The sequence below is a fragment of the Acinonyx jubatus genome, chromosome B3, assembly GCF_027475565.1.
Source record: "Acinonyx jubatus isolate Ajub_Pintada_27869175 chromosome B3, VMU_Ajub_asm_v1.0, whole genome shotgun sequence".
NCBI classification, from domain to species: domain Eukaryota; kingdom Metazoa; phylum Chordata; class Mammalia; order Carnivora; family Felidae; genus Acinonyx; species Acinonyx jubatus.
In genome coordinates, this window is record NC_069386.1 from 86243725 (window position 1) to 86367667 (window position 123943).

The 123943-nt window shown below is 38.4% G+C and overlaps 2 protein-coding genes across 6 annotated transcripts; one reads left to right on the forward strand and one right to left on the reverse strand.

The window, feature by feature from the left end:
* Positions 1 to 35691: 35691 nt before the first annotated feature.
* On the forward strand, positions 35692 to 36030 carry LOC106965519 (uncharacterized). Its single transcript, XM_015061596.1, has one exon. It carries the CDS (start codon positions 35692 to 35694, stop codon positions 36028 to 36030), a length of 339 nt encoding a protein of 112 aa, XP_014917082.1.
* Positions 36031 to 54325: 18295 nt separating this feature from the next.
* Positions 54326 to 121203, reverse strand: SEC23A (SEC23 homolog A, COPII coat complex component). 5 transcript variants are annotated; one of them, XM_027065621.2, is made up of 21 exons: positions 121067 to 121203; positions 118389 to 118505; positions 111097 to 111338; positions 109226 to 109283; positions 108935 to 109021; positions 107810 to 108046; positions 103869 to 103948; positions 102965 to 103109; positions 100598 to 100756; positions 99333 to 99448; positions 93746 to 93869; positions 90933 to 91013; positions 89724 to 89813; positions 88432 to 88538; positions 81567 to 81720; positions 75661 to 75738; positions 72806 to 72967; positions 70779 to 70865; positions 69096 to 69251; positions 66772 to 66837; positions 54326 to 55718 (listed from the first exon to the last, which is right to left on the reverse strand). In XM_027065621.2, exons 3-21 carry the CDS (start codon positions 111315 to 111317, stop codon positions 55629 to 55631), a joined length of 2298 nt encoding a protein of 765 aa, XP_026921422.1. In that variant the 5' UTR covers positions 111318 to 111338; positions 118389 to 118505; positions 121067 to 121203; the 3' UTR covers positions 54326 to 55628. The 5 variants fall into 5 exon arrangements, with proteins under 5 accessions (XP_026921422.1, XP_026921423.1, XP_026921421.1 ...); XM_027065622.2 differs by lacking the exons at positions 118389 to 118505; positions 121067 to 121203 and adding an exon at positions 116721 to 116866; XM_027065620.2 differs by lacking the exons at positions 118389 to 118505; positions 121067 to 121203 and adding an exon at positions 116684 to 116823.
* Between the last annotated feature and the right edge of the window lie 2740 nt (positions 121204 to 123943).

Consider the following 123943-nt stretch of genomic DNA (forward strand, 5'->3'; position numbering starts at 1 on the left):
GTCTCAAGGACAGAAATTCAAACCCACTTTTTACTTGTGGTTAAACAATACCCACTGACTCACACCACATGAACCATAGGAGGCGAGGCATAGAATTTTCTCGGAATCCTCTAGAACAAACTACCAAATGCAAACTTACCTGACATGGTGTATGTCAGCCACACCAATTTTTCAGGAAAGGCTCTTGTCTCTTGGGCAGGACTGGTTGTGATGGTTGAGTATAACCAGGAAGATGTTTAGACTTGGAGGTCATCAGTCATATAAGGGCAGGTAAGAATCAAAAATCAGGACACAAGGACTAGCCTCCAGGTCAGCAAAGTGAGCAGTATCCAATTCCTCGAACCCAGGAATGGAAGATGAAATTCCATCAGGCCAGACCCGGGAATCAAACAATTCACAGCAAGACAGAGTCAAGAAAGCAGTAATCCACATAGACAATCCATAGGTAGGGGAAGGAGTAACTAAAGGAGTTAGTCACTGAGGAAAAAAGTGAGTCAGCCCAAAGCATCAGTAGTCAAGGCATCATGTTGTAAATTTCATTCTGATACAAGACATATCTCCTCCAAGGGTCTCTTACATACTGGCTGCCAAGTCTCAGCACACAGCTGCAAAGAGATGAGTGACTTCACCTGTCTAGGAGACAGCCTCTGGTGGTTCTGAAAAAGGCAAAAATAAAAGCTCAAATGAGAGCTAGTTTGCAGTCTTTATGAACAAACACACGTGCCATTTAAATAAGGCTAAAAATGCACAAAACTATACCCTGAATCTATGTCATACCTATAGGAAGTGACTAATATGGGTAACAATAATGTTAGTAATAATAACACTGCTACATGCCAGATACCTTTTTAAAAGAATTTTTTAATGTTTATTTTATTTTTGAGACTGAAAGAGACAGAGAGACAGAGAGAGAGAGACAGTGAGGGGGAGAGGCAGAAAGAGAAGGAGACACAGGATCTGAAGCAGACTCCAGGATCCATATTGTCAGCACAGAGCTCAATGTGGGGCTCAAAGCTACAAACCGTGAGATCATAACCTGAGCCAAAGTCAAACACTTAACTAACTGAGCCACCCAGGCACCCCAAATGCCAGATGCTTTTTTGCGGAGAACAGCAAAATAATCATAACAATACTAATAGCTAATTTGATCAAGCAGTTGTTAAGCACCAAGATCTGTTTCTAGGTGCTTTACATGTGATGTCTTTTATTCCTCTAAATAATTCTCAATTAGGGACTGTTATTATCTCCATTTCACAGATGAGGCACAGAGGCATTAAATAATTTTCTCAAGGTCACACAGCCAGTGAATCTGGATTTGAACGCATGTTTCCCAACCTCAGCCACCATGCCTATGAGGAAGGTCTAACATGAAACTAGATCTTATGATGGATCAAAGGAGAGAGAAAAATGTTAACTCTACACTCCAAAATCTCCCTTCTCAATTCTGATTCCATCTAGCAAATAGCCTAAAATTCTCAACTTCCCTCCTGTCATCTCCTTCTTCTGATACCTGAAAATGCTAAGGATAGAAAATGGCAGGAAATTGCCATTCACTGAAGTGTATGTCATGACCTGTGGCAGGTTCTCTGCTCAATACCGTATATATGTACCCCCATTCAGCAGCTACCTTTAGAACATTCATTTCTCTGTTCACGCCCCTCCAAAGCAAGCCAGAAGATCTGAGTGTAACCTTACTAGCAGCCACTGTTGCACAAAGCCAGAGAGCAAATGCCAAATTATGCCAAAAGCATAGTTAGAAAGGTGGGTTTCAGAGATGGGGGTAGATCAGTAATGGAAGGTAGATGGGGCGCCTGGGTGGCTCAGTCAGTTAAGCGTCCAACTCTTGGTTTTGGATCAGGTCATGATCTCATGGTTTTGTGAGTTCAAGCCCTGCATCAGGCTCTGTGCTGACAGTGTGAAGCCTGCTTGGGAGTCTCCCTCTCCTGCTCTCCCTTCTCCTCCCCTGCTCACGCTGTCTCTCTCTCTCCCAAAATAAATAAATAAACTTAAAGAAGAAAGAGAGAGAGAGAGAGAGAGAGAGAGAAAGAAAGAGAAAGAAAGAAAGAAAGAAAGAAAGAAAGAAAGAAAGAAAGAAAGAAAGAAAGAAAGAAAGAAAGAAAGAAATGGAAGGTAGAAGCAAGAAGAGAACTTGTGAAGGTCTTGATGAACACTATAGAATATGAGCTCTATGAAAGGTGCCTAGATGCTTGTGTGTTTGCAATAGACCTTGGTGTAAGCAAGTCAAGATATCTGAAGAGCCTAGAATAAAAGAAACAAGTTCTTTGAACTTCTCAAGGTTGGGCCAAGCTCAGCATTCCACATTTCCTGTGTGATAAATATAAAGTTCACTCAAAACTATCTTTCCAACCAGTAATGAATATATGGGGACAGTAACTCCTTGTTTATAATCAGATACTGAAAAATTATAAGAAATGGAGAATATAAAATAAAATATAATAAATTTTACAATGAGGGCCTGAGTGGGTCAGTTGGTTGAGCATCCAACTGTTGATTTTGGCTCAGGTCATAATCCAAGGGTCATGGGATCAAGCCCTGTGTCGGCCTCCACACTGAACACAGAGCCCACCGGATTCTCTCTTTCTCTCTCTCCACCTCTCTTGCCTGCTTGCATGCTCTCTGTAAAGTAAAATAAAGTAAAATAAAATAAAATAATAAAATAAAATAAAATGAGGACATATTGAAAAGAAATGAGGAGTGAATATTATCATGAGTGTGAGAGCAGATAGTTAAGTGGCTGTTTCCATTCAATCCATCTAACCTTTCTCATGAGGGCGTGTCACACATTAAGAAGGGACAAGAAAGCAACCAATTAAACACTAACGGGAAAGTGGTGACAGATGTTTAATTTTAAACAACTTTGTATTTCCTTCTAAATAAGAGTTGATTACTCAGAGGAGAGCTGGCTGCTTTGTACATGACTTTGGCTTGGCCTAGACTAGCATTAATCAGTCAACACATCATGCTGAAGCCTGCTGGTTCAAGAAGATGGAAAAGGAACATTTTCACGATGGTTCAGCAAAGCTGACTGTATGAGCACTTCTTTCATTGACAGTAACAAGATTAATGAATACAGCCATCTGGGCGGTGCTGTGAACATTACTCTCAAGCTGGTTTTCAAATACTGTTAACCAAGGAGCCAAAAATCATGTAATGAAACATATCTAATATCTATATAGCAATACATCTATTAGAGATTGTGGGAAATGCTTCATGTTTTACCTGAATCTTAATTTTTCAGGTCTTAATTACGAGGAGGCTACCCCAATAGCCTTTGTGATGCAAATATAATATGACTATTAGCCCTGACCCTCCTTAAGAAGTCCAAGGATTTTCCCACTTCTGCTCCTTTTGCTCCATGATCAGGATTTATAATACAAGAGGTAGTAAGCCAAGTAGCCAGCTCCTTCATGGTTATCCAGTTATTCAAAAAACAAACTTAACTTTCTCACCTCCCACCACATCCTCTCATATGTCCCTGTCTCCAGCCCATGAAGCTGTTCATCTTTGTCTAAGCACACCATGTCAGACTCTATCCTCGTAAGAACTTTTTCCTGTGTGCACACAGAGATAAAGACAGCTCTGGTATCTCTTCCTCTTCTCACAAGGACACCAGTCCTGTCAGACTAGAGCCCCACTCTTATGATCTCATTTAACCTTAATTACCCTCTTCAAGACCCTATCTCCAAATGCAGTCACACTGGGGGTTAAGGCCTCAACATATGAATTTGGGGGGACACAGTTCAGTCAATTGCCTTTCCCAATCACAGATTTGAATTATTCAGAGTATATGAGAACTTGGGCTCAACTAAAAAAATAAAACTACAGGGGCACCTAGGTGGCTCAGTCAGTTAAGCATCTGACTCTTGATTTCAGCTCAGGTCATGATCTCATGGTTCATGGGATTGAGCTCCACATCTGGCTCTGTGCTGACAGCATGGAGCCTGCTTGGTATTCTCTCTCTCCCTCTCTCTCTCTGCCCCTCCCCTTGCTTCTCTCTCTCTCAATTTAAATAAACATTTTAAAATATAGATAAATAAATAAAACTATATATTCATTCATATTAGATATAATTTTCTTATATAAAATAGAGATCCTTCTATATAATTCATTTGAGTAAAATGAAGAAACAAATTAACCCTTTTTTTTAAAGTTTATTTATTTATTTTGAAAGAGAAAGCACACAAGCAGGAGAGGGTCAGAGAGAGAGGGAGACTCCCAAGCAGGATCCACACTATCAGCACAGAACCTGATGCGGGGCTCAATCCCATGAACCATGAGATCATGACCAGAGCTGAAATCAAGAGTCAGATGCTTAACCGACTGAACCACCCACATGCCCCAAGAAATAAATTAATCTTAACTGAGAGTCATTCTAACAACATTGAGATGTTCATGAGACTGTCATAGCTACAGTTAGTAGCAACAGTTAGTCTGAAAATAAGTTTACAAGTAATAAAATACAGAGCTGCAAGGCAGTCAAGTTTGGGTCACATCTTTCAGATCAAACCAATTATGCACAAGCTTCAGTATGATTGTGAGATCTGCAGCTGCCACTGATGATGCACGTGGCTCCTTGAAGCGGTTCAGCAATGTTGCTAAACACTAAATGATGAGACAGATCACCAATATCCAGGACCTGAAATGTAATCAATGCTCTGACAAAGAAACTAGGCTTCTTACATTTCAGCATGGCTGGTTTAAATGGATAGCAGCAGAATACAAAAACAGTTCTTCTCTGTACTTTTATGAGAAGGACACAGAAGAAACCCTTAATAAATGGGACAAAATACAGCTTCACATGCAAGAACAAATTTTGACTGAGCAGTCCCTCTTGGCTCAGGGACTGCAATAGACCTGACAGCTAAGAGTTGCTGCCAAATATCAGCACAGACAGCCAACCCACCGTAGTGAGGAATGTGAGAGATGTGAGTTCTGTTTGACTAACATTTCACGCTGATGGCTGCTCATCACTGCACACAATCTCCTTGATAAAAACGCACCTAAGAGAAAGCTATTTGAATGTCAAGGGTTTTAGTGTGGATTTAATCACCTAGCAATTCATTTTGATAAAAAACTATTAACCAACTCATAATTTTTTTTAATTTAATTCTACAAATTAGTTTCAATATACTGTGTGATTATACATTATCTTTCACAAACTGATTTTCTAAGACAGAGGAAGACTAAGAAGCTGATTGCAGAAAGCTGTTCACTTCAACTGTGAGGACTCAAGCAAGCCAGAAAATAATGTTCTGGGAGCAGACTATAGAAATGTTCTCACAGCCGGGGTGCCTGGGGGGACTTTGGCTCAGGTCATGATCTTGCAGTCTGTGAGTTCGAGCCCCGCGTCGGGCTCTGTGCTGACAGCTCAGAGCCTGGAGCCTGCTTCTGATTCTGTGTCTCCCTCTCTCTCTGCCCCTCCCCCGCTCATGCTCTGTTTTTCTCTCTCTCTCTGTCAAAAACAAATAAACATTAAAAAAATTTAAAAAAAAAGAAATGTTCTCACAGCCTCCATTATACTTGCAAAAGTAATCATTAGCCACACATCACCTTCCCTTACAAAGAGTAAAAAGATCCACATACATATATAACAATGACAAGTATAAAATGACAGGATTGGGGGTGCCTGGGTGTCTCAGTAGGTTGAGCATCTGATTCTTGATTTTGGCTCAGGTCATGATCATAGGGTCATGAGATGGAGTCCCTCATCGGGCTCCATGATGAATGTGGCACCTGCTTGAGATTCTCTCTCTCTTCCTCTGCCCCTCTCTCTCACTCGTACACTCTCTCTCTCTCTCCAAAAAAAAAAAAATAATAAAATAATAAAAATAAAATAACAAGATTGATTTTCTTATACAACTTGGTTTACTTATACAAGTCTCATTTCTTTGTAATTATAGCAGATATACCTTGAATTACAAATGTGAATACCAAAAAAACTTACAGTATCATGAGCTATAGATTACCAAGTACTGTCATGTACATTATCTCAAATGATTCTTAAATATCCTGAAATATTATTATCCCTAATTTCAGCTGTAGAAATGAAGGTTCAGAAAGGCCAAGTAGCTTGCCCAAATGCATGCAGCTGGTAAAGTCTGAGCCAGAACTTTGCCACAAAATCTAATTCCAGCCCTTTTTCCAGTGTACCACTGCTGCCTCCATGTATCTGTGTGGATCCAACCACAACCACATCTGCATGACTGGTAATATGAATCCACCCCTTCAATAAACATTTATTAATCATCTACTAAGTGCTTAGCACTATGTTAAATGCTGGGTATTCAAAGATAAACCACGTAACTCCACTGACTCCTCAGGAGCACACAATCTACTGGGAAGACAGTGACATCATCAGCATTATCAAAAGCATTAGTATTTACCATGTGCCAAGCACGGTTCTATGCAACCTACAAGTATTAACTCAATTTAATCTCATAAAAATTCTATGAATCGGGTAATATTACTATCCCCATTGTGCAGATAAGAAAACAAAGGCAAAACCAAACTGACATAAAGAGTAATAATTAGAAAAAGACAGTGTTAAAGAAGTTCCAATAGAGCAGATCCTATCTGAGCTAAGGTGTAAAACATGCACTGGGCTGTGCAAGGTGGAAAAGAAGACATTTCAGGCAAAAGGCATAGCATGAAAAATGTTGCCAAGGCTCAAGAGCTACACTACCTCCTCAAATGTGTTACCTGCTCTTTGGGCTCCCTGTCTTGACACATTATTCCGTTGGCTAGAATTTTCTTCCCCCTTATCCAACCTTCTATATCCATCAGGACTAATGGTTAATTGGACGTGGTTGGGAAAAAGAACAAAGTCGAGGACAACTGCAAAATATTAGACTGGAACAACAGGAAGGATGGAGTCGCTATTATCTGAAATGAAAACCTGTGGGAACAGTTTGAAGAGAAAGATAAGGGAAGCTGCAAAAAAGAGAAGCCAAAGCAGTGCACCCTACACAGGCAGCATCTGTCTAGAGAAAGATACGTCTTTTTCTAATTTGCTATAAGCAAATGTTATGCGAACTCTAAGAAAAATCAAAAGCCTGTTTTTGGGCATGTTAAGGGATTTATTAGATATCCAAGAAAATTGGTCAAGTAAGCAGGTGAATAAACAAATCTGGAGTTCCCTGAACAGATCCAGAAAGGAAATATAATTTTGGCGTTATGAGCTTAATTATATTGTTTAAAACCATGACACTGGGTAAGTTCACCAATAGAGAGGGAAAAAAAATGAAGGTGAAATGCAAGGACTGAGGTCCAGAGTATCCAATGTTAAGAGATTAGAGTGAAGAGCAGGAACCAGCAAAGGAGACCAAGAAAGAATAACCAGTGGAGTAGGAGGAAACTTGGAAGGTATCCTGGAAAATTAAAGAAAGTAATGTCAAATACTGCTGACAGATCTGAGAAGTAACCCTGGAGTTAGCAATCCAGCAATCAGTTGGTGACTTTGACAAGAGAAGTTCTGGTGAAATAGTAGGGAAGAAAGCTTGATTGTACTGAGGTTAAGAATGGGAAGTAAGGAATTGGAGACAAGAAGAGACAACTCTTTAATAGTTTTGCTGTAAAGAAAAGCAGAAAGGTGGAGCAGTTGCTGTCCATTGTGTTAACCACTATTTTATTTATTTTAGGTTGGGAGAAACAGAAATGGAAACTATCGTAGAGCAAGGGTAAATGATGATGTGGGGAAAAAGAGGACAGAATTCAATGTCCTTGCATAGATAATAAAGAATGGATCCAGGGCACAAGTGGGATGATTGCTACAGCTAACAGCAGAGACCATTCCTCCATAAGCATAGGAGAAAATGCATGTACAGGGGCAGTGATACAGATGGGGAGGTAGAAGTTGTGAATTGTGAGCTGTGGCGTGTCTATTCCAACTGTATTTTCTCAGAGAAACACGAGAAACAGTCATCAGCTGAGAATGAGGACTGCAAAATATTGTGAGCATTACTGGCAAGAAAATTAAAATTTGATACAAAAAAAGGAGTTGTCAAAGATTTTAAACAACAGAAACCTTCATATACTACTGGTGGGCATGAAAATTAGTAGGACTACTTGGAAAATACTGTGATATTATTCAGGAAAGGCAAAGACACGCATATTCTATGACTCAGCAATGCCATTCTTAAGTATTCATCCTATAAAAATGTGTGTGCCTGTAATTGTGGCCCTTGTATAAGAGTAATTATGGTATGATTGCTCTTATAGTAGGTGGTAAAATTATTTAAAAAAAAAAAAGAAAAAAGAAAAGAAACAAATAACCAATCATCAAGGTAGTGTTTACCATTAGGAGGAAGGAAGGGGTCTATGATCATGAATGAGCATGCTAAAAGATTCTCAATTACTAGCAGTATCTTCTTTCTTAAACTGGACAATTTGTTAAGCCACACAAAGAGGTTCTATGTATTTTTATATACTGTTCAATTTCAACATCAAAAAAATGAATTCTGTTATGTTTCTCCAAAGAGTTTTATTTTCGTTTGTCTGTTTATTTCACAAAAAGTTAACTAGGCTGAATTCAAGCTCAGAAATCTCAGCTCAGTTCTTTAAGCCTTGGCTGGGAAGCTTGGAATCTTCCCATATGTGTGTCATTCAGGGCTCATTCAGACATTTGGGTAATTGATAGGAAGAATTTGGGCTCCCTCTCCGCAGCTCTCTCTTTTCAAAAACTACCCCCTTGCATTTCAACTGCTGTGGTTGCCGCAAACTTTAAACTCAGGCTATAGGGTTTCTATCCATGTTTGGTTTTCTATTGTGACAACTGGGACTTAGCTTCAGACTGAAACCTGTAAGAAATTGGAAACCCACTCAGTACTGCTCCCTTCCTCCAAAAGTCCACATAAAATACATACGATATGTGCTTACTTTGGTCTTCCTGATGTCTTTAGATGGTTGTGTTTTTTATTTTATACAAAGTTTATAGTTATTTGTGGAAGGGTTATTCTGATAGAAGCTACTAAGCAATTACCAGAAGCAGAAACTAGCACTTGTTGTTTAAATAAATTAAATTAAATAATTAAAATCCAGGAATTTTGTATCTATTGTTTCTAGTGCTGTTGTTGTCATTGCTCAATCTAGATAGAAACTCAATGAGATCTTTTTCTTCTGTGTTTCTTGGTATTCTTCCTTCCCTTGGCACTATAGGATTCAACCTCACTGTCTAATCTTAATGCTGCAAGGGTTAAACAAAATAAGGGAAAAAGTGCATAAACATTTGAAAATATCCCTCTATAAATGCAAATATATCAGGTTAGAGGTAACACATTAGAATAATCATTTGAACAAATTAGGTTGCGGTTTAGGAGGTCCTGAAGGTGAAGGATACATGAGAGGAGAGAGTACAGAAGGAAAAAAAACAAAACAAAACACCTAGAGCCTGTAAGAGACACAGCTGAGTGAGTCCCCTTAGTTAGGTCTGAGATGTGGCGAAAAGGCTCACAACTAGTAGATGAGGGAGGTGCTCCAAAGACAGCTTAGAGACAAGGAAATAGACAATCCCTAAATTTTAGAATTATAGCCTCATGCCATTTTAAGCCTAAAAGATAATTATCAGATCATCTAAATCTTAAAGCCTTATTCTGGGGACAGGGAAACTGAGTCTCACACTTTGCCTGCCTCATAATTTAGTTAAGGTGCCCAATCCTCTCAGCCAAGTTTCGGTGCTGTCAGATTCTTTTTAACAACCTGGGACCTGTTCCCATTTATGTTTTGATTAATCAATGTTGTGTATGATGGCTTTAGGTCTGAGCCACTCAATTCATTCTTAAACATGCTGGAGAATTCCAATATAGAGCTTTTTGTTCCTTCTCTGTATATCTTGGAGTTTTAATCACAGAAGAGTGAATTGAGGCTTTTTTATGATTGCATAGAATACACCAGGCTCTAACTCTTTTCTAATTATGAGAAAGCCATGTGGCCTCTTATGAATTGCTTGGTATAGTGTCCAGGTATAGATGGCTCATGGGATTTTACAAAGATTAACTCAGATTAGCTCATAAATTTATTGAAGGAGGTATCTATTAGGTGTTCTTGTCAGTCTTTGTGACTGCTATTGACAATAATAAAATGATATGAGTTTCAAACTCCCCTGCCCCGTGCTGCCTTCAGATTTAATCATTAGTCAGAATCTGCATTCTTCCCTAAGGTATCTTTTTATTATCTCAAATAAGAATGACAAGTTGAGATCAGTGAATTTAAGAATTTTATTTTAAATACTACCTCTATTTCTACAGGTTTATTCTCTCCTCTCAATATCTAGGCTACAATAAAAATTAACATCTTCTGGGCAAATCAATATACATCAAAATGATTATAATTGTCTTTTTACACAAAAGATAGTATGCACTTCTAATGACAGCAGTAGCCAAATGAAGTAAGAGTAAACCATTGTGCACAACCCAAGATCAAAAGTCACTATGGTTTCTTTTAAAATGATGCACTATATCCCTCTGCCCTCTTCCAACCAATAAGAGCCTGAATAGTAATTTAATAAACAGTCCCAAAGTGTTTGATGTAATCAAAGAGTAATTCAAGGGGTGCCTGGGTGGCACAGTCAGTTGAGTGTCTGACTTCGGCTCAGGTCATGATCTTGTGGTTCTGAGTTCAAGCCCTGCGTCAGGCTCTCTGCTATCAGCCCGGAGCCTGCTTCTGATCCCCTGTCCCCCTCTCTCTCTGCCCCTCTCCTGCATGCACTCTCTCTATCTCTTTCTCAAAAATAAACATTAAAAAGCAAAAAACATCTTTAAAGAAAAAAAGAGTAATTCTCCCACAAGTAATGGGGCTTGTTTTTATTTCCTTCTCTTAAATAGAAAATAGAAATGTTAATATTCTTTTAAAATGTACAAATATTTACCATATTATTTTTGAGACTGTAACTGTATAGCCCAAAGGCTATTTAAAATTTAGCACGTGGGGACACCTGGTTGGCTCAATCAGTTTAGGCAACCAACTGTTGATTTCAGCTTGGGTCATGATCCCATGGTTCATGAGTTCAAGCCCTGCATCCAGCTCTGTGCTGGTGATGAAGATCCTACTTGGGATTCTCTCTCTCTGCCCCTCCCCTGCTTGCTCTCTTTCCCTCTCACACACACTCTCAAAATAAGTACACTTAAAAAAATTTTTTTGATAAATAAATAAAATTGAGCACTTGGAAATAAAAACAGCATCCATTTGTTTAAGCAACTGTTATGTATAGAGTCAAAGAGCAAAAATCATGTTATACCCAACCCATTGGGGACGTTAGGGTCTCTTTTCATGCCCTAGGGATCATTTTTTTTTTAATTTCTTGGTTTAATATTAAAATCCTAAGAATATTTTCCCAGATTACTGCTGTTAGTTGCAGTGACAAGCCTGGCAACCACCACAATATATAATCAGAATTCATAAGCAAATAAGACACTACATCCTGATCATTTTTAAATGTAAGATAAATTATTTATTATTTCTCAACAACTACCTATGTAAATATACTAGGGAATAAATTCTACCTGATTAAATAAATTTACACAATCAATAACAACAAGCTAGGCTCCGAGATAATACCTCAGATATTGCCATCGGGGTCCCATGCCAGGGCCCTTGCCAATAGCACTGGTTAGCACCAATGAAAAGCAGCAGAAAGGGGAAGTGAAAGAGACATCCTTTTAATACTTTGACACCATCTCTTTGCACTAGATTTTTTCCCACCGTGTCCCTGACAGTTACTGGACTGTATCTCCAATAACCCGGAGAAAATAAATATTAATGCCAGCTCCCTTTAGCCTCCAGACAACTTCACCTTATTTGAATACAAAGTAAAACCTTGGATTGCAAGTAACTTGTTCTTCAAGTGTTCTATAAGGCAAGCAAACCATTTCTAATAAATTTCAACTTGATAAACAAGCAATGTCTTGCAAGACAAGTAGAATGTGACACCGAACATCGCATGATCACAACTGAGCCAAATGGTTCTTTTCTCTCTTTATCTTTCTCTCTCTCTCTCTCTCTCTCTCTCTCACTCTCTCTCTCTCTCGCTGTAGGATTGTGGGTGATTGTCTCTCATGTTCGGACGTTCAGTCTTGGGTCTCGGTATTTGGCAGAAATCAGTGATTTTTCAGAATATTGGAAGGTGCCCACAATAGACACTAGTGTATTTTTTGTCACTTCAAAGCACCTATGGACAGTCCTTTGATTTTCCATACAAGAGTAAGCTTAGGAATGCTTTGTTTCAATTCTAGGTCAGGCTGCCTGCAGATATAGACCCTTTCCTGTGCTGCCTATTGCCAGCTCATTAAATACAGTATATGACTGTATTTAATGTTGTAGTGTAGTCAACATTCATGCAAACATATACAATGGTGCCCATGCAGTAAAAGATTCCATTGAACCAATAGATAACAGTGATTCCGTTAATGATAGTCAAAGTCATCCTACACAATAACCTTCCTCTCTCTTTTCTCCCTCACACCAACCAAGAAGATTTTCAAAGGTAAATGCAGGTTAATTTCTTTATTTTTCTTTATAGTTTGTATTTTCTTTATTATTTTGTATTATATTAAGGTATTGTAATCATTTTTATATGGATATTTTTGGGTTGGGGAAATAAATCATCTCAGGTTCCATTATTTCTTATGGGCAAATTCACTTTGATATGCAAGTGCTTTGGATTGCAAGCATGTTTCAGGAATGAATTATGCTCACAAATCAAGGTTTTACTGTAACTGGTATATAATATTAATGGACACATTTCTACCAACTTATTTTGTTATTGTCTACAATTAACTTAAAAAGCTCCTCTCTAATTACTGAATGTACTCATTCAATGGACAAATATTTGGGTGCCTGCCAGGTGTCAGGTAACATAGAAAATCAGGACCAAACTAAAGAAGGGATGGGCAGAGGAAGGTTTGTGCAGTTTTCCTCAGGCCAACCAAGTGCATCTTTGGCTGTTCAGTAGCCTCTAGCCACTGAGCAACACTGATCCATCTGGGGTCTTGGGTGGTCTTACCTCTGTTAATCCTTGCCCATTAAAGAGAGAGTCTTTGTCAAGAAAAATAGATTCCAATGTATAAAGACCTATTTCAGTGGGAGCTTGTAATTCACCCCAAATTATTGATAATCCTTGAAAATGAATCCATCAAGCTAATTTTCAAGAAAAACAATGTGAGAGTCACATGTTATGTTAGTAACTAGGTAAGTGACTACTAGTGTGGTAGTACAAGATTTTCATATGGGAAATGCACTTTTGTAATATAATGTTGTATGTCAATTATATCCCAATTTAAAAAAAAAAAAGAAAATGCTTTTTTACATACATGCTTCAGTGGAGTTAACAGTGTAAATGACAGGTAAGCAAAGTGTAAAAGACATGTGAGAACAGTGGTATCAACAATATGGTTTTTAAGATGAATTCTATTTTATAGCGTCTGGAAAGGTTTTTTCAGAAACTCTAATGCTAACTAAAAATGCCTGAATAGATAAATTGTCATCACTAAGATACATGTAATTTTTGGCCTGATCATACTTTAGCAACAAAACATAAACCCATTTCTTATGTATCATAATTCCTTGAGGTCTTTACGAAACAAATGCATCTTGAAACAAAACGAAAACTGTAAGCTGAGAGCCATACTTGGTTAGATTGAAAAAGAATACACTTGCTTGTAGTTTAGCAGTATAATTATATTTCTAATATACAGTATGTCCCTGAGGGTTTTACTGCAGATACAATCCCCTGTGAGTCCATCTCAAGACATTAATACATACATGTATACATAATGTATGACTAATACAAAAATGTAATGTCTTAAGCTTTAAACAAAGTATATTAGTTTATTCCTTTTTAAAAATGAGTATTTATATTATTCCAAAAAATGCATTATGAGTATAATATTTAATATTAAAACTGAAATACAAAAATTAAATGCAAGGCTACCTCAAACACATCCCCTTAAGGGTAAATAAAAAAGAAAACTATAATAACCAACTGAAAATAATATCAAGTAAGATTGTAAGCATCCTGGTGAAAAAAATAAAGAAAGCTACCTTATTTCAGATAGAGACAAAAATTTGGGCAGAGTTAAGCTCTTGTTACTACAGTTTTCTAAAAACAACTGAAAAGGAGAAGGGAGGTAGGGAACTTCCAGAAGACCAACTCTAGTCAGGCACTGTGGTGGGCTCTTGGGATTCACTAAGGAACAAAACAAATTCATCCACTGCCTTTATGAAATTTACATGAGAGCAACAAATGAGAATTGAGAAAATACAGTATTGCAAATAATGAAGAAACAACCAAGTGCTATGAAAAAGAACAATGAAAAGCTCTACTTGGAATTAGTTCCCAAAGATTAATACAGGACTTTTTGCTGCTGTTTTAATGTTTTTTTCTAGTTGCTATGGTGAGTGGAAAAAAATAAATGACAGCATCAAAATTTTTAAAAAAACTTTATCTAGGTCTATAATCACTGTCTTTGGACTGTAAATTTGTGACTCACGTTTTCTTGTGTTGTGATAAAGCCATAGTGTTTGTTTTATACTGAAAAAAAATCTTTATGAAGAATAATAACCCATTTCAAGAATGACTTATATATACGTTTAACCCCAGCGATAGTACCACACAGAATGTATGGCCCCTGGCCCAGCCAACTTGAAAAATACAAATGGACATACATAACATGGTTGCAGTATTCAATCTGGTCTTTAACCACCAGTTCCAGGCTCCATAAAATTGACTTAGTCAAAACAGACATTGATCATGAAGACAGCTAAAGCAAAGAGGTGAACTCTATCCATTTCTCCTCATTTTCCCAACAGCTTCTCAAGGTCAAGGAACATGTTTACCTCATTCTGTAAATCTTCATTAGGTCTAGGACAGGGCCATCTACAAAAAGAGCCCTTCCAGATACCCTTAAAGGAAGAGAAGATATTAAAGGAATTCAGTGAGTTATTTTCACGGAAAGTAAGGACAGCATCTTGAAACAAGTAAATAGATAAATCTGACTGAGAAAAACATGCATGTGAGAAAACAGAAGAAATGAGATTGGAATTGTGGGTAGGGGGACAGCCTGAGGAAGACCTGGAAAACCAGGTCAGAGAGCTGGAACTCTGTGGAAAAGGAAAAGTCATTAAAGAGAATTCCAGATCTATTTCTCTTCTAGAAAACTACAGGGACCTTGGGAGGGAAGAGAGGCAGAATTCAGAGAAACTACCAAGATGTGATTAAAGAAAGTGGAAAAGGATAAGAGCCAGGAGTCTGGTGGCAATGGAATCATAATAATTAATGGTATGGGGGCACCTGGGTGGCTCAGTCGGTTGAGTGTCCGACTTCGGCTCAGGTCATGATATCACAGTTCGTGGGTTCGAGCCCCGAATCAGGCTCTGTGCTGACCGCTTGCTCATAGCCTGGAGCCTGCTTCAGATTCTGTGTCTCCTTCTCTCTCTGCCCCTCCCTCGCTCATGCTTTGTCTCACTCTGTTTCTCAAAAATAAATAAATGTAAAAAAAAAATTTTTTTTTAAATAATTAATGGTATGAAGGTATATGGGGAAAGAGAGGGAACCAAAGGATACTAAAAGGCTCACACTCGTTTGGCTGAAAAAATAATAGTGTCACTAACTAAAGGATCTCAAAAAAATCAGGAAGGAAGTCAATTTGGAAAGAGGTTAAAAAGTTTAGTTTTAAGCATGCTGAGTTTGAGGTGATACTGAAAGATGTAAATGAAAATATTCAATCAATAGGTTATTTATTTGGATCTGCCAAATAATCTGCCACCTGTTTTAAAAAAGATTGAATTAACATTTTTAAATTCACAATAGCACATGATACAATTGCTTTTTTTAATGACAGCGATACAAAAACCCACTAAAATAATTAGGGAAATAGCTATTACCAGATATCAATGACTTGTAGGGAACAACTGGAAATTCAGAACTGTAGCTGAAATGTAAGGTAAGTCTAGAACTATATATACACAGGTAGAGGTCATCTGCACACAAATATTTTTAATGTCTGCTCTAAGAGGGCAGGTGGCCAGTTCAGAACAAGCAAAGGGAACAGGGCACAAAATTAGATAGAATAAGGACTTTACAGATGACACTGAAGCTCAGAGTGGTACCCATGCATACCCAGCTAGAAACAGAGCCAGTTTCAGAATGCAGGCGAGTTTGACTCAAAGCCTATATCCCTATCTAGTTCAGCAGACTCCCCAAACCTCATCCTAAGGGTCACCTAGGGTGTGTGTTAACATATAGATTCCTTGATCTATGCCAAAACCTCAAAATCTCATAGGATGAGAATCAGAGCCCCACATAAAAGACACAGTACATACAAATTGGATAACTGGAAGAGAACTTAATAAAGACCTGTTTTATTTGCCTGGGGCTGCTATAACAAAGTATCACAAACTGGGTGGCTTAAACAACAGAGATGTATTGTCTCACAATTCTGGAGGCTGGAAGGAGAGTTCCTTCTAAGGGCTGTGAGGGAGAATCTGTTCCAAGCCTCTCTCCAGCGACGGTGGCTTGTTGGCCATCTTTGATATTCCTTGGCTTATGTCGAATTTCTGCCTTTATCCTCACACGGCATTCTCCCTGTGTGTGTGTGTGTGTGTGTGTGTGTGTGTGTGTGTGTGTGTGTGTTTCTGAGTCCAAATTTCCCTTTTTTTATAAGGATACCAGTCACATTGAAATAAGGACCACCCTAACGACCTCATCTAACTTGATCATCTGCAAAGACCCTATTTCCAAAGACCTTCCAAATTTCCAAAGGTCTTACATTCACAGGTTAGGACTTCAATAACTTTAAGGAGATACAATTCAACCCATAACTTTTTTTTTTTTTTTTTTTTACAAAGATGTGGCAGGGAAAGCACAATGGATAGTTCAATATTTGAGACTAGCCTCAGCTATTACCTCCCACCACTCACAGTGGCCTGCAGGAAGAAAGCTAAGCAGGGAAGTACCCCAATTGCCCTCCCTCCAACCTCTTACTGACTGAACCCAACCAGAAGCCAGGAGGAAGAGGAGCTCTTTCAAGTGTTAATAGAGGTCACCCTCCTGGGACATGGAGCTGGATGGAGAAAAGCCAAAGAAGTGGGTCCAGAGGAGCAAACACAAGCTATCTAATCAGAATGCCCCGAACACCTTTAAAATCAGACCCCAGAGAATTCTCATGCTCCAGTGTAGTTTAGGAAATGTTATGCTACATTAAAATGGTTAGAAAGACAGGGTCTTGAGTATCAATCACTCCGGCTTGTGTAACCTAATACTTCTTTCATTTTTTTAAAAGGAAATATGGAAGACTTTGAACTACTTAACAAGAAAGACATCTATTAATTGCACTGGAGGTAAGAAAGGGTTTTTTTTATTTTTTACTTTAACAACCTGCAGCTTGAAATAACATCCCAAATCTCGAAACTGAAGGCCAGATGATTTGGGAGATGAAGACCAGAGTTATCACAATGGGACGAAAAGCGCCCTGATTGCTGCTCATCATCAGTGACTGTCTTGTTCCTCTGCGATCCTGGGCTCACAGATACTGTGAACTAATTGAGAAATCCTGGAGAATTGGGCCCAGAAGCTCTGATGCAAACACACACACACACACACACACACAGAACACCACGCTGAAAGAGCAGTCACCTTGGGAGGCTAAATATCTAGTTCACATGGCTGTGTGTTGATACCAGTGAACTCTCATTAAAATACTATATCCCCCCAAAATCCTGTATTAAATACTATATCAGAAACACTAGGGGTGCCTGGGTGGCTCAGTCAGTTGAGTTCAGGTCATTATCTTGCAGTTCATGAGTTGGAGCCCTGCACTGGGCTCTGTGCTGACAGTGTGGAGCCTGCTTGGGATTCCGTCTCCTCTTTCTGCCCTTCCCACACTCGTGCTAGCTCTCTCTCCCTCTCAAAAATAAATAAACAACAAAAATACTATATGGGAAGCGTTGCAGAGGCAGGGCTATATGCCACCTTAATGCCCACGGAGAGTTTACAGAGGCAGAAACCTCTCTTTTCTCCCACCAGCTGTTAAAGCCTCTTCTTACACTCTTTGTCAGTTACCCACCCTGATTTAGGCCCATTATCTTACCAGGACAGAATTAAATACCTTATTGATGGAAACTCCCCCACCCCCCACCCCTGCCAAAACAAAAAAAGGACAGAGACACAGGAGGGGATGGAGGGGAGGGTAGAAGAGAGGAGAGGAGAGGAGAGATCAGAGGTATAATATCTTTTGGCAAAGTATCTGAAAATTTCTCAATAAGGCATTAAGCTTGTAAAAATGTTAGAATGTGAGTCATTTATGATAACAAATACTTGCAATTGGTGAACTCTTCAACCACAGGGGATTGGTTAAATATTCATTATGGACTAGCCATACAATGAAATAGTCTGCTGTGACTTAAAGTTATGGGATAGATCTGTTTTCACTGACATGGAAACTTGTTAAGTAAGAAAAACAGGTTACAAAACTAGAAGTATAATGTGATCTCATTTTTAAAATGTTTGTTTGCATGTATCTTTGAATATGTGTGTATGTATACACAGAAAAAAAGGGAAAGGGAAGAAAGATTTGATTAAGCACCAAGATATAAATGGATATTTTTGAAAGACAAAACTTGTGGATGATTTCTTTCTCTTTGCTTATTTCCATTTTCTAATTTTTCTATAAGAACTATGACTTACATGGGTAAAAAGTAAAAAAAAAAAAAAAAAAATACTGCCAAAAATAAAACTGAGTAGCTATGGCTGAAATTGATCATTTAAGTAGTTATCCAGCATTTACTTATTTCTTTTTACTGTATCACTTTATGCCCTAAATACAGTGATAAGATTTGTACACAAATTTCCAGAGTCCACATCTAGTGCACTTTAAAAATCATCAGTTTTTACATATCCAACATGTATTAAGTGAAAAAGCAAAATGAAGAGGCAGAAAATTTAGAGTATGCAACCAACTGTTCACAAAAGAAGGGGAAATAAAGATACATTTGATTGGTTTATATGTGCATACGTGCATAAAAGTTATCCCAAGGGTAAGTAAGAAACTTGAAACAGTGTTCACCTGTGAGAAAACCAACTGAGCTGATGGGGGACTGGGATAAATCTCTTATTTTTTGATGTTTGAAACTTGTAACTGTATTACCTAGTCCAAAACAAAATTTTTAGTTAGTCTTGTACTTCTCAGTGACTTATCTTAGCATGTATTCCCAGAATTGTGCCTAACTGATGGGTTTAGTGGTTTAGTCTTGATATATATCAGTTATATTCAAATATCCATCTGCATGATTTTTTTTATATATATATCTACCTCATTTCTTTTCAAATGTTAAAAGGAAGATGACCTGGGTAGAAGGATACAGCCATACATTTCATATATTTTCACCTCATCTTTCTTAATGGTAGGTTTACCAAGGTCAAATACAAAATAAACCACAGTTGAGAGTTTGCTGCTAACAGGCATGTAGGAGGCACATGTTCTCATTCATCGTTCTATTTTGGATCCAATATTAACTTCTCTTGGATGACAATGCTGCCTCCATTATTTCCCCATTAACACAGTGCACCCAAGGGGAACATCTGCCCAACACTAATGAGCTATTCACAGGAGAAACAAGAACAGGGTACCCGGAGCCAAGGTAAAACAATTAGAGGGAAAGGAAGACTGTTGGCTCCTGACCTAAATTGAATTGCTTTTAAGAGACAGAAACAGATTTTTAATTATGTAATCCCTTTGTTTCTCATTTCCTTTCAAACTTAAAGGTCAAATTCCCCTTTCAAATGCTAAAGGCCAGATCTGATATTATTGGATCTGTGAGGACTGACTGCACTGAAACCAGAAGTGGTACCCTGTTTAACCCAGATGGAAGCAAAGCATTTTTTTTTTCTTTTTGTGGTTAACCAAACTACTCTTTGGAAGATTTCATTAATAACTGCTTTCTCTTTTTGCATTTTATTTTTCTCTCCAAATAGTATTCTAAGAGAAACTGAGTATGTCTTTATTAAGAAAAAGAACCACGGGGCGCCTAGGTGACTCAGTCAGTTAAGCATCCAACTCTTGATTTCGGCTCAGGTCATGATTTCACGTTTTGTGAGTTTGAGCCGAGACCAGGCTCTGCATTGACAGCACAGAGCCTGCTTGGGATTCTCTCTCTCCTCCTTCTCTCTCTGCCCCTCCCCTGCTTTCTCTCTCTCCCTCTCTCAAAATAAATAAATAAACTTAGAGGGAAAAAAAAGAACTATTTGAAGATATAAATAAATATCTGGGATGAGAGGAAGTCTAGTTCACTTCCGTTTCTGCAAGACTTGACTCTACTAGGAGATTGCTCTGACCTATTCCTCTCTTTCTCACATTTCATCGTTTGTCTTTCAATAATGGAAGACAATTCTCTTCTCACACCCTTTCCCTCAGCCCTTCTTTCTCTCCATTCACCAGGCCTATCCATCTCCATCCTCCTGAGTCCAGCTAAGTCCACCACATCTACATCTTCCCAGTCGCTTCGGCTGCCTCTGATCTTGCTCTTCTCTGACCTCCTGCATCTTTCTGTCTTTCCACTCACCCTGGCCTATATGGTCTTCTCTTTCACTGACAAGAACGAATTCTAATAAATGGCCCACATTGGCTCCCATAAGAGGAAGGAGAAGGAATTAAGGGCCAGCTCTGTCCACACATTCTATCAGTGTCATCAGGATCTCTGCCTCCTTCTCCATCCCTTCAGCTGTGCTTTTCCCTCTGTGGTTTCTTTCCCAGGCAAGCTCTCCCCACAAGGTACTTTGTATAATCCTAGCAGTTGGAGACCCAGGAAAAGAGATCCTCTTCCCCAAAGTTCTGGAAGAATTCCTGAGGCTATTGGTAAGAGGCCCGGCCCTGAGTCACAGGGTCACCTCTGCCACAGGGGTCAAAATCAGCTCCACCCAAAGTCCACACACTAAGAAGGGGGAAAAGAAGACATTTTGTGTGTAAAGTCAGGCCCTTTAGGAGTTCAAAATATCTTTGATATGCCTGAAATTTTTAAACACTCATAAAGACAATTATACAATAGTGAGACTATTGGTCTTTTTGCAAGAACAGAATTTCAAACTTAAAATCCTATCTTGTCAGGCAAACAGGATTTAAAGAATGGAAAATAACCTTAGCTGTTGTGCCTTTGGAAGACTCCAACAAGGTAAATGCAGGCACCATCCCTGCAGAAGATACAAATGCATGTCCCCCTGAAGGTAGCCCGGCCTGAAAATAACATGTAGTTTCATCCCTGCCCTGCTTTGTCAAGCTTTATCCTCTTTGCTCTTGCTGCACATATGTCTATGTCTCCTTCCCTCCTGAGCTAAGCTCCACCTAACAAACCAGAAGGCATCTGAGGAATGGGGGTGGCCTAGAAAGATTCTAAAACCAAGCACCTGTTCAGAAAGGACATCAAACATCCCAGGTGTGGAGTATGAACTATCACAGAGCTTAACGACTGTTGAAGTACACAGCCTTCCTCTTAGGGAAACTCTTACCCATCTCTCAAGAATCCACCTCACTCACCGTGCATCCATGACTTTGCCTCAAGCACTCCATCTCCATACAGAATTCTTCTCTCAGCACAGATCTGACAATTGTATAAGGACTTAATAGCCTTAATTCAGTATTATTTATAAGTACTTCTATATTAACCTCATTTCCAACTAGAATGTAACCTTTTGACATCGATTTTGCTTCCTCGTGTCATTGACCCTTTGTCAATATCTACCACAGCAACAGTCATTGTGACAATCTATTACATCAGTAACTCCCAGTGAACCACAACACCCAATATTCACACATTTGTGTACTTCCCTGTCCACTTAATTGGGGCATATACCATGTGATTGCTTCTAATCAGAGACTTGGAAGTGACACTGTCAATTCCTGGTCTAAGCCTTGAGAAGATCTGGAACTTCTACTTTTGAGCCCATGGGGGTTCTGAGCTACCATATAAGAAGTTGGGCTGCTCTGCTGAAGGGAAGGAGGCACTTGTCATCCCAGTGTTGCAATTGAGTCCAACCCTCAGCTGCTCCCCAAGTTGAGTGAGCCACAGGAGTGACCATCAATAAGATCAATCAAACTCTGCAACCGAGCCCATACTGCAGAACTATAAGAAAACTGAGCTTTTTTATTGTTTTAAACCACTAAATTTGGGGATTTATTATACAATAATGGATAACTGAAATAGGTACTTGAAAAATATTTGTTGAATAATGAATGAATGGAATTCATTATTTTTTTTATTATTTTTGCTACAAAACTACCATAGCAACAAATGAGACATTAAAAACTCAAAAAGAAATGAAACAAATGAACAAACAAAACAAAACTCACAGATCAGAGAACAGATTAGCTGTTGTCAGAGAGAAAGGGGGTTGAGGGTAAAATGAATAGGTTATGGGGATCAAGAGGTACAAATTTCCAGTTGTAAAATAAGTAAGTCATGGGGATTTCATGTACAACATAGTGACTATAGTTAATAATACTGTATTTCACATTTGAAAGTTGCTAAGAGAGTAAATCTTAAAAGTTCTCATCACAATAAAAACATTTAAATTTAAATTTAAATTTTATAACTTTTATGGAGATAGATGGTAACTAGAGTTATTGTGGTGATAATTGCAGTGTATACACTCAATCACTATGTTGTGCACCTGTTACGTTACATATCAATTATATCTCAATTTAAAAAAAAATTTTTTTTAGGGAAGGGTACCTGGATACTCAGTCAGTTGAGCATTCAACTCTTGATTTCAGCTCAGCTCATGATCCCAGGGTCATGAGATCGAGCCCTGCATCGGGCTCTGTACTGGGTATGGATCCTGATTAAGATTGTCTCCCTCGACCCCTCTCCCCTGTTCGTGCTCTCTCTTTGTCTCTAAAATTAAAAATTAAAATAAAAAAAATTTTTAATCCCATTCACTCCATCTGAAAAAATTCTTAAAAACTCATAAAGAGTGGATTGAAAAGAAGGAGAATGCATAGATAAGGAGAAAAAACATATTTCTTGAGAGCCTTCTATGTCCCAGGCCCTATACCAAGGCATGTTCACATTCACATTTTATTTTCTCAACAACAACCCAATGAGGTAGATATTATTTTCCTTCATTTTTTAATGAAAAGAACTGAAGCTCTGACAAGTAGATTAACTTGGTCAAAGTCAAACAGTTATAAAGTGTAAAAACTTGGATTCAAATATTAAACTTTGTGCTTACAATGCCCTTGTTGTTTCTATTCCTTCAGCCTTCCCTCATGGACACTTGTAGCCAGTGAGGTGTAATCGACAGTCCCAGTTTTAACAGTGGTTTTCCATGGGATTTTAGACTTCCTCCATGACCCCATACACTCAAGTTTCAGCTCCCTATGCATGATACTACTGGACTCACATTGCCTCCTCTTCCCTAAAATCCATCCCAACTCTGAAATTGTTACAAAATGTCAACAACTCCCTCTTTTTGTTTTTTTTTTGTTTTTTGTTTTTTTAAGGAGAGAGATGGAGCAAGCAGGGAGTGGAGGAGACAGAATCTTAAGCAGGCTCCACACTCAGCATGGAGCCTGATGAGGGGCTCAATCCAACGACCCTGGGATCATGACCTGAGCCAAAATCCAGAGTCAGACACTCAACCAATTGAGCCACCCAGGAGCCCCTCAACAACACCTTCTTGAAAGACAGATGCTTTCCCTTCAGGACAGTCTATGCAAGGAGCCCTTAGGACCAGAAGACCAGACCCAATGATCCCTCTGGGCCAGATGTAGCTGTAAGGATAGCATTTCAGAGTCTTAGAAAAACAGAAAGAGAAAATGTATACCCAAGTCCAATGCATTAAAATGCATACCACATCCAGGCACACCCATGGGTATACTATCTCAGTAAGTCTGGGTGTGACAGCAATTAAGTATAGATTTTTTACAAGCTCCCTAAACTGATTTTGATACACAATCAGGTTTGAAAAACACTGTCCTGGTCCATTTAAAAATATAACTAATTCAGGAAAAACTAGTAGTTTTTACTCCTCAGGGTACATATGATACTAATGGTATGTGAAAGAGGATACATTTTTAATTATGTGGATTGTCTATCTTGACATCGTCAATTCACTAGATGTCATCAATCTGCTTTTATGCTGAGACATAAAATTAGTTTAAATAGCTCAAAAGGTAAGTTTTAAAAATCTCAGTAGTCATCCTAAAACTGGTACCATTATCCCATAAAATGACAAGATAGATTTAGATTTGATTCTTCACAGATATTAATGCTTCTTTACTGTAATGTTTCCAGCTGATACAGTTCAGATTTAAGACTATATACGTTACCTTCATGTGTCTCTACTTTGCTAATTATGTGTAATGTGTTATGCCTTCCAGGCCAAAGTGGAATATGGTTAACATCCTCCCATAAAGGTGCTCCCATGTTTGCAATGAAATAGCCATGAAAATATAAGACAAAACTCACCACACATATAACTAAGTGATCAATAACCTTGTGCCTGAATCTTAGTGGAATCAAACAAAGTCCAAGACTTCTGGAAATGCACAAATAGAAAAATCTATTTGTTCATCATGCCACATACTCTGGTTTGCATCATGACAAAGAAGCCACTTAGGGGAAAAAAATACAGATTTTTTATTGACACAAGCAACAAGATTTTTTTATTAAAGTGTAATATAGAAACAGGAAAGCTCATGTATCCTAAATGATACATTGAATTTTCACAAACTAAACTCACCTGTGTAACTAGCACCCAGATCAATAGAAAGATTACCGGCTGCCCAGAGGGTGCCCCAAGGCCCCTTCCCAACCATTAACCCACCTCCCCCACATTACCACAAGGGCTTGAGCTTCACCTCAAACTCAAAAAAGATATTTTTATCCACCCCACTTTCCATTCACTGACTCAGAGTCCAAAAGAATGTAACCCAGAGAAATAGGTCACTGCCCTCTATGCTCCCTTAGGTGATTCTCCATGTGCCAAATACAGTATCACCCCAATGCTCCCTTTCCCCACCCTACTCCCCCAAATCTCTACCCAAGCAGAGACTGCAAATGCCAGGAAGTCGTGGGTGATAAGTATGCGTACAGAGCTGCAAGAAGATGCATCGCGGGTTCAGTGGCAGCTGGTGGCTTCTGCCATAGTAACCTGACTGCTGGGGATAGTAGTTTTTATGTATTACGATGCTTCATATATCACAGAATCAAGCATTAGAGATAGATGGTGTGTCAGTTAAACAAATGCCTACTTACAAATGTGAAGTTAGGTGGGGTGCCTGAGCGGCTGCCTCAGTCAGTTGAGCATGTGACTCTTGGTTTTGGCTCAGGTCACGATCTCACAGTTTGTGAGTTCTCCACATCAGGCTCTGCATGGACAGTGGGGAGCCTGCTTCGGATTTCTCTCTCCCTCTCTCTCTCTCTGCCCCTCCCCGGCTTGCTGTCTGTGTATGTCTGTCTGTCTGCCTGTCTGTCTGTCTGTCTGTCTCTCTCTCTCTCTCTCAAAAAATAAACATTTAAAAATTTTTAAAAAGAAATGGGAAGTAAAGTTGAAGGCTCAAGTGCATTAAGCTGCCCTTCTCTGAAAAAGAAACCATTAAAAACATTTATCTCTTCTGGAAAAGAGACCATATCAAAACATCTTTGGACCATATCAAGACATCTATATGTTTTTGTGGGAGATATGAGTGAAGTGCAAATAACAAAGGACCTACTCACCCTGATGATAAATACAGTCTGGATTCATCTCACCTTGTTCAAGGAAAATAAAGAAGAAAAACCAACATGAGTCTATGGGAAGAAATCACAGGATACAGAAAAAGAGAATATGTAAGAGACGAAGAAAAAAAGAACTAACCTCCGAAAATAAACTCTTTTTATACTCCAGAAGAAATTTTCCAAACTCTGATTAGCTTTTTATGGAAAATATAAAAAGACACAGGATTTAATGAAGAGAAGTGGGACAAGGAAGGAGCAGGCTGAAATGAGACGGCAAAATGATAAATGATTTTAAGGAAATCACTATGTGCGCTATGGCACACAGCACTGTTTGGTGAATGGTTTGATGATATCTACTAGGCTAATCATATGCATACCCTATTAACCAATAAACCCTCTCTTAGATCTAATATTTATCCAAAGAAATGTCACAGGGGCACCAGGATACACACTTCAAGTTAATACTATATTGAATACCAGACATTTGCTAAGAGAGTAGATTTTAGATGCTGTAATCACATACAAAAAATGTAAGTATAGGAGAAGAAGATATGTTAAATTAGCTTGACTGTAGTAATCATTTCACTATGTAAATGTATATCAAATCACCACATTGTATAGCTTAAATATATACAGTTTTATTTTTTTAAGTTTTTTAGAATGTTTACAGCAGCATTGCTTGTATTAGCAAAAAAAGACAACCCACTGTCCAACTGTAAATGGGATAGTATGTTAGTACACACAAACAATAGAATACTCTTCAGAAATGAAAATGAGCAACCTAAAACTACTCACCACAGCACTCATCACATACTCTGTGGAAGAAGCCAGAAACATTTTTTTAATTTTTTAATACTTATTTTTGAGAGAGCACAGGCGCACGTGCACATGTACACACACACACACACACACACACACACACGTGCAAGTGGGGAGGTGCAGAGAGCAAGAGGGACACAGAGAATCCAAAGCTGGCTCTGCATTGTCCGCATAAAGCCTGATGTGGGACTTGAACCCACCAACCACGAGAACATGACCCAAGCCAAAGTTGGACTCTCAACCAACTGAGCCACCCAGGTGCCCCTAAAAGTTGAAATGCTATGATATTTAGGGATGCATACGCAGATAGTCAAATTATTAAAAAACAAAAGTAAGGCAGTGGTTAAGATCAGAAGTGTGGCACATCTAGGGCACCTGGGTGGCTCAGTTTATGATCTGACTGCTGCTCAGGTTATGATCTCATGGTTTGTGAGTTTGAGCCCTGCATCGGGCTCTGTGCTGACAGCTCAGAGCCTGGAGCCTGTTTCAGTTTCTGTGTCTCCCTCTCTCTCTGCCCCTCCCCCACACACTCTCCCCCCCCTCCCTCCAAATATGAATAAACATTTAAAAAAATTTAAAAAAGAAGTATGGGACATTTGACAGGAGCAAAGGGTCTGTGCCTGAGATGAGGCCTGTGTGGAGACCCTGGAATGCTACAATATTCTTTCTCAACCTGACTTGGTACCCACTTTGTTCTCTTATAATTTCTCAAGCTGTACGTTTAGGATGTAGACACTTTTCTGTATGTTCATATTTCACAACTTTAAAAAGGTTTAGACACATATTAGCAGAATTCAATCTAGGTTGAGAGAAAAGGCAGGTATGATAAAAGAAAAAAAAATGAAGGCAAACTTATATACTCATAAAATACAGAGGTAGAGATCAAAGATGAAAGCAATGAGAGAGGGGATGATGACCATGGAGGAAAAAGAAAGAAGACATTGAAATTTAGACAACAGATATCCCCAGAAAAAGAAGTCCAAAATGAAACAGAATGGGAAATCAAATAAATGATAACAGATGCTAGGCTGTTATATAAATTAACTCACTGAATCCTCACAATAACTCTGTGAGGTTAATCTCAACATCAGTTTCCTTCTTTACACTAGTGGGAAAACCAAGACCTAACTTTTCCAATATCCTATGGCTGGTAATAGTAGGCAGATAAGTGGTAAATAGAAGCCTTGAACCCCTGTTTGCGAGGTACTCGTGTCAGTCCTCTGAACCATTACACCACACTACCACCTATTTTTCCCAACTCTGGATTAAAACACGATGTACTGTAAGATTCAAGGCCAACGGTCATTGGAAAAAAGCTTTTAAACCTTTTAAGGAGAAACTCATTTTGATCCAAGAATTTTATGTGCAACCAAGTTGTCTCACACTTGGGAAAGCAATAAAACAAATAAATATTTCAGAAAATATACCCACTCATGTATAATTCTTTTAAAAAATACATAGAGGAAAAAAATACATATTGGAAGACAAATTTCAAATGACCAAGAGAAGAGGCCTAAAAGGAAGTTAAAAATGAGGGAGTCATAACACAAAAGGATTTTTATGTTTAATTTAAATACTGCAGAAATAGGTTTAAAAAAAAAAAAACTAAGCTAAAGCAATATCAAAACATAACTTTAAAAATTTTTACAATAATCTAGATGTAAAAATCCAGATCCCATTAACAAAAACTGGGTGGGTGAGGGACAATGAGGAATGAGAAGGTGGAAGGTAGATGAAACTACTCTGCCGTGGTAATCAAACATATAGTTCTACTCGTTTATGGTAGAGAAATGTAAGTTGCAGAATGCTTTTGAAAAACTTTGGAACTAAGTACCACGAGCAGAATTCAAATATGTGTGTGAGTATCTCCAAAGGAAGATAAAAAGCAAAGAAAATGAGATCCATACTTCAAAATAATGAAAATGCAAAAAAACAAAAAAAAGGAAAATAAAACTAATAAAACTTGAAACAAGATGAAAAGTAAAACCAAATGTCTTATAGTCAAATGGGTTGCAGATTGTCTTTAAGAGCCCTATCTAATACAAAGTGACATAAAGAGATAAAAGTTAAAGGGAAGGAAAATGTATGAAAGACAAAGACAAATATAAAAGAAGCAACAATGAAAATACTAATATCAAATTAAGAGAGGAATTTAAGGCCAAAAGCCTTACATGGGATAAATGGATCATGTTATATTAATAAGTGACATGATCCTTAATACCATCATAACAGTCAAATCTTTTATGCTGACTAGGATTGTATTGAAACACATACAGGAAACAGGTGTTCAGAAACACAAGAATACACTTTCAGCATCTCAGTAGTAGCAGGAGACTTTGACACAGTCTCTATCCTGAGAAATCAAGTAGGCAAAAAATAAACAAGGATGATAGTTCAAGAAATACATAGTAAGCCCAAGTTAATGGATATGTACACCAGAGATACGGTATAATGTATGCCATGGATATGATATACATATAATAGATATATATACTTCCTATAAACCTATCAAGTAAAACAAAAAAATGAAAGCTATGATTAGGATCAATTGAGAGATACCAAAATGAGAACACTACATATAAAAGGATATGATATCACCAATGAGACACTCAGACAAAAATATTAATAAACACTTTAAATATTAAGCAAGAAAACATTAAAATAAATGAACTGAGCATTTATAAGAAAACAATAAACAAGTCAAGGGTAAGCACAAAAAAGGAATTAATAAAAGAATAAAGTAATGAATAAGAAAACAGAATTGATAAATAACCCCAAAGATAGCTCTTTGAATAAACCCATAAAATGGACAAAATTCTGTTGATTTTAATCAGCAAGCAAAGACAGAAGTACTCAGAGGATCAGGAATTGAGATATGACAACTTTTTTTTAAATACAAGATTAAAAGTTTTGAAAATCTGCATCAAACAATAAAATACAGTTTCAAACCAGTTAGTTTAGCAAAAATCATAAAAAAACTGACAATAACAAATTAGACTAGACTATTGAAGCCTGCTTTAATTTTGAGGTTTTGCAAGATGGAAGACTTCAAGTAGCTTAAGCTGCTTTTATTTTGGTCCACTCCCAACACAGCAAATAGTGCAAAGAGTATCTGTCTAAAATGCAGGTGGCTAGATGCAGCTCCCCATTACTTCCCTGCTTTCCATGGTGGCACACTGGAATTTTAGCTCACCAGGTCAGAGAAGCATAGAATGGAGGGCTCCCTGATTTGTTAATGCCTCAGACACATTAAAATCCAGAAACACCATTTGCTACTCAAGAAGCCAATGCCAATCCCTAATGTTCAGATTGCATGCCTCAACATTCTTGTTGCACCAGCTCTAAGATAATACCCTTGTCTGCACTGCAGGATCCAGGTGTTTTCCATTTGTGCCTCTCGGGGAATTTGTGTGTCAAGGGCTGGCCATAACCCTTCACAAAATAATACCTACTACCCTGATAAGTCTATTCATTAGTTCATTTATTCATTCAACAAATATTTGATAGCCTTTTATGAGCCAAGCAATCTAATAAGCCCTGGGAATACAAAAACTGGGCAAAAATAACTGCCCTGAATAGGGACAGCAGCACATTCTAGTGGGAAAGACAGACACAGTAAAAAATAAATAAATAAAAATAAATAAAATAAAATAATAAATATATATAGGCAACTGTGCACAGGTAGCTATGGAGCAAGCCATGGAAAGTCAGAAAAGGCTTTACTGGGAAAGTATCTTTAAAAATAAGTATGCAGTGGGGCACCTGGGTGGCTCAGTAAGTTAAGTGTCCAACTTTGGCTCAGGTCATGATCTTGCAGTTCATGGGTTTGAGCCCTGCTCAGGCTCCATGCTGACAGCATGGAAACTGCTTGGGATTCTCTCTCTCTCCCTCTCTCTCTGCCCCTCCCCCACTTGCACGTACACTTTTTCTGTCTCTCTCCAAATAAATAAAAAAAAAAAAAATAAGTGTGCAGTATTGTGCAATATTTGGCTTTCTGTGTCTGCTTATTTCACTTAGCATAATGTCTTCCAGTTTCATCCATACTGTTGAAAATGGCAGGATACCCTTCTTTTTTTTAAGGCTGAATAATCATTCAATATTACACATATTACACACACAATGAACAATTATCAGCCTTAAAAGAGAAGGAAAAAATGGGGCACCTGGGTGTTTCAGTCAGGTAAGTCTCCGACTTCAACTCAGGCCATGATCTCAGAGCTTGTGAGTTCGAGCCCCGCATCTGGCTCTATGCTGACAGCCCAGAGCTTAGAGCCTGCTTCAGATTCTGTCTCCCTCTTTCTGCTCCTCCTCTGCTCACACTCTCTCTCTCAAAATATTAACAGAACATTAAAAAAAAATGTTAAGGAAACTGCAACAAAACTGCATTGTATACTTCAAATTTGCTAAGGATCTCAATTTAAGTCTTTTCACCACACACACTAACACAAAATGGTTACTAGGTAGAGATGATGAATAAGTTATATAGCTGGACTGTGGTGATCATTTCACAATGTATACATACATCGAAACACCAAGTTGCACACCTTAAACACATACAATTTTTACATGTCAAACATACCTCAGTAAAGTTGGTAAAAAATAAAGAAGTGCAAATTTTCTAGCTGAAGTGAGGTAACTCTGAGCACAGGCTGCCTGTCTCCTCTCCCTCCCACAACCAATCTCCAGGTAGTCCTACCACTTCTACTACCTTCCTCCAAGAATCCCCCATCTTGCACAGATGAACACAAGTACTTCCCATCTGCCCTCCTTCTTGATGACATCCAGCCTACCACCCTGCAGACTTTTCTGCTCAGATCAGGCATTGCCCTGCATATGCCTCGGGAAACACACTGCCTTCAAGATAAGATCTAAGCTTCTTAACCTGGCCTTCAGGGCCCTTCAAGATCTGACCCTTGTCTATCTTACCAGTTTTATCTACTATATTTTCCCAGTGTATTAATTGGGAGTAGAAATTACCCAACTGAAATGACCCTGTATACCCCTGCCAGATAATTACTTGTTAGATTTTCTTGCAAGTACCAACATTCTCTTTGCAACACATGTCTGACATAGTACCAGGGTCTGGGATTGTGTTATATACTCTCAGTGGTGGTGACAATGCCAGTGGCAATAATACTGGGGGAACAGACGATGTCTCCATTAAAAATAAAGAAATCAGGAGCCTCGGAAGAGAGGGAGAGGAAAGTAGGAGATGGGTAGTAGTAAAAGAAGGAGTTAGGACATGAGTGTGAGGCCTTGTGTCTCTAGCCAGCATCAAAGTGCTTGGTGGAAGGGATAAGTAGTAGAGATCCAAGTAAGTGTAAATCCTCAGTCAAAAGAGGCTTGAGTCTTTGTTCCTGCCTAGAGTTCTGTTCTAAAGGTGACTATATAGATAGTGGTATGGAGAAGGCCAGAGATAACAGCGAGTACCTGGGTATGAGCAAGGAGCTGGAAAGAGCCACAAGAGGTTTCAAACCCCTTCATGAAGAGTGCAGAAGGTACCTGAAGACCAGCACACTGAGCAAGAGGTCATCTCAGTTTACAGCGGCGATGGCCCACAGCCAGTGGCCACTGTGGACCCGCTTGAGTTTGGGAAGGGCTGGAGGACCAGTGTGAGCAGGTAGGAGTCTGGTCAGCAGGGCTTCATAACCAGGGTCTCTCCAAGCATCGCCAAGAGAAACAGCCCACCCGTTATAGAGACAACAGTTAGGAAAAGATTGATGGCCAAGACCAAATGGGATATCCTTCCAGCCAGAAGCCTGTGATGATCGAATGACCCTTTGTGGGTTTGTAAACTTGCCACCATACACAGAGGACAAGGAGAGACTGAAAAAAGAGGCAGGCCATTCCAGACTGGGACGCAAGGGAACTTACTTAGGAGGCTCATCTTGGGCGGCCTTAAGACAAGTAGATCTCTGCACCTGCTGGCCAGAATCTTAAAAGTTTCTGCAGCTGCCTTGACTGGATTCAGTCAACCTCTATCAAGGCTGTGTTACAAAGAGGGAAGGGTGCTGGTGGCAGGGGGAATTTACATTACAAGGACAAGGAGGGGGTAAAGAGCCTCCAGTTGCCTGGGGCCAGCCCACAGTTCAACCCTCTCAATGACCTCCACTAACACATTTCCCTGACCTCCAGCAAGTACAATTTCCACAGGAATTTTAGCCACCCTCAGGGAATAGGGCAGAAAAAGAGCAAGTATTCTGGAGCAAACCACCTGGGCTCTCTAGTCCACCACTAAGTAGCTATGTGATCTTGAGTAAGTTATTTAACCACTCAGTGCCTTAGTTTCCTCATTGGCAAAATGGGAATAATAATAGTGCCTGTCTCAGAGGTTATCCTTAGCACATAGAACACTGGCTGGCATTTATTAAATGCCCTGTAAGTGTTGGCTGTCATCATTGTCTTGGGAGGCCTGACTGCATATTACAAGCACTGTCACTTAATCCTCACACAACCCTATGAGGTAGGTACTATGATTGTCCCCATCTCAGAGCTGAGGAAGCAGGCCCAGAGAGGCTGCACAATGTGCCCAAGGTGATTCACCCAGGGAGTGGCAAAACTGGGACTTGAACCCATGTAGTATCCATGCCCCTAAACATCTCACTCTGCCATACTCTGCTGTCTACATTTGTGCTTAAAGTCAACATCAGTTGATTTTTTTTCCTTACAAGATATGAACTAGAGGCAGCTGGGTGGCTCAGTCGGTTGAGCTTCCAATTCTTGATTTCAGCCCAGGTCATGATCCCAGGGTCCTGGGATGGAACCCGGAGTTAGGACCCACAGTAAGCGTGGAGCCTGTAATATTCTCTCTCTCTCTCTCTCTCTCTCTCTCTCTCTCTCTCTCTCTCTTTCTCTCTCCCCCTCTGCCCATCTCCACTCGTGCTCACTCTCAAAAATAAATAAAATAGAATAGAATAGAATAAAATAAAATAAAATAAAATAAAATAAAATATGAACTATATCTGTTTTCTTTTCCTTGCTAGATGAAAACATATCTGATTATTATTTCTAAAAAAAATAACAGAAGAAAAAAATCTCTGAAACTAAACTATCTTGGATTACCCCAACTGGAAATAAGAGCAAATACTCAAAAGTTAATGCTTTAAAATGCTTTAAAACAGGGGCGACTGGGTGGCTCAGTAGGTGAAGCCTCTGACTTTGGCTCAGGTCATGATCTCAGGGTTCATGAGTTTGAGCCCTGCATCCGGCTCTATGCTGACAGCTCAGAGCCTGGAGCCTGTCTCAGATTCTGTGTCTCCCTCTCTCTGCTCCTCCCCTGCTTACACTCTGTCTCTCTCTCTCTGTCTCTCTCTCTCTCTCTCTCCGAAAAATAAACACTAAAAATTAAAGAAAATAGCTGAAACATGCACTATTTCTAACATTTACCAAAGCTGTTTATCCCCATAGAAGATCTCCACTCATATGTTAAGTAATTCACTCAAGCACAGAAACTGAACACAAGTGAGTTTTTAACATTTTAGTATCTTCCACTGTAAAATATAACTTTCTGACACAAATTCCTCTGATTATGGCTGTTGTGCTTTCCAAAAAAAAAAAAAAAAGACGGTCATGGGACGCCTGGGTTGCTCAGTCGGTTAAGTGACTGACTTCAGTTCAGGTCATGACCTTGTGGTAGAGCCCCTCCCTACAAAATGTGGTGAAAACCTCAAGACAAAGGAAGGCAACCTGGCTATGTGCGCGTGCGCAACATTCCTCACCACTCTGTAACATAAACCGCCATTCAGACTGTATGTTACCATATATTGAAGACAAAGGAGCAAAAATTGTACAAAAGGCAACCCCTGCCTCTGCCCCCGCCGTGCTCGGGGCTCAACCTTTTGGGGTCTTGGCATGCTGAGCCCATGTTGGCACGGAAAGAAAAGCCTCAGTGTACCGACTCTGTGTGTGACTGGCGACTACATTTCATGGGGGCTCACCCCGGAAGCGGAGACGGTGTTTCACCTCCCTTGTGGCGGGGGTATGAAACTTGGGGCACCGGGAGAGGCAACATCACCTGGCGCCAGCAGACCGCTTGATCCATAGTAGACTAGCCCCTCCCAGCGCACTGGGGCAAAGACCCAGGTGCACAAAGGGACCCAGTGAAGCCCAGGAACCACCTCAAGGAGCACCGCCCATCAGACTGGTAAGCACCCAGGATCGTTTGGGCAGACCTGCCCCTAAGAGGCAGAAGAGGAGCCTGACCACCTGCCAGGGTTGCTGGAGTAGGGAACCGGAACCACAACGCTAAGGCGTTGGGCACTGGGCAGCGGGATGGAGTCACTGTGTGGCTGTGTGTGAATGCAACCGACAGCAGAAAAGTTCTGACCTGACCAATGAGCCGAAGCGAGTGTTGAGTCCTGGTCCGCGGTTCCCTGGCAACCTCATATGGCTTAGAGCGGTGTCAGAATTCCCGCGCAGTCTATCTGAGGCAGGGCTTGATACTGAACCCGTCAATACTAAGAGGCGCCTGAAATACCTCTGAGAGTTGAGCAGCCGGAAACGGACCGAAGTGCGTGTGCGTCCGCTCCAAATTAGTCCCTCCCTTCCCCCTTTTCCTCTTTTGTGCATGTAAGTTGTCCGTTAGGGGGAGGAAAGCAGAGTAAACTGACTCCCCTACAGTGTATGTTGAGGAATTTCAAAAACGGATGTTCAGGAGATTATAGTGTGAAAAAAACTCCCAGAAAGCTCCGGACATTCTGGGAAATTAATTGGCCATTGTTCTTGGTAAGCTGGGCCTCCAAAGAACCACTTGAAAATGAACTCATTGGGGGCACCTGGGTGGCTCAGTCGTTTAAGCGTCCGACTTCAGTTCGGGTCACGATCTCTCCGTCTGTGAGTTCGAGTCCCGCATCGGGCTCTGGGCTGATGGCTCAGAGCCTGGAGCCTGCTTCCAATTCTGTGTCTCCCTCGCTCTCTGCCCTTCCCCTTTTCATGCTCTGTCTCTCTCTGTCTTAAAAAAAAAAAAAAAATTTTTAAGTTAAAAAAATAAAAAAGAAAAAAAAAGAAAATGAACTCGTTGGCCGAGTGTTCAGAGTCGTTGTGGGGGATCCAGGCCACCCTGACCAATGTCCTTATATTGACTGTTGGCAAGACCTGGTCCTATCCTGGTCGTCTTGGCTAAAAGTCTGTATTGAAGAGAACTGTAAAGTTACAATGGCTCATGTCATGGCTTCCTCCAAATGCCGGCCAAAACCTGAAAAACCCATACTGTGGGGACAGCCTGAGGGGACCCCACCACCATATTGCCCACTGTACCCCTCACTGCCACCTGCACCTCCAGCCGCCCCGGCTTCTGAAACCCCACCGGAGCCTGCCCCTAGTCCTGAGGCCTTGCCTCCTCTAGCACCACCAGCCTCTCTGGACGTGACTGGCTCACTGGGTCCTAACTGCATACACCCCTGCTGGAAGGCAACTAGAAGATCAGGCCAGGGAAGACAGTCGCTCCCTGCAGCAACACCAGGGAGCCCTACAGATGCCACTGAGGGAAACTAGGGGACCCATCTATTATGATCAGGAAGACCAGATCTGAGGAGTCCAGTGTTTTTGTGTACCAACCCTTTACCACTATGGACCTCCTAAATTAGAAGCACCATACTCCCTCCTATAGGAGAAGCCCCAGGCTATGATTGAATTAATGCAGTCCATAATTCAAACCCATAAACCTACTCGAATGGACTCCCACCAACTCCTCTTGACCCTCTTTAACACGGAGAAGTATCCCCAAATTACCCAAGTGGCTCTAAAATGGTTAGAGGAGAATGCCCCAGCTGGGACACTAGACACTCATGCTTATGCTCAGGCTCACTTCCCTAGGGAGGGCCCCAAATGGGACCCAAATGACTCAAGTGCATATGAAGGGCTCACAAGGACTGAACAGTATCAAGAAACCCTTCTAAATGGCATGAAGAAAGGCGGGGGTATGGGGGTGTGGGGGGGGGGGGGAGGCCATAAATATGAATAAAACATCAGAAGTGCTCCAGGGACCCAAGAAGAGCCCAAGCCAGTTCTATGAGAGACTATGTGAGGCATTTCATCTCTACACTCCTCTTGATCCAGAGGCACTCATTAACCAGCCGATCGTCATTGTGGCTTCCATAGGTCAGGCTGAAGGGGACATCCAGTGCAAGCTGCAAAAGCTAGAGGGTTTCACAGGCATGAATGCCAGTCAGTCACTGGAAGTAGCAACTCAGGTGTTTGTCATCCGTGATCAGGCAGTGCAGAGGCAAGAACACAAGAAGATTCAGAAAAAGGCAAACTTGTTAGCTGTTGCCTTGGTAAAGCAGTCAGAATGCTCCTGGAAAGGTGCCCCACAGGGACAGGGCCGGGGCCAAAAAGGGGAACGTTGGGGAGGATCATCTCACCCAGGACCAAAGTTAGAACGGAACCAGTGTGCTCATTGTCATCAGGAGAGCCACTGGAAAACTAAGTGCCCCCTGTGGCTGGGTAATTCCCAGCAGGGCCCCAAGAAGAAAGAAAGAGGCCATGTGGTCCAGGGCCAGTACCAACCAGCATCACAGCCTCATGGGGCCCCTGAAGATGATTTTGTGGAGCTAGCCACCATGGAGGACTATGAGGAGGGAGAGCACAGACCAGGCTCTATTTTGTTAAGGCCCCCAAGAGCCTATGGTCTGAATTAATGTGGGGAGGCCACCCATCGACTTCATGGTAGCTACTGGGGCAGTCACTCAGTGATGACCCAACCCATGGGCCCCCTCTCACAGAAACAAGCCACCATTGTGGGGGCCATGGGCAATCAGACACACCATCCTTTCCTGCTGCCTCAGCGATGCAATTTAGGCGGCCATGAAGTCATCCATGAACTCCTGTACCTCCCCAACTGCCCCGTAGCTTTAATGGACCAGGACCTGCTGGGAAAGCTGCAGGACCAGATAACTTTCAACTCCCATAGACAAGCTGCTCTGACTCTAAGAAAACCGGAAGAAAAGATTATGGCTCTCACAATTCCCCAAGGAGAAGAATGGCACCTCTACAGTCTCATGGAGGAGCCACAACAGGGACTTGAGCTTCCCTCTGAAAAGTACCAGGGGTGTGGGCTGAGGACAACCCACCAGCACTGGCCCGGAACATACCTCCAGCAATTGTACAACTAAAGCCAGGGTCAGGACCAATCCACCAAAAACAATATTTCATCCCTTGTAAAGCACAGGTGGAGATACAGAAGCACCTGGAAAGACTTCTAAAATACGGAATCCTCTGACCCTCTCAATCATCTTGGAACACGCCTCTCCTCCCAATCCAGAAACCAGTTACTGATGACTATTGGCCAGTCCAAGACCTGCGCCCAATAAACCAGGCCGCCGTCACCCTGCACCCGGTTGTCCCAAACCCATACACTCTCTTGGGTCTTATCCCTGCCGTAGCTGCCTTCAAATGCCTAGACCTCAAGGATGTCTTCTTCTGCATCCACCTGCCCCCTCCCCCCCGCCACCCCCAGAATCAACTGATCTTCACCTTCCAGGGGGAGAATCCTGAAAATCGTGACAAGAGCCAGTTGACTTGGACCAGATTGCCTCAGAGGTTCAAAAACTACCCCACCATTTTTGGCACTGCATTAGCCTCAGACCTAAGAGCCTTCCCTAGTGGATCAACATGGCTGTGTCCTGCTTCAGCACATAGATGACTTACTGCAGCTGGAAGGTCTCGGGAGGACTGCGTGGAAGGAAATAGGCAGCTCCTTACCCTCCTATGGGAAACTGGCTATAAGGTATCAAGGAAAAAGGCCCAACTCTGTCAAAAGAAAGTAAAGTACCTTGGCTTTCACCTCTCCCAGGGGCAGCACCTACTCGGCCTGGAGAGAAAACAGGCCATTTGTTCAATCCTGGTCCCATCAACCCGATGTCAGGTTCAGGAGTTTCTCTGGGCCACAGGTTTCTGTAGAATCTAGATACCTAACTTCTCGGTCTTGGCAAAACACCTTTATGAGGCCACAAAGGGAAGAGAGTGGGAACCTCTGTTATGGCAGCAAGTATAGCAAAGGGCCTTTGAAGAGATCAAATGGGCCCTTGCCAACGCGCCTGGTCTGGGGCTCCCAGACACGTCCACATCTTTCTTCTTGTACGTTCATGAATGTATTGGCATCACAGTGGGAGTCATAACCCAGATGTTGGGGTCATGGCATCACCCGGTGGCATATCTCTCCAAGCAGCTTGACTGTGTTGCCCAAGGCTGGCTATTCTGCCTATGGGAACTTGCAGCCATGGCCTTCTTAGTGTCTGAGGATGACAAGTTATCTATGGGACAAGAATTGGCAGTCCAAATGCCACATTCAATATTGACAATGGAATACAAGGGACAATACTGACTAACCAATGCCTGGATGATCAGATATCAGGGAATGCTATGTGAGAACCCACACATTCACCTAGAAGTAGTGAACCCTAAACCCTGCAACCCTACAGCCTGTCAGGCCAGATCAACCAGACCATGACTGCATCGAAGCCATGGATAAGGTGTTCTCCAGCCGACCAGACTTGAAGGACCAGCCCCTCAAGGACCCTGACACTGAGTATTTCACTGACATAGCAGTTTTGTGAAAGAGGGAGAATGCCTTGCAGGGTGGTGGTGACCCTGAATTCTATCACTGGGGCCAAACCCCTGCCAAAGGGGACTTTGGCATAGAAGGCAGAGCTCATCGCACTAACCTGAGCCCTCCAACTGGCGGCAGGCATACATGTTAATATATACACAGACTCTAAGTATACCTTCACCACCCTCCACATACATGTGGCTTTATATAAAGAGAAGGGTCTAATAAACTCAGGAGAAAAAGACATAAAGTGTGATAAGGAAATCCTTGAACTCTTAGACACTGTGTGGGCCCCTAAAAGAGTGACAGTCATGCATTGTCAGGGAGATCAAAGGAGAGACACCACGGCTGCACGGGGAAACCATGAGGCAGACCGAGAGGCAAAGCCTGCAGCCTCCAAAGAAACAGAATCAGCAGCTGTAGCCGCTGCACTGTTCCCTAGTCCACTGGCAGAATGGGACCCTAATTACAACATGACAGTACCTGTTTTATGACTGAAAATGGAAGCTACCTCCCAGGTGGATGGTGGAAATTTGAAGACAGCCAAGTAGCAATTCCTAAGGCCCTGGCTCCAGCTTTTGTCAAGCAGTTCCATCAGGAAACCCATATTGGCTGGACAGCTCTCAAGACTACACTGAGCCGACATTTCTACATCCCTCAACTCTCCAGCATTGTCTGAGCCGTGTGTGAGCAATGTGAAATGTGTGCCCAGAATAACCTAGTGCAGGGACCCAAGGGTGCCCCTGGGGTGCAGAGTGTCCGGGGAGCCCCATTTGAAAATATGATGGTGTACTTCACTGAGCTTCCCCAAGGAAAGTTCGAGGTCCGAAGCTGTAAATATCTCTTGGTCTTTGTGTGCCCTTTCTCAGGGTGGGTGGAAGCCTTCCCTACTTGCACAGAAGAGGCACATGAAATGGCCCGACTTCTTCTAAAAGAAATCATTCCTCAGGGCCTCTGGGTGGCTCAGTTGGTTAAGCCTCTGACTTCAGCTCAAGTCATGATCTTGAGGTTTGTGGGTTCAGGACCCATGTCGGGCTCTGTGCTGACAGCTCAAAGCCTGGAGCCTGCTTCCAATTCTGTGTCTCCTTTCTCTCTGCCCTCCAACACTCGTGCTTTGTCTCTTTGTCTCTCTCTCTCTCAAAAATAAAACAAACACTAAAAAGAAAAAGAAATCATTCCTCGGTTTGGGATCCCTATCACTATGGGATCAGATAACGGGCCAGCATTCGAGGCTGAGGTGGTGTGGCTGGTGGCAAAGGGGTTAAAGATCACCTGGAAGTTACACATGGCATACTGACCCCAGAGCTCCCGGAAGGTGGAACGAGCGAACCAAACCCTGAAGCTGCAATTAAGTAAACTATGTCAGGAAACCCACCTACACTGGGACCAGATGTTGCCAATCACCTTGTTAAGAATCAGGTGTAGCCCCACTAAGTAGATGGGGGTTCTCCCCTTATGAAACCTTTTATGGATGCCCTCCCCCTCCCCATTATCAAGGGCATAAGGGGTGATCTAAATGAGATAGGCAACCTAACCCTAAGGCAACAGATGCAGGCCCTTGGCTCTCCCTAACCACCTTACACCACTGGGTTAGGGAGTGATTACCTGTGAGTCTGACCACAGCTGCTCACGCCTTTAACCAGTAGATGCTGTATAGGTGAAGGAGTGGAATGTCCAACCCCTAAAACCCCTCTGGAGAGGCCCGTTCACTATTATTTTGTCCACACCTACTGCAGTAAATGTAGCCAAAGTAGGTCCCTGGATTCACCACAGCAGAGTGAAGCTGGCATCTCAAAACTGGGAGTGCATTCCTCATCCATTAACACCATGCAAGTTGACCACACAGAAGAAGCAATCTGCAACTCCAGAGGCTCTGGGAGACTGCAGCCCTGCTTTAGTGACCGCAGAAGCTAACTAATCTACACACAGAAGCTTGAAGAATCGACGGTCCAGTGAAACAAACAGACTGTCCTTATTTTCTATATCTGTTTCCTTACTGTGATGCACCACCACCCCTGTGTCTCACTGTTATTGTGATTCTTGCTCTACTTTCCGCCATAGGATTGGCAGAGGCCGCCCCACCTAGCTGGGAGTGTTCTAAGAGGTTTCTGTTCGCACTTACCTTCCTTTTATAGATAGGATGCTTCATTTGGTATTGGTTGCTTCTAATCTGGACCCCTTCTGTAGACCTAGATTCCTCTTCTTGTGATGCATGTATTCACATAACCAGGTCAGGCCAGGGAGTCACCTGGACCTTACTATATCATACGCACTTGTCATGCCAAGGAAAAGTCCTGGAGACCTGCAGACACAATAAGACCACCTATTCTACCTGCCAACGGGAGAGTCAGTACACTTGCTTTGACCCACAATACTCCCCTAGTGAAGATTGGTTGGAAGTCCGATCCTCCTAAGGTGGGGGGAGGGTGGGCTTTGGTCAGTCAGACACAAATTATTAACCCCAAATGACTGGTATCAATACTGTTTGATGTATGTGCGGTTATAGGTATTGGCCCAGAGGCATCTGTCATATGAAAAAAGTGGGCACTTTTCTTGGAGGGCCCAAGGACTCTTGATATACCATGAAGAGGCTTAGACTGGGAGCGGGAATACCCACTCAATGACAAATACGTGTGTGAGGAAAACGGTTTATGTGCCTATACACCTGAGTTTTTATGCCCCAGCTGAAGCTGTGTTTCATGGGCTACTTGGGAAAAAGAAGGCACAACAGTGCTCCTTAAGAAGGGGACCACTACATCAGGTTGTCAATCAGAAGCCTGTAATCCTGTTAATTTTACCATCATTAACCCAGGAGACTAAAAGTGGCAAAGGGGCACCCGAATTGGCATCTGGATTCATGGGCAAGGGAGAAACCCAGGGACTGTGCTATATTTCAAGAGAGTCATTACCACCCATCCAACCATGTCCCATCAAGGCTTCTACTCCTTCTATGAAGAAATAAGAAGTAGCCCCCTCCCATTTCAGTCACAGCAAGGAACTTGTTTCTAGCCCTAGCAGAGACTATAGCCCAGATTCTGAAGATCTCTTCTTGCTATGTATGCGGGGGAACCAACATGGGAAGTCAATGGCCATGGAAGGCTAGAGAATTATATCCTTGCAAATCATATAAGGGAACAGAATACCCCAGTCCTACTACCAGGGCTTAGCTCCTCAAAACCTCAATTATTGGGAAAAACTGCCTTGCCCAATGGGGAAGAAAGTTCACCATTTATGTTGGAAGCTTACCATGCCTAGGCCAAAGATTTTATAACTCAACTGTCTGGGAAACCCAATGGTGGGGCTCCACAGATCTCCTTGAGCCAGATCCCCACCCCTTGTCTAACTTCTCTGATCTCTAAAGGCTTGGGACAATTTCAATGCAGCCATCAAGTGGTGGGCCCCAGGTGGACTATACTGGATATGTGGAAGGACAGCCCATACAGTACGTCCCTCAGGTCAGGGTCATGTGTGCTGAGAACTATTCGTCCATCTTTTTTCCTGTTCCCACTTGCCAGAGGGGAACAATTGGGAGTCCAAGTGTATGGGGACAGGGAGACTCAATGGAAATGACGTGCCCTACAAACTGATGATTGGAAAGATGATGAATGGCCTCCCGAGCATATAATCCAATATTATGTCCCTGCCACCTGGGCAGAGGATTGCTCCTGGGGCTACTGCACTCCCATTTACAGGCTAAACCACATAATCAGACTGCAAGCAGTTGCAGAAATTATAACCGATGAAACTGCCAGAGCTCTTAACTTACTAGCCAAGCAGCAGACCAAAATGCACAATGCTATCTATCAAAATTGCTGGGCCTTAGATTGCTTGCTTGCTTCTGAGGGAGGAGTTTGTGGAAAATTTAATCTGAGCAACTGCTGCCTACAGATAGATGATGAAGGAAAAGTCTTAGAGGAGATCACAGATGGAATGAGAACGGTTGCTCATGTCCTAGTCCAGACCTGGAAAGGTTGGAACCCCGGGGAGGTATTTGGAGGATGGTTTTGAACACTCAGGGGATTCAAAACCATCACAGGTATTATCCTCTTGATTTGGGGGCCTTGCTTAATCCTACCTTGCCTGGCTCCCCTGGTTATATGGTCTGTCTCCAGCCTTATTGAGGTAATTGTCAAAAAGAAAACTGCCACGCATGTGATGATGTTATGGAAATATAAACCTCTAAACTAAGATGATGCTTTTTGACCCAAGATAGGGGATCTGAGCATCAAAGGGGGGAATGTGATAGAGACCCTCCCTTAGGAATGTGGTGAAAACCTCAAGACAAGGGAAGGTAACCTGGCTATGTGTGCATGCATGGCATTCCTCATGACTCTGTAACATAGACTGCCCATTCAGACTGATTGGGAGACAAAGGAGTAAAAATTGTATGAAAGACAACACCCCACTGCACTTGGGGCTCAGCCTTTTGGGGTCTTAGCCCGATGAGCCTGTGCTGGCACAAATAAAGCTGCTTCCTGGAAAGAAAAGTCTCGGTGTCCCGACTCTCCGTGTGTGACTGGCCTCTACAATCTTAGGGTTTGTGAGTTTGAACCCCATGTCAGGCTCTGTGCTGACAGCTCAGAGTCTGGAGCCTGCTTCGGATTCTGTGTCTCCCTCTCTCTGCCCCTCCCCTACTCGTGCTCTGTCTCTCAAAAATAAATAAACATTAAAAAAAAAAAAAAGAAAAAGACTATCATCATACTTTAAATCTATATTTAGGTTATGACAAGAATGGAAATATGGTCAAAATATTAAATATTCTACAAGAAATTATAAGCCAAAAATATGGTCACATCTGGAGATACTAGGATAATGTGTGACCTCAATATCAATGCAGCCTCTCTTATTGTGTTATAGAGTCCATAATCACTGCTTTTAAAAGAATTGATTTACAAAGCAAATAAAAAATGTCATGTATTTATAATTTTCTTCTGGGAACTCCGATTATGAAAGCTTGTCATGCATGATGTGGAACTAAAGTCATCTCTCCAATTTTGTACACTTTCAACAAACTATGTTTCACTTTTGAGGTCCAATTATTTCAGACAGGAGTAGGTATTAGCTTTCAGAAAACAAATACTAAAGCATGGGTGTTGATAGGAAAAAAATCACATAAAGAACTAGAAAAGTTCAGAATTTAAAGTGCAGGAGGAAGATATTAAAGCATGATTTGTTTTCAGTTATGTAGTAGCTACTGCCCCCCTGAGGTTAAAAAGGGTTAGTGACTCCAAGCAATATTCCCCTCGATTGAAATTTATTATTAGCACTTTCTCTTTTTCTTTAATTTTTTAAAGTTTTTACTTATTTTTGAGAGACAGAGACAGAGCATAAGCAGAGGACGGGCAGAGACAGGGAGACACAGAATCTGAAGTTGGCTCCAGGCTTTGAGCTGTCAGCACAGAGCCAAACACAGGGCTTGAACCCACAAACCATGAGATCCTGACCTGAGCCAAAGTCAGACACTTAACCAACTAAGCCACACAGGCTCCCCTATCCTTAGCATTTTCTAACATGTTTCTCTGAAATGCTTCCCTTTGCTGTTTTTATTATGTTATTATTTATTTTCTTCCTTTAGTGATTCTCTCCTTTGTTCACTGAAGGCTTAATAATATAAAAAATCAGAGTCAATTAAAGTGTTCCCTGAATTCAAGAACTAGTTCAGCAATTCCACAAATAATAGAAAGTGAAAATAATACAGAGAAATGTAATGACACATTCCTCAACAGAAAAAAAGAACACAGAATCATTTTTGTCTCTTGACAAGTTTTGTCTCACATCCTTCTAAAAATTTAATACTAAAGAATTTGCTAGAAATAAAACTTTATTAATTTTATGAAGTCACAGGATTCAGAAATAAATGACAATTATACTCTATTGTATGAGTCCTCTAACACATAAAAAATCTTTCATTGATAGGCAAATATTAAATATGCCTTCCTCCCTACAGATATCTGACTGGTAGGTTAGTTCGATAACTTTCTAGAATCATCAGCAACTGATATTTTTAGCACAAAGCACTGCGGTATAAATCATTTTTATCTCTAATCTCTGAGGGCTTATGTAACCTACATACTATTACATATAATATAGTGATTGAATGGTAATATCTCTGAGTTACTTTTTAGCTACAACTTCCAAGAAATATTTATGTTACATATGGTGTCATTGAGTTGTGAAAAGAAGTGTCCATTTTTAACCCAGACTCCAAGCAGGGAGGGACTTCCTGTGGTTATAGCCCACAAGGAATCCCCACCCAGTAGAGTAGACCCAGCAGGCAGAAAAGACCATAACCACACAACATTGTGCAGAGAGCTGCTGCCTCGTGTCACCTTCCTCATTAACAAGAAAAGCAGGCAGGTGGCTTTGTCCAGCATTTTAAAGGCAAGCATAACCTTTCATTAGAATTGGCTGATGAATGGGAACCTGGGTGGCTCAGTCAGTTAAGCATCCGACTTCAGCTCAGGTCATGAGATCTGCATAGGGCTCTCTGCTGACAGCTCAGAGCCTGGAGCCTGCTTCAGATTCTGTGTTTCCCTCTCTCTCTGCCCCTCCCACACTTACATGCTGTTCCTCTCTCTCAAAAATAAATAAACATTTTTAAAAATGTAAAAAAGAATTGGTTGATGAAGGTTCAGCTGTTAAGGTTTACTTTGAGCAGTTTATAAGCAAATTCTGTAACTAGGAATAACAGTAAGAACTGTATATCACGAAATAGAGTGTGGAGGAAGAGTTGAGAGGGTGGGACTCAGGAGAAAAATCTGGGCAAAGAATGTATCAGAAAACAGACCCATTCCCAAGACATGCTGATTAAGAAGTATCTGTGAGAGGGGCATCTGGGTGGCTTAGTTGGTTAAGTGTCCGACTTCTGCTCAGGTCATGATCTCACAGTTCATGGGTTTGAGCCCCACAGCAGGCTCTGTGCTGACAGCTTGGAGCCTGGAGCCTGCTCCAGATTCTGTGTCTCCCCTTCTTTCTGCTCCTCCCCCGCTCATGCTCGTGCGTTTTCTCTCCCTCAAAAATAAATAAACATTTAAAAAATAATAATAATAATAAAAAGAAGTATCTATGAGAGAAGAACCAGAGACTGACAGTGGGATTCTCTTTATGCATACCATTCATACTCTTCTTGTGGGTGCGTAACAAAGGGCTTGGACGAAGATGTCCAGATAACATAGATAGCAGATCCCAGAGTGAGCTGTAAAATAGGCCATCAAGCAGAAATATAAATGGGGTGATGCATGCTTCCCACCTAGCACAGGACCTAGCCATTGTTAAATGGGACTATGTCTATGACTTAGAGTGATCTTTAAGTCTATTTGGTGGGAGTAACCTAAAAGTGATCAGCCAGCTACAGTCTCCATTAGGTGGCTGAGGGGTGGGAAACTACACACGCTGAACAAGTTTAAAGGGACAGACAGACACAAATTACAGTAGCTTTCATAATTATGGCTCATGATCCTACTCATTCAATATACTAGTTACAAAGATGTGGAGTGAATCATATATAACTCCTGTTACTCATTGACATTAAGGCTTTTGTTGTCTTCAGAAAGCTGTAAGTTCGTAATCCTGCTGGATAGTGTTAGAAAGACCCCTAAACCAGATGGGCAGATAAAACACTACGACTCCTGGGACTGTATCCAAATGTGCCACACTCTCAGTTCCTCTGATTAGTTTCATGAATACCAAATCCCTATTCTTTGCAATATCAGGTCAAAAGGTAAATTTATCATGGTCACTGTGATCTTCATTTCACCAATAAGTTTAATTCTTCTCACATAATGGGGATTTGTTGTAAGGGCACATTTGGGAATCAGGATGAAAGGATTCCAGAAATAGCAATTCTGCAAGATTCAAGGCAATCTAGGAACCATTCCCCAGCTGGACTTCATGGATCTTAACCTTAATGTTCCACACATTTTGTTTCTTTCCTATCATTTTTCCTCTCATTACAGAATGGCTACTGTTCTCTGGATTTTTCTATTCAACTTTTAGGAGTGCCTTTAGAAAATTTGATCCCATCCCTTTGTTTAGGAAAGAGACTGAGGTTGGCTGCTTAACTCAGCAGAGGGCTGTAAGAGGGAGGACATCTCGGGTGTAGCAGGCATGGTGACTGACATGTCTCATACACTATGTAAAAGATTTGGTTTTCTTCCTCTGTAGTGGTAACCTTAGGTTTTAAGTTATAAGTGGGTTTTAACTATGACAGAAACTGAGCCATATATAACATATATCATAGCTACATCATTATTAAACACATTTTGTGATTATATTCTTAATAAATAAAAGTATTCTCTGGACAAATTTAAATGTATCTCTGACAATCACAGCTTCATAATCTATTTAATCAAAAGAAATCCCCACATCATTCCACAGAAATATGATTTTATGGAAGGTCTTGCAGAAAGGTGGAGAGTTTTTTCAATCCAGTTAGTCTCCTTCATTAGATACAGTCAGATTCTTAAGTTTTACAGACAACAAATGCTATTAACTTAAAACTGTAGGGGCGCCTGGGTGGCTCAGTCGGTTGAACGTCTGACTTCAGCTCAGGTCATGATCTCGCAGTTTGTGAGTTCGAGTCCCACGTTGGGCTCTGTGCTGACAGCCCAGAGCCTAGAACCTGCTTCAGATTCTGTGTCTCCCTCTCTCTCTGCCCCTCCCCTGCTCACGCTCTGTCTCTCTCTGTCTCAAAAATGAATAAAAAACATTAAAAAAAATTTTTAAATAAATAAAACTGTAAGGTGCAGGTGGAGAAGCAGATGTAGCTGTCACCGGTATAGGCTGAGTTCGCACAGTGCTATGAGTGGGTGCTGAGTGTTCCTGCCAGAGAACCTGCAATAACAAAACATTAGTTCCCTGAAACCATGCTGGACTTTAGACTCCAAATGGAAACTAATCATTAGAATCATTTACAACAAGCCATGTCAAATGTGTGTATGACGTTCAATAAGCAAACATAATCGAAAAGGTTCACTGTAAATAGATGAGAAGAACATACACAAAACTGTAGTCTGTTGGTCTAAAGTCTGCTCAGACTATTAAATTTATTTTTCTAACTTTGGCAAGATCCATGTCTACCCTCATGCATAATAAACATACCTAATTAAGAACACTTCATAACATGTCTTAGCAATCTATCTCATGGTCCTAAAAAATGGAACATATCATCCTTAAAATGATTAAAGGCAATTGTTAATTAAGCCATTTCACAGATTATTACTTAGGATCTTATTTTCTCAAAACCCCTGTTAAAATACAGAACCTAATTCTGGGTATTATCAAAACCCGGGATTCAATGAAAACATTCTCTTTGGTCACATGATATTGTACTACCATTAATATTTCAGTAACTTGATAGCTTTTCTAATAGAAATACTTCCTTGCTGAAAAAGATATATTTGATAAATCAGTTGGCTTAATGTTCTCATTAAAAATAGAATTTTAGAATTAAACGTTGCAAGAGACCATACATGATGGCATAATCCATGCTCAACAGAGGAAGACTGCCTGACTGTGCTCCCTACATACCTTGTTAGCACTTAGTAAATAATTAATAAAAGAACTTCATCTAATTTCACAGCTTCAGCTATCAAACTCTATGCTTATGGTTCCAAAACCTGAGTCTCCTGATTCTAGAATGCACATTTCCAACTGACTGTTGGACTTCTTTGTATGGAAGTCCCAAAACATGCTGAAAATGTTGCTTTTAGCAGAACTTGCTATTTAAATTGTGGTCCAGAAAGCAACACTGGTATCACCTGGGAACTTGTTAAAAGTGCCAAACCTCAGACTCAGTTTCAGACCTACTTCAAAATCTGCATTTTGATTATCTGTAGGTGATTCCTATGCATGTTCAAGTTTGGGAAGTACTGCTGTAGGATACATCTCTGTTGAATTTTACTTCTTCACAGATGTTTTCAAACATGCAAAGTATTTGACCTATCAGCATCTCACAAGGATTTTATGAAGATTAATGTTTAAACCTTTGCAGATTAAGTTATTTTTAAATTGCCTTGAAGACAGGAACTATCTGCTCTAATGCACTAAATAAAGTGAAATGTAATCCTTCATTTCTAGAGGTTCTTTTATCAGTATACTTATCACAGTTCAAAATGACATCCTTACTGTAACTCAAAAGCAATCTCCAAATTTGTTATTCTTAAAAAAATCTCTAACCTCTACAAAAATTGTTGATTCTATGGATCTCCCTACTTTGTCAAAACAAACAGTGCAGTTCCCAGAATAGGTTAAACATATACAGAAGGATCATTCTGGGACTGCTCTGCCCTGTTAAGGCAGCTGAGCATTATCTGGACCCAGGGCAGAAAACAGCATTTTCCCCAGGAGAGCAAGCCACATTTCCTATGGAAAACAGATTCACACCACTTGGCTCTGCAATGCACGTTTCTTTACTTAAATACTCTGGTTATTGCAGCTGGAAAACACACAGTGCTCTGTTAGAAAGTGGGTGCACGATGTCCTGCTTGGAAGCGGTTTTTCTAAATTGGCAAACACCTCCTGCATTATAGGCCGCCCTGCTCTCTTTTAATGACAATATCAGAGAATGCCGGATGGCTTTGTAGGTCAATGATCACAGTTCCTCAGAATGTGTTGTATAAAACAGATTTAAATATTCTCCATCAAATTCTGGTCAAGGTTTATTTTGGTATGTGACATGTTATTCGTTCCCAATTCACTAACATTATCTTTAAACGTGTTAAGTCATTTGCAGGAGTCAGCAATTTACAGCTATCATGTTTTACTTGTCACTGAAAGTACTTTACAGAGGTCAGATGACCAACAATCTGGGGCTTTGACAGGGAATTCTTGAATTGGATAAAGAGGTAGGACTTGACTTCGGTGGAGCTTTGAACTCCAAAATTCCACAATTTCTCAAGTTTGAAACTACTTCTACATTCCTGGGTAGTAAATGTATGATTATAACATCTAATCTTCCCTGAAATTCATGAGAGGAAAAATTTTAGATGGCTTGGTCATTAAACAACTAAACAATTATGCTTCTTGGGGTGCCTGGGTGGCTCAGTCACTTAAGCATGTGACTCTTGATTTCTGCTCAGGTCATGATCTCACGGTTCATGGGTTCAAGACCTGCATCGGGCTCTGTGCTGACAACATGGAGCCTGCTTGCAATTCTGTCTCCCTCTTTGCCCTTCACCCCACTCTCTCTCAAAATAAATAAATAAACATGAAAAAAATGTTTTAATAAAATAAATCATTACATCAGTGGAACAATTTAGAAATTTTTCTTGGTGTAAAGTTTTAGATGTCATTAATCAAAACTCAAAATAGTTGCAGTCTAAACCAGGCTTAAACAATTTACAGTAAAATGCTAAGTTTTAGGGGTGCCTGGGTGGCTCAGTTGGATTAAGTGCCTGACTTCTACTTAGGTCATGATCTCATGGTTCATGAGTTTGAGCCCCACATCGGGCTCTCTGTTGTCAGCACAGAGCCTGCTTTGAATCCTCTGTCCCCTCTCACTCTCTCTGCCCCTCCCCTGCTTGTTCTCTCTCTCTCTCTCTCCCCCTCCCTCGAAAATAAATAAAAATTAAAAAAACAAACAAACACTAAGCTTTAGATCAGCACACAGAAACTGTAGAGAAGACAATTAAATATGCTGTAACAAAATATAAGAAAATAAACATTTATACTGAAGAATCAAATTTCAAAGAACACCATGAAAGTAACAGATGTTTGTCCTACATGGTCAAAAGAAGTAAGCAATATTCAAATGCCTTGATCTATAACTAACTGGACATTTCTTCGAAACCAAAGGATCAAATGTCAATATGCACCATCACTCAGCCACTTGCTCTCATTTTTGTGAAAGAAGAAAAACTTCAGAGGTTTTACCAAATGTAATAGAAATTTATCTTCAATTTTCTAGCTTATATACTATAGTGGAAATTGTTCTACCAAGAAGCTTTTCAAAAGTCGCTAGCATCAATCCCGAAGAAAGTTTTAAGAATTTAGGAATTTATGAAATTTGTGAAAATATCAAATTTACTTAGAAAGTTTTGCTATTTATATCTGTTGCTTCAAATGAATAAAAAACTTGAAATTAATAAAAAGTGTTCTTCAAATAGTACATGATTTTGCTCATTACAGTGAAAAACCATTAATTGTTTTTCAATTTTAATAAAATACACTAAAAAGTATTAATCCAGTATTTTTTCCTTTGTCTTTTACCATGCTTTCCCTTTGCTACCTTCATTTTTCTTGCCTTTTTTTTTTTTTTACCACATTGCTTTAATTTTTTTAAATGTTTATTTATTCTTGACAGAGAGAGCACAAGCAGGGGAGGGGCAGAGAGAGGGAGACAGAGAATCTGAAGCAGGCTCCAGGCCCTGAGCTGTCCGCACAGAGCCTGACATGGAGCTCGAACCCACAAACTGTTAGATCATGACCTGAGCCGAAACCAAGAGTTGGACACTTAACCAACTGACTGAGCCACCCAGGTGCCCCATGATCAGATTGCTTTTATTGCTTTTTTTCTTCCACTGGTTTGGAAGCTACATGATCTGGTTTGAAAGTTTCATTGGTTTGATCTGTGTTATCCTTAACTTTTAAAAATACATAGCTAATTTTGTGTTGATTAAGCCTAAAATTGACATCTCCATCCATCTTCCAAATGCTTGAGACATTTTAATATTTTTGGGTTTGTTTTTTTTTTAATGTTTCCTTAGGAGGGAAAAAACCCCCAACTTCCCAGTATCACATCCTCAACCCAAATTATTGGACTTTATGTCAGTATAATCCATAGATGGGAAAGAAAAAAAATCTGAATTTCTTTAGTAATGTAACTTCATTATTCCATATCTAGTATTGTATACTGATTATTATATTCATCAGATAATAATACATTAAATCTAGATCAGCTTTTGTTTTTCTATTAAAGAAAGGAAGAATGAAGTGTTTTAATTTCACTACATAAACTATTAAAAAGCAAGAGAAACCATCTGAATTACTTGATAAAATGCTCAAGATGAATACAAATCAAGCATGTGGGAGTATAAACAGTATGCATGCATGTATATCGGAAACATGGAAAATGAAAATAAAATGGAAAGATGAGCATTAGAAAGCAAATAATCCTAATTTGTTGGTGTTTGAAAAATAACTGAAAAATTATTTTCACTTAAAATAAAACCAAGTGCAATAAGCCACAGCACTTAATTTGTAACAGTTAATGAAAAATGCATTCGCTTTTGTCACTATATAATTCCCAAACACTACACCTAAGACTAATGCTTAGGTAGAACTAGAGACCTCTCTCCAATACTGCACATCTTTTCATCTGCGCCCTTGTGCTATTTTTCTAAAGGAGATCTAGGAACAAATTGATATGTAGTATGCAATGTTACTGGATCAAAGTATTTGGATTTTATTATTAGGGCAAAGGGAATGACATCATCAGATTTGTATTTCAGTGAATTGAAGAGAGGGGTGGAGGAGACTGGGGAAAGTAGACTGGTTAGGGGCCTGCTGCCCCAACCATGTAAGATACGATGAAGGTAGAACAGCAGTAACACAGAGAGTAGTAAATAGATTAGGGGGATTATTAGAGAGGCTGAACTGGTGAATATAGTTACTAATGATGTGGAGAGTAAGAATGGAAAATGATTCATTGGTTTCTGGCCTGGACAAGCACATTCTCAGATGCAGTCTGTGGAGGTAGGGAATATAAGACGCAAGTTTATCAATCAAGTGGGGAACTGGATAGAGAAAATGTCAGCTCACTTTTGGAATCAGCCAACAAAAGAATAAATTTATGCTGTTACAACAAAATAAAACTACACAGATGAGGTCTAAAGTTTTTTAATTTTTTTAATGTTTATTTATTACTGGGAGACAGACACAGAGCGTGATCAGGGGAGGGGTAGACAGAGGGGGAGACACAGAATCTGAAGCAGGCTCCAGGCTCTGAGCTGTCAGCACAGAGCCCGACGCGGGGCTCGAACTCAAAACTGAGAGATCATGACCTGAGCCAAAGTCAGTCACCTAACCAACTGAGCCACCCAGGTGCCCCTAAAGTTGTTTTTAGAGGTAAGGCCACTAGGGGGCAGTAGGCTCAACAGTGAATACAAAATAGTTCTGGACCTACTGGAGCTTCTCAGTGCTGCTGCTGAGTTCACAAATGCTCTTTATTCACTCTAAATTTCATTAAAAGGGTTAAACATTTCGTTCTTCAGCAATCAAATTAAACAGCTAATAATTTAGTAATATCTAAATTAGACACAAACAGATCCCAGGTTATTTCTTTTAAATGTCAAGTTAAAAGGGCATGACACATTTGCTCCTCCTTATCCCTTCAATACAAAGGTGCTTCAAGCTTGTGTAATTGAGTTAGAAGTAAAGGGTAAGTACTGACTTCTATCATTCGAGAGTAACAATGCATTCTTAAAGAGCTTAAGTTAAGGAGCCACACAAATAAACATGTATCAACATCACAGGGGCTTTCAAAAGTGTGTTTAGGGGCGCCTGGGTGGCTCAGTCAGTTAAGCGGCCGACTTCGGCTCAGGTCATGATCTCGCGGTCTGTGAGTTCGAGCCCCGCATCGGGCTCTGTGCTGACAGCTCAGAGCCTGGAGCCTGTTTCAGATTCTGTGTCTCCCTCTCTGACCCTCCCCCGTTCATGCCCCGTTCATGCTCTGTCTCTCTCTGTCTCAAAAATAAATAAACGTTAAAAAAAAAAAAAAAATTAAAAAAAAAAAAAAAGTGTGTTTAACTCCAAAACACAATTTCCTTATAGCCAAAACAACTACTTTGGGGAGGATGAAAATACTCTAAAACTGATGGTGGTTGGGATACCTGAGTGGTTCTGTTGGTTAAGCATCTGTCTTAGGCTCAGGTCATGATCTCACAGCTTGTGAGTTTGACTCCCACATCAGGCTCTCTGCTGTCACTGCAGAGTCTGCTTCACACCCCAGTCTCCCTCTTTCTCTGCCCCTCCCCTGTTTGTGCTCTTCCTCTCTTCCTCAAAAATACATAAAAACATTTAAAATAACTGTGGTCGATGATTACACAACTCTGAATATTCTAAGAACCTCTGAGCTGTACACTTTAAATGGGTGAATTGTGTGGGTGTGTGAATTATACCCCAATAAAGCTGCTATTCTTAAAAAATGAATAAGTTTTAATCTACTCATAGCAGATTTTATAATTGCTCTAATTTTACATTAGGCTTCTCAGGCTTTATTAGACTTTGAAATAAGCAGGAAAACACAGAAAAAGTATATTTTATTGGTATTTAGGCCTAGCACAGTTCAATTCAAATAAAATGGAACAGAGCAATTTATTTAATTGAATACAACATATAAACATTTTTTTTTAAGTTTCTGTTTTATCATACGATTGTGTTCATGCAAGTACAATCATCAAACTATCCTTCCAAGCATTTATCATAGCACCACCTTTTATTTGCAGTACTTGATATAAATTTCATTGTCAAACATATCTGGCTTTAGCAATGTAAACATTTGCTACAAGTAAACTTTAAAAGGTAAAAGTGAATTATACTAATGAATAAATCAAAATAAAACTGAGCATCACCACATGATATAATTCAACAAAATATTATATAATACTGTTTGAGTAAGAACTTAATACATTTCACAATATGGAAGCAGAAATAAGAAATAATATGTAAACTCCCAAAATAGTGTTAAAATACTGAAGGATATAATATAAAATTTACCTCAGAAAAACAAGGGGAAACAACATAACCATGCAGTAAAAACCAAATTTGCTTTAGTAGTGATGACAGTTATTTTACTGCAAAGCCTTCCTAAAACGCATTCTGACAAAATGGTTTATTTTCTATCTCCCTTTTTAAAAAACTTATCACATCTCATTACATAGGTTGGGTACTTTATGGGAATTTCACATTTGTCAGTTGTGGAATTGTTACCCCAAAAAACTTTCCATCTCTAAACTATTTTTCCAAATGACCAAAAACATTAAATTATCTTCATGAAAATTACCATATATAAAGTCAAATAATTCCTAAACAAATCATCATAAAAATAAATCTGCCTTAACAGAATAAGTACAGAAAAAGGTGTATACATAAGTGCTTGAAAATCACAGATATATTTCAATGAATAGGCAAAAATGTTCACATTTATCATTACTGTCAATGATTTTGCTTACTTGGTTAAAATCAAGAAACAAGTTTTCAAAAAGTCAGCAAGGACATTCAGTGCCACTTTGTATTTTTCTGCAATATACAAATGAGTTATGTCTCTGTAGTGAAAGGCCAACTCTATTTCAACTCTTTAACATAATTAAGTTATAAAGACCTCAGATTTCTAAAACCAGCCATAATACTGTGGCAAGCAAAATAAATTTGTTCTTATTGCTCTTATATTCCAGCTTATTCTACAAATGTGAACATTTTTCCACATGTCTCAAACCATACTAATACAAAGAGTCTAGAGAGATACCTGTATTGGTTTCCACAGATAAACTGAAAAAGGAAATTGAAGTATTATTTCATCTTAAGTGTCCTTAATATGTTTAGCACTTCAAGCAGCACTTGACACAGCAAGTTTCTTCAAGTGATCCATAAACACTTGTAAACTAACATCATCTGTGAGAATAGGTGCTCCAGACTCCTGGAAGAAAAGAAAGATATTTGCTATGATTAAAACATAGCAGTTTTAACATAGAGTGTGCTGACAGCACAGAGCCTGCTTTGGATCCCGTCTCCCTCTCTCTCTCTCTGCCCCTCCCCGGCTTGTGCACATGTGTGCTCATACTCTCTCTACTCTCTCTCTTTCTCTCTCTCTCTCAAAAATAAAGGAATAAACATTTTTTAAAATGTAAATAAATAAATAAATCACAAGAAAATCACTGTAAGCAGAATAATGCCTATGCTCCAGTTGTATAATACAGAATCTGACTGGCCTTACTTAGTCCCAGGTTCCCAAGAGGGAAATTCCTTGGAATTTCCTAACATAGTGTCTTTGAAAACATAGTGTCTTTGTTATTCATAAGCCCTCAGATCACACTTGAGTTTATGCTTTGAGATGAGATAACTCAGGATGAGGGCCAATCACCAGAAAGATCAATATGATTAGAGGGTGGGGTGGGGGGATTTAAGACAACCTGACCTCTAGGGAAGGGAAGTGAGGTGAAGGGAGGGAAAAGAGGAAGGGAGCTGGAGATTCAATCAATCCTGGCTGGTAGTAAAGAAACAAACAAGTAACTCTGGACACCAAAGCTCAGTGCAGCTTCCTGTTTAACAAATTTATCAATGCTAGGAGGGTGACACAACCTGATTCTACAGAGAAAGAGCACAAAAGCTCTATCTAGAACCCTTCCAGACCTCACTCTGTGGGTCTCTTCGCTAATCCTTATTTGTAATCTTTAAAATAAAACTGTGATCATAAGTAACAGTGCTCTCCTGAGTTCTGTGAGTTGTTCTAGGGAATTATCAAACCTGAGGGGGGGCTTGTGGGGAAGCCACCCCCTACAACCACACACACATACACACGCACGCACACGCACACAGATCTGTAGCTAGTTGGTCAGAAGTACAGGGAACCTGGGATCCCACCTGCAGCTGGCATCTGAAGTTGGGGGCAGTCTTGTTCTGAACCATGTCCTTTCACTTGCAGAATCTGCATTACCAGTAAGTGGTCAGCATCAGATTTGCACCGCAGAATCAGAATAGCTCCAGACCCAACTTAATCTTTATAGTACTAAAGTAAGTGCTCATTTGTCTTGACTGTATTGCCGCTTTTATCACTACTAAGGAATAAATCTCTCTTGGTGAGATTATTGCTGCCTACTAAAATACACTTGAGAGGCACCTGGGTGGCTTAGTCGGTTGAGCTTCTGACTCTTGATTTTGGGCTTCTGATTCTTGATTTTGGCCAAGGTCATGGGATAGAGCCCTGCACTGGACTCCACACTCAGCATGGAGCCTTTTTAAGATTCTCTCTCCCTCTCTCTCTCTCTCCCCGCCCCTCCCTCTCCCTCTCTCTCCCCCTCCCTCTCTTCTCTCTTTCCCCCTCTCTCCCTCTCTCCTGCTTGTGCTCCCTCGCTTTCTCTCTAAAATAAAAATAAAAAAATAAAATTGCACATATTTCAGGGCACCAGGGTGGCTCAGCTGGTTGAGTATTCACTCTTGCTTTCAGCTCAGGTCGTAATTCCAGGGTCATGGGATAGAGCCCCATGTCAGGCTCTGTGCTGAACATGGAGCCTACTTGAGGTTCTCTTGTTCTCCCTCTCCCTCTGCCCCTCGCCCCTGCTCACAGCTCTCTCTCAAATAAAAAAAAAGAAAAATAAGGAAAATAATATTGCACATATTTGGGGGCACCTGGGTGGCTCAGTCAGTTGAGCATCTGACTCTGGATTTTGGCTCAGGTCATGATCCCAGAATCCCGGGATCAAGCCCCACGTTGGGCTCTGCACTGAGCATGGAGTCTGCTTGAAATTCTCTCTCCCTTTCTCTCTGGCCCTCTCCCCCCACTTTAAAAAAAAAAAAACTGCACATATTTTAACAGAAATGCCAGTTGGAAGGAAGAATATTTACAGTATTTTTATTTATTTTTAAATTTTTGTTTTTTTGAGAGAGAGGGAAAGAGAGAACAAGTGTGGGAGGGGCAGACAGAGAAGGGGACAGAGAATCTGAAGCAGGCTCTGTGCTGACAGCAGAGAGCCCAATGCAAGGCTCAAACTCATGAACTGTGAGATCATGACCAGATCCAAAGTCAGACACTTAACTGACTGAGCCACCCAGGCGTCCACACAGCATTTTTAAAATAAACTATTCTTATAACTTTTCATTCAAGTCACTTTAATTGATCTCTGTGGGTTCTAAGTAACAAGAGTTAGGGAAAATTCCTATCCTTTATTTTAATAAAAACTGTGTTGACAGAATGACCCTGGTAATCCAATCCACTAATAATGAAAAAGGTTTTCTAGGGGTGCTTGGGTGGCTCAGTCAGTTGAGAATCTATCTGACTCTTGATTTCGGCCCAAGTCATGATCTCACAGTTGCTGGGATTGAACCCCAGGATTCTTGCTTGGGATTCTCGCTTTCTGCCCCTCCCCCACTTACTCTTTCTTTCTCTGTCTCTCTCAAAATAAATAAATAAAATTTTTTTTAAAAAAGGTTTTCTAGATTTTATATCTGGATTTTTAAATTTTTCACCTAATACTCAAGTTCTCATTTATAAGTAAATATAAAAAATCTAAAACAAAGTAGTTAGGTAATTTTCAGAGTTCAGCAAGTGAGGATCAACTGTAAGATGGAAATTTATAGCTCTTGTAAATTCTAGTCTGGCATAGCCACAGACCTGCCATAACTTCTGCTGAATAAAGAAAAGTCCATTTTATTATGTATTTTCATGAGCTAATTATAAGAATTTTAAAAACTTGTTTAGGAAGGGAGACAACAGCACCGGGATTAACAGCTTGGAGTTTGGAGCCAGACTGCATGGGCTCAATTCCTTGCTCAGCCACTTACTGCCTGTATGACTTTGAGGAAGTTACTTAACCCCTCTGTGTCTTAGTTTCCTCATCTTTAAAATAAGGATAATAACAGGAACTATTTCACATGGTTGTTATAATGATTAAATAAGTTCAACTGTATAAAGAAACAGAATACCTGACACACACAACAGGAATACATGTTTCAACTATTATCATTATTACCTTTTCTGAAAAACCTATTATTTTATAACACTGAAATATCTTTCCTTATTCAACATTCACAGTTAACACAGAGAAGCAAAGGTCTCAAAAATATGACTTAAACTAGTAATAACCTGGTAGCTCTTAGATTTTTTCTTTCTGCAACTATTCCTGATTTTTCTTCAATTTACACATTTTCTACCTCAATTCACCCAATCTCAGATCTATTTCTCCTGGTCAAGGCAAAATATATATCAATTTTCTAATTTATATACTGTAGAGATCTTATTTGAAATTATAAATAGTAACGATCACCTCAAACTTATCAAAAACTTGCAGCTGATTGATCTTAATTTTTCAACTGTGCCTTTTTCCTCCTTAAAATATATCCAGGTTCAGGCAGAAAGATCTAAACTTTATATCATTTAGTATATGAAGCACTACAAGCAATGGGGAAACAGTGTTGCTGTGGTGCCCTCTTCAGGCCATCCATAGATAAAACTCACTGGGGACTCGATTTCTGACAAAAAGAAAACTAAAGTGTAAGATTGTATAATTTTTAGTAAAATGCCTGGCTACCAAGTTAACTTCCTAAATAGCAATCATCAATTTAATTTAATGATTAAAAATTCAGATTCTCCAGTCATAAAGGCCTAGAGTCAAATCCAGACCTGCCATAATTTGCCTACGTGATCCTGGATAAGTTACTTAAGCTATATAAGCCTCAATTTCCTCTTCTGAAAAATACAGTTAATAGTACTCCCTCATAAGAGTGTTTTGATGATTAAATAGGACTGCATAAAAATCTTAGCACAGTAACTAAAACAGCATAGATTCAATTTATTAGTTATGATATCTATAAAAATATTAGCATAATTTACAAAAATCATAGGTCAAGAAAGACCTTAGGGCTCTCATTTATGCCTCTAATGCCTTTGCTTCCAGGCTATAATAATTAAACTTCAAAGTTTAAAACAGATTTTCTTTCCTATTTAAAATATCTTTAGGGAGAGACTTAATTTTTTTCCCCATTGATAACAAGAAAAACTAATATTTACCAAGTCTTACCGTGCATATCAAGCACGTATTAAACTCTGTAATACACAAGGAAGAAAAGGCAAAGAGAAGACTTTGAAAACTTATAGAGGTTTCAACTACCAGCCCAGAATATGTTTCTCCATGTTTAACGGCTCAACAAGTTCTTTATAAGTCTACCAACTACATCTCCATGTTGTAATTTTTTTTTAAGTAGGCTCCATGCCCAATGTGGGGCTTGAACTCACGACCCCGAGGTCGAGAGTCGCATGCTCTACCGAGTCAACCAGGTGCCCCCATGTTGTAATTTAAACCCAGAAAAGCAAGAAGCAAGTTATTATTTACATGATCTAAACTACATTAAAAAAAAATTTTTTTTAAATGTTTGTTTATTTTTGAGAGAGGGAGACAGAGCGTGAAGCAGGGGAGGGGCAGAGAGAGAGGCAGACACAGAATCCGAAGCAGGCTCCAGACTCTGAGCTGTCAGCACAGAGCCAGGCGCGGGGCTCAAACCCATGAACTGTGAGATCATGACCTGAGCCGAAGTTGGACGCTTAACTGACTGAGCCACCCAGGTGCCCCTAAACTATATTTTTTAATGTAGAAATTAAGCTACAAAGATATATTTTATTTGGTCTGCATTAATGTGGGCTCACAACATTTGTTAACTAAATTATGTGAATGGCAACAATCAGCTGGAGGGGAGGAACAGTTACCCCCTTTGGAAAAGGATTTCTGTATCCTTCCCATAAGCCCTCTGACCCCAGGTATTGCCTCTTCACAATGAGAGTATCAGATTTTCTTATATTCATCCAGCTTCACTCATCTGTTAGTCACCTGGCCCCTCAGAGCATTTGATAGGGGACCCGACAAACACTATTTTAAAGTATCCTTCAACCTCCCCTTCTCCATAATGACGATTAATCACCATTTCCATGAACTTTATTAACTGGTGCTACTTTCCTGTTTTCTTGCAACTTTTTTCCCTAAACAAGTTTCTCTTTGGTTGTGAGGTCCAGAACTAAAACCAGTACTCAGATAACTAAAGTATAATGGAAAGGCTGACTTATGGTACATTCTGTATTCCAAAATTCCATGTCATAGTTGGCTTTTTGTTCTACAGCAAGTGGAATGGGGTAGAGGGTGATACTGATGATGTATATGTATATCCATTATATGGGCATACATTTTTTACTCTCATGTGCTATATACTCTTTCTACATCTTCCCAGAGTGAGCTCCTGTCCTCACTATAAAAACCTTACCTTTCAGAACTTTTAGACCATGGATTCAACTTATTTATCTATATCATAAATGCTCCTTAACTCCTGAACACCTCCACAAAGCTCCCATACTCTAATCTCTGTTCTCCTGCCCAGATCTGTAATACTCAATACATGCTACATTTAAGTACTGTGGAAAGTCAAAAATTAAAAGGACATAGCTATTACTCCCAAGTAACTTATAATCTAACGGGAGGGATAAGACCCATCAGAAATGGATGAGGGGCACCTGGGTGGCTCAGTCAGTTGAGCGTCTGACTTCGGCTCAGGTCATGATCTCGCAGTCCATGAGTCCGAGCCCCGCATCAGGCCCTGTGCCGACAGCTTGGAGCCTGGAGCCTGCTTCTGATTCTGTGTCTCCCTCTCTCTCTGCCCCTCCCCCGCTCATGCTCTGTCTCTCTCACTCTCAAAAATGAATAAATGTTAAAAAAAAATTTTTTTTAATGGATGAAAATAAGGAATGAAGGGGCAGAGATAGTATACAAATCAAGTCATGCAATGACAGAAAAAATTTCAAGGAGTAAGTGAACTTTGAACTCAGCCTTGATGGACGGCTACCATGTGTACAAGTGGTGATAGGGACAAGTCACACAGAGGGTAACATGCTTAGTATATTCAAAGTGGAATAAGACTAAACAGTAGCTAAAAGTGGGAAAACTTATTTGGATTATGCCATAAATGACCCTCAAAAGAAGGTCTTATAAAGAGTTTATATGTAATTCCATAAGGGGTTATTTAAGATTAATGATTTCTAGGAAATACTCTGACCAAGAACTGCATTACAGAGACTACTCTGGCCAGTGCCAAAATGGAAAGAAAAGGGCTGAAGCACTGACAGTCGATGTGAATAGTAACAGGGCTTGACCTCAGTTAGTGACCGGGAAAGGAGGGAACAGATAAGGGAAATAGATCCAACCATTTGTGAATAGTTAGAGACAGAAGGGAGAAAATAAAATGCAAATGACTACAGTTCCAAGCCTTGGGAAATGAGATATGGTGGGGCCCTCTGTAAAAATGAGAAAGTCAGGCAGAACAAGATGGTATGAAAGAGAAGTTCAAGTTGGCACACACAGCTTATGAAATGACTACAGGAAACTCAAGTGATATGTAACAGTCTATAGCTCAATGTGAGGCCAAACCAAAGGGAGAGGTTTGTAAGTTAGCCTCAGATGAAAGCTGAAGACACAGGATGTATGCAATTGCCCAGAAGAACAGTGTATGCAGAGAAATGAGGGCAAAATATTGAGGCACCTCTATATTCAAACGGAAGGCATCTTCATCCTAATCACTGCTTCATTTATTTTCTACCCAGCCTGAACTTCATAGTCATTTAACATTGCTCTAAATTATTGCACTCCCTTTAATGTGTCCATCTTTCTTATCCGAAGTGCTAAATCACCCCCCAAAGTCTATCATCTTTGATGCAATGCCTGAACAATAAAGCATGGCTAAAGAACATAATGGAAGCAAGCTACAGAAATTAATAGTAAATAAAGTGGCCCCTCACTGCTGTAAAAGCTTCTTATTTACCTGCTGTTGCTTTCTTATATTCCGTATAGCTGCTTGTTTTTTTTTTTAACGTTTATTTATTTTTTTTGAGACAGAGAGACAGAGCATGAACGGGGGAAGGTCAGAGAGAGAGGGAGACACAGAATCTGAAACTGGCTCCAGGCTCTGAGTTGTCAGCACAGAGCCCGACACGGGGCTCAAACTCACGGACCGCGAGATTATGACCTAAGCCGAAGTCTGATGCTTAACCGACTGAGACACCCAGGCGCCCCTTCTTATAGCTGTTTTAACATCTTTTCTATTTTCTAGTCCTTTACCCCTAGCATTTCTCACTCTTAACAAATAATTCACCATTACTGAAAAGAAATAGGCAATTACCCAATGTGAGCTTTCTCTCCTCAATGTCCTTCTCTGTCATCACCCTTCATACCATTTGCTTTTGCAGAAATAAACGTCCTGCCTCCTTATCAATGCTGAAACTCCGTATCGTGCTTGTGATCACATGATCTGCTTTTGAGGATCTTAAATATCTACAAGCTGTTATAAGCTGTAATTTTGTCAGCATCTTATACTTGGTCTACAAATAAACTCCGTGCCTTTACCCTAATAACAATCAACCTTCTATCCTATTACTTGAAATCAGGCTAAATTTGCAAAAGAACCATTTACAATTACAACCTCCACTTCTTTAGCACCCACTAATTCCTTACAATCTATCTTCTACTCAACCACTATTTAAAACTGCCTACCAGAGGGTCGCCTGGGTGGCTTGGTCAGTTAAGCGTCCGACTTCGGCTCAGGTCACGATCTCGCGGTCGGTGGGTTTGAGCCCCGCGTCGGGCTCTGTGCTGACAGCTCAGAGCCTGGAGCCTGTTTCAGATTCTGTGTCTCCCTCTCTCTGTGACCCTCCCCCGTTCATGCTCTGTCTCTCTCTGTCTCAAAAATAAATAAACGTTAAAAAAAAATTTTTTTTTTAAATAAAATAAAACTGCCTACCAGAGGGGTGCCTGGGTGGCTCAGTCAGTTAAATGTCCGACTTGGGCTGAGGTCATGATCTCACAGTTCATGAGTTTGAGCCCCACGTTTGGTTCTGTGCTGAAAGCTCAGAGCCTAGAGCCTGCTTCAGATTCTATGCCTCCCTCTGTCTCTGCCCCTCCCCTGCTCACACTCTGTCTCTCTCTCAAAAATAAATAAACATTAAAAAATAAATAAAATAAAATAAAATAAAATAAAATAAAATAAAATAAAATAACTGCTTACCAGGGCCACAAATGACCCTTGAAATCCATCTACCCTCACCCTCCTTCAAACATCTGCAGCATCTCAGAATCTGTTAACTCTCTTGCTTCTTTTTTCTATAAAGTCCTCCCTCACCTATTATGCCATGGTATAGTATTCTTTTCATTTTCCTCCCACCTCTGTGATTATTTATAAAATACTCCTACCACTTGTACTTCCTCAAGGTTTTATCTCATCCTTCCTCTGCCTCTCTGCACTTTCCTTGGACAAGTAACACTGATGACTTTAAATATAACTGTCCATGATCAACTTTCACATCCTTGCCTCATCACCAAACCCAAATTTCTAACAGCCTGCTCAATTTGGCCATCTAGATGTTACCTCAAACTCAACGTGCCTAAAATCAAACGTTTTCTCTCTACCTTCCCACTTACTGGCACATGTTCTCCTAGTTACCCAGGCTCAAAACCCTACATTTACCTTGTACTCCCTCAATTATTTTTTACATTTATTTATTTTTGATAGAGAGAGACAGAGCACAAGTGGGGGAAGGGAAGGAGAGAAGGAAGAGAGAGAAGGAGAGAGAAGGAGAGAAGGAGAGAAGGAGAATCTGAAGCAGGCTCCAGGCTCTGAGCTGTCAGCACAGAGCATGACGCAGGACTCGAACTCACAAACTGCGAAATCATGACCTGAGCCGAAGTTGGACACCTAACTGACTGTGCCATCCAGGCGCCCCTCCCTCAACTATTTTTTAAAAATTCAAACCTACAGAACAGTTGAGAAAAAAGTACAATGAACACCCACATACTCTACCTAAATTCACTGATTAACATTTTATTTTGCCACATTTGCTTTGTTTCTATATATTCTTCCTCTCCTTTTTTTTGTTGTTGAATCATTTCTGTAAGTTGAACACTTGATGATATTTTACCCCCAAACAGTTTTTTTTTAATGTTTATTTATTTTTCAACGATACACAGAGTATGAGCAGGGGAGAAGCAGAGAGAGAGGGAAACACAGAATCTGAAGCAGGCTCCAGGCTCCAAGCTGTCAGCACAGACCCCAACACGGGACTCAAATGCATGAACTGCAAGATCATGACCTGAGCCAAAGTCGGATGCTTAACCGGCTGAGCCAATCAGGTGCCCCACCCCCAAACACTTCAGGATATATCTCCCAAGGTCAAGGACACCCTCCTATATAACCACAACAGCAGAATCACACTCCAGAAATTTAATATTATACCTGTATCTGATATATGGTCCATATTCAAATGGGATACAAATCATCCCATTTATGTTCTTTATAGCTGTTTTCTCTAATCTAGAATCCAATTAGAATTCCGATTTTGCATTTAGCAATCTTGCCTTAGAGTAACTTTTACTTTCCTACAACTTCTAGCAAATCTCACTGGTTCCACTTTTAAAATATCACCAAAATCTATTCCTTTTCACTATCTTGCCTTCAATCCCCCTCATTTGGATTACTTCAAAATATAGTTTCAACCTACAGACTGTTCTCAATTAATCTTAAGATTCAACTATATTTTCTAAGACTCAAATGTGCTCCTCTGCCCAAAAGCCTTTAGTAATGTTTTATTACTTACCAATAGATTCAGCTCCTCAGCACTCAATCTGGCATTCAAAATCCTCTACAATTTAACTGCACAATACAGTTCCAGTTTATTGTTCTATTCATCCCTATATGTCCCTGTACCTTACTGTCCTCTACCTGGAATTCCCTTCCTCATACAATTTCTACTTCTTCAAATAGTAACCATTCTATAAGGAAATGTCCCCTCTCCTGAGCTCTTTTCTTATCACACACTGTCTCCTGCTGCCACCATGTGCTCTCTTCCTCTCTTCCTTCTCTAAACCCTCTATATTTTATATCTTTCTAAAAGAACATATCTTATAATGACTCGTGTATTTTAATTACTCAGATATGTATCTTTTCCTAATACTAGACTACAAACTCTTTAAAAGCAGGGATGATCAAGGGGCACCTGGGTGGCTCAGTTGGTTAAGTGTCTGACTTGGGCTCAGGTCATGATCTCATGGCTCGTGAGTTCAAGCCCCGTGTCAGGCTCTGTGCTGACAGCTCGGAGCCTGGAGCCTGCTTCAGATTCTGTGTCTCCCTCTCTCTCTGCCCCTCCCCGGCTCATGCTCTGTCTCTGTCTCTCTCAAAATATAAATAAACATTTAAAAAAATAAAAAAATTTTAAAAAGCAGGAATGATAAAAACGATGAATCACTAAATTCTACTCCTGAAACAAATATTACACTGTATGTTAACTAACTAGAATTTAAATAAGAACCTGAAACATAAAAAAAAAAAAAAAAAAAAAAAAGGATGATCACTATGTACTCTAAAGTACCAATACAGAATCCTGTACATTGGACACTCAATAAATGTTGATATGCTGTATCAAGAGGTAGGACATTTAAAAAAATTAAAATATATTAACAATGATTTCCAGGCTTCCTGCCACTCTTATTCAACTACAATCCCTGACCTCTCCAACTTACTATGTGTGGCCCTTTTGTAGTTCATGTCCTAGTATTAGCTTAAATCATCACTTCCTATCTTATACACTATATTGCTTTTTGTCTCAAGGGTGTAGTACTAAACTTGGGATATGAAGGAATTCTATTTGACATAATTACTTTTTATTTTCTATGGTGCCACCAAACGCTTAATTCGATTTTCTACTCATTTTTTCATTACTTTTGCAACAGAAATCATTAGCAAATATGCTTAACTGACTGAGCCACCCAGGTGCCCCCGAATTTTTTTTTTAATGTTTATTTTTTGAGAGAGAGCAAGAGAGAGAGAATGTGAATGGGGGAGGGGCAGAGAGTGAGAGAAGCAAATATGTAGAAAAATGTGTAGTTCTCATTAAAATGACAAACTATAAATACATAAAGAAATAATTTCCCAAATCCACTATTTACACTTACCTGTCCCCAGGCATACATATTATTATGAGTCTGGGAAGGGTTGACTTTTGAAAGCAGGAAACGGGCCTTAAAAGCAAAGAAGAAATAACATCCATCAAAAATAGATTTAGTTAATATGAGCCAAACAAATACATTATGTGATCTAAAATTTAATTAAAAGGCAACTTTTTAAAAATGAACTAATTTTGGAAATATGTAGGCCACTACATGTTACAAATAAATATACCCTCTTCTCTCTAAATCATACATTCATAACAACAAATAATAAATTAGTCAAAAATTCAGTATATAAAAATTATGTGTGCAACAAGTAGGACAAGATTAGTGTGAATTTTACTAAACACTTGGTCTGAAACATCATCAGAGGTTTGAAGTTCCAAAAAGTGACCTACACATTCTTTAAACAATGACTCTCAAACTTTTTTAAACTGCAGGCTATTCCATAAGACAAGTTACCTAACATTTTAACCATCTATCCATTAAGTCATATCATTGTAAAAATAATAACCAAAATAAAAGCAGAAAATAGCACTATACATGGTAAGATGGTAAGACATTGATGAGAGAACCAGGCATGAATATAATTTCATTGGAAGAACACAAGCAGTCCTATCTTTTGAAATTTAGTACCACACAAAATCATTTTCTACTCTATGAGTAAGCAGCTTAACACAAGAAAATTGGCTCTAGAGTCAGAACACCTAGATTCAAATCCCAGTTTCTCCATTTACTGTGTTTCCTTGGTGACAAGTAAGCTAAGTCTTGGTTTTATTATCTGTAAAATGGAGGTAACAACAGAATTGTTAGAAAGGTCCAATGGGATAAGGTGTGTAAAGTACTATCAGCTTTGCAAATTCTCAATACGTGGTAGCTCCTATTATAAATATAATAAAATCCTAAAAATAACTGCTATCATTTCTGAATAATAGTTACTGATATTTACCACCTACTTTATAATACTGCACTAGGCACTACGGATACAACAATAAATGAAGCAAGATCCCTGCCTTTAAGGAGAAGAGAAACAAACTTATAATAATTTATAATTACTTTGTTATAATTCTAATAAAATTACAAGGGAGAAGTAAAAAGTGTTTTCACAGTGTACAGAGGCACCTGAGGCACCTGGGTGACATAGTCGGTTAAGTGTCCAACTCTTGATTTCTACTCAGGTCGTGATCTCATGGTTTATGAGACTGAGCCCCACATCGGACTCTATGCTGACAGCACAAAGCCTGCTTGGGATTCTGTTTTTCTCTCTCTCTGTCCCTCCCCTGCTTGCTCTCTCTCTCAAAATAAATAAAAACAAAGTTAAAAAACAAGTGTATGGGGGTGTCTGGGTGGCTCAGTAGGTTGAGCATCCAACTCTTGATTTTGGCTCAGGTCATGATCCTAGGCTCATGGGATTGAGCTCCACATCAGGCTCCATGCTGAGCATGAAGCCTGCTTGAGATTCTCTGTCTTTCCCTCTGCCCCTTTCCCCCACTTACTCTCAACCTCAAATTAAATTTAAAAAGGCGGCTCTTGAGTGGCTCAGTCAGTTGGGTGTCCAGCTTTGGCTCATGTCATGATCTCGCAGTTTATGAGTTTGAGCCCCACGTTGGGCTCTGTGCTGACAGTTCAGAGCCTGTTGCATGCTTTGGATTCTGTATCTTTCTCTCTCTCTGTCCCTTCCCTGCTTGCACTTTCTCTCTCTCAGAAATAAATAAACATTTAAAAAAAAAAAAAAAGAGTGTATGTTAAGGGGTCTTCAACTTAGCCTTCTGAAAGGCTATATGCACACATATATGTACGTGTGTATATGTACATGTATCTTATTTAATCCTAATAATTCTAAAAACCACAAAGCCTTTTGTAATATCATAATGTTTTCCTATTACATGACATTTTCTAGAAAACTGAAATGACAGAATGAAGAAAACAAAAAATTGTTACCATAAACTTCATATTCATAGACTTTTTCATTAAATACACAGATTAAAGAAAATTACACTGAAAAAGGTACACTAAATTATTTTCCAACTTGCTCTTCTTGCTCAGCTAAAGCAGACAAACCACCATAACACCATCCTGGCTCTGTTATTAAATCTGGGCTGGTAGCAGAAGATGGGAGAAACTGCTAGCTTTAGGTAATGAGTCAATAACCACTGCTTTGCACTCAAAGCTAAGGCAAAAAGCAAGCATATTTTCCCTTGTAAACCTCCTCCTATCCATCTCCTCCCTCTTTTACTTGCTTTGGGAAGCAGTCTATTCAAATTAAAGTCAGAAGGCAAATAGCAACAACTCATTACAAAACTAGCAACAAGCAAATTAACTGTACTTACCTGGCTACCTCCATGTTCAGTATCAATGTATCTTGGCATTGGAAATCTGGAGTGAAGAATCTCCTGGGCATCATCCACTGGGGCTTGTAGAAGATGGCGGAAATTTTCATATTCTGGCATGTCTTGGTATCCTGACTTGCGCCACTGTGCAATGGTCTAATTTTAAAACAATTAAAGGAATTATTACTTTTAATTTCTTACCTATTCAAAATCTTTAAGAGATTTTTACAAAGGAATTAATCTTCAGAAAATAAGAAAACTATAGATCATTATTTCATTTATCTCAGGTTTTAAATTAATACTACGTATTTTTGAGTAAATACGTGAAAAATGAGGTTACTTCTCCTTTAAAAGTAAAAAGAAGTAATAAACCAGAAAATTTGCTAACAGAAGACTTCCCAGATACTTCAAAATTAATCACCGACTATTATAAAATCTTTATCAATGGAGTTACATTCTAGCAAGACATGAAAACATAAAAACTTTAATAATAATAGCAATAACACTATAAATATGCCTGGAAAGAGCATCTGAATCAATTCTTTTATTAAGGTAATGGCTCCAAAAAGCATGGGATTAAATCAACCAAAAATTTAAATTTGGTTTGGTTTCTAACTTAACTGCATCAGTCAATACATACTCTGCATCACTTTATATCTTTGTAGTTAACAGAGGAACAGTCATGTGCATTTCAGACTTCTCCTTTAATTACATTAACAAGCTACTTAAAATTACACACACACACACACACACACACACACAAAAGCAAAATATTTCACTCTGTCATGTAATAGGCATTATTCTTAAAAATTAAAGGACATTAGTACTGATATCAATTAAAAACAATAATCAGTAAATCTTTTAAAAGGTCTAGATAATATTACTCAAAAGGATATTTTGAGTAACACCTCTACTCTTACAGTGCAAATCTAAAATCACAACTAAAACAATTGGAAAAGTAAATCTGCACAAGTTACTATAATTCTAGACTAGAAGTTTGAGTGTGGGTCTATGAAAAACGAATCTCTATCTTTCAAGGCATCCAGAAAACAGTACTTTCTTATACAGAGAAAGCATTTAATTATTGCTGAGTAAGTGCAGGAATGAACAGACCTCTGCTAAAGAACTGAATTAAAGTTTACTGACTACTCAAATATCTTCTCTTTTCAATAATTTACCATTCCAATTAAGAGAAGGTATAAATTTTAATTCACTTATGCTTTAAATGAGTTTTTAGATCATGTGGAATATTTTTAAGAATAAAGTGCTTTATACACATCATACAGAATACTTTTTAAATGATTACGTGAAATAATGAAAGGCAAAGCCTGCCTACTGACAAAGGCAGACTTTTCTCCTCTTGAGGTCTTCAGGTAAAATCAAAAGTATTATACTCCTATGTTTACATCAATGTCCTTACTTTCACAATACTATGCTTTGTGTAAAATCCACTTGTTGAATCATATGTAGACAAATGGACAAAATAACCACAGGTGGGTAAACTGCAAATGAAGTCTAAAAACCTGTAGCAGGAAAAATCATATTTAAACCTATTTTATAAAAATGGAAACAAAGTTTATCATAGAGGAAACAGTAGCCATTTAGTGAAGAGGGGAAAGTTTCCATAAATAAAAAGACTTTATTGCACATACATGCATAGCTTTAAATGCTATGGAATCTTACCTCACCATGGTAAATCAAAATCTGGAAGAACGTGTCCATGAGAAGAATGCGATCTGCAAGAATACTGCTGCTATCAAGAAGAACCGGCTAATGGAAGAAAACAATAAGAGAAGAGGAAGATGGAAAAATAAATTATTTAAAGATACAAAATAGATCTTTCCAAGATATTTTTATAACTTTAAATTTCTACCTTACAACTTAAGACATCTTGCTTTCATGAATTCTTACAGTATATTTTAATTTTCTGAGAAATCACAACAACTAAGGTAACAACAGAAAACCAGAGTAAAGCCAAGAGAAAATCAGGGATAACTCCTAAGTCTGGTGATGACCCCACTGAGTGACAGACAAAAAGCTTGGGAAAGGGGAAATTTGGAGACAGAAAAATAGTTCTAAATAGAAAATGAAAGGGAGTGGCCAGAATTAATGACATAAATTTGGGTATCACATGCATAAAGATGGTAATTAAAGCTATGTGATTATACTGTATCACTCAGAGAAAGGAAGACAGAGAAGAATCCAGAGATAGAGCCCTAGAGCATGCCAACACTTAAGAGATCTGAAAGGAAGAAGTCAGCAAAAGGAGACGGAGAAGGAACAGGCAGTGATTAGGAAGAAAACTAGCAGGTACTGCAGGTGTCAGTGAAGCCTAGGACAAAAGGTTTCTAAGGACAATCCTCATTAGGTAAATGCTGTTGAGAGTTCTGGCAAGATGTGGGACATTGGTAGCTGCTTGGTAAGAGTTGTTTCAGTGTAATGTTAGGGACAAGAATCTGAATAATCTAGGTTGAGAAGAGAATGTGAGGTGAGATCATACAGTTACTCAGGTAACTTACTGAGTTTAGCTGCAACTGAGACCAAAGAAATGAGGTGGCAATTAGAAAAAATGTGAAGCCAAAGGTGGTTCTGTTTGTTGGTTTTTAACGTGGGTGCTATTTAGGGTTCTATGTTAATGAGAATGATCCAGAGGAACAGCAGGTGATGATGCAGGAAGGAGGAAAACTCCAAAAGCAAAGCCTTAAGTAAATGAAGCTACTAGCGTTCATGGATTAAATGGCAAGGTTAGAATTTAACAGCAGCGGGTAATAGGGATGGTGGGATTCCAAATTTCTTCTAAACAGTAATCTACATTTTACAGGTATCTAAATTTACATATATTACTCTGAAATTAGAAACAAAATCTCTAAAACTTTCTTTCCTGATTCAAAGAACTACAAGACCAAATAAATAACTAGACCATCACATTAACACCTTATATTTTCTAGAAAAGTAGAAACTATGACAAACTGCTAAAAAAAATTATAGTAACAAAATAGAATGTTTTATAAACTATTTTTTACAAAACAGTATATAAAGGCATCACGAGAGATCATGAATCAAGAGATATTATAAATACCCTCTTTATACTGACCATTCTTCAATATTATTTTCACATATAGTCATTATATACTTTTAAGTGGTAAAACAGACATTAGCTACAAAATAGAAAAAACTGTTTATTTGATAATAGGTTAAAATAAGTGGGACAGTTTGCTAGGAATGGCATAGCTTTATCACGGATAACTTTATCATCACCTAAGCATACATCTTTATAATCAACTGTATCTCATGTTCAAGAGAGGCTACAAGAAAATGACATTTTAAGCAAGAAGCTTTGTTCAGACAGAATGTCCTGTCAGACACTAAACCCTGGAATAAGCTACAGGTTCTAGAATCATTACCTCTGGGCACTGTTAAAGATATGAGAACAATCATAAACCCTACAGAATTTGATCAACCAAATAACTGCATAAATTGATCTTAAAAGTGTCTTCCACCTCAATTTTTCTATTTTTTAAATGATTTCCTAGTGCAATCTAGCATATAATAAGCACCCATAAATATCTGCAAATATATGAATAATGTAACATAACTTCTTAAACTAAATTCTTGTATGTAGTAACTATATTCCAAGAAAAACTTAATTGTTTTCACTTTTTGATGACACATCACAGCAACAACCAATTTTTGTTTTCTGTTTCTCTTACCTCTGGTGGTCCACTAAAAGAATATGCATACAGAATAGGCTGAATCATGATTAGAGACTGAGTCAAATCTTGACGCATAAAATGATGACGATAATATGAACTCTCATCAGGACTATTGTTAAAAACTTGCAAGAAAGGAGATCTTCTTAAATGAAACATAAACTACAAGAAAAAAAACATGTGAGATAGGTTTTACTGATTTTATTGCAACAGTTTACTATTACAAAAGCATCTGATTATAGCTATTAACACAATAAAACAAGTTATAATAAGAACATTCTAAACTGTACTCCTCAGAATCTTACTATGATCTTTATCAGTTATTTAAAAATATAATTCAACAACAAGACACTCGGTTGAGTGTCCAACTTTTTTTATTTTTTTTTTTACATTTTATTTTTGATATATATATAGAGAGAGAAACAGAGCACAAGCAGGGGAGGGGCAGAGAGAGAGGGAGACACAGAATCCGAAACAGGCTCCAGGCTCTGAGCTGTCAGCACAGAGCCCGACGCGGGGCTCGAACTGACGAACCGCGAGATCATGACCTGAGCAGAAGTAAGACGCTTAACCGACTGAGCCACCCAGACGCCCCATTGAGTGTCCAACTCTTGATTTTGGCTCAAGTCATACTTTCAGGGTCACGGTGTCCTACACGCAGCATGGAGCCTGCTTGGGATTCTCTCTTTCTCTCCCTCTGCCCCTCTCCCAAGCTCACATGTGCACTCTCTCCCTCTCAAAAAATAAGTTAATTAAAAATATGTGTGTAGGTGTGTGTGTGTGTGTATGTATATACAAAACAATAAAAAAATTAAAGTAAAAGAGGTGACTCAAAAGGAAAACAAAAATAGGAACAAAAAACTCCTTGTTCTGGTCTAAGTTATACTACATCGTGCATTATCAGCATCCTTTGTTTTTATTCCTCATGTCTTTGGCCACAACTCTGAACTTTTTTATTACTATTCCTTACCACCATCAAAAGACTCCAAGAGTAAAAGTAGATTAACAGATTTTCTACTTTTTGTAGGGCTCCCAAAAGTTGTACTGGGAAGGGTCAGCGATGACAAAAAAAAAAAAAAAAAAGAAAAGGACTTACATATATTCACATTTTTAAGTTCTTCCTCATCCCTAAGAAACATTCTCTAGACTTTTTTTCATTACTTCTTTCTCCTTTCACTTTCCTTCTACCCACTCCTCATATTAAAGAGCTCAAAAGGGGAAGAGTTAGGCCTGAATAAGAGTCTCAGATACAATCAACAGAATCAGCTCTCCAAAGAACTCTCATTTGTCTTGGAGTTTCCTCCCAACTTCCTTCAGCCCTCAGGGCCCAAGTGCTTGTGTGTTGCTCCTGCCTGGGACTCAGTCCACGCTTCTCTCCCAGCAAAGGCAGTTCAGTGACATTCTTATTCCTTTTCTGTTTTCAGTGATCAGAACTCACTGAGAGGCTCTCTCATACCTCACCACTTTAGCCATTCCTTACTAACAGAAATGTGTAATTGGTAAATTTGGAGGTAAAGATTTTAGAAATAAAGACCTTCTTTAAATGTAAGCTATGCCACCTTTTGGAAGACCATCAGGCTTTGAAACCCCCCCAAAAAAATTATTTCTGGGCCCTCTGCTATTTCCAATAGAGGGGAAAAGATGGGATGTCCAGATCTCTTGGGAGATCTATCAACTATCAAAAGCCTAAAGAGAAGGTTTGGAGTTAGGAGAGAAGAAAAAGGAAAGTGTATGGCTTTCAGTCAAATACTTATTAGGCTAATGCCTTCATTCTCTTTCCTATTAGTTTCTGCTACTAATAGGCCTAAGGATTCCCAAATCAGAAACGGTTCTGTCTGCTTTAAAACAAATAGACTCTGCCTTTTGCTAGTTCTCCAAACCTGCAACCAGAGGTTTAGGGAAGTCTCCCTGCATAAACAACAAGTTTCTACACCAGAGATCAATAAAAAATGTTCAAAAAAAATATTAATAAGAGTAGTTCAGAAAAGAAAGCTGAAGGTTTAAGCAAAGTTTTCATGGGCAAAATTTAAATTTCCACATCTCAATATAATCATTATTCCAGACTGAGCTAAAATGCTCCTTCTTCTATAAAGGTGTATCACAACATTCACTTGGAAGGATTCCTCTAAATTTCCTTTAAGTTTTGCATATCTCTCATAGCATTTCTCTCTTTCTGTTCTGCATTAGGTATATTTCAAATGACACCCTTCAAACTGAAAGATCCTTGAAAGGAGGATCCATGTCAGCCATCTTTATTCTCCTAAAGTTCCCTTCACACAGAACTCAGGTGAATAAATGTTATCTATGCTATTCATCATATAAATAAGCAACCTAGACTTTTTTAAATATCGATCAAAATAAGACAGGTAGATTCAACTACCCAAGTGGAAAAACTTCCCTAAGATACATAAAATCAGCTCTTTCTATTTACCTGGTATATCAGATTGTTCTATAAGACTAGCTGACCAGTAAAGTTACTTCCTTTTGGTACTACTGTAATTAGATCCTTTATATTAGATGGAAAGTTGAAAGTTAATATGCCTGACATCTGATTCTACTCCACACTAGGACTCCAGTGTAAATTTCTACTCACCACAAACAGATGAATATTTTCAAGGCCATCATAAAAATACTATACATTTAGGGGTGGGTGTAAAAAAAAAAATACTATATACTTTTCACTGACTACTCAAGCACAATAGTGATTTCTTAGCTATCCCAAACTTACAACATTACCAAAAGAATAACCCAATACAACAGGTCCTATAAGATGAGTAATAAAATACAACAGGAAAAATGAGACCCAATGCTACTGTCAACACTAAGAAAAGAACATGGATCTTTTATCTACTCACCTGAGGGTAAAGGGAGAAAGTTTCTGAAAATCTGAAGGAGCTTGGATCATCTTTGTGATACTCTCCAAATTTCTGACACTAAATAAAATAAAATGTGTTAGCAATATTTTCCCTGGCACACAGCTAAACAACCCTCTTGCCTATATGTTTTCTATTTTTAAAAAGCTATTACTCTTTAGAAGGCAGATAATTGATATAGGATAAAATTTGAATATTACTTATAGACTTACCAAGAGAATAATTACAACTAAAGAAATACATTTGAATTTGAGAAGCAAACAACATATTGCTCCAATGAAGTAACCACTCATCTTCAAATGTTTGGATTTTTTTTTTTTTTTTTTTTTTTTTTTTTGAGAGAGAGAGAGGGCACAAGTGAGAGAGAGTGAGAGAGGGAGAGACAGATAAGTGGGGCTCACCAAAAGCAGGGCTCGAGCTCACCTGATGTGGGACTTGAACTCACAAACCATGAAATTATGATCTGAGCCAAAGTCAGATGCTTACTGACTGAGCTACCCCAGCTGCCCTAAGAAATCTTTTTTTTTCTTTTAAGTAAGCTCTATGCCCAACATGGAGCTCGAACTCATAACCCGAGATCAAGAGTCACATGCTCTACCAAATGAGCCAGCCAGGAGCCCATTGTTGTTATACTTGGGTAACCAGTGATATCCACAAGGCTAATTTTCAGAGTAGGGCATGTTTGAGACTTATGTCCAAAATTTTCCTTGCATTATTAACATTTTGTATATCACTAAATATAATCTATCATTCCATTGAACATTTTTCATATCACTAAATATAATCTATTATTTCATTTTTAAAAGCTGACTAGCATTCCACTACATTAAAATATATACCATAACAATCTTATCTAATCCCTCACTATTAGCATATATATTTATCCTGTTATATCTTTAGGATAAATTCTTAGTGGTAGAATTTCTAGGTAAAAAAAAAAAAAAACACATATATATGTTTACTGGTCACTTGTATTCCCTCTTTTGCTAATTCCTTGCTCATGACCTTTGCTCTTTTTGCCCAAATCTTATTGATTTATAAGAGCACATATACATGAATATTTCCACATTCTGCCAAATGTAAAGAATATGTCCTACATACAAATCATACATAAAAGATGGCATTAAATTCTGCTAATGGTATTTTTACTACACAGATTTTGTTTCATTTTAATACATCTCTTAATATTCTTATTTAATGCTCCTGCTTTTCATTTCATGTTAAAAGTCCTTCTGCCTCCAGGTTAAATGCATATTAACCTATTTCCTGATAAATATAGCCTAAAGTATAAACTATATATACAATCTAAATAAAGTATGTATCGGGTATAAGTATATATGTATAGGTTAAAGTTGTATAGGTTATACTACAGATAACAATATAAAACTTGCATTATATATATATATATATATATATATATATATATATACATTTCTAATCTTTGCATTACTTCTTAAAAAAATTTTTTTAAATTTTTTTAATGTTTATTTATTTTTGACAGAGAGAGAGACAGGGCATGAGTAGGGGAGGGGCAGAGAGAGAGGGAGACACAGAATCTGAAACAGGCTCCAGGCTCCGAGCTGTCAGCACAGAGCCTGACGCGGGGCTCGAACTCACAGACCGCAAGATCATGACCGGATGCTCAACCGACTGAGCCACCCAGGTGCCCCACTTCTTAAAAATTTTTTGAACATTTATCAAGTGCCCTAGCATTAATTACTGGAATCATGAGGAGCAGTCCTATACAACCTAACCAAAATACAAATATAGATGGGAAAAAAAAAAAGATTGAAGCATAAAGGAAGTGTATCAAAGATTCATGGTCTGACTTATTCAAGAGTTAATAAAACCAGGCAGATAAAGCAACAGTAATATAATTTTCTTGAGGAAAATAACACTTGCAAGATATCTAGTTCTGTCTTTAATTCAGTAATTATTTATGCATAAAGGCATACAAATAAAAGGACCCTAATGGTCAAAGTCTAACCTCTATAAGAAAATGGTACTGGGGCACCGGGTGGCTCAGTCGGTTAAGCGTCCGACTTCAGCTCAGGTCGTGATCGCACAGTTCGTGGGTTTAAGCCCCACATCGGGCTCCGTGCTGACAGCTCAGAGCCTGGAGCCTGTTTTGGATTCTGTGTCTCCTTCTCTCTCTGATGCTCCCCTGTTCATGCTCTGTCTCTCTGTCTCAAAAATAAATAAACGTTTAAAAAAAAATTAAGAAAAAATAAAAAGAAAATGGTACTGACAAATGTGGTCATCTTTTTTATTTATTTTTTAATGTTTATTTATTTTTGACACAGAGAGAGACAGAGCATGAACGGAGGAGGGGCAAAGAGAGGGAGACACAGAATCCGAAGCAGGCTCTAGGCTCTGAGCTATCAGCACAGAACCTGACGCAGGGCTCAAACCCACAGACCATGAGATCACGACCTGAGCTGAAGTCGGACGCTCAACTGACTGGGCCACCCAGGCACCCCAGAAATGTGGTCATCTTTAAAAACAACACATCTAGGGGCGCCTGGGTGGCTCAGTCGGTTAAGCGGCCGACTTCGGCTCAGGGCATGATCTCGTGGTGAGTTCGAGTCCCGCATCAGGCTCTGTGCTGACAGCTCAGAGCCTGGAGCCTGTTTCAGATTCTGTGTCTCCCTCTCTCTGACCCTCCCCCGTTCATGCTCTGTCTCTCTCTGTCTCAAAAATAAATAAACATTAAAAAAAAATTTTTTTTAAAACATATCTAAAGTGCCTTGTCACACTAATGTTAAGAAAAAATTTGGCTGGGGTAGCATTTAGTAGGAAAGTCCCAAGAGTCTTAAACAACAGACATTTCCTAGGCCAAATCTAATCAGATGAACTGAACAGGGAAAATACAATTATTTTCAAAATAACTAACAAAACACTTGTTAGTGGTAAACCAAAAGTCTAAAATGGAAAAAAAAAAAGTCAAATATCAAGTTTAAGTTGTAAAAAGATGTCACTCAGTAGAAAAGGTCAGGAGTCAAAAATGTAAGGAACAACAACAAAAAAGGTAAGAGACAAATCCATGAAGCTGGGCATAAATAAGATGGACTCAAAAAGAGACTGAGGATGGATGCAACAAATCATATGTTGATACCAGTGTCTTAAGTGATGCTGACAAAGGGAAGCAAAGACTTACAGTAAAAGTGTCAGAAGCAATTGTGGTACAGCACCGATCTGGCCATACATTGCCCCATTATCTACAAAACAGTCTTTTTTAAAAAGATGTTGGGTTTCGGGGCACCTGGGTGGCTTAGTCAATTAAGCATCCAACTTTGGCTCAGGTCATGACCTCACGGTTCACAGGTTCAAGCTCCATGTCGGGCTCTGTGCTGATAGCTTGGAGCCTGAAGCCTGCTTTGGATTCTGTGTCTCCCTCTCTCTCTGCCCCTCCCCCCCACACACTCTGTCTCTCTCAAAAATAAACATTAAAAAAAATTTTTTTTTAAGATGTTTGTTTTGTTTTTTGGGTTTTTTTTATTTTTTTGAGAGAGAATGCATGCACACAGGCTTGCATGCAGGAAAGAGACAGGACATAGGAAGAGAATCTTAAGCAGGCTCCGTGCCTAGCTAAGAGCCTCAGATGTCACTACCGTGAGAGCAATGACCTGAGCAGAAATTAAGTCCAACACTTAACTGATAGAGCCAACCAGGTGCCCCAAAAGATGTTTATGTTTAACAAAAATTAGAGTCATCAAGAAAAAAAGAAAATTATATTCACTATGCCAAATTAAGGCAAGAAGTTTAATATAATTTCATAGATTTTTTTTCATTAGCAAAAATTTACAAAAGTATAGTACCTAAAAGGTATTACTAACCCCTTCTCTATTTGTTATAATTGCTACAGCTAAAATTTCAGCAGTGCGAAATCAGTAGAAAAGTGTTTAGCTTCCATAACTAAGGTTCATTGGTCATCACCTGAAGCTTCACTTCAACTGTATGCTAATATTCAATCAAAGAAAAATGTAAAGATCACCTTCTCACCACATTCACCACATATGAGGGTCTCTTAGTCACTAGGGGTTCATAAGAGACTGTGATTTTGTCAAAAATTGGTGTTTGAACTCTGCATACCATAAAATGCCACCCACGATGATGGACAGTTTTCTAAATCCTACTAGCAATTTCTTCTAGCCATCTTACAGTCCTATGTGGCACTATGCAGTAGGACTATGCTCACTTGGAGAACTTCATTTCCAGTTTTTGATGTAAGACAAGGGAGGCCACCAATAACTGGTGAAAGCTATTTTGCCCAGAAAGCAGGGTGATAGTCTGATAATGCCAGCCTCTCCTTCCCAAATTACCTCTACCAATTTTCTCTTACACACACTTGCCAACTGAATTATAGGAAGAGACAAGCTAGGTGGCTAGGTGGCTCAATCATTTAAGCGTCTGACTCTTGATTTTGGCTCTAGTCATGCTCTCACGATTGAGATGAAACCTTGCATCAAACTTCACATGGAGTCTCCTTGGAATTCTCTCTCTCCCTCTCTCTCTGCCCCTCCCCTGCTTACATGCATGCTCTCTCTCTCAAAATAAATATGTTTTTAAAAAATGAAAGATATGGGGCACCTGAGTGCCTCAGTCGGTTGAGAGAGTCTGACTTTGGCTCAGGTCATGATCTCAGGTTCACGAATTCAAGCCCCGCATCGGGCTCTGTTGCCGACAGCTCAGAGCCTGGAGCCTGCTTTGGATTCTGCCTCTTCCCTTCCCCTGCCTGCACTCTGTCTCTCTCTCTTAAAAAATGAATAAATGTTAAAAATTAAAAAAAAAAAAAAAAAGGAAGAGACAAGCTATACTGGTGTGACAGAAGAGTAAAATTTTTAGCATGCCATGACTCATCTATTCTCTATCCCCAAAAGCCCTGCACTGCCATTGTAATGCTATAAAACTGCAGAATGTGCAGACATGAATTATAATTTTAGGTTTTTGTAATTTTGTACTTTTTGTTTAACTGTCTCATTTAGTTCTTTACAAGGCCATTTTGTTTTATATTTTAATAGTATTTCTGTTTTACAAGTATGTCAAACAATGCAGCAAATTTTGAAGTTCTGGTATAAGATAGAAGAAAAAGATTCTAGACATAAGCCCACAAAGAATTCTAAAGAATTATAATCTTCTGAGTCATTTCACTACACTCGTGCAGCAAAGGACACAGAAAAGGTCTATATTTACAATGAAAGCTACTTATCAGTGGGTTTTATGTGGACTGATAACCAAGTTGTACTATTAAATTTTATGTCATATTTGATAACCTACAAATTCAAAATTGTTCTAGTAAAATGCAAAAGCACTTTCTTACAAATCACAGCCATTTAGCAAATAAAGGTGCTGATTACTTCAAATACCTTCTTTTCAAAACAATAAAGTGTTTATTAAAACAAAGTCACCTTCATTGAAAAGGCTCAGGAAAGGGGGTGCCTAGCTGGCTCAGGAGGTAGAGCATGAGAATCCCAACCTCAGGGTCACGAGTTAAAGCCCAACATCGGGTACGAAGCCCACTTAAAAATATAACAGCTTCTCTATTCAGTTTGATGAGTCAACTGATTTCACTAATGTCATGTCTAACTGCTAAATGATAGTGAAATTCAAGAAAATGTTTCTGCTGTCCTAAACTAGCAAAAGTCAAAATATATTTAATATTTTATCTTGTCACTCTTTCATTTTAAAGAAAAAGGTATTTTAGCTCAGTTGGAGACATAAAGGTACTTACAATTCATTCAAGCTGCCTTTCTCAGCAAGTTGAATAGGTATCCCTCATACAGTCTTGCAGTTAAAGTGTTAAGTATGTTGAAAGAGATTATCAGCAACAAATACTTATGACAAACAAAAACATACAGATTGAATAAAGCACCATGTTTCCATCTTACCAGTCGAATGAGCTGTCTGTCTAGCCATCTAAGTACATCTGGTCCTTCCTCTGTTTCTGCCCTGTAGATTGCCAGCCGGGCCATAAGAATGGCAGCTGCCTCCTGGTCAAAAGATGCAGCAATGTTTTGGATTTGAGTTTGAGCATCCGCCCAGCTAAAGCCAAGAAGAAAGCATAAAAATGCGCTGTATTATTATATTCACAATATCATAGTTGACTATGACACAGATTTACATTAAAATGATGCAGAAAATTACTCCAATATTTCAAAATTCCAACATCATCTGGAAAATTAACATTTTAAAAATCACTAACAGCAGTTTCAGTATAGCATTATTTTTCAGAAAAATATATCCAAACCTAATAAAGTCCTCTAAAGTAATTATTTATGTTTTTATTTTATTTTTGAGAGAGAGAAACAGAGTGTGAGTGGAGGAGAGGTAGAAAGAGAGGGAGACAGAATCTGAAGTAGGCTCCAAGCTCTGAGCTGTCAGTGCAGAGCCCGACATGGGGCTCGAACTCACAGACTGAGAGATCATGACCTGAGCTGAAGGGATGCCCAATTGATGTAGTCACCCAGGCACCCCAAGTCCTCTAAAGTAATTATAAAGACAAATCTCCAAACACACTCCTTAAGACATTAAGATTTTTACAACTAAGAAAATAGCACAGGTATGTGTGTGAATGTGCACATGTGCACATAGATACACAAGTCTCTATATCAGACTTTAAATTGTATTTCTTCAAGGGCATCTGGGTGGCTCAATAAGTTAAGCCTCCGACTTTGGCTCGGGTCATGATCTCCTGGTTTGTGGGTTTAAGGCCTGCATTGGGCTCTGCACTGGCAGTACAGAGACCATTTGGGATTCTGTCTCTCTCCCTCTCTCTCTGCCCCTCTCCCACTTGCTTTCTCTATCTTATTTAAAAAAAAAAAAAAGAGGGGGAGCCTGAGTGGCTCAGTTGACTGAGTGCCCAACTTCGGCTCAGGTCATGATCTCACGGTTTGTGAGTTCGAGCCCTGCATCGAGCTCTGTGCTGACAGCTCGGAGCCTGAAGCCTGCTTCAGATTCTATCTCCTTCTCTCTCTGCCCCTCTCCACTTGTGCTCTGTCTCTCAAAAATAAATAAATGTAAAAAAATTTAAAAATAAAAAAATAAAATAAATTTTAAAAAAGGAAAAAAAAGAAAATTTATTTCTTCAATTTTTTAAAGGCAGAAACATGGAAATATAACAAAAATAAGTAACTCATTTACTAAACTGTAAACTAAAAATTATCAAAAATTATTTTCTCATTGGTATTTAATTCAATTAATGGAAAAAAAATACAATTATAGTTTCTATGTATTCTTTTCCCTCCATGCTAAATGTTAGTAAAAATTTTAGTCTAAGGGATTAATTTGCTATTACACATAAAATAGCAGTAATCTATTAAATTCACATGTTCTATAAATCCAATCCAGTCAAACTCATCCTGGGGAGACCCAGCAACAGTTTTTGTCTAATATTTCACAGAGTTTTGTAATACTTCAACTGATTCTAATTCCAAAGTACCTCACTTTAAGCAAGTCTAGAAAAATTTAAAGATTTTTGAAAAGCTAGACCACTTTTGCATGACTCAAAGATGCAAGAAGTCATCCCCCAAGATTTAGGCAGTAACATATTCAAAATTCTTCCTTTTTTCTCTATTTTTAATTTTTTTCAAGTAGACAAATAATTTTTTAATATTTTCCAGATAACTGTTAAGTATCTCAGTCTAGAGAAATAGCAAGAGGCAAAAAAGAATGAGAATCAGTAAAAGAATAAGAACCAGCAATTTTGAAATTATTTTTTAAAGTAATTTAAACTAATGGTTTACACTATTTTTTAAATTTTAATTTAAAAAACTTTAATTTTAATTTAAAAGATTAATTTTAAAAAATTTTAATTTAAAAAATTTAATTTAAATTTTAATTTAAATTTTTTTTAAATTTTAATTTAAAAAATTAAAAAATTTTAATTTAAAGAACTAAAACCAAAATTATCTAAATCAGCATTTTCCCAACTAAGATGACCATGATATTCTCTTGCTGCAATCTGAAACATAAAGGTGACATTTTAACTACATTGACAATTAAGCGCATGCAAATTCACGAATTAAATCTTATTTAGCTATAAATTAAAAATTATGCTCTTAAAATAAAGTTTAAAGAGTTTGTTCACATTGTAAAATCTATCTTATTTCCAATATCCCCTCCTCACTGTAATTCTTACAAGTAGTTTTAAACCAAACTTTCCAGGTCAAAGTTGTTTTCTATATGAAAAATAGGGTAACTTTTGACTGTATCTCAGGAACCTGAGTTCTTTACTTTCACATGGCTCACTTAAAGAAGTACACTCGCCTAGGCCCCTAAAATCATATTACTAATAAATAAAGAAAAAATAAGTGCTGATTATTGAAAATAGGATAAGTTAATTTGAAAAGATGGGTGTTTGGGTAAGACATAATGACATAAATAGCACCAAAACATACATGATATATAGCTCTACAATGGCCTCATAAATTCTGTGCAAACTGAAAATATATAGGGGCACCTGGATGGCTCAGTGGTTAAGTGTACGACTCTTGGTTTCAGCTCAGGTCATGATCTCGCAGTTTCATGGATTCAGGCCCTACACCGGGCTCTGTGCTACCAGCGCAGAGCCTGCTTGGGATTCTCTCTCTCCCTCTCTCTGACCTCCCCCACTCATGCTGTCTCTGTCTCTTCTCAAAATTAATAATAAAATAAAAACTTAAAAATATATAAACCCATGAAATTTCTCCAAGAAACTCCCTTTCTCTTAAAAGACTACCTATTCTTGTTTGTTTCACGTTTTTATTTAAATTCCAGTTAGTTAACATATAGTGTCATATTAGTTTCAGGAGTAGGATTTAGTGATTCATCACTTACATGTAACACCCAGTGCTTATCTCAACAAGTGCCTGCCTTAATGCCTATCACCCGCTTAGCCCATCCCCCACCCATCTCCCTTCCACCAACCCTCAGTTTGTTCTCTATAGTTAAGAGTCTGTTTTATGATGTCTTTCTTTTTCCCCCCTCTATGTGCATCTGTTTTGTTCCTTAAATTCACATGAGTGAAATCATATGGTATTTGTCTTTCTCTGATTTATTTCACTTAGCATAATACATTCTAACTCCATCCATGTTGTTGCAAATGGAAAGATTTCATTCTTTTTGATGGCTAATATTCCACTGTATGTATACACACCACATCTGTATCCATTTGTCAGTCAATAGACATTTGGGTTCTTTCCATAATTTGACTATTGTAGATACTGCTGCTATAAACATCAGGGTGCATGTGTCCCTTCGAATCAGTATTTTTGTAGCCTCATGGTAAATACCTCATAGAGCAATTTCTCAACTGTAGGGTAGTTCTATTTTTAACTTTTTGAGGAACCTCCATACTGTTTTCCACAGGGTCTGCACCAGTTTGCACTTCCACAAACAGTGTAAGAGGGTTCCCCTTTCTTCACATCCTCACCAACATCTGTTGTTTCCTGTGTTAATTTTAGCCATCTGATAGGTGTAAAGTGATATCTCATTATAGTTTTGATTTGTATTTCCTGATAATGAATGATGTTGAGCATCTTTTCATGTCTCTATTGGCCATCAGCATGTCTTCTTTGGAAAAATGTCTATTCATATCTTTTGCCTTTTTTTTTTTTCCAGAAAGAGAGCGAGAGCACGAGTAGAAGAGAGAGGCAGAGAAGGAGAAAGAATCTTAAGCAGCCTCTACACTCAGTGTGGATCAGTCATGGATCCCATGACCCTAGGATCATGACCTGAGCCAAAATCAAGAGTCAGAGATGTTCAACCAACTGAGCCACCCAGGAACTCCTCTGCCCACCCCCACCCCCCCTTTTGAAGTTTATTTATTTTGAGAGAGAGAAATGAAAGAGATAAAGTGTGAGCAGGAGGAGGGGCACAAAGGACAGAGAGAATCCCTATCAGGCCCCATGCTGCCAGCACACAGCCTGACACAGGGCTTGAACCCAAGAACCATGAGATCATGACCTGAGCGGAAACCAGGAGTTGGACACTCAACCGATTGAGCCACCCAGGCTACTGCCTGGGTCCCCTGCCCATTTCTTCACTGGGTTGTTATCTAACTTTTTAAAACTTTTCATTTTAAAAATATTTTACACATAAAAGCTATGAGTAGAATAAATTCCTATATATCCATCATCTAGATTTATCAATTGATAGCATTTTAACTATTTGCCCCATCATTCTCTCTTCCTTTATACATAAACATACTTTTTCATTTGCCAAACTTTTTGAGATTAAGTTAGAGATATTATGACCCTCTCCCGTGAACACTTCAGTATATATCTCTTAAGAACAAGAGTATCTTATAGTCTTATATAGCCTTAATTATCAATTCATGAAATTACACATGGATTTAATATTATCATCCTATACATAAACCATATTCAAATGTCTCCAATTGTCTCAATGGCATCCTCTATAGCAAATATTTTCCTGACACAGGATTTTATCCAGAATCACATATTGGCTTTAGTTGTAACATCTCTTTAGTCTCCTTTAATCTGGACTGGTTACTAATGCTTTTCTTGCCTTCCAAGACATTTTTGACAATTCTAAGCCAGTAACTTTGTAAAATATCCCTCAACTTGGTAGTCCAGTTGTTTCCTTAAGTAAATGTTCTGAATGTCCAATTTAAGTTGCACGTGTGTGTGCATGTGGGTGTGTGTGTCTGTGTGTGTGTGTTGAGGGGCATAAATAAATTGACATGTTTGCCAAGAATCAAACTTCCAAGTTCCTGATATGAAGTATTAACAAATCTAAGTGAATGCTTAGTCAGCTGGGATATTTAACTCAAATGAATAATATATTCCCCTGACACTGATGCAGGATTTTAAGTCAAAGCAAGGTAACAGAGGAGGACAATAAATAAATCTACGTATAATCCTGTGATAAGTAACAGACCATACAACCAATACTCAGTTCAAACATAAAGCTAATGTCCATCACTCACCAAAACAATCTCATGATTTTCAGGAATGAAGCCAGAGTATAAATACAGTTCAATAAAATGAGAGCTTCAGATGTCTCTGTGTTCATTTTCTAGCCCATGCTTAAATCAGGTAAGTTTATACTGATCAACACTTTCCCTACCCAGACAGTCAAGTTCAAGACAAACAGAAATAGACCAAAAACTGGTTTGCCTCTAGACACACCTCATCTAAGAATCCTTTCCTGACTAATTTTATTCCAAAATGATCTTCCCTTTGTTTTACATGTCACAAATATATACAGAGGGGTTATCAAAGGAGCTGAGAAATAATTTATTTCTAAGAAAACAGAGGGGCTATAGGTTCAGTTCAACCTGTTCTCTGTGCAAATGCTGTGCAAGAACATGTCACCAAATATATGTCTTATTCAGAGAATACATCATATAGATACGAACAAGAAAAGGCATCTGTCATGCCTAATCACTTCCTTTTGGAAACTTAACTACGTTAATAAATGTAGGACATGGCTTTGTTACACAAAATACTACCCTATAATATTAACTGTTAAGAGACTTCACCTTTTGTGGTCTCAACCAGTGCTACTCAAAGTGTGGTATACAAACCTAGTATCAGTTCACCATGTGGTAAGAACAGAAACTGAGACTATATGTTTACTAATTTTTAAGCAATTTAACAAAATATTTTTTTGTCTAATAAGTCTAATAATAAAAGTAGGGAACTGCATTGTGAATTTTTTAAATTTCATTTTCTAGTAATGCATTTTTAGTGTATTTACAAGTATCAGTCTCCAAAAAATTGGAAGGAAAAAAACACTGTCCCCTCACTAACAGAGAGGTTGAGGACTGGACTCTTCCATATCATATAGCAGACCAAGTATGTTCAAGTCCTTTGCATTCCATACCCTGCCCCAAAATTACCTATGCCACAAAGAAGACGCTGAATGAAGATTTGGTAAATGAATTAAATGACATTATAATAAGAGTTGAAAAAACATACAATGATAATAGTAGCTAAGAACTTTATCATTAATTTAAAAGTAATGCTATTAATTATTGTGTTATATGAGGTATGTATATACATATTATTATTGCCTATAATAGGATGTTTATTAGCATTTCTCCTCCTCTCAGAGAAATATGGTAAATAAAGGAAATTTTTTTTTTCAACGTTTATTTATTTTTTTGGGGACAGAGAGAGACAGAGCATGAACGGGGGAGGGGCAGAGAGAGAGGGAGACACAGAATCGGAAACAGGCTCCAGGCTCTGAGCCATCAGCCCAGAGCCTGATGCGGGGCTCGAACTCACGGACCGCGAGATTGTGACCTGGCTGAAGTCAGACGCTTAACCGACTGCGCCACCCAGGCGCCCCAAGAAATTTTTTTTTAATGTTTATTTATTTTGGAGAGAGAGACAGAGACAGAGACAGAGAGAGACAGAGTGTAGCAGGCAAGGGGTAGAGAGAGAGGGAGACACAGAATCCAAAGCAGGCTCCAGGCTCCAAGCTGTCAGCACAGAGCCCAACGCAGGGCTCTAACCCACAAACTGTGAGATCGTGACCTGAGCCAAAGTCAGATGCTTAACCACCCAGGTGCCCCAATAAAGGAATTATTTTGAAGAATATGTCTTAGGAGTAGTTTTTTAAATTGCTTTACAGATCCTAACAATGAATATTCTGGCAAATAAGCTAAATGAAAAAGAAATAAAATGCTATTAGTCATAAATATTCATTTTATAATTATGAATGTCACTCAAAACAGTAACCCAGTTTGGAAGCATGACCCAGGATAGTTTTGATACGTAAATTAAATCTCTAAAAAATACAACTTACTTCCTAGCAATGGTGGTCACTCGGATTCGTCTCTGTCCACTTGAATGCTGATACTGAGTCACAAACTGGATGGCACCACGCCCTCCTTGAGGAATTGGAGCATTATGCTATGTAAAAATAAGAGTAAAAACTAAGCAAAATCAATTACATTCTTATCATATAGTTACCCTAGCATTAATGAAATTCATTCTAAAATCTACCAGAGGGATGCCTGTTGCCAGTGCATACCAAACAGCTATGATTTGCCACATAAGAGAAATGGACCTGGGAAAGGGGGAAAATGATGAAGGATAGAGACATGACTCCAGCTATGATATCAATTGCAAGTAATATGCAATTCAGAAGGACATGAAACAAAATGAAGGGAGAAGTATAAAGAAATGATGAGATACAGAAAGGCATAAGTAAGGCAATTTTGCCTAATAGTAATTGGATAAAGAGAAATTGAAGCAAGTTCTCCTCCCCTCGTTACGAAAAATGAACACACAACTTTTAGGAAAATAATCACCTGATGAAGAGGTGACCGACAGAAAACTATTAATGAGAAAAGCCCAACAGTAGTATATAATAATGGTCCTCAGAAAGAAATAGCAAATGGTCAATAAGAGAAACTTTCTTCATGACCTTTGACAATTAGCATTCTTGCTTTTTTGATTTTTTTTTTTTTTTTTTTTTGGTAAGAACAACTCTTTTTCACATATTTTGACGCTTAAAGAAAAAAAATGCCTGTACATGTCTTAGGAAGGCTATTAATACTTTGTGGCTCATTTTATGCCTAAAAACTATTAATATGTAAGTCAGTAATTTGTACATTATATCGTTCTTTAATATGATAACTTCTTCCTGCAGCAGAAAAAAAAAATCTTTTCAAGTACTGGAATCTTTACCTTCCAATCCTTTTTTATGAATTTTGACATATTAAACTTTCTTGTAGAGATTTCATGTATCATTATATACCTTGTGACAACCAGGAGGAGCTAGATGCCTAATTACAAAAATAGCTAGAACAGAATTTAAGATTTATTTAGTCTTCAATTTTATATTAAAACAACAACAACAACAACAAGAAAACTGAGACTAAAAGTTGGGTTGTCCAATGCTGGGAATTTGCAGGTTTCCCTAACATCTCTTTCTATTATAGTTTATCCTCTCACCAAAGAGTTTAGTCTTGAAAAACAGAAAATGACAAACAAAAATTCCAAAACAGAATAAGCTCTAGGTCATAATTACTATTAGAAAAAATATGAAATATTTATGGCCTAAATTGAGTACTTCAAGATAAAAAGTCATACCTGATTGACAACCTCAAAATATATGGCTAAGGTTGTAGTGGGACTGAGTCCACATATCTTCCATTGACAAGTGCCACCTGTTCCTATCTCCTGTAAAAAAAAAACAAAAAAACATAGTACGTTTGAAAGCTAGAGAACACAATTTTTTAAGATTTTATTTTTAAGAGATCTCTATACCCAAGGTGGGGCTCAAACTCACAACCACAAGATCAAGATTCACATGCTCCACCAACTGAGCCAGCCAGGTGTTCCCAATTTATTACTATAATATACATTAAGGTAAAAGGGGGAGAAAAAACTCCAGTAAGAAAAACTAAATTTCAGGTGTCTAACTAATTTAATGAATGTTAAAAGTCTAAGATTTTTAAAGTCATATAAACTTATCATGAAATAAAATCAAGTAATTTTTACACAACAAAATTATAAAACAATTGAAATTCTTTCTAAATATTGATACACATTCTTAATATTGTAGACTTTAACAGTATAAACTATTTAGTGAAGTAATTACAACTATCTTTCTATCCAACTGTTTCATTGATATAAAGAGATATTGACTTAACACATAACATATGCATATATAGAATACAGGTTCTCTAGATCAGAATTCCATAAATCAAACACTCTGATTCCCAAAAAAACTTCTTAGATAAGAATTTTTACCATGCAAACTGCTTAAAATTAATTTTTAAACTCTGACACTTTACAGATGATTACTCACCTTATTTGCTCCATCATCCTCTCTACAGGTACATAATTCTACCATTTTAAAGTATACTATACATCCACTAGATGGGTAACAAAAAAGAAAGGAATTGAAACTAAAATCTGGCTAATTTGGTTACTTTGTTGGAAATCCTACTAACAAAAAAAATTTCAGATTTGACTTTCAGAAGTCTCCAAATTTCCAAATCACAGTTGTTGGGTTTTTTAGGCACACTGGGGGAAGGAATAACTTAGGCATAAAAAAACAAAAGACTGGTGACAGCACGAAGGTTTTAATTTAGGGGTAGATGGTAAAAAGGGTATGCATAAAGAGCAACCACAGACAGATGTATACTAATGGAAACGGAACCACATTCTACTGAAAAACTTAGCCCACACAATAATTTTGAAAGGATTACTATAGGCTGTCATTCCAAGTCTATTGTTGGTCTGTCCTTCGAATTAACTAGATTTTCTTTTTAGAGTAAATTAAAGGTGACTTACATTTTCAGACACACAAGGTCCTTTAGAATTGAGAGACACACAGGGTCCAATAGCTCCTGAAATCTTTATTTCCCTTGAGGTCTGCAAAATAAGCATACAGTGAACACTTTAGTGTCCTCAAAGATAAGTTCAAATATACATTCAACTATAAGTACATAAGAATAAAGACATCTGGGGCGGCTGGGATCAAGCCCCATGTCAGGACCCACACTAAGTATGGAGCCTACTTAAGATTCTCAGTATCTCTCTCTCTCTCTCTCTCTCTCTCTCTCTCTCTCTCTCTCCCTCCCTCCCTCCCTCCCTCTGCCCCTCTCCCCATGCTCACACACTCTCTGGCTCTTTAAAAAAAAAAAAAAAAAAAAAAAGAATAAAGACACCCTTCCACATTTATAACCCAGAGGTTAATGAAAACAAACTAATGTTAAAAATAATAGGGGCGCCTGGGTGGCTCAGTCGGTTGAGTGTCCGACTTCGGCTCAGGTCGTGATCTCGCAGTCCGTGAATTCGAGCTCCACGTCAGGCTCTGTGCTGACAGCTAAGAGCCTGGAACCTGTTTCAGATTCTGTGTCTCCCTCTCTCTGACCCTCCCCCATTCATGCTCTGTCTCTCTCTGTCTCAAAAATAAAGGTTAAAAACAGAAATTAAAAAAAAATAATAATAATAAATCAGGGGTGCCTTGGTGGCTCAGTTGGTCGAGTGCATGACTCTTGATTTTGGCTCAGGTCATGATCTCATGGTTCGTGGGATCAAGCCCCACATCAGGCTCTGCACTGACGGTGCAGAGCCTGCTTAGGTTTCTCTCTCTCTCTCTCTCTCTCTCTCTGCCCCTCCTCTGCTCATGTGCATGTACATACACTCGCTCTCTCTTTCTATCAAAATAAATAAATACACTTAAAAAAATAACAATAATGAAATCAGTGGACACTTCTAGGTTTATAACTCCCAAATTTACAATCTAGCCCTGACCTAACTTCAATACTCTATTTCCAGCTGCCCATAGGAGGTCTCCATTTGGTAATCTCACCCTCAATTCAAAATAATACCATACCCAAAATTCATACATCCTAATTCTAAACTTTAAACACTATCTTCTGTTTTTCCTCCTGTAGAAAATTTGTCACCAAGATTGGTTTCTTTCCAATCTCTGACACCAAAATTTAAGCCACTGTTAGTTTCCATCCAAGAAAACTAGAAAACCTAATTCACTTTTCCTACTCGAGATTCTTCTTCCTGACAAACTGAATACCATTGTCAGACAAATTTTACCTGAAACACTATTCTTTATTAACTTACAATTGCTTCTTCTGGCTACACATGCATCACCAAAATACAACTGACCACATAATTAAAACTATTTCCCTTACACTGCAATACAAACCATCCACTCTCACTGAAGTTTCCCCAAATATACCACGCTGATTCTCACTTCTTTACCTTTCCTCACATGGGATCCTACTAAAATGTGTTTTCCTCAACGAACTTAAATTCTGCCATCTTTCAAAACCACTGTAACTCACTATAAAACCATTTATCACCAAGAATAAATTGTGTCCTGCATACATTCATTTTTCTTCCCTAAACCTTTATAGGACTTTTATAATCTACTGTTATTTCATTCTATCACAAATGTTAATTTTATCTATCAAAACTAAGTTTCTTTTTCTTTTTAATTTTTTTTTAACGTTTATTTATTTTTGAGACAGAGAGAGACAGAGCATGAACAGGGGAGGGGCAGAGAGAGGGGGGGACACAGAATCTGAAATAAGCTCCAGGCTCTGAGCGGTCAGCACAGAGCCCGACGTGGGGCTCAAACTCACGGACCGCGAGATCATGACCTGAGCCGAAGTCGGATGCTTAACCGACCGAGCCACCCAGGTGCCCCAGTTTCTTTTTTTTTAAAGTAGGCTTCCCACCCAATGTGGGGCTTGAACTCACAACCCTGAGATCAAGAGTTACATGCTCCACTGACAGCTAGCCAGGTTCCACAAGACTTAAGTTTCTTCTTAAGAAGCACTGTGCCTTATATATCCCTTGAGATCCTCATAATTTCCCTGCCTAATGCTATACACATAGCAAGCATTCAATAAAATAAAAAGATTACGAAGAAATATTTAATGGAAGTTCAAAGTCAATGATTTTGTAATACACTTTTATAACACTAAACTTTTGGGTTTTTTAAATCAAAATTTGAAGTGAACAGTATCAGGGAACCTGGGTGGCTCAGTTGGTTGAGCACCTGACTCTTGACTTAGGGTCAGGTCATGATTCCACGGTTGTGGGATCGAGCCCTGCATCAGGCTCTGTACTGGGCATGGAACCTGCTTAGGAGTCTCTGTCTCTGCCCCTCCCCTGCCCACATGTACACACATGCGCATGCACTCTCTTTCTCTAAAAAAAAAAAAAAAAAAAGAAGTAAATAATATCAACAACCTACTAATCAAAAAACAATTACTGATTATCCAAATGGAATAGATTTCTCTTCAGTTACTGATTCCCAAAATAAAATAAATCTAGCACTCACAGAAGCAAATACAGCACTAAAAAAGAAAAAACACACTTAAAAAGTTAAATCCTATATAAAGAAAAAGCAGTTAAAGGAAATTTTACCTATATAGTATCTCCTTTTCCAATAATTATTTGTAAATGCTCAAGTAAAATTTCATGTACATTTTAATGATGATACATTTTTCTGGTAAACAAAATCTCTACTTTTAAAGTCTATATTGAATTTGATTAATGATATTTAAATATTATGGTCAAGACTACAAATTTCTTTTAATAACATACCACACATGTCAAGTTTTGATGCTTACCTTTATTTCTAATGTACCACCAAAGCCCATTTTAAACTGTCCATGCATATCTTTGGTAAAAACTCTTTGAAAAGTCTGCTTGAATAAGGAAGTGTTGAAAGAGTCACCCATTACCATGTATCCTCTGCACAGAAAGAACAAAAAATAATATATGTGACACAAGTACTGGGCCTATGTGTTAAAACCAGAAAAGTAAATTACCTCTCAATACTACCAACAAATTTTAAAGATACTTTCTAAATGTACTCTACTACCATTAATTTTAAAAACTCAAATATATGAGAATATCTTCACCCTACAAATAATCTCAATCCTGAGAGCATCTGAGTGCCCCTAACACTTGCATTTGTTCTCAGTAATTTATTAACATTATTTTTTATAAATAGATAACACATCCACATACTACAAAAATTCAAAAGATACAAAATGGTACACAGTAGCAAATGTGTCTCTTCCATCCCAGCCACCCAGTTCTCCAGCACACAGTCTCATTCTTGAAAACAAATATATACCTGTATATGTATATATATGCATATACTGCCTGTGTGTATCAATCACATCAGACATAACAGGATCATGAAACTTAGCGAAGAAGAATAGGAGGATGCTGTGGAACGATTTTCACTTTAAGCACTATGTACATGTACTGTACAAATTTTTTCAGTAAGCATGTACCTGTTCTCATTTTTTTAAGTTTTAAAAAACATTAACTATCAAATAAAAACAGTTCTGAGGTACCATTTTTTCTCTAATAGATCAGCAAAAATCACAGTCTGATGACATATTCTGTTGGTGAGGCTGTAGAAACAGTTACCTTCATACACTGCTGGTGGGAATGCAAAATGATGCAACCTCAACACAGGGGAATTTGCCAATATCTAACAAAATTACACTTGTGGTTTCTCTTTAATCTAGCCAACCCACTATTAGGAATCTATCCCAAAAATATTCTGGCAACAAAAACAAAAAGCAAATATATGCACAAGGGTATTCAGTATTACTAGTTATAAAAGACTGGAAACAATCCGGAGGACCATCTATTAGAGACTAGGTGGGTAAAATATGGTACATCCACACAATGAGGTAATATACTGCCGTAGACTACTATCTAGAATATAAGTGAAAATGCAAAGTGGATAAGGATATGTAGAATTTTCTCCTGTTCTACAAAAAGGGGATAGATACACCCATAAACTCATATGCATACAAACATTTACATACATTTGCTCATATTTTTAAAATATTTTAAGTAGCTTTCAAACAATACAATAAAAATTAAAATAGGCAAAAGAATAAAACTGATATGGCATAATTAATTAATGGTAATTTTATTTTTGACACTGGATTTATGTTATCTCTGATGTTATTATATAGTATATATCTTTTTAAATGTTGTTTTATCTATATTTGTCACTGGTATACAAAAATATAGTTGAATTTTGTACAACGACCTTGATCTAGAAGTCTTGACAACTTAACATATTAATTCCAACAGTTAGTAAATAGGTTCTTTTAGATTTTCTACTTTTATAAACATCATCTATGATGATCTATGTTATCACTATACCTGGTGATATGCATCCTACGTTAAAGACAACTTACACCACCCTACTTATCTTTTCCTTTTCACAACAAACCTCCATGAAATAACTGTCTATAACCTCACTACTCGGTGTGGCCCTTGGTCCAGCAACACTATTATCAGCAAGGACCTTGTTTGAAAAGGAGAATTTCAAGTCCCATCCTATGCACAGCCAATCCAGAATCTGCACTTTAACAAGATAACCAGATGATCTGCACATGAAAGTTTGAGAACTTGTAATCTCTACCAGCTGTTTCCAATCCTCTCTTTCTGTTCTTTTTTTTTTTTTTAATGTTTATTTATTATTGAGAGACAGAGAGGGACAGAGCATGAACATGGGAGGGGCAGAGAGAGGGGGAGACACAGAATCTGAAGCAGGCTCCAGGCTCTGAGCTGTCAGCACAGAGCCAGACGCAGGGCTTGAACTCACAAACCACAAAATCAGGACCTGAGCCAAAGTCGGACGCCTAACTGAGCCACCCAGGCACCCCTCTGTTCTTTTTCTAGTTCACTCTAAGTCAACTTGCACTGCTTTTAGATTGCTAAATCTTACAATCTCATCCATTTTTACTGCTATTAAAAAAAACACCAGTGGGGTGCCTGGGTGGATCAGCTGGGTAAGCATCCAACTCTTGATTTCCACTCAGGTCACGGTCTAACGATTCATGGGATCAAGCCCCATGTTTGACTGCACGGACAGAGCAGAGCCGGCTAGAGATTCTCTCCCTCTCTCTCTGCCCCTCCCCTGCTCATACTCTATCTCTCTCAAAATAAATAAACATTAAAAAAAACCACACACACACACCATATTCTGACAACTCCCACATTTATGTCTCCAGCCCAGATCGATCTTCTGTATTCTATGTTATAATATCAAACTGCCTACTCAACATCTCATGGATATCAACTGGCATCTTAAACCAAACATGTTCAGAACTAAACTCCTAATCTTCTCCCCAAATACTCTTCTTTTCACAGTCTTACTCATTTCAATAAAAGGCAATTCAATTCTTCCAGTAAATTCCTTTGATTTTCAGTTTTCCCCAAACCCTGATCCAATCTATCAGCAAATCTTCTACTTCTAAATATATCCAAAACCCAACCACTTCTCAGCCACCACTTGGTATTCCTGCATTCCTATTCACCACTGAAGGTAAATGGAGTCAGATGATCCTTTTTACAGCATTACAGATCATATCACTCCTCTACTGATCTTACTCAAAGTGAAATCCAGGGGTGCCTGGGTGGCTCAGTCAGTTAAGCATCCAACTTTGGCTCAGGTCATGATCTCACAGTTCGTGGGTTAGAGCCCCGCGTCAGGCTCTGTGCTGACAGCTTGGAGCCTGGAGCCTGCTTTGGATTCTGTGTCTCCCTCTCTCTCTGCCCCTTCCCCGCTTGTGGTCTGTCTCTGTCTCTCTCAAAAATAAATAAACATAAAAAAAATTAAAAAAACAAAAGTGAAATCCAAAGCCCTTACCATAGTCAAAAGACCATCACAATCTGTCCCTCTCACTCACCCTACTCCACTACTGTGGCCTCTTTGCTATATTTCAAACGCCCTATGCATGTTCTCAACTTTGCCCTTGCTATTCTGTTTGAACACTCTTCCTTCATCTATGCATATGGCTCACTACCTCATTTCCTTAGGTCTTTGCTAAAACCTCATCTTCAATGAGGCCTTCCCTTCTCACCCCTTTAGAACTGCAAACCTCATTTCCTGCATTATTATTCTCCTTAACGTTTATTACCTACTGACATCCTATCTACTTTACTTGTCTCATCTCCTCTCACTAGAACTGTGCATCCAAACATGCGGCTATTTAAATTTACATGTAAATGGGGCACCTGTGTGGTTTAGTCAGTTAAACATCCCACTTTGGCTCAGGTCATGATCTCGTGGTTCATGAATTCAAACCTTGCATCGGGCTCTGTGCTGACAGCTGAGCCTGGAGCCTGCTTTGGATTCTGTGTCCATCCTCTCTCTCCATCCCTCCCCTGCTCACACTCTATCTCTGTCTCTCAAAAATAAATAAACGTTAAAAAAATTTTTTTTAATTAGAAAATACAAAAACTTACATGTAAATCAATTAAAATTAAAATTTTAAATTCAGTCCCTCAGTCACACTCACCAGATTTCAGTGAGACAACACAGAGAATATGTTCAATAGAAAATTACACTGAACACTCCTACACTGGAAGATAAGCTCCATGAGGGTAAATATTTAGGTTTCGTTCATTGTGTATATCCAATACCCTGAACAGTTTGATACATAGTAAGTGCTCATTAATATTTATTAGATGAATAAAATTAAATAAATAAACCTGAGAAATGAATTGACATACATAATTAAGTTTTTTTAATGTCTTTGTATTTTTTATTTTTTTTTTTATTTTTTTTTTAACGTTTATTTTTGAAACAGAGAGAGACAGAGCATGAGCGGGGGAGGGGCAGAGAGAGAGGGAGACACAGAATCAGAAGCAGGCTCCAGGCTCTGAGCCATGAGCCCAGAGCCCGATGCGGGGCTCGAACCCATGGACCGTGAGATTGTGACCTGAGCTGAAGTCGGACGCTTAACCGACTGAGCCACCCAGGCGCCCCTGTATTTTTTAGAGAAAAAGAGTGTAAGCAGGGCAGAGAGAGAGGGAGACAGAGGACCCAAAGAAGCCTCTGCATGGTCAGCACAGAGCCCAATGTGGAACTCGAACTCATGAACCATGAGATCACGACCTGAGCCGAAGTCGGATGCTTAACCGACTGAGCCACCCAGGAGCTGCCCTAATTGAGTTTTTTAAAGCCTATTTAAATTATCCCCGAAGTAATGCTTACCAATGCAAGAGGAAGGAACACTTCCCAACTCATTTTATGAATCCGGTATTACCCTGATGCCAATACCAAAGACATCACAAGAAGAAAAATAAAACAACTATAGATCAAGATCCCTTAAGAAGATAGACACAAAATCCTCAAAAAATATTAACAAATCAAATCCAGCAATATATAAAAAGTATTATTCACAAATGAGATTCATCCCAGGAATACAAGGCTGGTTTAACACATAAAAATCACTGTAATACAACATATTAATAAAAAAAGGACAAAAACCATGTGATCATCTCAATAGATGTAGAAGAAGCATTTAACCAAACCTAACACCCTTTTATGACAAAATCCTCAACTAAGGATAGAAAATCCTTCAACCTGATCAAGGCATCTACAAAAACCCACAGCTAGGGAGCCTAAGTGGCTCAGTCGGTTAAGTGTCCGACTTCAGCTTAGGTCAATGATCTCACAATTCGTGAGTTCGGGCTCCGTGTCAAGCTGCTGACAGCTCAGAGCCTGGAGCCTGCTTCGGATTCTGTGTCTCCCTTTCTCTCTGCCTCTCCCTGACACACACTGTCTTTCTCGCTTGCTCTCGCTCTCAAAAATAAACATTAAAAAAAAAAATTAAAAAAAAAAAAACTCACGGGGAACATCATACTTAACGGTGAAAGATGAAATGGTTTTTCCCTAAGATCCAGAAAAGGTAAATCTATAGACAGAAAGTAGATTAGGGGTCTAGGCTGAGAGAGAAGGAGAAGGAAACCGCAAAGGGCATTGACTGCTAATGGGTACAGTTACTTCTTGGGGTAATGTAAATGTTCTAAAACTAAATTTGGTGATGGTGCCTCAACCTGTGAACAGATCAAAAAAACCCACATTCAATTGTATGCTTTAAATGGGTAAATTTTATGGTGTGTGAATTATAACTCAAAAGCTCTACAATAATAAAACAATGACTGCAGGACATCAAGATGAACTTTTCAAACAGAACTTGTGCGTTTACAACTGAATTTTAGAAAAAAATGTAAAATGAGCTTTACAGAAAGCAATATCAAAAACTGTTAAGAGTTGTCCTGGAGTGGTAGAATGATGGCTGTTTTTCCTAAACTGTCATTATTGGTCTATATTTTGTAAACTAATTATTAGCCTATAATCCTAAAAACTACAAAAATTTAAATACATACCCAGTAAGGTTGGGACAGCATTTCATCTCCAGGAGACCTGTCTGATCTAATGCACAGGCATAGATATCAATAACATGACCAGTCGTAGCAGCTCGATTAGCCAATGCTTCAAAATGCTACAAAAGATTTTTTAAATCAAATCAAATCAATGTATAAACTCAACCATCCTATAAATCATTTTTCCCATAAAGAGATCAAAATGGCCTAAAAAAATACTAAAACTATAACCCATAATAATTTAAGTGTGATATGTTCTAATTTTCTATAATAGAAAACTCCTCATAAAGTGATACAATAACTTCTATAAGTCTGACACTTTCACATTTTTAAGGCATTCTAATAAACTCCTAAATTAAGCTAAACTTGGAGAAAAGGTATAACAAATATCTTGCTCTTCATACATAAACATAGTAGAAGAGGAACACAGAACTCTTTTTCTTGGCTGAGTCCACACCCAGATAACAAAAACACCAAAATACAGAAAAACACTAACAAAAGCTGTAAGATAAACAAATACAAAACATTTTTTGAAGCTCTAAGAAAACTTCCAACCTCAAAAGGGAAATCTGGTGGCAGGAAAAAAATCCAGTAATAGTGACAAAAATTATGTTATTATTTACACTTTTAAAAATATTATGACTACCAAAAAGAAGTGTTAATATAGTACAACTAAACTAAAATTGTAAACTCCAGAGAATTTTTTTTTTAAAAAGGAACACTAACAGCAGAACCAATTCAAGGGAGTCAATAGTCAAAAGTGAAAATGTACTAGCACAAACTCAAATAAAATTAAAGTTACATGAACAGAAAACAACCCATAAGTCAATGATGGACTATTCACCCTCTGAACAAAATACATATCTAGAGGAAGCCTCTTACAAATGAAAAACTGGAAAATTCAAGAAATTTTTCCTGAAGCAGGAAAGATATTCTTTAACATGAATATCAAAAAAGGCACACAGGGTTTCTCTCAGGAGTAATCTTTAAAGAGACACTTACTGGGGAAAAAAAAAAAAAATACAACCACAAAAAAAAAAAAAAAAGAGCTACCTACTGGTGCTACTATTAAGTCTTTAAATATTTACAAGCAGAAAAATTGTAACTTAAACTATCAAAAAAAAAAAAAGAGACTATTTCTCCAATTCTGAACAGTAGTTACAGCATCAGACTTCACAATATCAGATTTCTTATTATAAAGTATGCGTATTCTTCCTCTTCCATCAAATGAAATTTTTCTATTAAAACAAAAAACTTAACCAAATTACCTTTGTTCCCTTTTTAACATATTTGGCATTGTCTTTTTCAATGTCATGCCATGATCTTATAGGTGTCTTCAATTCATCTCCAACCACCATTCCAGGCCCCTGAGTGGCTGGACCGCCAATGAACATCATGATACGAGCACCAGTGTTGGGAAAAGTACACTATCAGAAAAAAGTAACTTGTCAAAAGAGTTTAAAGGAAGATACAAGGATATATATTTCTAAAAGTGAATTCTGATATATTCTTTCTAGAAAACAAGAAAGCATAAATTATCCAAGAATAATCAAATGTTTAAAATGAAATTTAGGGGCGCCTGGGTGGTGCAGTCGGTTAAGCGTCCGACTTCAGCCAGGTCACGATCTCGCGGTCCGTGAGTTCGAGCCCTGCGTCAGGCTCTGGGCTGATGGCTCGGAGCCTGGAGCCTGTTTCCGATTCTGTGTCTCCCTCTCTCTCTGCCCCTCCCCCGTTCATGCTCTGTCTCTCTGTGTCCCCAAAATAAACAAAAACGTTGAGGAAAAAAAAAAAATTTAAAAAAAAAAAAAAGAGATTTAAATACATGGTATTTGAATACCTTTCTTTTGAAATCTTATCTTAAATGATAGTGCCTTCCTAGCTTTAAAATAATTCATATGGGGTCCCTGGGTGGCTCAATTGGTTAAGCATCTGACTTTGACTCAGGTCATGATGTACAGTTCATGGGTTTGAACCCTACGTCAGGCTCTGTACTGACAGCTCAGAGCGTGGAGCCTGCTTCGGGTTCTGTGTCTCCCTTCCTCTGCCCCTCCCATGCTCATGCTCTGTCTCTCAAAAATGAATAAATGTTAAAAAAAATTTGTTTTAAATAATCTATAAGCCTGATCCCTATAAATAAGGATGCTGCTCCTGCTTAACCAGTCCTAGACTGGAAGGAGTAGAGAAGGAGTAAGAAAAGGGACATCTTCCTGTTTTGCTGCTGTAGTTCTACTTTTCTTTTTTATGATTAAAACATATGCATGGTTTATCTTTCTAGTTTAAGATGATGGACTGAGTATTCCAATCTACCTTTCCTTCTTCCAAAGTGAAATGAGAAAAATGGTAGAATTTTTAAAATAAATAACTACATAAATGAAAAATAAGAGTGCTATCAGTAGACTAGAAATTTTGAGGACTCAAAACAGACAGGATTGCAAAAGCTGTATCATTTACATTCTTTTCTGAAGCTATAATGTAACTTGAAAAATGTGCTCTGTATTTTTGTCCAACAACTGCTTACAGATATTGCAAAGTATTTCTAATATAATTATATAAATACCATTAACTGTGGAACAAAGTAATTATACACAGAAAGAAGGAGATGTAAACTCCATAATGATATTAATAAATAAATATAGAAACTGAAAGTTTTATGCAGAATGGGATATTTGCTTGGTTTCAAAGACTCTCATTTTCTAATGTTTATTGATTACAAAAGGAGGGGAAATAAGAGTAATTTTACAGTGTAAAAATGTGGCAGACACAATCTTAGTAAGTGATCATGGTGATTATATCACCTTGAATGGGGCAAATGAAAATCATGTGCCACCTGACAGGGTGTAATGAGAACACAGCATTATTTCTATGATAGTCCTGCTGCTATAAGACCTGAATCTAATTGCGAGGACATATCAAAACAAAAGTAATTTGTGAGTCTATAAAATAACTGGCCTGAATCTTCCAAAGCATTAAAGTCATGAAAGTCAAAGAAAAGTTGAGGGACTGTTCCACACTGTAGGAGACTAAATAGACATACCACTAAATACATGTCTCTGAATGTATTTTTAGTAAAATAAATTTTTAATGAGATTCTTTTTAGTAAAAGAAATTATTGAAATAATCTATAAAACTTGAATGAGATCTGAAAGCTAGGTGATAGTAATGTATCAGTGTTAATATTATGATTTTAATAATTATATTGTAGTTATATACAAAAATATCCTGAATCACAGGAAACAACTAAAGTATTCAAGTGGTTAGGAACATCATGTCAGCAACTTAAATAGTTCAGAGGGAAAAATGTTCTTTACAACTTTTCTGTAAATTTGATAGCATCTCATTTTTTAAAAAGCTTTTTTTTAAAAGCCTCTTTTCTAATTATAAAGCTAAGGTATGTGTAGTGTAAAATTTTCCAATTCTACTTAAAAGCAAAATTCCCCTTATTCTACCACTGTTAACATTTGGATGAACAAACACCCTTCCAGATGCATCTCTATACACAAAAAAATACACCACAGATCAAATTTGAAGTATTTGCTGTCTTAATGACCTAATTTTTTCACTCAACATTGCCTTGTAGATATCGCTGATACACAAACATACACGTTTACATTCCAAAACAAAGCTATTGTCACTACCTCAAGTAGTCCTACAGCTATGGAAAGTGCCACCCCAGAGGAACGCAAAGGTCTCTTCCCCTGTGGTACAGGCCAAGGGTCTCGCTGCAGTTCTCCCAGAAGATCTGTGAGATTCATGTCTATTTTCTGTACTGGCTGCAAGAATCTGCCAAACAAAATTAAATCAAAAGTCATTTATAAATGTTTATGGGTAAGACTGTAAGAAACAAACTGTTTCCTTTTTTAGAAATAGAAAAAAGTAATTTGAATACATGGTAGACCCATGGTTCTCTAACTTTTGTGTGCATAAGAATTGGTGGGAGGACTCGTTTCAACAGATTCCAGGGTCTTGTTTCTGCAGGTCTGAGGTAGGCCCCAAGAATGTGCATCTCAAACAAGTTCCCAGGTGATGCTATCTACTGGTCCACAACCAAAGTTTTAGTACAACCACTGTAAGTGAAACACTCACACCAAGTATTATATCAGGACTACGTCTTGCATTTACCAGTTAGTCAGCCTTAGGGCTACTGAAATAATTATGAGAAGATATGTCAACTCAATTTTAGTAATACTACTTCTGATTAGTAAGTTTGGGGAGGGGGAAACTACCTCTAAGGCTAAATGAAACGTTTTTTAGGCCCTACTTTTGTTTGGCTGCCTTCAACTAGTTTATGAACTTAAAAACAGGAGATCAGGAATATATCAAAACTAAAAAAGTCCTTAACACTGTAATAATAAGAAACCAACCATTTCAGTGGCATGATTCTGCCTCAACTTTTTAGAAGATGTACTAATGCTGTGTATTTATATTCCTAAAAATATAACAATATAGTATTACTGAATGTCTATGTTCCAGTTAAGGGTACAGGATGCTTAAAAGAGCTGCACAAATTGTAAAATTCTCTTTGCCATATTTAATAATTACCTATTGGAAGGAGGTGGCTGTTGTACCTGAGGACCACGTGTAGCTTGAGTCACGGGTACTTTAGAGAGTCCCAGCATTTCCTGTAAAGAGATTATTTTTGTGATATCCATTTAAGTACTCCTACAAAGATGTATCAACTACTTACCATATGCAAAATGCTGTGCTAGGTATTAGGAACACAAAAATAAAGAACATAAAGTCTCTTTCCTTAGAATGCAAAAGGTCTAGTTAGAGAGACCCTCAGGTAAACAATAACAATGCAAGGAAATAACAAGCATAAGAGAACAAAGTATAAGGTGCTATATGAGCAAACAGGGATACTAGCTCAGAAATAGTTTATTTCTAATTAAGAGTCAAAAAGTTACTATGTAACATCAATGTCTGTACTTCTTTTAAGTTTTATCTTATTTATTTAGAGCGAGAGAGCACACATGAGTGCCAACAGGGGAGGGGCAGAGAGAGAGGGAGAAAGAATCCCAAGCAGCCTCCGTGCTGTCAGCAAAGAGCCCGACACGGGGCTCATCTCATGGGGCTGTCTCATGAATGTAAGATCATGACCTGAACTAAAATCAAGAGCCGGAGGCTTAACGGACTAAGCCACCCAGGCGCCCCACATGAATGTCTATATTTCTTAACTTGTATTCATCCATCCCTTTGAGCAACTATATTTCAAGTACCTGCTATGTGCCAGGCATCTAATGGTAAAAAATATATATATAGCCCCTGACATTATGAAATTAAGATCTGGTGAAACAGACAGCAGTTAATAAAATCATTAGCTAAAAAAGTATAAAATTACAATTGTATTAAATGTTATAAAGGAGAGGTACATGGAATCGTATAAAAGGGGTTATAAGATATACATATGTATGTCTATACTTAATTTTCTGACTTAATTCCTAACCACTTTTGTTTGATTTTTAAGTGTACAAAATTCCTCTCTAGACACATGAAAATAATGTTATTTTACTGAAGTTTTCTTGAATCTTGGTCACGAAGTAACAGAGTAAAAGTATACAACAGAAAATCAGAAAGTCTAAAGATTTGCAAAGAAAAAATTATTGAACTAATCCTATATTTCCTACACTCCTAGCAGGCAGAGCAACTTTTTCCTAAGAACTTACTACGTGCTAGACTCTGTGCTAAACTCTTCACATATACTATTTCTTCACAGAATAATAATGAAGAATATTTTTTAATCCCTGCTTTATAAATGAAAACTGACACTCAGAAAGGTTTTTAACCTGCTAAAGGTTACACAACTAGTAAGTTGCACAGCAAGATATTAAGCCAGGGTTTGCCACACAGCCCTGTAAGACTTAACACTATACTGACTGTTCTTACATGATTTCCCTTAGCATGAATAGTAACCTGGTAAAGTAAGAATTATTTACCCTTTTCCACAGAGGATAAGAAAACAAGCAGAGATCAACCCAATATTACACAACTAGAAGAGTTTCAGATTTGAATTCAGGACTATTTGGGGAGCAAAGACCAGGCTCTTTTCAACCAAATGGATAGAGAAGGAAAACAAAAACATTTCATCACAACACAGCCCAACAATAGTTAATGCTCAGCTATGGGGACCATGGGAACTTTCTGAAGATGATGGAACTGCACTAGGGTTGAAACTAATGGCTGTAGAGTTGTGTTTTTCAGCTTGAATCTCACCTGTGATTTAGTTTTGTTTAATGTCCTTTCATGACTTGATTTCTCTCATATGCCAATGTATTTGTAGGTTTCCTAGATTTTATTTTTAGGGAGTGGGGTAATAATATCTTCCCATTTTTTGATTAAGCTGGTTCAGCTGTGGTGCTATTCAGTAGGTATCTTCAGTGTCAGGTTCCATAGCTGAATGCCATTGTTATTATAATAATTACTTGTAATCACATTGTAAGCTTGAATTTGGGCTTATACCTGCATCTTTAGTATTTTGTACATTCAGTTATTTAGACTTTGGGAGACCTCCTAATCAACTTTGTAGGTTAAATAGACTTCATCAACTACAGTCTATTTTGAGTTTATAGTTTAATTCAGAATTGTATTAAATTGACATTTTGCATTTGACTTCATTTTACGTTAGTTTGAAGTAAATTATTTCATTTTTGGATTCTGGAATTTTGAACATTTACTGTAATTGTTAATATAACTGCCGTGAAATATTTGAATAAAGATGGCAAAAAATAAAATAAAATAAAATAAAAACATTTCAATGGAGGAAAATATTTAGCCTGTAGGCATTTATTGCCTGCAACAAAAAAGCAGGTATCTTATGTGTTTCATATGCAATAACATAACTCAAGTAAAATGTACTCTACAATCAGAAGTAACACTACAGAACTTTAAATAAGTTTGCAGCTTCAAAATAACAATAGCAAACAGTTACAGGCACAATCCATTCAATTTTCATGACCACTGTATAAGGTAGACACTATTATTAACTCTTCCACAGATGAAAAAAACTAAGGCACAGAAAGATTAAACTTGCCCACTTTCTGTCCTGTCTCATGGAAACTGATGAGCCTCCTCTCCAAGGTACTCTGCTTCCTCTCTTCCTGAAGGCATCCTTATCATGTCCTCTGAAAGCTCAGCTCACTCTTGCTTTCAATTCACCCTCTTTAGTCTCTCTTCCCCTTCTATGTATAAACACATTCAAGTTCCCTTCCTAACCTAAACCTGTTAACTTGGTTCTCTCAAATTCCCACACTATTGTCTTCCTTACCTTCAACAAACCTCTGGAAAGAGCGCAAACTCTAATTTTCTTCACCTCCTCAAACCTTATTCGTGATCTTATTCACTGTTCATCATCCTCCCCATCCAAACTTGCAAATTCTTCCACTACTTTCTATCTCAGTTAACTGCAGCACTACTACCCCAGTCTGCTAAGCTTCAAATTAGAATCATTTAATATTGTTCTCAAAATCTTCTTTTCCTTTTCATTTGGGATACCTGAATGCTCCAAAGTCTGACTTCCTAGCTGTCTACTTTATGCAAGACTTACCTGCCATCTTCCAGGGTAACTGTTCTTATCAAGATTGTATCAGAATCATTTATAAAGTTTTTCAAATGCCTTACATGAACAATCCTACCCTCTCAACAGCCTCCCAAAACAAGCACACGTTCACTTACTTTCTCATGGTCTAGCAAAATCTCTGGGCAAAACATATATATATATATATATATCCCTAGATGATCCTAGTAAGTCACACATAACCTCTCTGCCTTGGAAGATAAAGCTTCAATTTACTCCAAAAATAAAAATGTTGTCCTAGTGTATGAAAAAATATGTACTCTTGGTTCATACATACATACAACTCTCAAGACTTAAAATACCTCCCCCTGCCAAACATAGTAAGAGTGTTCAGGTCCTAAATGAGATGTCAAAAACAAAAGCTAATATTCTGTGGTTGCTTTCCCTCAGTCTTCAGCATGACTCTCCCATTAGCCCTTCAAATCTCTAGCAAAACACCTTCAGTCTCACCATTAAAAGTGAGGGGTCTTTGGGGCACTTGGGTGGCTCTGTTGGTTAAGCGTCTGACTTCGGCTCAGGTCACGATCTCACCGCTCATGAGTTCGAGCCCCACGATCGGCTTTGTGCTGCCAGCTCAGAGCCTGGAGCCTGCTTTGGATTCTGTGTCTCCCTCTCTCTCTGCCCCTCCCCTACTCACATGTGTGCACAAACGGTCTCTCTCAAAAATAAATAAACTTAAAAAAAAACTAAAAAAAGAAAAAGTGAGGGGTCTTCCATCTGTATAACAACAATTCAAGGGCAAATGAAAGAAAACTGATGTCAACATTAAATAAAGCCTTTGTCATAATACAATTATATTAGTCATTCACAGTAAAAATATTTTCTAGAAACTTAAATCCAGAAGGCATTTATAGACATTTATGGAGTGATGCCCACAGATAAGGCTGAAACTACCATTCTTGTTGTTTACCTGCAGTTGTTTGGCAGACAAATCTTTTGTTCCTCTGAACACGTAGCTTTTTGAAATGCCCTCACATCCAAGTTCATGAACCTGTACCATTCTCCCAAAAGTAATAAGTCCAACCAAAGCTGTAGGTGGTAAAAGACTCAATGACATCTGCATAGATTCTTTCAGGGCTTGTAAATCTTCATCTTCCATGCAAGTATCAACCACATAGAGGAATATCAAAGGCATCTGAGGACCACGCTTTTAAAAAATGTTGTAATAATTAGGAAATAATGTATTAATAGTCAGCACAATATACAAGGATAATTAGTAGAGAATAAATAATTTACAATACATTCATAAAATGAAATCTTAATAAAATCATTTCAGAAATGAGAGAAGCTATCTATGCATGGAGAGATATATGAGACATATCAAAGGAAAAATTAAGTTTAAAAACATTATTTATAATTACATAAAGGAGACTTTCATCTTTGATCTGTTTAACTGCATAAGGCTTCATTTCTTATAACAAGTATTTATTTCTCCTAAAATAAGGAAACAGTAGTTATAAAGCTTAAAAACAAAACAATAAAGATCTCAACCTGAATTAGACCATAAGAGAACTGGGAACTAGCTAGGCTGCTACTTCCTGGTACATGTGAATCATACTCTGCTTTCTCTACTAGAATCACAGAGGATATCGTTACTTTACAACTTAAATATGTAAACAACTACGTAAAGCTGTTCAGAAAGGGAAGAAAAATGATTTTCTTAACAAGGACCAATGCAAAAGTAACTTACAGTTAGACTTGGGGATATATCATCAGGTTCTAGCATCATAGTAACTTAACTTTTGTGAACTGACCTTCCAACCACACAACAACATTGAGAGTGTACTGTTTATTGATCTACTCAGTATAGCAAATCACACCACACCACTCAATATCCTAGCCACCCATTAAATAACTACAACAGGGAACTTACCTTGTTCAAATTGAATAGGACAGTTCTTATCTCTGAAATGCTCCATCAATTCAATGTGGGAATCAGGAACAATGCCCTTTAAGTCATCTCAATTTAACAATTCTATTGGTATAAAGTAAATCGCTGAATATTTAAGGCTTTCTTAAGGATTTATGTTCTTACCAGAACTACATATTCAATGCTAGAAAACTGAGGTAAGAGCTCCGCAGGCTGATTCAATTCAGATATACCAGCGTAAGTAGGTGGAAACTACAGAGAGAAAACAATGAACATTTTGAATGAATTATTTGCCAGAATGAAATTTTAAACTGCAAATAATTTTCTGATCACTTAACTACTAAAAACTATTTTTCATCATATGAAAAATTATTTCATCTTTGTTTAAAATATGCATTTTTCTACATATTAAGACCAGTACTACAGCATTAACATCTGCATTGGGGGTTTTCTTACCTGATTCCTTTGATAACAAAAGTTGCAAGCCCAGAGTTTTGCTCGGTAATCCACTTGACTGTTTTAAGAAAAGATACAATAGAGCTCATGTTTCAGTTCCATCGTACAATGATCCTAATTTTAATAAAATTAACTTCTTTCTAAAAGAACTCATATTTTTAACTGTATATACAAATGTTCAGTTAAATGAACATATTATTACTTTTAATATATAGCAAACATCAGTAAAAATAATTTTTTTTTTCAAATGATTCAGTGATTTCTACACTCAGATCTAGAAAACATTCATTTAATTCAAAAATGTATTTATTCAATGCTTAATATGTACCAGCCATTATCCTAGGTGCTGGTGATACAGCAGTGAACAAGAGATCAAAGTTCCCTGCTATCATGGAGCTTATTCTGGAACAGAAAGACATACAAAAAGAAAGTAGATGTATAAATACAAATGATACTTTCAGACAGTGACAATAACAGACTAAAGATAACAAAGCAGGATGCGAAAGTGTGTTTGGGAGGACTACATTATTTATTTTTTAAAGTTTATTTATTTATTTTGAAAGAGAGAAAAGGGAGGGGCAGAGAGAGAGGGAGAGAGAGAATCCCAAGCAGGCTCTGTACTGTCAGCGCAGAGCCCAATGGGGTGGGGTGGGGATCAAACCTAGGAACCATGAGATCATGACCTGAGATGAAATCAAGAGTCAGACACTTGACAGACTGAGACACCACGGCCCCCTGGGATGGCTACTTTAAAAGAAGGCCTTCTGAAATAAACAATTGAAATTTGATCTAAATGAAAAGGAACAGGTCACAGGAAAATCTAGGGGCAGAGTAATCCAGCAGAATATACAGCTATTATACAAATTCCAAGATAGGCATAAATTTGGTATGTTCAAGGATCAGAAAGAGGGTAAGGTATAAGGTAGATAACAATAAGGGAAATGAATGATATAATACATAGTGTTTTGTAAGTCTTAACTAGCAGTTTGGATTTCTCATTCCAAGTATAATAAGACAAAACTGAAGGATTTTAATAATCTGATATCCATTTGTAACATTCTAGTGTCTGGATAGAGAATAAACTACTGAAAGACAAGAATGGAAACAAGGGGGCCAGTTAGGTGGGTAATGAAATTGTCCAGTAAAAAGATGGTGTATCTTAAAGTAGAGCGTACTAGCAGCAACTGAATACAGGAGACAGAATCAGTAATGTTCTGGAGGCAGAATCAATCTGAGTTGCTAACGGATTGGGTGGGGAGACAGAATGGAAAGAGGCATAAAGGAAGATTCTAGATATTCTGGTTTATGCTATAAGAAATTGTAACATTTTCAATTCAAACACCATACCAATCAATTGTGACTTTTCTAATGACACGAGATGGGTCTAATGACACAGAGCATCTAGATATACTAGTGATTGGATCTAACAGTTCATATAGTGACAATTTTACATTTGGTCTGTAATCAACTCACTATAACTAGAATATCCTTCAATTTCACAGCTCTTTGGATTTGACTATCCTAATTTGAAAAAATAACTATAAATAAAAAAGACATTTTTATATAAATGAACAAGAAACTACATTTTTAAATCATATTGCCACAGGGGCGCCTGGGTGGCTCAGTCAGTTGAGCGCCCGACTTCGCTCAGGTCATGATCTCGCGTTCCGTGAGTTCGAGCTCCACATCAGGCTCTGTGCTGACAGCTCAGAGCCTGGAGCCTGCTTCAGAATCTGTGCCTCCCTCTCTCTGCCCCTCCCCCACTCATGCTCTGTCTCTCTCTCTCTGTCAAAAACAAACTTTAAAAAATAATAATAATAATAAAAATAAATCATATTGCCACATTAATTGTTCCAATATATTTTAATTACCATAAAGGATTCAAAACTGCACGGCAAGTGGTCCTGCTACACAGAACAGGTTCATACTGAATAGGTGGTAAATCAGGTCTCTCCTTCAGTGGTGTAAATAAGGCTGCTACCGGAACAACCATTCTTGTAGCTTCTAGTCGACTTGATGGCCAAACATTCCAGCTAAATCGGACTCCATCTCGTTCTTCATTTTGTTGGATGAATTCCAAATAGGTTGTCATTGTAGAGCCTGATTCTTATTTCTGTGACAAAATTTAAGATGTTTAAAAATCCTCATAAGGAAATCTAAAATAAATGTTTTTCCCATGTTCAGCGATATTAATCCACGAGAAATCAAAATGAAATAAAAGTATTCATCTCAGAAAAAAATTAGCAAGCAACAATAACCTCACTTATAACAAAAATAAATCACCCTCCAGAACCCAATGCTCATTAAGCCCAGCAAGAGGTATTTTATCCTTATTTATTCATTCTTGAAAAAGCTAGAGCAAAAAATAATAATAATAATGAAATATGTGTCCTATTTATTTAAGTGTGTATAAGAAACAAAGATAAAAATGGGGGAAAATTTAGATCCTATGTTTTCCATATCAGCCTTGTAAGTTATATTATTCTAATGAACAGATTACTGAAACCATTAAATTCTAAAGTTCATATGGTTTTGTATGTAGAAAATGACAAGTTTCTACTAAACTTGCTAGAAGTGAATGCTTAACAGTGCATAACAAAAAGATTTTTCTAAAACTAGGTACTTCTGTTTTAGACAGGTAATCTTTTCATTGTGCAAATATAGGGTCTTTGTGGCACAATAAATAAAATGCTTAATAAGTGGTGTTCCCTATGATTTATATGCCATTTAACTTCTTTTGCAGAAAATTAAGCCAGAATATTTTTTTTAAATGTTTATTTTTGACAGAGAGAGCACATGTGTGGAGGAGGTGCAGAGAGACAAGGGGACAGAGATCTGAATCAGGCTCCATGCTAACAGCAGAGAGGCCAATGTGGGGCTCGAACTCATGAACCATGAGATCATGACCTGAACCAATCAGACACCCAACCAACTTGAGCCACCCAGGTGCCCCTCACCCAGAATATTTTTAATATTCCAATTTAGGAGGGCATTTTTTTTTTATTATTTTGGAAAGTAGGAGAGCATTTTAAACTCTAATTTGAGATATACAATTTCAATATAATCATTTACATTTATTAGCAGGGGGAAGAGGATGCCACTCTGGTTCGGGCCCAGTATCAAGAGACATCTCCATCTTGTTACTCTCTTACTGCCTGTCTAGAATGCCAGCTTTCCTACCTAGGCAACAGTTCTATCTCACAGTCTCAAACTTCAGCAGTGATCAGTGTTGGAAGGAAATTGCAAAATACACAGTTCTGAGAGGACAGAGAGTTTCAAGTGTTAGGTGGCTGGCCAAAAGATTTGTAGGAGAGATGAAGGACATCAAGAACTGAAGAATTATGAAGGTAGGATGCCAAAAGAGCCAACATGGAGGGTGAATTTGCAAAGAACAACAATAGGATGAGGAACTGATTCTAAAATGTAACTGAGAGAAGAAAAGGTATTTGAAAAAAACATGCTGAATACAATAATTTTAATTTTAGAAAATTTTTCAAAGATTTGATAATAAAAATTCCAAAAAGTGAAGCTCAACAAATATGACTACCTTAGCAGCTAAGAATTTTCTTTTCTTTGAAAGAAATAAGAATGTTATATATTAAACATACCTCAGTTTAAAAAAAAAAGAAAAATTAAACACTATTTCCTATCAGAATCTCAGACACAACTAGAGAATTTTACACTAATCAAAAGCAGACACAGAGTTTTCAAAGGCTGATAAGGATAAAGAGGAATCCTAAGGTAACTAAATTTGTTTAGAAAAGATTATCTTTAAACTAAATATAGAAGGCAGTTTGGAGAGAGACTATGAGTTTTCAAGAAAATGTGGGTGTTGAAAAATAATGATAAAACAAAGATCTGGGATAGTCAGAGGTGTGTTACATGCCAATCTCAGTTTTATTTGTTTATTTTTTAATTTTTCTCACATTCATTTATTTATTTTGAAAGAGACAACATGAGAGTACAAGCAGGGAGGGGGTAAGGGGGCACAGAGAAACACACACACAGAGAGAGAGAGAGAGAGAGAGAGAGAGAGAGAGAGAGAGAGAGAGAGAGAGAATCCTAAGCAGGCTCCAAGTTATCAGTGCGGAGCCCCACATGGGGCTCAATCTCACAAACCGTGATATCATGACCTGAGCTGAAATCAAGAGCCGGGTGCTTAACCAACTCCACCACTCAGGCGCCCCCCCCCGCCGACAACCTCAGTTTTAAAGGAGAAACAGGGGCACCTGAGTGGCTCAGTCATTTAAGCATCCAACTTGGGCATAGGTCATGATCTCATGGTTCCGGGAGTTCGAGCCCTGTGCTGAGCTCTGTGCTGACAGCTCAGAGCCTGGAGCCTGCTTCATAGTCTGCAGATTAGCAATAGCTTCTGTGTTACAGATGTGAATATAAATTCTGGGACTATTCAATCCTTCCCATAATTTCTACAGAATGTTAAGCAAATGAAGTTTTCTGTTTACTACCTAATTGCATGTATAATCTATGTCATCTAAAATGCATCACCAAAAAGCATTAAAATACCAGACCAATCAGGGTTTTTTATCTGAACCACAAAAACACAAAAAAATGTTTTGACTATTTTCTCAATTCTCCAAAACTGGTACATAACTAGTAGTTAGCTATGTGCCATACATTTTCTCAATAATGTTGAAGTGAGCCTGTAACCTGGAAAATAATTGACAGTATTTATTAACAATGAAAAAATTTGAGTTTTCAAGCAAATATCAAAATTTTTGAAAACCTTGGGTCCACTACCATGAGCTTCATAGCTTGCTAATATGTAAAGATTTTTCTGAGATCAGTGATGTTATTATCGTGATTTTTCTATTATATAATGAACCATGTCCACATTTAGAAAATATACCTTACTCAGTGAAGCAAAATCTCCCAAATGATCAATTCATGATGTTACAAAATCATGCACAGGTAAGGATCCATGCATGAGTAAAGACCCATTCAAAGTGCAGAACAGACCAATGAATTTTAATGCAATAGAGTGCAAAAGTTCATTTCTAAGATTTCAAATTTCACACTATTAACCCTTGATTTATGAATTAAAACCATCAAGTTGTAGTGGAGTATCTCTCTCTTTTTTTTTTTTTAAAGTGGCTCTGCACTGGGTGTGGAGCTCGAACTCATCCTCTTGTAGGGCTGGGATCAAGACCTGAGCTGAGATCAAGAGTCGGACGCTTAACCCACTGAGTCACCTAGGTACCCCTGCAGTGTAGTATTAAAGAAGAATATGCAGAATTATCTGAAAAAGCTATTAAAATACCCCTTTTTCCAACTACATATCTATGTGAAGCCAGATTTCTTTCATACAATTCAAGTATAATAACATATCACAATAGACTGACCGCAAAAATAGATCTGAAAATCCACCTGTCTTCTATTAAGGCAGGCGTGTGGTTTTTCTTTTTTGTTTTTTTTAGAACCTCAGTAATGTTTAAGAGTCTAAAGTGGTCCTAAGGACCACCATCTTAGGACAATAGGGTTTACTTAATTCGATCAAGGAACCCAGTAGAGAAAGGCTCTATGAGACTTAGCATAAAGACATTTACACACAATAACCAGATTGTAACTCCACATCCTGACTTTTTATTACGACACACTAAATACCACCTGTATGATATTTTGTGCACAATTAACTTCCTTTTCCTCACTTTTTCCTTTCAATCTCTCTGTTCTAAGATCATATATGCTCACTAAATAACATCTGTTTTATTTTGTACGTTCTCACTTTCCAGTATTATTTTTTAAAAAGTCCCACCTGTTTCTTCTGAACTGGTCCAATTACATGGCCATGCACAACACCTCCTTGACTTCCCTCACCTTTCCACGGTAGGTATTGTGCCTTTTCAAAATCACTAATTCTAGATTTTCTAGGTAGTGTTTTTTCTAGTGTTAATTTCTAGATAGCTTTCTAGTAGAACACCTGCCAGGCTGGGCCCCATATCCAACAATGGCATATCTGAAATAAATTCTTTTTACAAACTAGCTTTTTATAAAATATCATTATTTGATCAGCACTCTCTCCCCTAAAATTATGTTAAAGCCAAATAAAAATGATTCAGACACTATATTAGGATGGAGATTTAATATAGTAGTCATATTTTTTTACGTGGTACAAATACAAAAGACCATTCTAAAGAAATGTGTCATTTCCCAGCACAACTTATTGTGAGTGGGAGTTACTTTGGTTAATTAATTTCTCCTGGTATAACTAAAAGCAAAGAAGCAAAACACTTAATGCCTCTTTAACCTAGCATATCAAATACATGCCCACAGTATTTTTAAAAGCTTCACTTATTCAATAAATAATTGGAAATTTTCAATATTAGAGCACTTTTATAGACTCTAAATGAAAAATATCCTCAATTGCAAGTAAAATTTGAGTTTCTTCCAATCAGATGTATTTAAGAATTAAGTGTGCCTCTCTACTTTTCAATTGTAAAAACCTCAATAAAGTGTTTTCAATTGCTTTCCATAGCTGTATGATCTTGGACAAGAGCTTAACCTCTATGATCCTCAATTTCTCATGAAAAAGATAAGGGGCTTAGGCTAGAAACTACAAGGCCCCTTCTAACTCTAAAATTGTATGAGTCAAATAAAAATGATCAGACTTCCAAAACGATGTTAATTAGGCTACTGAAAAGGAGAGAGAAGGGAGACTTAACATTTATATTTAAATCTAAAACTTTTTTTAACGAAGTTAGTTTGTCTAGGTATACATGGCTTTGCAGGGCGGAGGTCGAAGAAATTCATGTGAATTCAACATACCCCAGAGGTTACATGTAGATTGACCATGCTTTTCCCTTCCCACCAAAACGGGAAGAAAACACTAGCACAACAGAAAAGACTGATCGGATCTGAAAACTGAACTCCACTTGTAATTGAGGCCTAAGGCGTTAGCTTTACCTGGCAATTAATTCTCCTTATCCCCTTTGACTCCCAAGGCCGAACTACCGGTGACGAAGTCACCTGGGTTCAAAGTCTAGGGCACTTCAGATCCAGCAAGGTAAGAACCAAGAAGCCCAAGGGTCCAGAACCGGTGATAGGCTGGAATAAGGAAGGCAGATCGCCCGGGAGGCGGGAGTGGGCGCTGGGCGAGATGATGAACTACCTTTTTTTCACCCGACTTCTATCTTTCGCACCTTATCCAAGGGAGCTTGGTGAGGGGACCGGGCCCCCAGGCCCCAGAAAAACGAAGCAGAGCGGTTGGTGACAGGGCGAAGGGGTCAGAATTCAAGGCTGCCCCCCAGAGCCCGCTCGCCACAGCAGGCGCGTCCAACCTGTTCCCGAGTATCATGAAGGCAGAGCGGGCACCATCCCGAAGACCCCGGCCCACCCGCCCGCCGGCCCACAGCCGCACAGCTGCCCCTCCCCCGCTTTCCGCTGAGAGCCCGCGGCCCCTCCAGGGAGCCGGGAGGAGGCGGCCCAGAAGTCAGTCCCTACCACCGTGCCCCCAGACAAGATCCGCGCCGGTTGCAACCTCCGCCCAGCAAAATCGGTCCTTTCCGACGAGCTGGAGCAGCCGTGGCACTCGATCAGGGCCGGCGCCGCCCCGCCCCCGGCCTCCGCGCAGAACACGACTGGGCCAACATGGCTGGTGCCGCCTCTGCCACGTCAAGGGCTGGCGGGGCGGGGCGGCCGCGCCGGGGAACTTAAGGGGAGAGTGCGGGACCGGGCAGAACCGAGCGGGTATAGGGCGCGAGGGGAGAGGAGGGAGGTGGAAGGGGTGGGGACGGAGCCGGGGCGGGGCTACCAGGGGAGGGAACTAATGGTGAGAGTGCGGGACCCGGGCGGAGCCGAGTGAAGGGTGGGGAAGAAGAGACTGGAGGGAAGGGAGGCTACGGAGCCTGAGGGGCGGGGACAACCAAGACAAACCAGACTGGGAAACGCCAGAGTGCTAGGGACCCCAGCGGAACTGGAGCGCCTTAATCCTTTCCCAGGAACCGCGGCCGACCCCACTACCTGAGGGCCGCAGGCCAGAGTGGCACATTCTGCGGCCACTCAGACAACGTCCAGTAGGAGGACATCCTCACCTGTAGGGCCCTGGTTGATTCCTAGGACTACAAAACCGCATCTCCCCAAAAAAATACAAAGTGAGAAGTTCGTTTGTTCACTTAGTGCAACAAATATTTACTGAACATCTACAATGTGCCAGGTACAGTAGCAATGCTAGTGATATTGATGTAGGCAAAACAGGCCAAAATCCGTGGCCTGTACATTGGATTTTTGTATTCCTAGACAGTCTACCTCTTGCCTCCTACACTACATCTGCCACCTCTCCTCCCCACTACTGCAATCTCTGGCTGATTCATCTTAATGCGTTTTCTGCTTCTCTTTCCCAAAGGAAGAGCTGAGCAAAATGGGAGACACAGAAACGGGTTGGAAAGACATTACAGCTTGGCGATCTCAAGCACCCCATTCCTAAGTGAGGTTGCTCATGGAATTAATTCCAGACATGACTACACCTAAAACCTTGCCAGGCTTAGCCCTCGAAGCATTTTAACGAGTTGGAAAAAAGATCAAATCCTTGTTCTTCATTATAGTTGAGAAATAAGATGTGTACCAAACATGTATTTTCTGCCTATAAAGTGTATGCTAAGGTTGTTTTGTAAGGTAGAAGAGGATGACTTTGTCTGTCAAATTTGAATAAAAGTCTGAGGAGGAAATGGGAATGAAACAAAATTTAGAGGTGCCTGGGTGGCTCAGTCTGTTGAGCGTCCGAGTTTGGCTCAGGTCATGCTCTCCTGGTCTGTGAGTTGGAGCCCTGCGTAGGGCTCTGTGCTGACCGCTCAGAGCCTGGAGCCCGCTTTGGATTCTGTGTCTCCCTCTGTCTCTGCCCCTCCCCCACTCGTGCTCTGTCTCTCTCTCTCTCTCTCTGTCAAAAATAAACACTAAAAATTAAAAAAACACTAAAAAATTTTAAAAAACCACAAAATTTAGCATAGACCTGCAAATAAGGTGAGCTCAGGATGCTACCTCAATGAGGATTCTTGACTGAAAGCACAGCAAGTAAACAGCTGTGGACTATGGTATAAAAGTGGAATAAGGACATTCACAAAAAGAAACACGATCCAAGAACCAATAGACATAGAAGAGAGGATCCATGGGGATCTTAGAATTCAGTGAGGAATAAACCAAAATATAGTACCTTCGGTAATTTCATTCATTTCATTGTCCCCAGAAATGTGTCTTGCCACCATGCAGCTCAATGAAGACTAAAAAGTCATAACTCCCTTGTTCTTAGCTGAACAAAAGCCTCTGTTCCCTGTTACAATGAAACAGATGTTAGGATGGGTAATGAATTCATTTAGATCTGTCTTTATGTTCTTTAAGATGAACTGGTTTGCATTTAACCATCACATACTGGACCCAACTTTAGTTTTCTGGAATTTTCTTTTTTTTGGAGTTCTATATGTAAGAATCCATACTTAATGACTTTTTAATCTTTCTTAGAGATCTTCCAAAGAACACAGAAAATAATTTTTTTAATTTATTTATTTGAGAGGGGAGTGAAGGGGGAGAGGCAGAGAGAGAGGGAGATAGAGTATCAATCCCAAGTAGGCTCCATGCTGTCAGCACAGAGCCCAACATGGGGCTCAAACCCACGAACCATGAGATCATTACCTGAGCCGAAAGCAAGAGTCAGAGGCTTTTTAAAAAAAAAAATAGAATAAAACTTGCAATTGCTTTATGAGTCCATTGGACTCTTGTAAATCTAGGATACATTATGGGATCTTAGTGATCTTATTTTTCCTATATCTTGAAACATTCTGCTAATTCATCATGAAATGATTTACTCATCAATTATTCCAACTCTTCTTTTAAAAAGGCTAAAATAATAAGAAAACCAGAAAAATGATAGAATTACCCAAGACGATACAATAGTGGAGTAAGCTATCATTCTTGAATTTTCTCTTTGCAATGCCTAAAGTACTGCAGCATTTTTCAAGACCTTTGTACATGTTTTTAGTTTTCAATAAATATAGTTGAGAATTCAGAATTTGGAAGATGAATGCCAAGAGACAGAGAACAGCAATCTAGATCCTGATAATGACTGTGAAATCTTAGACTGTTAATCTTTGGATTACCATCTCCTAGATGAATTTCTCAAACTCAAGGATCATCGTGTTAACATTATTTCTAAGGTCAAAAAAATGTTATTTTCATCCAGTTATTCATTCAAAAGGATAACTTGATTACACAATATTTTGCAACAAAAATCTGGACCATCTCATTTTGCTAAGAACACATATTACAGTATTTCTTTCATCTTTTATGATGTTTATGTGGATAAATTTACTTAATATGATTCTTAAGTAGACAAATGCTAATGGCAGCTATGTATATACAAGATGATATCTAAGGAAATAGATAACCTAGAAATTAAAAATTCTTTAGGTTGATTACTTATAAAGCCAAAAATACAAAAGTCTTACAATTAGGGAGCAAAGATGGCTGTCCTTTCTTCAACAAAATTATGAGCCTTTAGAGATCTCAAAAAATTCTTCAAGTCCTGTGTTTTGATGATACAAATGCATGAAGAACCAGAAGTAACAATTAGCTAGGATGTAGTAGTGATGCATCTGAAATCTGCAATCACTGTTTACAAGATAGGTATGTTCCAGATTCATGTATCACAGGCAATAAGCTGGTAGTTGCATTCAGAGGACATTGCCCATTTTGGATATGTCTTCAAAACCAGGAAAATATGAAGTGGGTAATGGGCATTGAGGAGGGCACTTGTTGGGATGAGCACTGGATGTTGTATGGAAACCAGTTTGACAATAAATTAAAAAATAAACATTTAAAAAACTTAAAAAAAAGGAAAATATGGAATGAAAATTGGTATTTGCTATGCTTAGATACTTATTTAAATTTTCAGTAAAGTTGTTTTCCATTATCCCTTTACTCTTTTTATAACAGCTTTACTGAATATCTCTTTACTCTAATTTGTATAAATTCATGGAATGATATAAAGATATAAAAATTCAAAACAGTCAATTAGACCCAGCTTGTAAATGGTGAAGACTATTTTTCTTGGTATACTGAAAGTTAAGAGGTTTTGGGTTGAGGAAGAAGAGAGAGAAAAAGAGAGAGAGAGGAAAATTTCTTGAGCTCCCAGAAAGGAGAGTCAGACTAGGAATTGGAGAAAGGGGAGACTCTCCTAAAACAACCTTCTCTGGTTTTCTGACTAAACTATAGACATTCCTGGACCAAGGCATTTGAGATTAATCTGTGAATCTGAAGGATATTTGTTAAACATTTACCAACATGCAACTGATTGCAATTGTTTGCTCTCATTACAGCACTTTGTCAGATCCTGACACAAAATGATTGTTCCTTAAATATTCATGAATAAGCATGATAACCTAAACAATCATAAATTATTATCATCACTTTAATGTTTTGAGATTGACTATGAAAATATAAAACCTGACATAAGCCCCCCCAAAAATTCCTTTTTATTTTCATTATTTAAAAACATTTTTTTTAATTCCAGTAGTAGTTAACATACAGTGTCATATTAGTTTCAGGTGCACAATATAATGATACAACAATTCTATACATCAGTCAGTGTTCATCACAGTAAGTGTACTCAATCCTCATCACCTATATTACCCATCCCCCCACCTACCACCCCTCTGTTAACCATAAATTTATTCTGTATAGTTAAGAGTCTGTCTTTTGGTTTCTTTTCTTCTTTGTTCATTTGTTTTGTTTCTCAAAATCATATGAATGAAATATGAGTGAAATCATATAAATGAAATATGAATGAAATGAGTGAAATCATATGGTATTTGTCTTTCTCTGGCTTATTTCACTTACCATTATGTAGTCTCTAGATCCATCTATTTTGTTACAAATGGAAATATTTTATTCTTTTTTATGGCTGAGTCATATATACACACATACACTTATATATACACTTCTTTATTCATTCATCTATCAATGGACATTTAGGTCATTGCAAATAATGCTGCAATAAACAAAAGTCTTTGTTAAAAGCCAATACTCTAAGATCATTACTTCCTCAAACTGGCATTTTTCAAAATGCCAGAGAATATTACAAAGAGACAGGGAGGGGTGGCTGGGTGGCTCAGTCAATTGAGTATCTGACTCTCAATTTCAGCTTAGGTCATGATACCAGGGTCTTGGGATCAAGCCCCACATGCGGCTCTGAGATGAGCATGGAGCCTGCATGGGATTCTCTCTCTCTCCCTTTGCCCCCTCCCCCCTCCCTCACCCCCAAATGCTCCCACATGTGTGCTCTTTCTCTTTCTCTAAAATTAAAAAAATAAATAAATAAGAGAGAGAGAGAGAGAGGTTCTATAGTCAAATAAAGTTGGGAAACACCAGTTAAATTATGAAAAACTTGGTCTTTTGACTTGTCAGGGATTTTAATATGCTAACATTTATTGTGAACCTTTAAGAGCAGGATTTAAATACATTTCCCAAAGATATTTGATCTTGGAACTTTTTTTCCAGGGACTATCTGAGATCAAGTATTCTAAACACCCTATGACTTTGTTTTCAGCCATTAATTACATTAAATACTAGTTAATGTGTAACAACCAGTATTTTCCTTCCTACTTCTGAACCCACAGATGTTTCTAAACTGAAGATTGTAGCCAGAACTTCAAAGATAGTCAAGTGAAGTATATCATAAATTTCTTGGAATTTTACATGGTTACCACCAGATGGCGCTTTCACCTGTACTTTTTCTTTTTGGTTTAATCCATTTCCTAGTACAAATGAAGAAGCACTTTGCGTTTTTTTTTAACATGGATTCTCTTCCATTTGTTCAGATGGTAACATTACATGGCACTGGCCAACTCTTTTTGTAGTACTCACTAGAAAAACAATAATCAGATTGTTCTAACTTTGAATTTTCAGCATCAAAAGGGTGTCAAGTCCATACATAGGATATTATGGATCTGGTGCTCTAGTATGCACACACAATTACTACAATCACATTAGATATAGTAATACTAAATAAGGCTAATTAATAAATTACACAGGAGAGTTACGGAATTCTAAATTCAAACAGACCTTAATGATCATTTGGTCTAATCCCTGTACATGACAATGAATGTAAAGATAAGAGAGGTTAAATTGCACATCCAAGGTCAAGGTGCTGAGGCTCATTTAAAACCTACAACACTGTTTTCATTTTATGGCTGTCTTTTCACCTTGAAAGGCTGACAAGACTTGCCTTTAAACTTTCCAGCTCTTGTTCAAACAGCAAGTGCTTCTCTTCCACAGAGTGACCTACCAGCATTATACTCCAACATCACTTCATTCTGCCACTCTGACCAACTCCAGAATGATTACTAAGAGTTTTATTTAATCAAGCTAAACAAAGGAAATGCTTTCATCTACCCTTTTTTTTTTTTTACATTTATTTATTTTTGAGAAACAGAGTGGGACAAAGCGTGAGTGGGGGAGGGGCAGAGAGAGAAGGAGACACAGAATCTGAAGCAGGCTCCAGGCTCTGAGCAAGCGGTCAGCACAAAGCCTGATGCGGGGCTCGAACCCACGAACTGAGATCATGTCCTGAGCTGAAGTCAGACGCTCAACTAACTGAGCCACCCAGGCACGCTCTACTCTTTTTTTTTTTTAATATAATTTATTGTCAAACTGGTTTCTATACAACACACAGTGCTCATCCCAACAAGTCCCCTCCTCAATGTCCATCACCCACTTTCCCCTCTCCCCCACCTGGCATCAACCCTTGGTTTGTTCTCTGTATTCAAGAGTCTCTTGTGGTTTGCCTCCCTCCCTCTCTAACTTTTTTTCTCCCTTCCCTTCCCCCATGATCTTCTGTTAAGTTTCTCAAGATCCACATATGAATGAAAACATATGGTATCTGTCTTTCTCTGACTGACTTATTTCACTTAGCACAATACCCTCTAGTTCTACCCACATTGCTGCAAATGGCCAGATTTCATTCTTTACCATTGCCAAGTAGTGTTCCATCATATATATAAACCACATCTTCTTTATTACTTTTATCTACTCTTAAACCATTTACAGTGACACACAGAAACAAATAATGGATATCTTTTTAAATACACAGGGTTTTTATTTTATTTTATTATTTTTTTAATGTCTTATTTATCTTTGAGAGAGAGAATGTGAGCAGAGGAGGAGCAGAGAGAAAGGGAGACGGAGAATCCTAAGCGGGCTCTGCACTGACAGCAGAGAGCCTGATGCAGGGCTTAAACTCACAAACTGTGAGATCATGACCTGAACCGAAGTCAGATGCTCAACCACTGAGCCACTCAGGTGCCCCTATTTGATTTGATTTGATTTTGTTTTGTTTTGTTTTATTTTGTTTTTTGTTTTGTTTTATTTTATTCTATTTTCTTAAGTAGGCTCCATGCTCAACACAGAGCTCAAACTCACAGCCCTGAGATCAAGAGTCACGTGCTCTACCAACTGAACCAGCCAGGTGCCCCTTCTTTTTACCTAATATTTATATTTTGATTTGTAAAGAACATAAAAATTATTAAAACTCATGTAGCAAAAAAGGGAACTTCTACTTCAAAAGGAAGAAGCTGGGTTTGTATTTTTACTTAAAAATATTTTTTTAATGTTTATTTTTGAGAGAGAGAGACACAGAGCGTGAGCAGGGGAGGGGGAGAGAGAGAGAGAGAGAGAGAGAGAGAGAGAGAGACAGAATCTGAAACAGGCTCCAGGCTC

Coding starts and splice junctions, on each gene's coding strand:
- LOC106965519 (XM_015061596.1), top strand. CDS start 35,692: ATGGCTCATGTCATGGCTTCCTCCAAATGCCGGCCAAAACCTGAAAAA.
- SEC23A (XM_027065621.2), bottom strand. CDS start 111,317: ATGACAACCTATTTGGAATTCATCCAACAAAATGAAGAACGAGATGGA. Junction 103,110..103,868: donor CAGCCACCTCCTTCCAATAG/GTAATTATTAAA, acceptor TTTGTTTGGCAG/ATTCTTGCAGCCAGTACAGA. Junction 69,252..70,778: donor TTTTGATTTACCATGGTGAG/GTAAGATTCCAT, acceptor TTTTAAAATTAG/ACCATTGCACAGTGGCGCAA.